The sequence below is a fragment of the Juglans microcarpa x Juglans regia genome, chromosome 5D (genome assembly GCF_004785595.1).
Source record: "Juglans microcarpa x Juglans regia isolate MS1-56 chromosome 5D, Jm3101_v1.0, whole genome shotgun sequence".
NCBI lineage: Eukaryota > Viridiplantae > Streptophyta > Magnoliopsida > Fagales > Juglandaceae > Juglans > Juglans microcarpa x Juglans regia.
This window is the reverse complement of record NC_054602.1, coordinates 29414335-29558513: the sequence shown is the minus strand read 5'-3', so window position 1 is coordinate 29558513 and position 144179 is coordinate 29414335. Positions and strand designations below refer to the sequence as shown.

At 36.3% G+C, this 144179-nt stretch overlaps 3 protein-coding genes, 1 long non-coding RNA gene, 1 other non-coding gene and 2 pseudogenes across 5 annotated transcripts; 3 read left to right on the top strand and 4 right to left on the bottom strand.

Moving 5' to 3' along the window:
* Positions 1-6849: 6849 nt before the first annotated feature.
* On the top strand, positions 6850-8598 carry LOC121264695 (thioredoxin-like protein AAED1, chloroplastic). The gene is made up of 4 exons (XM_041167984.1): positions 6850-6918; positions 7233-7269; positions 8045-8124; positions 8250-8598. The coding sequence occupies exons 1-4, from the start codon at positions 6850-6852 to the stop codon at positions 8433-8435; spliced, it is 372 nt and encodes a 123-aa protein (XP_041023918.1). The 3' UTR covers positions 8436-8598.
* Positions 8599-34410: 25812 nt separating this feature from the next.
* LOC121266109 lies at positions 34411-35234 on the top strand. Its single transcript, XR_005940739.1, has 2 exons — positions 34411-34710; positions 34989-35234. It is a non-coding gene; the product is annotated as an uncharacterized LOC121266109 (long non-coding RNA).
* Positions 35205-131295, bottom strand: LOC121266108 (MDIS1-interacting receptor like kinase 2-like). Its single transcript, XM_041169839.1, has 3 exons — positions 131002-131295; positions 36568-37399; positions 35205-35679 (listed from the first exon to the last, which is right to left on the bottom strand). Exons 2-3 carry the CDS (start codon positions 37340-37342, stop codon positions 35285-35287), a joined length of 1170 nt encoding a protein of 389 aa, XP_041025773.1. The 5' UTR covers positions 37343-37399; positions 131002-131295; the 3' UTR covers positions 35205-35284.
* LOC121265886 (MDIS1-interacting receptor like kinase 2-like) lies at positions 37695-38977 on the bottom strand. Its single transcript, XM_041169552.1, has 2 exons — positions 37830-38977; positions 37695-37728 (listed from the first exon to the last, which is right to left on the bottom strand). Exons 1-2 carry the CDS (start codon positions 38975-38977, stop codon positions 37695-37697), a joined length of 1182 nt encoding a protein of 393 aa, XP_041025486.1.
* LOC121265885 lies at positions 71378-127334 on the top strand (annotated as a pseudogene).
* Positions 103170-103276, bottom strand: LOC121266643. Its single transcript, XR_005940864.1, has one exon. It is a non-coding gene; the product is annotated as a small nucleolar RNA R71 (small nucleolar RNA).
* On the bottom strand, positions 127442-131017 carry LOC121265884 (annotated as a pseudogene).
* Positions 131296-144179: the final 12884 nt, after the last annotated feature.

Genomic DNA, 144179 nt, shown 5'->3' with positions numbered 1-144179 from the left:
AATTACCCAGCAGTTAAGCTTATCAAATCTAAAAACACCATCCAAGTGCCATAATCAAAATTTCATGCAAAAAAATAAAAAGTAAAGTAGGCATAACATACACGATTAGACAAGTAAAGAGAGGGATGAAGATGACCTAGAAATTTGGGTCAAATTCTAGGAGCGAATCATGCAGTTTTAATTGCCAAAACATAACCAGGCAAATTTCTAATATTGAAGCATTTTAACCTACCAGAGTTTTGCCACGTGTAACTCCATTTCTCATAATTACGATCAACGGTCATGAAGCTGCCCAGAAATCTCTACTCCAACCAGAGTCTTTGGGCGGAGTTTCTGCTTATCCTTGAAGCATCCATCCATGGCAACTTCTCTGTCTACCACACTTTCGACCAATAATCTCCACTCCAATAGCATCACCAACCCGACTTCAATGCATCTGCTTCCTGGCCTAGCACCCAATCGCACTCTCAGACATTCTACAATTCCCCAACACCTCAAGTATACAACCAGTTTCTCACCACGACAAACCCTCGTCATGACTTCTGCAATATCGGGTTCTTGCACTAATCATATATCTTTGGTTTCTATAAACAGAAAAAAGGAGAAAAAATAGTAAAGAATAATATGTGTCCTTTTATTAATTTCCGTCATTTTACATTGAAAATAATGAGTATCATGATGTTTACATTTCCTCATTTTCTCGGCAAACAAACGTAATTATTTTGTACGGTATCTTGGAATGGATCAATTATGACTTGTGCGGATGCCAACAGGTAACGAAACTTCAGTGGTGGGTGAAGATACCGCAAGTGTGCTGGACACGGTGAAAGTGTTCAATTTGAATGGAAATGTGATCCTCCCGATTTCTAATTTGTGGAAAGATAGGAAAGCTGTCGTGGCATTAAGTGGGAAGTACTTTTTTTTTTTTAAATTCTTTTTTCCAGTAGTCAGAGGTCACATGTCCACGAGTGACCTCCTCCCCACTTTTATTAAAAACACTCACTTACGGCGGAGGAATACCAAATAAAATGAAACCACGGACACTACACTAAAAAACCAAACCTCTAAAAAATACAAATCAGGTCCCAAGTTCATCCCAAAAATAGCCCCACATACTTTAATGGCCCCTAATATATGGGAGACTCCATTTATCAGTACGTACAAGCCCATGAAAATGCCTCTCCCTAAATTTCTCTCCCCAAAACTCAAAACTACGCCCCATCGCCCCCTCCTTAGCAAGAAAATCAGAAAGCATGTTTGCTTCACGATAAATATGCCGTAAACTGACATTCATCAAATGAAATAAATAAATTGCATCTTCCCAAAAATCCCATAAATACCAAAACTTGCATATACCCTACCGAAACCACCCCATAATCACCATCGAATCTAACTCTACCACCAAATCTCTCAACCCAAGTTGATTACACACCTTCAGACCATCAAGTAAAGCATGACATTCAGCAATATTATTAGTAGTAGCATACCAATAGCAATGAGCGAATCCAGCAATAACCTTTCGATGGTCATCTCGAATGACACCCCCCTCCAAATAAGCCCGGATTTCTACAAGACCCTCCATCGACGTTGAACTTTACTAGCCCCACCCCCGGCCTAGTCCAAGCAATCTTCTTCACCTCCTTTTTAGTTACCGACATCATTGGGCAATTCAATTCCTGCAAAATCAAAACATCCCTGCCATTAAGTTTTTTCGATTTTCTTAAAGAGGTTGAAAGCTCCACAAAAAAACTTTTAACACATCACACAATTTGTCTCCAATAAAAATCTCCCCCTCCATACCCGCTGTACACCTCACCCTCCAGATAGACCATGTAATAATCATCGGTGCAACCCCATAAAGCCATCCCACTTGAGAGCAAGTGGATGCCCATAACCACAAAACCTTAACAACTCCTTGCCACATTCTCACCTATGGCATTCTAATCCCAAACACCCCAGCAAAAAAATCCAAAACCCGCCTAGCTCCATCCCAATCACACAAGACATGATCTAATGTTCCCATTTGAGCAGCTTCACAACAATTACACTTTGATACCATTGGGATACCCAGTTGCCTAATTCTTACATCCAGTGGCAAAGCATGAAGACGAGCTTGCCACATCACAAAAGACATTTTTTTTTTAACTTCATTCTACCATAACCACTTCCTCCACAAGCAAATTGGGCCCCTTTGCCTCACTAACTCCCAGGCTAGTTTAGACGTTAGCTCCCCATCATTCGCCTGCCTCCAAACGAAGACATCACACCCCTTATGCAACCTCACCTGCATATGAACAATTTTATTAGCCATTTCCACATCAATTAACTGTACACGAGCCACATCCCAGCTATTTCCTTCCAGTAAATCCCAAATCCTCAAGCCCAGATCACCCACCACCACCTCTGAATCCGCCACTACACCATCCCCCAACCAATTATCATACCAAAAACTGGATTCCCTGCCTCAGATGAGACATTTTGAATTACTCAACACAATAGGAAAAACCTTTAAAATTCCTTTCCAAAATCTGGATCCCCTCCCAGACAATATCGTCGATACTAGATGTGAGTTGCCAACACATTTTTCCTTAAAGAAATCAGCCCACAATGAACCCCCCTTTAATAACTTCCAAGCAAACTTCATGACCAAGGAAGTTTGGACATCTGAAAGATCCCGAATTCCCAAATCCCCTTCCTACACCAGCAAACAAATCCTCTTCCATGAAACCCATTTCTCTTTTTTTCCTCCACACTCGACCCCCATAGAAAATTGGCAAAAATCCCCTTTAGCTCCTTAACTATACCTTTCAAAACATTCATCACAGAAAGCAAATGAATTGACAAGCTATTTAATACATGCTTTAAGAGAATAATCTTCACCCCAAACGATAATAACTTACCTTTCCATCTCGCAAGCTTTTTTTGCACTTTTAGCAACAACGACTCAAATAACCAAATCAACATACGACCCACATACAATGGCACTCCTAAATAAATACAGGGCCACAATCCTTCCACAAAGCCAATCAATCTCTTCAAATCTTCCTTCCTTGACAAGGAAAAAGATGAAGAAAAAACTAGAGACAATTTATTTGGACTCATCTCTTGTCCCGACATCTTCTCTCATACACCTTCAATATGCGCATTGTGTTCCGTATTGAGTCTCTTCCTCCATTCACAGATAATAACAGGTCATCGACATACAAAAGGTGTGTAATAGTTTTGCCCCCCATCGGCTGAAATGGTTTTATCCTACCCAATAAAAATTCTCGATGAAGCATCCGAGATAAAATCTCCTCTGTCAAGATAAAAAGATAAGGCAATAATGGATCGCCTTGTCGTAACCGGGAAGATCTGAAATAACCCTTGAAGCTACCATTTAGCATAACTGAAAAAACCGGGGAGGAAACACAATTATAAATAATAGCTCAACACTTCTCAGAAAAACCCAACCTCTTCAATACCTCCATAAAAAATCTCCAATTGACCCGATCATATGGTTTCGCCTTATCTATTTTAATCATTACCTTCCCACCTCTAGCTTTCCTGTTCAGACCACTCACCATTTCTTGAGCAATGGATATATTATCAAAGATGCTTCGACCTCGCACAAAAGCCGCTTGTTCCAGTGAGATAATCCCTTCTACAATTGGTGCCAATAGATTCACCAATATATTCAATAAAAGTTTATATACTACCCCACATAAATTGATTGGCTGAAACTGAGAGTAAGAAGTCGGCACTTCTACCTTTGGAATTAAAACAAGATTAGTAGCCCTAAAGAATGAAGACAAAGGGTACCTTTAAAGAAATCACGTGCCATATCCAGTAAATCCTCCTTTACAATTTCCCAAGCCAAAATAAAAAAACTTGCCAAAAATCCGTCGGGCCCAGGACTACTATCCTGCGGAATGGACCAAAGCGAGGCCTGAACCTCCTCCATAGTTGGACTGCTATCCAAAACCGCATTCTCCAACTCAAACACTACAAGTGCAAGCAAACCTAGATCACCCTCATCCCACTCCATTGCATTAGATGTAAGCAAATCAGCAAAAAACTTAACCGCCCCCTCATGCACTAATTCAACTGACTGAAGCACCTGACCACTCTCTAAATTCATCCTCTCAACATTCTGATTCTATTTTTTTTAACTCTCATAGCTGCATGAAAAAAAGTCGAGTTGGAATATCCTTCTGTAAGCCACTTAATACGCGACTTTTGACAACCCATAATTTCCTCTCGATGTAAATATTGAATGTGTCGTTGCTTACAACTAAGCAACTCCTCTTCAATCGCCTGCAAATAATTTAAGATAAAAGCATGTTCTAACTCTCCCAGCCTTGTTTCAATGGCCTTTAAATCAACCTCAACTCTTCCAAAAACCTCAACATTCCATTTTTGTAATTCTTTTTTGAGCCGTTTCAATTTTTTACTAATATGCACCATAGCACACCCCTCCACTGATCTACACCATGAAGACCAAACTACCTCCATAAAGCCCCCATGAGTTCTCCACATACGTTGGAACCTGAACAGCCTGACAATGCTCCTACTCTCATGTGCCATAGAAATCAGCATTGGTGCATGATCTGATGATGTTCTCGATAAATACTCAACCCAGGCATCAGTAAAAATGTTGATAAAATCAATATTCACCAGTACCCTATCTAATCTGGCCCAAATATGCCGACCAGCTAGCCTTCCATTACACCATGACATCCTCTGGCCCACAAACGGAATCTCTAATAAACTGCAATCCTGAATACACCCATTAAAATCTGCCTTAGTGCTAGGAGAACGGAACAATCCTCCTACCTTTTCATCATCACTTTGAATAATATTAAAATCCCCCACCACCAACCATGGCTATAACCCAGGATTAATCCCACACAAAAAATCCCATAACTCTCGCCGATGAATCTGAAAATAGCTTGTGTATACAACCGTGACCAAGGTGCGCATCTCACCCCTAACAAACCAGCCTGTCAATGCCTGATCGAAACACAAAAAAAATTTAAAATCCAACCCATCGTCCCAAAATAACCATACTTTACCACCAACTGCAGCATTATTCACAAAGTGTGGTAGTTTCATCCATTTTGCCCACCTACCACATTTATTAGACTCCAAACAAAAAAATTCAGCACCATTAATAAAGTTTATTCGAACGCATCACCCTATCAAGAGCAACTAAAGGCTGTTTTTTCTTGGCCCCTCTCGGTTTTTTCTGAGAACCATTCCACTCCATATCAGATTCATAGCATTTTTGAGACATCTCCACATCACCTTGACCCAACTCATCTTCTGAAAAGGAAATCCCCAAGGCATTTTCCCCTCCCCTACCATACTCCCCCCTTTCTGCCAAATGGAACAACTCAAACTCCATAGCTTCATCAATAATTTTAAGCGAACTTCTAGGACTCAAAATAGCATCACACAACTCCACCCGTATCTTTCCATTATTTTCCAGCTCAGTTTGTTCAAACCAATTTCCCTTGCACATATCATTATCTAAAACTGGTCCATCTTCCTCTGTCTGTAATCCATTTTTAGTCCTAACCATGCTCTCTTTTTCTGCATCAATTCTGACTGCATCGTTATTCCCAGTCATACCCTCTTCCTCTGTATTAATTCCGACTACAACAAAGCCAGTTGCATCATTAGTCCCATCCATACCCTCTTCCTCTGCACTAATTCTGTCTGCAAGACTCCTAGAAAATCCCTCCATTTGAGTCTGAACATTGTCACAAATTCGCCGACAGCCATCAACATAAAGGACCTTCAAAATTGTTGTCTCCCCCTAAAGGAACGTTGCTTAATACCTTCCAGCAGCACCTCACGTCTAAAAAGGTTTCACTTTGACCACCTCTGCTACTGGCTTCTCTGGTTCCCTCACCCCACTGATTTCCAGACTTGTGTCACTTTTTCTTTGCCTTCCTCGCTATTAGCCAATCGCATCTTACCCTTTCGTTCCCTCTCAGCCCTACCACACTTACTCTCCTAGTGCCCCTGTCGACATCACCGTATTCAGCACAGAGGAAGAGACTCATAGACAACCTTTTGAAAATGGCTGGTAAGCACCCCAGGTGGACCGATCCAGAAAGAACGCCTCATAGGTTTAGAGACATCAATCTCTACACATATTCTTGCCGCCTCCGGACGCGTAACACACACCATTGCATTATCAAGTTTTAGAAACCTTCCAAATCCACCCCCAATGCTTCTTAGGATAGAAACATGAAAAAAATTTGGAAGAAGCCCTAATAACGTCAACCACACCGGAACCAATGGAGAATCCTCTTCTTCTCGGAACTCAGGCATCCAATGAAACACCTTGTAAGAAGCACCCATCAATTCCAAATTTCCCCTTGCCATTGCCTAAATAAAATCCTCTTCATTTGCGAAATGGATCAACACATTTCTAGGATTCCTGAGTTGCCCCACCACAGGGACAGATTTTAGACCCCACCGATTGCGAATGAAACTTCGAATCTGGTCCAAAGACGATCTCCTACAGAGAAATTTCAGAGCCACCGAAAAAGGGAACGGTTTTGTCGAAAGCTTGATTTCCGCCTTAGAGAAGAGAAAAATACTTCTCTCCCTTGTTGAATCTAGGCTCCCGCACAGGTAGATCCACCTCTGGAAGAGGTTGTGGCCGAGCACCCACAATTTCCGCCAGTGAACAAGCAGACGAAGCCGCCCCTATCTCTCGTGACTTCTTGGTCGCATCCTATGTGCCCACATTCTATAAAGAAACACTCGCACCCTTTGTCCGCCCCATGGAGGCGGCGGCCGAAGCCATCCGTGATCACCCTAGACGATCCCCAAACCTAGAGAGAAATTTTCCTTATGCCACGTAATATAATGGATGCATCAGGTGTGGCTTTGGTTGTAATTGGACCTGGTAGTATTGATCAGGTAGGTACTGATGAATAATTCAACTCTCGATACTTGCTTTAGTAATACTTAAAAGATGAATTTAAGTAAACAATAATAAGCTGCTCGTGTATTTGTTTGGTGTCAATATGCCATCCTTGGAATAAGGGTAATTGTAAATATGTATGGAAGTTTCATGAGGAAACCAATGGCACTCTTCACGTGTTTTTTAAGGGTAAATATGTGACTAACAATGTTATGCTTCACTGAAATCATTTCTCACCATTTGCTCTAGTTTTTTTATCAAGGAAAAAACATAAATTTTTGAAGTAACTTGCAGCAATAATTTTATGCAGGCAAGAGCATTTACTGAGCAAACAAAATTCAAAGGAGGTATGTTTTTGAAGAATTTGTATATTACATGAATTCTATTATATCAGCGGTGGTACATCAAGTTCTAGATTGATTTTACTATCAATGGAGTAAAATGGAAATATGAAGATGAGATGGTGTCCCTGGGTCAATTACATGTGCATTTCTGGTTCCATTTTGTTTTCTATTTTAAATTTCTTGTTTATATTTAAGTTCTTACAGTATTTACATCTTGAAATTTCAATTACTCTACAATAAAGGGGTCTGTGTGGATATGGAACCATTGTTTCTGTTGCCAATTGATTATGATGATAACACAATAATGTGACAATGATAAGGATGAGATGGTGAAGGTTTGGTGATAGTAGCAATGACGTTTTCATTCTCATTGTTGCAAAGCAGCGTGTATTGTGAAAAGACCTTACTAGTCATCAAAGCAGGGGTGTAAAAGAATGAAGGAGAAATCTATTCAATTTTATATTGTAGAAATGTGTGTGGATATGGAACCATTGTTTCCGCTGCCAATGGATGATGATGATAACAACAATAATATGATAATGATGAGGATGTGATGGTGAAGGTGAAGGTTTGATGATGGCAACAATGACGGTGTCATTCATGTTGTTGCAATGCAGCCTAGATTGTGGAAAGGCCTTACTACTCATCAAAGCAAGGGTGTAAAAGAATGAAAAAGAAATCTGTTCAATTTTATGTTGTGGAGTCTATACTTCCCAACAAAAAAATTCCAATCTATCTTAATTTTGCAGCCTGCTAATAAAACTTGTTATCTTTTTAGAAGTTTATGTCGAGCCGAACCATTCGTCGTATGAGGCTTTACAATTTGCCTCAGGGGTTTCAACTACATTCACTCCTAACGTATGTGAAAATCCCTTTCCGGTAACCTTACTAGTACTTGTGGCTTACATAAGGTGCTTGTGAAAATGAGCACTTTGTGATTGCATCTAGGAATTCTTAGTTTAATTGTTTCAGTGACAGTATAGGCAGGTCTCGAGATAATACAATTATACACGGAAGGTTATCGACAAGACTTGAAGCTTTCATTTGAAAAGGACACTGTGACTGGAGGTGACTGGTATGCAAAACATCTTGTTGCAACTACTGTGTCCATTTTTTTTTTTTATGATGAGATCAAAGTATCTAGTTATGTACTTTTCTTGAACTCTTAGCAACTATCAACAAAACGTACATCCTAACTTGACTTAATAGTATTATCAACAAAACCTAGATCCATCACAACTAAATCCCCTTGGTGGCTTAAACAAGATCCCGAGGAAGCCACCAAAGAAATCTGACAACAGTTGACTCTACATTAATGCGTATATTGAAAAAGAAAATATAGAATTGTATAGATTATAAGGCCTGCCTTCAATAAGACAATTGGTTTAATGATTTTTATCTATTTTGACTAAATTTTTCAAATATGAGTTGTCTGCTGCAAGGGTAGAAAATAATTTTTTCTTAGTGATAATTTTTTTCCTGTTTTTAAAATTAACAAGTTGAAGTTTGTTGTTTCTCAGGCAGCAAGCTGGAATTATAGTTGCAGGTGCTGGCAAAACTAATATCTCATTCATTCACAAGGTAATTAAGCTCCTCATCATAGCCTGTCCCCTTTCTCTTTTGTCCTCATCCCCAAACACGATTAATCATCAACATGACCATTGTTTGTCATATATTTGTTATTGATCCATGGTTTCCTTTTTTTTTTCCCAAACACACAGAAAAATTAACTTTTATATTTTTACACTTTCTATAATGTTATCTAAATATATTTTCTTATACGATTAAGATCGGAGAGGAGCATCAAAGACTCCACTCATGGCTTGAAAGTTCTGAGCTCTTATGCTAGGTGCTACTCGAACTTGATGTAAACTTTGTTTATTTCTTTTTGAGTAGGACAAAGAAGCTGGGGATGATCCTAATATCAAAGATATTCTGAAAGCCTATTACTCATTAAGAAGAAATGATGAATCTGCTGAAATTCTCTATCAAATTAAATTCACTTCTACTTTCTATTTGCACACTTAACTCATACAAACACACCCACCCTCTTTTGTTTCAACTGCTTCCAACCTTAAACAATGAGTATTTGAGGTTTATAGGGTGATTTGGAATGCTTACAAAATAACATTTTTCTTGAAAGAAGACCAAGAAATGTAAACCACCCCTTGACAACACACAAAAGACCCTAACAATATGGAAATCCCGATCCTGCCATATATGCTGCTTGTTTCCTCAATTGCAAGAGTAAAACCGTAGTCAAGGGTATGATATTCGGCTTCCTACAAGAGAGAAATTCTTGTGACACACAGTTCATTGTAGGCCGAGACTTTGGCTGAGTGTGCAGGCATGCAAATGCTATTGTAGAGAGAAGCAAAATCTATTGTCCAATTAGACGATTTGGAGGTGGTAGGCGTTGGTCTAATATTTCATTTAGCATCATATTTTGAGATGATGATGATGATGATAATGAGGACAGGAGTTCTCCTGGATGCCTTCCCATTAATACTTCTAGTGCCACCACGCCAAAGCCATATACATCGCATTTTTCAATAACTATCATCGTGTAGGCAAACTCTATAGAGAAAGAAAAAGTGATGAGAGTGACTAAATACGGTCAATGAACAATAATACATCTAATTAATTTGATAATTATAATTTAACAGTAAAATTATTGAATAAAGAATAATATGTAATCAAGTTATCGATAATAATCTTTAGTATTCAAAATACAAGTCTTTTAAATAAAGATGTGACAACTTCATTATATAATATTTTGAAAAAGAAACAAAGTTCACAAAAATGGGTTCTAGCTTCAACTATTTATTTTTTAAGTTTTTTTAAATAGAGGATATAATTTGAATCTAAACAATTTTATAAATTTTAAAAATATTTTGAAATTTATTTGAAATATCTTGAAATAAAATATGTAGAAATTATATATGACATTCTTAATTGATATCTTAGATTATTCAGCTAGCCAGACATTATTCGATCAGATCTAGGACTAGTATTATATGATTTTTAAATCCTGAAACTTTGATTATAGGAAGGTACTATATATTATTATATTATTGCTAGCTGCAAACTATTCCTATACAGTCTCATTATCCACTCTCCAAATGTATTATTATTAAATAATATATGCGATTATGCTAAACATATAATTAAATGAAGAACGAATATATCTAATTAAACTTATAATTTATTATGATTGGGATTTTAGATTTTATTACATGTCTTTTTAGTTTTATCAACTTAATATCCTTTTAACTTAATTGGTGATAACGATTCATAAATTGTAGATGTGACAATAAAAAAATGTAAAGAAAAATAATCTTAAAAATATTTAGATACATGACTAATGGAATAATTATATTTAATATTCTTAATTAAATAATTTAAATGACATTATCGTGGTAGAAATAAAAAATTAACAATTTACCTGGGGCAATGTAACCATAAGTGCCATAAACCAATGTTTGATTGGAGGAGTCAGGATCAAAGAGTTTAGTGGTTCCAAAGTCAGATATAAAATCTTGGAATTCGGAGTTCAGCAAAATGTTGTTGGATGATCTATCTCTATGAACAATTGCTGGGATGCATTCATGCTGCATGTAAGATAAGGCGTGTGTTGTGCCTTTGATGATGTTTAACCTCTTGATCGAATCCAGTTCCATAGCTTCATCAACATTTCTTAGGACACAAAATAGGCTTCCCCTTTCCATGTACTCATAAATTAAAATATGCATCCTTTATGTACACAAAACCCATACAGCTTCACAATATTTCGATGTCGAATCTCTGTTAACACCCTCACCTCATTTATAGAAAACTGGATTCTCGGCCTCTCTCTAATGAAGTTTCTTTAAGGCAACCATATTTCCACTTGGTAATTTTGCTTTGTAAGTAACTTCCTCTAGGTTTGTCTCATGGGTCATTTTTACTTTTTCTTTTTCTTTAAATGTTCTCTCTTTTCTTTTACATATGTTTTATATGACTTTATGGCTGACAATCAATGAATCCATGATTTAACCATTTTAGCCATTATAGCACTTGTGTCATCAATGTTGGAGTCTGGGCTATCTTTTATTTTGTCAGAAAGTTAACTATGATGATGTTTAAAACATTTATGTCTTGGTCAACTTAGTATCTAAAGGCTAATTTTTTTGGCTTCACAGTTGGTGTAAAACTTGCCATATTTGGCTTGATATGGGAACAACTGGATTCTAATCTCACATTACACATACTTGGGAATACTTGTGAGATGGGGTCTTTATATCTTTCTTTGTTCATTTGCAACTTTATGTTTGTTCCTTTTTTTTTTTTTTTTTTTCCCTCTTTCGTGTTTTTTTTAAAGAGTGAAGGTCACATGTCCACCAATGACATCCTCCCGATTTTATTAAGAAAATCCTCACTTGTAGCGGAGGAATACCTTAAGAACTAATCAACGCATCGGGAAAATTACAACTCAGATGCCAAAATAAAATCCGTAACAACCAAAACCAATACATACGAGAAAAAAATTATAACCGTAAATAAGGAAGTTCCCTACGATCCATGCGCACCAATCCTCTAAGCAACCTACTTCCTATGTCTGCTCCAATAAACGACCCACAAATATTCTTGGCTCCTTTCTTGGCAAGAAAATCCGCAACTATATTAGCTTCTCTGAAATTATGACAAATACTACAATTCAAGGCATCAAACAACATTTTAACTTCTTCCCAAAATTCCCACAAATACCAAAGGTTACAACCTCCTGCCTTGATCCATCCCACGATGACTGCCGAATCCGATTCCACCATAACATACCAAAAACCCATTTGTTGAGCCATGCTAATCCATCCAAGAGAGCACGCCCCTTAGCTACAGTGTTCAAGGCCACTCCATAGTGTGCTGCAAAACCAGCCATAACTTGACCATTCCCATTATGGAAAATACCACCCCGGCCAGCCATGCCGAGATTACCAAGAGAACTACCATCAATATTAAGTTTAATTCCACCCCTACTCGGTCTCTTCCACGCAACAGCCTTAGCAAGCTTCCTCTAAACCGAAACAAGGGGGATATTTAATTCCTTTAGAATTTCCAGATCTTTATAGTCATCTGAGTGAATTTCCTATCCTTAGAGAAAACATCTAACAAAGCTGTCTTGATCCACCGAACTATTCCTCTCCAATCTGTATTACTTCCTTCCATCCGTGCAGCATACTGTGCTCCACAATGCCCAAGTACTAATAACGGGGAGAAGCCCACGGCACACACCAGCTTGTGAAGACACTGAAGCACGTAACCACCATATAATAAGAATCCCTTTCCAAGTTCAGTTATGAGGTAGCCAAACGCCCAAAATGCTTGCAAAGCAATTCCAGATTTTAGTTGCTAACTTCCCCTCACCTAAAACATGATCAATTGTTTCTTGTTTCCAGGACACACAACAATTACACATTGAGACTAATGGAATCCCAATTTTAGCAATTATATCATCCACCAGTAGAGCCTCTTTTCTTGCACGCCAACAAACAAAGGACATCTTTGTTGGGATATACTTATGCTATAGCCATTTACGCCAAGAACAAACGTCACCATGTCACCTGATAAGCTGCCAAGTGGATTTTGTTGAAAATACCCCATCCGAAGACGGTTGCCAAACGAAAATATCCTTGCCACTTCATATTTTTCTTGGCCAAGCTATAATTTTTTTCAACCATCTGCATAGGTAAAAGGGAGATTAATTTATTCATATCTCATCCAATCGGTGTTCGCAAATCAGCAATCTACAATGTAGAGTCGCCCACCACTTCCTGTGAATCAACAATGGCACCATCCCCAATCCAATTATCAAACTAGAAATTTGCCTCCCCATTCCAAATCAAGGTTCTAGCATTTTAACCACTATAGGCAAAACTGACATGATCTTTTTCCAAAAAGGGGAACCAACAACTTGAGAAATAGCTGTTGGATGCTCTCCTCTAACATATTTTGTTGAAAAAAATTTGGCCCAAAAAGAACTACCGTCCAGCAGTTTCCAAGCGAACTTCATGAACAACGATGTTTGTACTTTGGCAATATCTCTTATGCCCAACCCTCCTTCCTCTACTGGTAAACAAATGATCCTCCAAGCCACCCACTTCCTCTTCTTCCTTTCCTCCTTAGAACTCCAAAGGAAATTTGAGAAAATAGATGTTAGAGCTTTCAAGACCCCCTTGAGTAAATTCATAACTGATAAAATATGAATTGGATTGCTAGATAAAACATGTTTGATAAGAGTAATCTTACCACCAAAGGATAAAATTTTACTTTTCCGCCCCGCCAATTTTTTTGCACCTTCAAAAGCAAAGGCTCAAAAAGCCAAATGATGATTCTTCCCACATGCAGAGGCACCCCTAAATACACACACGACCATTTACCTTCCACAAAACCCGTCAATCGAAGCACCTCTAATTTCCTAGCGAGCGGAAACATAGAGGAGAAAAAAATAGAAGACTTTGCCATACTCACCAACTGACCCGACATAGCTTCGTATGCATGAATAATCTTCATTAATTGAATCAGAGATTTCTTTTCCCCATTAGCAAAGATAATAATATCATCAGCATAAAACAAATGAGAAATCAGCGAACCTCCATTTGAATTAAATGGTCTAACCTTAGCCTTTTGGAATTAATCTTTGAGCATGCGAGAAAGAAGTTCTTGAGATAAAATGAAAAGATACGGCGATAGAGGGTCAGCTTGGCGGATACCTCAAGAAGGCTTGAAGAAACCTTTCATAGAACCATTTAACATAATGTAACACATTAGAGCTGCAATACAATTAAAAATCAAACCATGCCACTGCTCCGAAAATCCCAACCTTCGCATAACTTCCAACAAAAATTTCCAGTTCACTCTATCGTATGCCTTTGCCATATCAATTTTAAGCATAATATTCTTGCCTCTTGTTTTCTTATTAATGCTATGAACAAGCTCCTGAGCAATAGAAATGTTATCAAAAATGCTGCGCCCCTTTAAAAATGCTGACTGCTCTTCATAAATCAATTTCTCCATAATCGGTGAAAGCTTATACACCAACATCTTTGAAAGAATCTTATAGACTACTGAACACAGACTTATTGGTTGGAATTGTGATAAACTACTAGGGTTTCAAATAAGACAAGGATTTGGGTATTTCAAAGGAATGGTTCAATGTGATTGTATTACCAGCTTTAGTTCCAAATTTTTGTAGGATTTCATGGTTAATAAGCTTCGATTTCACATTTCAGAGATGTAGAAGATGGACACTAAAATTCGACGTTGGGGGGGTGGGGGGAGAAAATGTAATCGGGACGGTCACCAAACCAAAGAGAAAAGTACATAATAAATTTTTTTTCTTAATATGGGTGTTGGTTAATGGTCGCAATTAATCTTCACTCCCTGAGACCGCCAACTTAAATATTTACGATGATTATGACTTGTCGAAATACATCGTAAAAATATTTATGGCCATCTACCTTGTCATGCTTAAAAAAATGTGGTCAGTATTTATATTTAAATATTGTTCATAATACGGTGGGCATCTTTGACCCACCAACTCTTGCGACAAGTTGATTTTCGTCGAAATAATATTACAGCACATCAGAATATTAGTCTCCATGATTCTCGCATCTCCATGATTCTTGCACATCCCACCAATTTTGCTATCCAATATTTGATTTATTTGTAACGGCACTATTTGATTTCTTTCCATGTAAAGCATCAACGTACATAGCTATATATATTTGTAAATCATTCTCAATGATATGAAATGAATCAATTAGCCAAACTAATGTTTAACATGGTATCAGGCCAAAACAGGTTCTGACTTACCTTTCCTTGCCGATGGTTTCCTCAACCACCGATCCTCCTCCATCTTCTTCCCCATATCTCCTCCACCCCTCTGATTCTCCTAGTCTTGTCCTGGTTTCCGGTCTCCTCACCGGTGACAATTTTCCAAAATGGCAGCGTGCTATTCGCCGTGCACTCAACGCTAAACACAAGCTTTCTTTCGTTGATGGCACTCTCAATGCCCCTGCTAAAACATCCCCTGATTATGCCCAATGGAGCCGCACCAAAGACATGGTCTTAACTTGGCTTCTCAACACCATCACCCCTTCCCTAGCCAATTCCTTGGACTATCACGATGATCCTCGAGATGTTTGGCTTGATCTCGAATCTCGTTTTAGCCATGGAAATAATGCTCGCCTCTTCCATCTTAAGAGAGAAATATCCAACCTTCATCAAAACCAACTCTCTATACCCGATTACTACAACAGTATCAAACAGCTTTGGGATGAGTTGGGAAATCTCCAACCCCTCACCGATGCCACTACGTTGGAAAAAAGGGCTGAAGATGAACGTGTCTTTCAATTTCTTCTCGGCCTCAATGATTCCTACGCTGCTCTTCGGTCCCAAATCCTTGCCACTGACCCTCTTCCATCTCTGAATAAAATTTTTTCATCCTCTTTCAAGAGGAACAACAGAGGCTTCTTCAAGTATCCCGTCTCCACCCAGAAAACATTGCTCTTGCTGCTCGGAGTTCTCCTCATCCACGGCCACCTCTCAAATGCACCGAATGCAGAAAGGATGGCCACCTACGGAATCGCTGCTGGCGTGTTATTGGCTACCCCCCGGGCCGTGAACCACGCAACCCCCAAAGGCCATCTCTGCTCGGGAAACCTCCCTCTGCCACCGCTCATCTCGCTGCTTCCAACCCGGTTCCCGTTGGTCCTTCGTCCAGCCCGATTCCAGGACTCTCCTCCGAAACCTATCAACAGCTCATGAATCTCTTACAAAACCCTCCATCCACGGCAAATTTTGTTGGTAACTCTTTCTCAAACCCTTCTTTTTTCGATCCCCATGCTGATTGGATAATCGACAGTGGCGCTAGTGATCATATGAGCCACTGCCGATCATCATTTTTGCATCTTCAACCCCTTTCTTCGAGCCGTGAGATTCGGCTACCCACGGGTGCTGTGATTCCTGTTGAAGGCGTTGGCACCATTCAGCTGTCCGAAAATATCATCCTCTCCAAAGTCCTTTATGTCCCTCTCTTTCATTATAATCTCCTTTCTATCCCTCAACTCACAAATAACTTACCGTGTGTTGCAATTTTCTCATCTTCTACAGTTTTTTTTCAGGACCTTCAATTGAAGAGGCTGATTGGAGCGGGTGAAGCTTGCAATGGACTTTATATATTTCGGCCATCAACAGTTACTGCTTTCTCTGCTCACACCCTTGACAATAAGACCCTATGGCATCAACGTCTAGGTCATCCTTCCAGTTTTATTATTCCTAATATTTTGGATAGTCCTTGTACTATTTCTTATTGTGATGTTTGTGCTCGTTCTAAACATACTCGCTTGCCTTTTCCAACTCAAGCTACTAAAAGTACGATTTCTTTTAATCGAATTTATTGTGATATTTGGGGTGGATATTCCACTGCTTCTATTTGTGGAGCACATTATTTTTTGACTATTGTTGACGATTTTTCACGCACCACTTGGATTTATTTAATGCGTTTTAAATCAGAAACCTTTAGTCATTTAATGCATTTTTTCGCCATTGTCAAAAATCAATTTAATTCCACCGTTAAACATATTCGCACCGACAATGGGCAAGAATTTCTCTCTCAAAATCTACAAACCTATTTTCATGAACATGGCATCATTCATGAGCGTACTTGTGTTGAAACTCCTCAACAAAATGGTATTGCGGAACGAAAACATCGACATCTCTTGAATGTTGCCCGCAGTCTTCGTTTTCAGGCACATTTACCCCTCAAATTTTGGGGCGAATGTGTTCTTACCGCTGCCTATCTCATCAATAGAACCCCTACTCGCTCTCTTCAAAATCAAACTCCTTTTCAAATTCTTCTAAATACTCCACCAACCTACACACATCTTCGAGTGTTTGGCTGCCTTTGCTATGCTCAAACTCTTACTGCTCATCGCGATAAATTTTCACCCCGTGCTTCTCGTTGTGTCTTCCTTGGTTATCCGAGCAACCGCAAAGCTTATAAGTTATACAATATGGACACACATGTCATTTTCTACTCCCGTGATGTTACCTTCCATGAAAATCAATTTCCCTTCCAAACTCTTGTGTCTCCACCTCAGTCTACTTCCATCATTTTCCCTTTACCTGTACCTGAAAATCCTACTTCTCCTAACATTTCTCCTCCCACCATATCTCCCGACCCTATCCCTCCCGCTTCTCGCCCACGCCGTACTATCACCCGACCTCCATATCTCCTTGATTATATTTGTCCCACCATACCCACGGAGTCCATTGCTACTTCAACCGCTGCACAGTCCTCAGGTACTTCTCATCCTTTATCTACATTTATCTCTTACTCTCGTTTTTCTCCTGCTCATTATTCATTCTTAACTGCCCTTACTGCCTCTGTTGAACCTACCTCTTATTCAGAAGCTACTCGCCACTCTCACTGGCGTGAAGCTATGTCCTCTGAACTCCGTGCTCTTGAGGAAAACTCTACTTGGACTCTTGAACCACTCCCTCCTGGTAAACAACCCATTGGTTGCAAGTGGGTCTTTAAGACCAAATTACGAGCAGATGGTACCGTTGAACGTCACAAAGCTCGCCTCGTCGCCAAAGGCTACACTCAAGTTGAAGGCATTGACTACCATGAAACCTTTGCCCCAGTCGCCAAAATGACCACAGTTCGCTGTGTTCTTGCTCTCGCTGCTGCCAAAAATTGGATTATTCACCAAATGGATGTTAACAATGCATTCTTACACGGTGACCTTGATGAGGAAGTTTACATGAAACTTCCTCCCGGTTATTGTCATAAGGGGGAGACACGGGTTTGTCGTCTACGGAAATCCCTCTACGGCCTCAAGCAGGCCTCCCGTAACTGGTTTTTTAAACTAACATCTGTTCTTCTTACTGCAGGTTTTGTTCAGTCTCAGGCAGATCATTCCCTTTTCACTTTGATCACTGCTACAAACCTCACCATTGTTCTTGTTTATGTTGATGACATCTTGGTTGTTGGCAATGATCTTTCTCAGGTTACCTACTTCAAAACCATTATTTCCACTCACTTCAAAACCAAGGATCTTGGCCCTCTCAAATATTTTCTTGGACTTGAAGTTGCTCGCTCTCCTTCTGGCATCTTTCTTAATCAACGGAAATATGCCCTGGACATTCTTACTGATAGCGGCCTTCTTGGATCTCGCCCTGCTTCCTTTCCTATGGAACAAAACTTGAAGCTCAGCGACACTGATGGCGATCTTCTTCTTGACCCCGGCTCCTATCGACGGTTAGTTGGACGACTCATTTATCTCACCATTACCCGACCCGACATTGTTTTTGCAGTGAATATTCTCAGCCAATTTATGCATGCCCCCCGGGTTCCGCACATGACTGCTGCCACACGTGTTCTTCGTTACATTAAAGGCACTCCAGGCCAAGGCATTTTTTTCCCTTCCACTAATGATCTGCATGTTCGTGCTTATACTGATTCTGATTGGGCCAGTTGCCCCACCACTCGTCGCTCCACTACCGGTTTCTTTATCACACTTGGTTCTAGTCCCATTTCTTGGCGTACGAAGAAACAAACAACTGTTGCTCGCTCCTCTACCGAAGCTGAATATCTTGCCATGGCCGTCACTACATGTGAACTCATCTGGATTCAACAGCTACTTCATGATCTTGGCATCTCTCACAAAGATCCTATGACTCTCTATTGTGACAATCAATCTGCCCTTTACATTGCTCAAAATCCAGTTTTTCACGAGCGTACCAAACATATTGAAATTGATTGCCACATTGTACGTGACAAACTTCGTTCGGGTCTTTTCACCACCGCTCATCTTCCTTCTTCCGAGCAGATTGCCGACATCTTCACCAAAGCATTGGGCTCTGATCTATTTCATCACTTATCTCACAAGTTGGGCATTACGGATCTTCATGCGCCAACTTGAGGGGGAGTATTACAGCACATCAGAATATTAGTCTCCATGATTCTCGCATCTCCATGATTCTTGCACATCCCACCAATTTTGCTATCCAATATTTGATTTATTTGTAACGGCACTATTTGATTTCTTTCCATGTAAAGCATCAACGTACATAGCTATATATATTTGTAAATCATTCTCAATGATATGAAATGAATCAATTAGCCAAACTAATGTTTAACAAATAAGGTGTTAATTGTGACTAAAATTGCTTCCCCGTAAGAGTTTGGCCGCGCAAAATAGAATTTGTTGTACCAAGGAAAATGACTATGGGAATAATAAGTTTAATTTTGCTCCCGATTGAAGAATGGCAAGGAGGGAAACCCGAGAAGTTACCACATAAATCATTGTTGCCAATCAACATGTCAAGCGAATGATATTGATCAAAATTGTCAGTCCCTTCAATGGGTTGTATGACAAGTCAACATCTTGTACAGAAATGAGAGAAAGGGGATGTTGCCTATAAGATTATTGTACCTGAGATATAAGATTATGGCGGGACTCTACCACCATCCCTGCTTACCACCATCCCTACAGTTCATTTCCACACAATGAATACTTATCACACACAAGGAATACTTATCAGAGCACTGTAGGCGGGAATCACGGGCAGGACTATGCCACCATCCCTACCGCGTGCACCGTAGGCAGGAATCACAGGCGGGACACAACCACCATCCCTGCTTACCACCATCCCTATCGCGTGCACCGTAGGCGGGAATTACAGGCGGGACTCTAACACCATCCCTGCTTACCACCATCCCTATAGTTCCTTTCCACACAATGAATACTTATCACACACAATGAATACTTATCAGAGCACTGTAGGCGGGAATCACAGGCAGGACTATACCACCATCCCTACCGCGTGCACCATAGGCGGGAATCATAGGCGGGACACAACCACCATCCCTATGGCGTGCACCGTAGGCGAGAATCACAGGCGGGACTCTACCACCGTCCCTGCTTACCACCATCCCCACAGTCTCTTTTTTTTTTCCTCAAACCAGTGAATCTACTCATTTCAAACACACTCAAATCATTTCACATGAAAATTCAATTTTCAGATAAACACATGAACATGTATGCAATCATGTGAAAACCCAGTTTTCATTTTCAAACATGAACATGCGTGCGAATATGTCATATACATGAAACAACACCACAACCAACAATTCACAATACCAACCAAGCACACAACTCCGTCCATAATCCATCCGACCCCCGAACTCCTCGGACTCAGTCCGGCATGTCCAACCAGATCACAATAATATGTGTTAGTGCAAAAATGCATTTAAATCACGAAAGTCCTTTGGAAAAATACTTACAGCGCTATATTATAATTTTTGAAGGATCACGAAGTTGCAAGAAGTGGCGGCTCAGCAACGTAACAATGTAAAATACACTGTGGCTATGGGTCTCAAAAACCCACTTTTCAACGGAGACAAACCAAGACCCAAAATTGATAGGGTAGGGCCTAGAGAGGTCGGTGAAGCCAATGGTGGTGGTGGTTTGCCGTAGGTGGCGGCGCAAAGGGTGGTTTTAGGCCAAAAATACCCAAATCAGAAATGAGGTTGGATGTGCTTCACCGCTGACGGATCGGAGCTGGGGTTGGGTCCATTGGGTTGCTAGGAGGTCAAGGATGAAGTAGTGAAGAGAAGGTGGCGCGACGGCGGCGCTGGAGCTCAAGATGCGCCGCGGCTTGGAGGGGCTCATGGGGGCAAACGGCGGCGCGATAGGAGCTGAGAATGGAGGGAGGTGGTCGCCGGCCGGAGTGGAAGCGAACGGCAGGGGCGGTGTCGCGCATGGCGGCACGACGGCGGTGGGTTGGGTGGAAAGAGAGAAGCGCACGGGAGAGGAGGGGAGAAGGTGTCGCGCGGGGGGAAAGCTGGAGGAAGGAAAAGAAAAAAAAGAAAGGAAAGAAAAGAAAAAAGGAAAAAGAAAAATGAAGGGAAAGAAATGAGGTCTAATCCTCACATCTTGGGTCACAAAAATGATCCAAAGGAAAAGATTTTAAAACTACAAGTCAATTAAAATAATTTAAAAGTAATGATACAATACAAATAAAATAATTAAATCCAACACTAAATTAATTTAAAAGAAGAACAATTTAAATGCATAACAATATTGAATATTAAGGAAACATCGCAAATTAATTTTTTCACAATTTAAAGATCATAAAATAAAACATCTAAAAATAACCGATATATTTAAAACAAGAGAATAAATTTTTGAATTAATAAAAATAATCCTTCAGTGAAAATACACTAAAATACGGGGTGTTACATTCCCCCTCTTAAAAAAAATTTCGTCCTCGAAATTTGTAAGGCCATACATTATGCTAAAACAGGATACATGATACAACCAGAACACGCTTGAGATAACATACCATCACCAACGCCCAAAAGCGTAAGTAATGCTCTCTCAAGTCTACTCCCATAGGCAAATCCATCATACTCGCATTAGTCCTCCAGTGGCACAGCATGCCTAATATTCCTTTGGTGGCTATGTTATCCAAAATCTCCTTTCCCCAAGAACCTTAATACAATATCCAATAAATTTCAATGATTAATAGCTCCATACAATAATCCATGCTAACCTCAATCAATTCCTATGCCACAACTTATAAACCTCCATTGAATTCTACCTTTGGTAACCTAATGGCCACTTCCAAAGTTAACCATCCATAATTGGCACAACCAAATGATTAATCTTCAACTACAAGTATCATCTCAAAAATTCAAATTACCACTAATTCCTCAAGATCAGCACAACATCCGAACTCCTAACTACAACAAAAATATCACGTTTCTGCTGCACACTCTGATATTTACCACAAGCATAAAATTTATGTCCTCATAAAAACTAGCACCATTGGTACAAGGTGGTTCCATACCTACTAACCAAAAACTCTTATCACAATTTAGTAGAAAAATGCTCTCTTTCCCAAAACCAAGAGTTAACTCAATTTCCTCAATAGCACATCACTATTAAACCTCAAGGCAAGCCATTTTACTCAAATCATCAATCCACCAAAAGCCAAATACAAATCACCCAAGGATCCCAATGCTTGATTAACTCACATACTTGATCATATTATTCATCGCTAATACCTAAGCTTCAACTTTCAAGATCTTATCATACACCAAACATGACAACCCATCAATCTCTCTTCAAGTTAATAGCAATATCCTTAATCTAACCAACTGGCTGCTCGATCTTCAAAGAAAGTATAACCTCGAAATTTAAATTCCTAGGTAACCTCTAGTCACAATTAATTCATGAAGATAATCACAACAATTATTGTCAACCTTCATCCCATTGAGTAATCCGCTTCGACTACACACTCCGATTGACTCACCAAAAACTCCGAACCAAAATCTCTTAAATTTAATATTATTGTATTTATTCATCTTCAACACCTACCCAAGACACTTCTTCCAAGCCAAAAAATGAGACTAGAACCCCTTTACTCTCTGAAATGCATACACACTCACCACTATTACGCATCGATCTCATGCACACTTAGCTAGAACCAATAATCCTCCAAACGTGCAAGTGACCAGACACTACCATTTCCATCATCTGAGCCTATATCCTCAAAATCAACAAGTATAATTTCCTACATCCGCACCATCTATTATCCTTAAAATTGATATGGATTAAATCCTCAACTTGTCACTAACCTCGAGTTAAAAAAAAATCATTTTATGAACTAGATCAACATCTTCAATCCTCGAAAAATACACAAACTAGATCATTACCTTCCATCTCCAAAGAAGTTCTCTCCTAAAAATTCTTATATAAGTAACTCAACTCTGATCAATCCTAATTTAATGGTTACCAACTAATCAATTGATAGAATAGACCAAGTTAGCGTACCAAGTCTACAAAACTAAGAACTCAAATCCTATTATAATTCAACTTTTCAACTTTGCAATTCTAAAACCTTAACCCATATAAGAATCATTATCTGAAATCCTCAAGATCGACGATCTTAAATCTAAAACATTCACCATATAAAGCTTGTAAATTTTAAAGTCTCAAATGTTAACAAGCTGCTTATCAAGGTCGGCAAGATCAAAAACTTCAAATCTAAGTAATCCCTTAATTGTTTGTTGAACCTACCACTTTAAATACAATAAACTTATTTTCTAAAAACTATAGAGCCACAAACTTTAGATAAACTTCTCATAAATCTAACCTTGAAGCTTGTTGAACTTACAACCTTCTATTCTAAAACCCCCTATCATAACTCCACAAAATCTAAAACCTCAATTATCTTATTCTCCAGAGATCACCCAGACCATGTCGTTCCCTTCAAGCCTCGATATAATAAAAACAACCCAAGCCGATAAAAATTCAAGCCGACTACACTAAATATTCAAGCCTAACAATAGCAATCACAGTTGTACCATCTTCCTGCCATAGCACAACTCTTAACCCGTTTTTTAACTCCGAACAAAACAAAATAAATAAAATTTCATAAATAAATAATATACGACAAAATGAATAAAACCAACAATAAAATATCATAAGACAAAATGAATAAAACAAATGAAGTAGTGCACAATAAAATAATTAATAAATAAATAAATAAAATAACTTACCATAAAATAAAACGAATAAAATAAAATAACATACAAGTAGTATACAATAAAATAAATAAAACCAACAAAATATAAAAACATAAATAAATTAAAACCATTAAAATAACATACTTCAAACCAAATAGTTTCAAGTCACAACTTTAAAACTTTCTGGTACTCCACCTATGGGACATGTGGTTTTACTCAGAGCCAAACTGCTCTGACACCACCTGTGGCGCCCACGACCCCCATATGAGGAGACACGGGAATCGAGATGCCGGGATGATGACAACAGGGTCACAAATCCCAACGATAATGCCAAGTGTGTGTACATGCAACAATGTACAAAAACAACGCAGCGGATAATTAATACAACTAAGTACCATAATTGTTAATACAATTTAAAGAATCAGTAAAATGGTTTAAAAATTATACAGTCATCCAAAAATAAATATTTTACAAGTCTCAAACCAAGACGAGTGATCCCAGATCACTCATCGGGCGGAACCAAATCCACAAGCCCACCCTCAGCCTCATCTGCATCGAAATCTGCGTTACCAAAAAAATGGTATCGCAGGTAAGTATAAAGCAAACAACTCTCGGGATAAAAACATATTAATGCAACCAACATGCATTCATATGACAAAATACACTTAGCCATAAAATTTCATTTTTTGCAGAAAAATGATTATTTCTAACACACGCTAAAATCCCATTTTGGCCCAAAAATATAGTCTATCATTTTCCCAGAAAATGATTCACACAAACAAACCATTTATCAAACACTGTAGGCGGGAATCGCAGGCGGGACTCTACCACCATCCCTGCTTACCACCATCCCTACCGCATGCACCGTAGGCGGGAATCACAGGCCGGACACAACCACCATCCCTGCTTACCACCATCCCTACAGTTCCTTTCCACACAATGAATACTTATCACACACAAGGAATACTTATCAGAGCACTGTAGGCGAGAATCACAGGCGGGACACAACCACCATCCCTGCTTACCACCATCCCTATCACGTGCACCGTAGGTGAGAATCACAGGCGGGACTCTACCATCGTCCCTGCTTACCACCATCCCCACAGTCTCTTTCTTTTTCTCAAACCAGTGAATCTATTCATTTCAAACACACTCAAATCATTTCACATGAAAATTCAATTTTCAGATAAACACATGAACATGTATGCAATCATGTGAAAACCCAGTTTTCATTTTCAAACATGAACATGCGTGCGAATATGTCATATACATGAAACAACACCACAGCCAACAATTCACAATACCAACCAAACACACAACTCCGTCCATAATCCATCCGACCCCCGAACTCCTCGGAATCAGTCCGGCATGTCCAACCAGATCACAATAATATGTGTTAGTGTAAAAATACATTTAAATCATGAAAGTCCTTTGGAAAAATACTTACAGAGCTATATTATTATTTCCGAATGATCACGAAGCTGCAAGAAGTGGCGGCTCAGCAACGTAACAGTGTAAAATACACTGTGGCCGTGGGTCTCAAAAACCCACTTTTCAACGGAGACAAACCAAGACCCAAAATTGATAGGGTAGGGCCTAGAGAGGTCGGTGAAGCCAATGGTGGTGGTGGTTTGCCGTGGGTGGCGGCGCAAAGGGTGGTTTTAGGCCAAAAATACCCAAATCAGAAATGAGGTTGGATGTGCTTCACCGCTGACGGATCGGAGCTGGGGTTGGGTCCATTGGGTTGCTAGGAGGTCAAGGATGAAGTAGTGAAGAGAAGGTGGCGCGACGGCGGCGCTGGAGCTCAAGATGCGCCGCGGCTTGGAGGGGCTCATGGGGGCAAACGGTGGCGCGATAGGAGCTGAGAATGGAGGGAGGTGGTCGCCGGCTGGAGGGGAAGCGAACGGCAGGGGCGATGTCGCGCACGGCGACGCGACGGCGGTGGGTTGGGTGGAAAGAGAGAAGCGCACGGGAGAGGAGGGGAGAAGGTGTCGCGCGGGGGGGAAAGCTGGGGGAAGGAAAAGAAAAAAAAAAGAAATGAAAGAAAAGAAAAAGGGGAAAAGAAAAATGAAGGGAAAGAAATGAGGTCTAATCCTCACATCTTGGGTCACAAAAATGATCCAACGGAAAAGATTTTAAAACCGCAAGTCAATTAAAATAATTTAAACGTAATGATACAATGCAAATAAAATAATTAAATCCAACACTAAATTAATTTAAAAGAAGAAAATTTTAAATGCATAATAATAATGAATATTAAGGAAACATCGCAAATTAATTTTTTCACAATTTAAAGATCATAAAATAAAACATCTAAAAATAACCGATATATTTAAAACAAGAGAATAAATTTTTGAATTAATAAAAATAATCCTTCAGTGAAAATACACTAAAATACGGAGTGTTACAAAAGAGCTTAATTAAAACCAAAAATTCTATATGTGCAACACACCTACGCACACTTCAATTGATCCCATAATTAATTAAAACCAAAAATTCTAAATGATAAGCAGAATTTAGAAATGTAATGGGTTAAAAATAAAACAAGGGCATATACTTTCTCTGTGAGACATTTAAATGCCATCTTTTTCTACCCTGCTTCGGATATATTGCATTGGGAATATATCTGGTATCAAAATATAGATCACAACATCTTTAATCTCCAAGACAAGGAAGCAATGGTGGATGGTCACACAGATGCATCTGTCGTCAATATGAGAAGGGTTTACCCCAATGAGCATTGTCTTGTTACCTAGAAACAGTAATATCTGTAACCTTTCACGTGATGTTTATAAGTCCATCATTGTAGTCACGGAGGCTGCAACGATCTATCCAAATATGTTTTGAATTAGGCTTTATTTGAATACAATCAGCATCAGGACCCTTACCGCCTTCATACTCCAGATTGCATATAATACATGTTCACATTCCTTCAGCCTCAAACCCTTCCCTATGAATTTAACCCTTTGGCCTCGGCCATCAATGGTCTTATATGACGACACAGCCAAGTAAGAAGAGAGATGAATGGTTCCCGAAACTTCAAAGACAATCCATAGTGGCTCTTTGCTATGACTTCTTTGGCGAAGTGATCCTAGCCCATCATCTACACAAATGGAAATATATGTTAAATTAGCAGAACACATCAAACCCATCATCTACACAAATGGAAATTTATGATAAATTAGTAGAACACATCAAACGAATATTATAGGGAAACTCTAGAAGGACCCTCATAGTGAAGACTTTCACAAGGCAATGACTAGTAAATTTTGCAAAATGTGAATAATCTGGTTAGGGAATACCAAATCGAATGTACCGTAATTTCACTTGTCGGATTCAACATTTGCTAAAAACAAAAATGTGCATACAACTAATCGCAAGCATTTTGTTATTTCCATGAGCAAGATCTCAAATCAACGCAATCAATTTGGAGACCCGCAAACTTTTGATCTTCAAGCAATTTGCATCATCAGTAATGAACTAGTTACAAATTAAACAAGCAAGAAGAAACTTAGATAAAGCACACAAGATTACTAAACCATAAAAAATATAGAATATCCTAATAATTATCCTAAGTGGTCTGACATTTACTAGATCAATGATCCGAATCCCAATATGCATTCACCTTAGACTATTAGTATTAGTTGCCAAAGGATTCATTCAATTCCCTAGTAGGGCTAGGGTCTAAGTTGTGGTTCAAACTCAACTTGAAGGAGCACTTGAGGCTTCTCTTTGTCTAGGCCCCTCCTGTTCGGTTCCCAACAGGTAGGGTGCTACTATGTTCACATCCATGTAGGAAAGCTATTTCTAGTCACCCCATGTACCTTTACATGTTGGCAGGAAAAAAAAAGGACTTCATAACTTATTGGCATCTTCCCCTTATTTTTTGTTGGTTTTAAAACGATAAGTGGGAATTGCTTATGTCAACATAGTACTGATATATGATATGTTGACAGGATATAATGGATGCATCAGGTGTGGCTTTGGTTGTAATTGGACCTAGTAGTATTGGTCAGGTTTGTACTGATGATTAATTGAACTCTTGATACTTGCTTCAATAAGACTTAATAGATGAATTAAGTATACAATAATAAGCTGCTCGTGTATTTGTTGGGTGTCAATATGCCATCCTTGGAATAAGGGTAATTGTAAATATGTATGGAAGTTTCATGAGGAAACTAATGACACTCTTCACGTGCTTTTTAAGGGTAAATATGTGATTGACAATGTTATGCTTCACTGAAATCATTTCTCACCCTTTGCCCCAGTTTTTAATCAAGGAAAAAACTTAAATTTTTGAAGTAACTTGCAACAGTAATTTTATGTAAGCAAGAGCATTTACTGAGCAAACAAAATTCAAAGGAGGTGTGTTTTTGAAGAATTTGTATACTCCATGAATTCTATTATATTAGCAGTGGTACATCAAGTTCTACTTTGCTTTTACTGCTAATGGACTAAAATGGAAACATGGAGATGAGATGGTTTCTTTGAGTCAATTACATGTGCACTTCTGATTCCATTTTGTTTTCTGTTTTAAATTTCTTCTTTAAATTTAAGTTCTTAAAATGTATACATCTTGAAATTTCAATTAATCTATAATAAAGGGGTCTGTCTGGATATGGAACCATTGTTTCTGCTGCCAATTGATTATGATGATAACGTAATAATGTGATAATGATAAGGATGAGATGGTGAAGGTTTGGTGATGACAGCAATGACGTTGTCATTCTCGTTGTTGCAAAGCAGCATGTATTGTGAAAAGACATTACTAGTCATCAAAGCAGGGGTGTAAAAGAATGAAGGAGAAATCTATTCAATTTTATATTGTAGAAATCTGTGTGGATATGGAACCATTGTTTCCATTGCCAATTAATGATGATGATAACAACAAAAATATGATAATGATGAGGATGAGATGGTGAAGGTGAAGGTTTGGTGATGGCAACAATGATAGTGTCATTCATGTTGTTGCAAAGCAGCCTGCATTGTGGAAAGACCGTACTACTCATCAAAGCAAGGGTGTAAAAGAATGTAAATGAAATCTGTTCAATTTTATGTTGTGGAGTCTATACTTCCCAATAGAAAAAATTGTAATGTGTCTTAATTTTGCAGCCTGCTAATAAAACTTCTTGTTTGTTAACTATACTAGTACTTGTGGCTTACATAAGGTGCTTGTGAAAATTAGCAATTTGTGATTGCATCTAGGAATTCTTAGTTTAGTTGTTTTTGTGACACTACAGGTAGGTCTCAAGATAATACAGTTATATTTGGAAGGTAATCGACAAGACTAGAAGCTTTCATTTGAAAAGGACACCGTGACTAGAGGTGGCTGGTATGCAAAAAACATCTTGTTGCAACTACTGTGTCCATTTTTTATTTTTTTTATGATGAGATCAAAGTATCCAGTTATGTACTTTTCTTGAACTCCTAGCAACTATCAATAAAACATGTATCTTGACTTCACTTAATGGTATTATCAACAGAATCTAGATCCATCATAACTAAATCCCCTTGGTGGCTTGTAATACCCCGTTCATTCCTTCTTACGTAAGCTTCTCTCTTTCTGACGTACGTTCCCTCTTTTTGACGTAAACAAATCCCGAGGGCAGAGATTATGTGATTTGTCTGCCCCTTCTATCTAGTGACTGCGAGACTCGTTAGGCGTGCCGAACCTCGAATGCGTGTTTCAAAAGATATCTTGTGACTTCTAGGGCACGCCCAGTGTTTTAAATGTGTTGGAAATATTTATAAGGAGTATTTCCAGTGTTATTGAATTAGGTTGATTTTTAATACGACAATTATAATATTACTGAAGAGCTCGAAAAATATTATAATTATCAGAAATCATTTTAATATCATTATTAAAATGATTTCAACTATTTAAAATATTATGAGATTTAAATTATGATGAAAGTTTTAATTAATTAAATAGTTTTATCATTTTAAATATGTTAAATAAGACTTCATCATTTTATTAATGATGATGAATATTATTTTATAAACTAAAGTTAGTTTAAATAATATTCTACCTTAATTTCTCTAAGTGCTTTTAATTAAGTTAATGTTTACGCATTTTCAAATCAGTGTTTTAATCTCTCATCATTAGATCGTTTTGAGGATCCCCAGACGAAGGGACTGGATTAAATACCCAGACCCCCTCTCTTTCTTCCTCACTTTTCCCTCCCCTCTCTCTCTCCTCCCTCTCCCCAGCGTACGTCGCATGCTGCTTCTCTAAGCCGTGTCTTCCACTGCCCAGCCCATTGCCTCCGTGCGCCGGTGAGTCTCACCTCCACCACCATTGACCTCCTCTCCCTCCGGTGAGCCTCCCCGCACCGGTCTCCCTCTCTCACGCTCTCCCTTCCTCTCCCTCGACAATGCACAGCCCGAATGGGCTTGGTGCTCACTGCACCGCCGTGCGCCTCCCATCGACGCCACCACCTCCACGGCAGCTTCCCTTCCCATCGGCCATCACCCTCCAGTGAGCTTGGCCCCCTCCATGCAACCACCTTCCTCCCATGCACATTCGTGGCACCTCCATGCACAGGTTCACTGTGCACGCTCCTAGCGCCGCCGTGCGCGGCCACCTTGGCCACCGGACACCACCACAGGCACCTCCTAGCCTCCCCTTTCCTCCTCCACTTGACCTGAGGCAGATAGCCTCCCTCCATCGCACGGGCCTCTCCCCTCTCCAATGCACGGGTTTCTCACCCTCCACCACCGTACGCCGCCACCCACGGCGTGTGACCACCATTTCCAGCCTCCTCCAGCCATCACCGACCCATCCCAACCGCCCATAGCCCTGATCTGCCACCCATTCATGCACACTCTCTCTCACTCTCTCACAGGCTTCTCCCCCCTCACACACGGCCATTCCTCCCTCCACCGTCGTGCTCCACCACCCCAGCCACCATGAGACCACCAGCAACCTCTCTTGACCTCCTTTAGCCGAACATTAGGTCCAAACCACCACTTTATGTGGTGAGTAGCCACTACACGTGATGGACAGTCACTTCGTGTGGCTGACCGCCACTGTACACGGCTATATCCATCGTGTTATGCTCCTTGCCACCATCACAAGGCCACCACGAGCCTTCCAAGACCACACCTAGTTATCCAAACGCCCAAACAGTCACTGTACATGGGTTAGCCGCCACATACGACCCTTTCGGCATCATCAACTGTGATGGTCAGTGAGCAACGCACGAGTTATCCCTTTGATGGTATAACCCTCTATCCCTCGTTAATTATGTTAGATGTTGATTAGTTGATTAGGTTGTGGACTGTGCTGTTGGTATTTGTGGAGTTCGTTGTGTTGTGATGTGCTCTGTAGTGAAGTGTTGGGCATTCTGTATAGTGAAGTGTTGGGCATATCTGTGCAGTGCGCTATGTAGTGTGGAGCGTAGTTGGGAATTGTGTTGTGCAGTGTTGTGGACTATGTTGTGTAGTATGGTTGTGGAGTATGTGTTGTATTGGTGACATGGCATGTGGAGTGTACTCTGTCTGGCGTAGTGTGTGTAAAGGGAGTACACATGGAGTGTACTTCATGTAGTGGAGTGATGCACCATACGGCGGGTATGCCATAGTGGTGATGTGACATAACGTGTGTGAAGGGAGTACAGGAGAAGTATACTCCATGTAGTGGAGCAATGCACCATGTGGCGCAGATGCCGTAATGGTGATGGGTCATAGCGTGTGAAAAGGGAGTATACATGGAGTATACTCTACAAGGCAGCGACAATCCATGTTACGCGTCATAGAGATAAGGATGGTTGTGTGATTGATGGGCATGGAACGGGATGAGTAGTGTGATTGAACTATGGAACAGTGTCCCAAAGTAGTTATGACGTAGCTTGTAGTCTGAGGTGGCAAGTGTCATCGTAATTCACTTATGGCTAGGAGTATACATGAAGTAGCAGAACAAGTATAAGAGTGCGCAGCGGAAGCATGACTGGGGAATGTCACGAAGTGACATGACCACTGGTAGTCATGCTTATGATGGGTGAGGAGTTAGTGTAGGAATGTTGTAACAGGAACGTGACGAGATGTCACGATGTGACAAGAGTACGTGAGGAACCGTATTCTTGTTAACCGGGTTAAGAGAAGGTTGGTATCGAAGTATGGCCCTTGTCCCTACGAGCAGGTGATCAACATGTTATATGTTGGTCTTAGGTGATAAAAAGGTAAGGTACATGTGTAATCTGATTAGACACATGTGCCGGACGGATTCACCATATGTAATAGGTAATCTGTCCTTAGCACAATTACACGGTACTTAAGCCTCAGAGTTGGCTTAGAGCCGTGTAGCTTGTATGGATGGAAATGAGGATTTAGTGTGGGCTAAGGTGCATATAGGTAGTGATGAGTGTAGTGTCTAGGATTGGGATGCGTGATTCCATCGGTAGGAATCATGCGTCGTATGTGGTTAGTAAAAAGAGTAAGACGAAAGTCTTAGTGTCTTAATCCTAAGGTGAATCATGGGTTCACTTTAGTGGATGAGCACTCGAGGCAAGATGTTGAGTTTGAAAGAGGTAGCGACCCTTAAGTGGTCCTTGAAGGTCTTAGCATAATAAAGTACACGTAAGAGTACGAGATAGAAGGAGAGTATTTCAAGTGAAATGTAGTTATGTTTATAGTTTAAGTTGCTAATGTATTAGATAGAGAATGACGTTTAGGTTATGTGTATGCATGTAGGTTGCCATCTAACATGCACATGAATGGACTGCATGATATGCAAGTAGCATGGAGTCCAGGTAAGTGTTACGTTCATACTCTTCTAAAGTCTTCTAGAATATAAAGAAACGAAAATGAAACACTTTTCCTCACGATACTTTACAAAAAGACACGAAAGACGTTATACGAAAGAAAATGCTAATTGTTCAAAGGTATACATATGTACTGCCTTCCTTGGCAGCCCCTTTTTACGCACCCAAAGTATTAGTTGTACGCATGTGAATGGATGACCATACGCTCCTATTGTTTGTATTTTCTAAGAAGATTCATGAACTGATGAAACTGCACGAAAGACATGAAAACAGAGGCTTTTATGGATCCTACGAACCGACGCTTTCATGTGCACCATGAGGTGATGCCTATGGATGCCATGAAAGACGACGTTAAATGTGATGCTTATGGATGCCACAAAAGCTGACGTTTAAGCTCATGTATGTTTTAAATGATGTTTTCCATGAACAAACTGTTAAAAGAAGGATAGAACTGAAATGAACTGAAAAAGGAAAGACGATTTTCGGGCTTACGCCCCAAACGATGTTTTTCTCATGAAAAGAAATATTTTCTCATGAAAGGACTGTTAAATGAAAGAAAAGAACTCAATGAAAGCTCCAGCTCTTTAGAGCTGACATGAATAAATGAATGAAAAGCAAGAAAGACATGAAAGCATGAAATGTATGAAGATACGTAATGGTCACATGAACGAACTGTTAAGCGAAGGATAGAACTGAAATGAACTGAAAAAGGAAAGACGATTTTCGGCTTATGCCCTAAACGATGTTTTTCTTATGAAAAGAAACGCTTTCTCATGAATGGACTGTTAAGTGAAAGAAAAGAATTGAATGAAAGCTCCAGCTCTTTAGAGCTGACATGAATGAATGAATGAAAAGCAAGAAAGACATGAAAGCATGAAATGTACGAAGATACGTAACGGCCACATGAATGAATGAAAAGGGTACCAATGAATGGGTAGATTGCAATGCTAGGTAAGTAGTACTGGTAGTGCACCTAGTGCTGCCCTGACTGAAAAGGGATTCCTAAACCATGGCAACGAGCAGAGTCCGGGTCAAAAGGAAGACCACTAACCCCAATACACGGGGTATAACAGTATGTACTGGCTTATGAAAGTGATAAGAAAGAATGTACGAATACATGAACGCACGCATGCACGAATGCATGAACTTTTAAGAAATGAAGGCACTGACGGGGGACACGTTTTAAGAAAAGAAAGCCCATTTTTAAAAGAAAACCCCGTCCAGTGACGTTTTCAAGTGAACACACGTATGCACGAACGCACCGCATTCTTGAAGAAATGAAGGCACTGACGAGGGAAACATTCTAAGAAAAGAAAGCCCATTTTTAAAAGAAAATCCCGTGCAATGATATTTTCAAACGAACGCACATATGCATCCACGCATGTACGTATAGGATGTATGAATGATGAATGCATGAATGAAAATCTATGTTATTATATTTTAACTGTATGACGTAATGCTTACAAGTCATCGACTCATTTTAGTTTTTATGCATTCCTTTCCCCCCAACAGGAACCGAATGACCAGGACGGACACGACCCATGAGGAAGAGCATGGAAGTCTAGGCATGAGTATTAATTGTACGAGAGACCTTTTTATTGTAAGATTAATGTTTTCCGTTGTAAATCTCTTTTATTCTAAAGCACATTTTATTTTATAAACGTAGAGTCTTGCAACCTGGGTATGCAAGTAAAAAGTTTTAAATCGAACAATAATTCCAGTCGTCCTTTCTAAAAACATTTTATAAAAAGTCTCATCACAAGGACGAGCGCTACATGGCTTAAACAAGATCTTGAGGAAGCCACTAAAGAAATCTAACAACAATTGACTCCACACTAATTCGTAAATTGAAAAACAAAAAGTATAGAAGTGTATAGATTATAAGGCTTGCCTTCAATAAGACAATTGGTCTAATGATCTTTATCTATTTTTGCTATGCTTGTCAAATATGAGTTGTCTGCTGCAAGGGTAGAAAATACTTTTTTCTTAGTGATGATTTTTTTCTTGTTTTTAAAATTAACAAGTAGAAGTTTGTTGTTTCTCAAGTAACAAGGTGGAATTATAGTTGCAGGTCATGGAAAAACTAACATCTCATTCGTTCACAACGTATTAAGTTCCTCATCATAGCGTGTCCTGTTTCTCTTTTGTCCTCTTGCCCATAACACTTTTAATCATCAATATGACCATTTTTATATATTTGTTATTGATTAATAGTTTCCTTTTTTTCCTAACAATTTTTGTAACCTTATCTAAATATATTTTCTTATACAATTAAGATCGGAGAGGTGAATCGAAAGACTCCACTCAAGGCTTTAACGCTCTGAGCACTTATGTTAGATACTGCTCTTACTAGATGTAAAACTTATTTATTTCTTTTTGAGTAGGACAAAGAAGCTGGGAATGATCCTAATATCAAAGATGTTCTGAAAGCCTGTTGTTCATGAAGAAGAAATGGCGTGCATGCTAAAATCCTCTATCAGATTTTACTTAATTTATATATACTTTCTATTTGCACACTTATCTCATACAAACACACTGGCCCCATTTTATTTCAGCAGCTTCCAACCTTGAAAAGTGAGTAGTTCAGGTTTATGAGGTGATTTAGAATGCTTACAAATAATATTTTTCTTAGAAAAAGACCGACAAATGTAAACGACACATTGACATCACACAAAACATCCTAACAATAAGCAAATCCTGATCCAGCCACATATGTTGCTTGTTTCCTCAGTTGCAGGAGTGAAACCGCAGTCAATGGTATGAGATTTGGCTTCCTGCAAGAGAGAAATTCTTGTGACACACATTTCATTGTAGGTCGAGACTTTGGTTGAGTGTGCAGGCATGCAAATGCTATTGTAGCAACAAGCAAAATCTCTTGTCCAATTAGACCATTGGGAGGTGGCAGGCGTTGGTCTAATATTTCATTTAGCATCATATTTTGAGATGATGATGATGATGATGATGATAATGAGGACAAGAGTTCTCCCGGATGCCTTCCCATTAATACTTCTAGTGCCACCACTCCAAAGCTATATACATCGCATTTTTCAGTAATTGTCATTGTGTAGGCAAACTCTATAGAGAAAAAAAAAATAATGAGAACGACTAAATACATTTAATGAACAGTAATACATCTAATTAATTTGATAATTTTAATTTAACAGTAAAATTATTGAATGGATCGAAGAATAATATTTAATCAAGTTATCGATAAAAATTTTTAGTTTTCAAAATACATGTATTTTCAAAAGAGAATAATATAAAGACGTGACAACTTCATTAGATGATATTTTGAAAAATAAACAAAGTTCATAAAAATGGGTTCAAGCTTCAACTATTTATTTTTTAATTTTTTTGTGGTAGAGGGTATAATTTGAATCTTAAAAATTTTATAAATTTTGAAAAAAAAAATTAAAACTTATTTGAAATATCTTAAAATAAAATATATAGAAATTATATATGATATTCTTAATTGATATCTTAGATTTTTCAGCCCGCACATTATTCAAATCTAGGACTAGTATTATATGAATTCTAAATCATTAAACTTTGACTATATATAGGAAGGTACTATATTATTATATTATTGCTAATTGCAACCTATTCCTATATAGTCTCATTATCGACTCTCCAAATATTTTATTATTGTCTAATATATGCAATTATGCTAAACATATAATTAAATGAAGATCAAATATATCTAATTAAATTTATAATTTTAGATTATTGAGATTTTAGATTACATTACATGTCTTTTTAGTTTTATCAACTTAATATCCTTTTAGCTTAATTGGTGATAACGATTCATAAATTGTAAATTGACCCAAAAAAAAGAAAAAACCAATAACAAAAAATCTTAAAAAATGTTTAGATATATGACTAATGGAATAATTATATTTGATATTCTTAATTAAATAATTTAAATGACATTGTTGGAGTAGAAATAACCAATTAACAATTTACCTGGAGCAATGTAACCATAAGTGCCAGCAACCAATGTTTGATTGGAGGAGTTAGGATCAAGGAGTTTAGCAGTTCCAAAGTCAGATATAAAACCTTGGAATTCGGAGTTCAGCAAAATGTTGTTGGATGATACATCTCTATGAACAATTGCTGGGATGCATTCATGATGCATGTAAGATAAGGCGTGTGCTATGCCTTTGATGATGTTTACCCTCTTGGTCCAATCCAATTCCATAGCTTCATTAACATTTCTTAGCACACAAAATAGGCTTCCCCTTTCCATGTACTCATAAATTAAAAATTTGCATCCTTTATGTACACAGAACCCATGCAGCTTCACAATATTTCGATGTCGAATCTCTGTTAATACCCTCACCTCATTTATAAAGCTCCTATAAAAAACTGGATTTTCAGCCTCACTCTGATGAAGTTTCTTTATGGCAACCACATTTCCGCTTGGTAATTCTACTTTGTAAACGCTACCATATCCACCAGTTCCAATGCAATATCTGATGTCAAAATCCTCAGTTGCTTCTATGATGTCTTCATATGCAATATGTCCGTCATAATTCCATATCGAGAATAAGTTCCCATTCTTAGATTTTCTTAACTCAAACTGATTTTTCTTGAACACACAACGAGACAAGAGAATACCCCCAATAACTAGGAATCCGAGTAAAATGGTGATGGGAGCAAAAATTTTCATTTTGGTTACAATTGGTTTTTTGCTTTTGCGACATGGAGGGAAAATCTTGAACTGACCGCATAAATCCATATTGCCAGATAATGTGTGGGATTTATGATACAGATCAAAACTGTCTGGAATTCGACCCTTTAAAGAATTGTGTGACAAGTCAATTTCTTTTATATAAATGAGAGAAGGGGGGATATGGCCCGTAAGATTATTGTAGCTAAGATCCAAACTCAAGAGACGAGCAACACTCCCAAGTGCAACGGGTATTTCACCTCTAATAAAGTTATGACTAAGGTTAACATATTTCACCCAATAAAGGTTATCCTCGTGATAGGGAATGCTTCCAGTTAAGTAGTTTACACTAAGATCTAAAACTTCCAAATTAGTTAAATGACTCAGAGTGGAAGGGATTGGACCGACGAGCATATTCGAACTAAGGAGTAAATGGGTCAGATTTTTTAGCATCCCTATTCCGGAGGGAATAGATCCATTAATTTTATTTTGACTAAGTAACAAAAATTTCAAATTAGTTAAATGAACAATTGTGGAAGGGATTGGACCAATGAACATGTTAGAATAAAGGCCTAAAAAGGTCAGACTTTTTAGCATTCCTATTTCAGAGGGAATGGATCCATTAATTTTGTTCTGACCAAGGCCTAAATATCTCAAATTAGTTAAATGACCCAGAGTGGAAGGGATTGGACCGACGAGCATATTGGAATTAAGGCTTAAGGAGGTTAGACTTTTTAGCATCCTTATTTCGGAGGGAATGGATCCATTGATTTTATTCTGATCAAGGAATAAATATCTCAAGTTAGTTAAATGACCCAGAGTGGAAGGGATTGGTCCGATGAACATGTTGGAATAAAGGCTTAAAAAGGTCAGATTTTTTAGCATCCCTATTTCAGAGGGAATGGATCCATTGATTTTATTATGACCAATGAACAAAAATTTCAAATTAGTTAAATGACCCAAAGTAGAAGGGATTGGACCAACGAGCATATTTGAATCAAGAGATAAATAGGTTAGATTTCTTAGCATCCATATTTCGGAGGGAATTGATCCATTGATTTTATTCCGAGTTATGACCAAATATTTCAAATTAGTTAAATGACCCAAAGTGGAAGGGATTGGACCGATGAGCATGTTTGAAGAAAGGTACAAAGAGGTTAAGTTTTTCAACATCCCTATTTCGGAGGGAATGGATCCATTGATTTTATTCTGACGAAGATCTAAATATCTCAAATTAATTAAATGGCTTAAACTGGAAGGGATTGGACCCACGAACATGTTCGAAGCAAGGTCTAAATAAGTTAGACTTTTTAGCATTCCTATCTCAAATGGGATGAGCCCGGTAAGGTTGTTCCCATTAAGATCAAGACTGTCTAAATTTGGAAAGAAAGAGAAGTTGAGTTTGATCAACTGACCTCCCAATCTTTGATTAGATCTAAGGATGGCTGTGACACTTCCACCAGCATTGCAAATAATACCATCCCAGAGGCAAACACTTGAATAATTACTACGGGCTTGGATAGTAGTGGACGACCACCACCCAGTCTCCTGCAAAGCCTTGGCTTGTTTAAGTTGAAGGGCAGACGATCCAGATGCAACGACAACAAGTTGATGAAGTGCATTATCCAAACACTTAGAGCATAACAAGATCCAGATAACCCATGCTACTATCAGTATGGAAATAGAAAGGGAGGTTGCTGCCATTTTTATGAGTATGTAATGACCGACTAGTACTAAGCTAGACTTTTATATATAAGAAAAGATACTGTTAAACTAGGCTTGTGAAATAATAACTGAATGAACCATCCCGAAAATTTTCATGGAAATGAATACATTTATTCCTTGAAGTCGACCCTGCAGACTTCTCTGGTTTCTAAACAGTTCAGAGAGAGAGAGAATGCTTTCGAAACTTGAGAAAACAGTTCAAAAGTTTGAAACAAATAAAAGTTACAGTAGGCAGCAGCACCCCAGGCGTAACTCTATTGTATGGCCAACTAAATATCTCCATGCTCCCCATGTTTTGACTCTCTCTGCGCGTGGAACGCGCTCGAATTTTCCCCATCCATCAGCTGTACAGGATACCAAAGCACACAGCCGAAATCTGACACTCTTAATTGATTGTGGCTTAAATGTATGAGCCCCCGCCCCGTCACCGATTGATGTGGTCCGCTATTAAAGGCACTTAAAGGGGTTCGATAAGCCTATACTGACAAAAAAATGCAGAGGACAGCCGCCTCATCAATGATCATTAACCCCCATTAATGATGCGACTCTTTCTTTTTAATTTTTCCCTTTTTCCAAACAGTAATCAATGCTCTTAGGGAAACAAAAAAATGTAAGCAACGTTGAAATGTTGCATTGGATATTTGATTTTTTTTTTTTTTTTTGGTTAAAACAATCCTTTTATGACCTCGAAAATATCTTGGCGTATAATTTTGGATTAAATAATACCTTATCTTTTGTAAAATAATAAAATTTATATTTACAAAAATTGATAGATAAAACTTTTTATTTATCAATACATTATTGATATTGAAAATTGTTATATCAATCAATAAAAAACGTAAAATATTTTGACCTTTTTTTATAATTATAACGAATCTCATAACATATATGATTATACACGTCAATTTGTACCACTTTAATAACGTTACATCCTTAGTTAGAAAAAAAAAATCAATGAAAAATATGATTCATGGAAATTTGAATATACTATTATATCAACCTATATATAAATATTTCATGATTGTCCGCTAACTCCTCATTTTTTTTCATTTTTTTTTTATACTTTCTTCTAAATAATGAAAAATATAAAATATAAATAATATCTAAAGAATTTAGAATGTCTATATATATATATGAAAACTTCTATATATACAAAAAAATTATATAAAAATAAATTTAAATTAATAAAATTTCATGAAATTTATTAAATTTATTTTTATATAAGCACGTTAATTGTATCTAAAATATTTATGGAGATTTGTTATGTTATTGGAGAATTGGTTGAGGTTACATTTGGAAAGTTAGTTGGGGGAATGGGGAGGTGATGGGAACACGTGGGAGTCTCTCGTCCAACTTCCAAAAACTGAAATTCTACGGCTGCTCACTTTATGACTGGTAGTTGCGATGCTATTGTCACGTCACACACGTGTCAATGGAATTTCTATTTTTATTTTTAATATTTTGCCGAATAAGTGCCAATGTGGAATTGCTCCGACTCCAATAGGTCCTTTTGTCATTTTTCTCCCTTCTTTCATTCACTAAATAATTAACATAGGATTAAGTTACTAAAGCCCAATCAAATAAATAACAAAAATGCTATTTGCATCCGAGAGGAGTACTCCCGCATACCTGTGATTACACGTGGGATTAGTGAAACAGTCTATTTGCACCATCATTTTGTAGAGACTAGAAGAATCTTCACTCAATATTTATTCTCTGTGTTTGTTGGATATTCGTTCTAACCAACTCCAGAGGCAACTCCTAGATCTCTCACCATTTGCTGCGTATTTAGATTTCTTAAGGAATGATTTCAGTTCTTTCATACTGGATAATATTGGTGACTTCCTTTCTTATACTTATTTCTTTTCTTTTTCAAGCAATAAATTCAAATGGAGCATACCTGCATCAATTTGCAATGCAACATACCCCCAAGTTCTAGATTTGTTTTATTTCATCCATTTTTTTTCCAACCACATGCACACGAAAACACCCCACATGAAGCCGACGAACAGAAATGCACGGTTGTATCGAATCTCATATTTGTAGGATATTCTATTGTGATTTTTTTCTTTTTTCTCGGCAACCAAACAGATTGTTATGGACTATTGCGGACTATTTTATGATTTTCTTCTATTTTCTTGGCAACCAAACACATCGTTACGGACTATTGCGTGATTTTTCTCAGTTTTCTCGGCAACCAAACACTATTGCAGGAACTTGTTCTTGTCTAGATGGAGTATCAGCGCGAGCCCGCGGGACTGTTTCTTGTCCATGGCTTTCTGTGGTTTCAAATACTAGGCCATAGAAGATAATAAAAAAAAAAAAAAAAAAGGAAAAAAACAATAAAACTTATAAACATGTAAGAGAAGTGATGGAGGTTTGCTTTCAAGACCCCATTTTGGTCATGTCTGGAATGGTAAAGTTGAAATCGTTTTTTTTTTCTAATAATATCAGCTGACGTGCTTAGTACCACATCAGCCGATTCCTCAACAGGTACCCAACGCTGAGTACCTGTAGCAGAATTGAATAAATAAATGGATAGAAATATAAAACAGATAGTAGGTATTATATAATTTATTGATAATTACACGTCTGCTTGAATAAGTTTTAAACCTTTAATAAATATTAAATGAGTTATTCTATTTTTAAGTTAGTGTGTAGAACATTTCATCCATATTACTTAAATAATAATAGTTGACTTGTAAGATTTATATTTTAAAATATATATTTCAAAACAAATTATGTAGTATAAACATTTTATTATGTGTGCTTTACACATCGGCTTGAGAATAAAATTATTTATATTAAATATGATAAGCATATAAAATTGAATGAATTTTTCAACATGTATTTTTCTTAATAGTTTATTAATTTAATTTGATACAAAAGAATTAGTATTTTTTTTTATTTTATTAAGGGAGTGGGGGTTTCGAACCTAGGTTTACCATTTGGAGAACCGTGTCCTATGCCATCAGCTCATTAGACTCTTTGTAAAGAATAAGTAATTCTACATACAACTGTGAAGTGTGTAAATGTCATGCAATCGTTTTGAAAAAGAGTAGGGTCAACTATTAAAAAATAATTTTTTCATGTGGGTCTCATAATTTATTCACTATTTTTAAAGTGATTACGCGGTAGTTGCACAATTCACAATTATAAATATCTTCTCTCATTAGCTTTTGCTTGAAAAAGAAGTTACCGAAACAATATAACTATACATTATGGCAACCGTATTTTTTTACCATCCATAAAAAAGAAATAATAAAAAAAATCAAAATAATTGAAAAGTTGTTCAGTGTTCTCGAATGCCCTTACAAAGTACTCTCGAAGTCCTTGCGAAGAAAAGGAGTTGGCATGGCCTACATATAGAGAAATTTCGAGTCTCAAACTTTGATTCAGCACGATTCTACAATTTTATGCTTTATAGCACAAAGAAGCTGTACAAATATACATTTTCCAGAATATGTCGGTGGTGAGACATGATCTTCAATAATAATGAAATAAAAAATTGATGAGAAATGTTAAGCATACAAAGAGAATTACAATAATAAAACTCGCATATAATTATGGTTAAATTCGATCTATCATATAAACTCTACGATTCAAAAACAGTATGTACGATCTAATGTATTATATTAAACCACTAAATTTATACAATAGTTATTGATAATTGAGTAATAATACACTTATAATTCTTTTACAATTATTTTACAATGAATTAACACAAATACGCTACTCTCAATTTTCTATACAATTATAAAATAATTATAAGAGAGTTGTAAGTTGATCATTTTCCGTCCTAAAATTCAAATTCATCCGACAAATATTCAAATTCAATGATAAAATTCATCCGACAAAGAAGACTACATTCTTTTCCCAAGCATAAGGATCGTCCAAATATTCAAATTCAATGATAAGTCATGAAAAAATTATCAAACTTATTGATAAGTCACATATCTCTCTAACTCATTTTTTGTCCTAGTTTTATCAGTTAGGTGCTCAAAAGAATATAGATACGGTCACACACAACATGTAGATTTTGATATATTTATCGTTGAAATTTACAACATCGATAGGTTGTATGTAATTAAAATAATATAAAATTTAAAAAAATGATAAATCTGCAATCAATTTACAACTAATTTATAGCTCTATTTAGGATGAATGGTAATCATCTAAAATTGAAATTATTTTTTTAATAAACACTACAACAAATTTGGGCTTTTGGGACGAAATGATAATCGTCCCAAAAGATGTTTTCTAGGGACGAAAATTAGATTTCGTTCGAACATATCATTTTCCGTTTGAACTGAATATGTTGTGACGAACACATTTGTCCCTATTTGAAATATCGTTTGAACGGGTACTTAACAATTCGAACCAAAATAAAGTGAACCTTCGAATGATTATTTGGAACTGTCGAACGTTAAATTGACGGGTTAAGTTAGCGGAAATTTGAGTAACCGTTCAAATAGTTAATTTGGATGTTTGAAGTTACTATTCGAACGTCATTTAATAGTTCGAACGAAAAGTTTTGTGGGTTAGATGAATAAAAGTATGGCAAGAATAGAAAACACGTTCGTAGGCTTCTATCTGTTCGTTCAAACGGTGGTTGAATTTTTTTCATTTTTAATTTCCAAAAATTTCCTTACTAATTTAGGTAAATATTTAGTTTATATAATAAATATAGCATTTAAATAATATAAATAAATGTGACAATGAAGCGACAAAATATAACATTTTGGTAGGATTGCGACAATGAACTTACAATGCCGAATGAAATATGACCAACTACTCGGTGAAGCGAAGAAGAAAGCATTGTTTTGTTTGAATATATTATACATTTTTTTAGTTAGCTTTTTTTCTTCTTTTATATATATATATATATCTAGTGATTGTTTAGTTATATATGCATTCATACTCTATTCAATATGTAGGTTGTGCAAATACATGGTAGAAATCCTAACGATGTCTCGAATGAACTGTATGCATTGGTGCATGGTCCATCAAGACGCGTAGTTTGATATTTTGCATGTATTACTCAGAGAAGTATGTATCACAAAATGGATCAAGAGTGTTATAGAAAAATTCAAAATAGTGGTGTCCTAGTAGAATGAAGTCACAAGGGAGAGAACATAGATTTTTATGAGATTATTGTGGATATAAATGGTTTGAAATATTTGGAGGAGCTTGTGGTACATTTGTTTAAATGTGATTGGTGGGATTTAAGCAATCCAAGAAGGGGAGTGCGTGATAATGAATATTTCTGGAGTATTGATACATAAAAAAAATGGTATGAAGATGATCTTTTTATTTTGGCTTCCCAAGCATCTCAAGTATTCTACTTAAATGATCATGAGTTAGAAAATCAATGGCGAGTAGTACAAAAAGTTTTTACAAGAAATATATATGATGTTATCCCTAAGGCAGAGGGACAAAACGAAGAGGAAGATGATTCCTCTACTCAATAAGTATAATAAGAGAGTCAGCCTGTTTTCAACTTGTTTGTGGATTTGAACTAGTATGAGATGATCCCTTTGCATAGGGGAGATATTGAGGCTGAAATTGTTGATGCAACAGTTGGAAAAAATGTGGATTCATCAAAAGTATCTACAGATAAGAAGGGTGAGTGGTCCACTGACACTGATATGGACGATTGATGTGTTTTGTGTTCACACGCCACTTTTGTGAAGAGTCTTTTATGTGCATGATGTATGTATCAGTATCTTGAAATCATGCCACCCAAGAGGAAGGCGGTTCCCATCCCATCCCCACCGATGCCTATCTCTCTGATTGACTCACCACTAGAGGTTAACTCTCTAGATCAAGGTAAAAAAGTTAGTATAATATTGTTATAATTAAAATAAATGACACATAAACATATTGAATTCTAACTATAATTTCTTTCATGTGTACATTGCCATGTGGTTTTTTTAGAACTAAACTTACAATCTCATCAAGGATGAGGTACTACTAGAGACATGACATTAGAAAAATATCGTAAAGTTGGTAAAATTAAAATTAATATTCCTGACAATCATATTGGAGGTGAATGAGAACCAGACGCCTGGCTTACTTCTCATGTAGGTGCTCTTACACGGATTTATGTACCTTTGGCTAAGCGTTTATGACATAAAGTTTTCCAAGATGTCAATGAGCTTATTAGGAAGCACTGTTTGATATTTATTTAATTCATTTTATATCAAATTATTTAATATTTATGCAAAATATAGAATGTGCATTTAATTTATTTGTGAGTCTTATTTTTTCAAGGATAACTTTGAACTAAATTTTTGTCGAAGGGAGGAGCGCAAAACTGTTGATGAGCTTATGTATAATATATTCCGGAAATATAAAGCCAGATGTCATGAGCATTACAATAAGTTTGAGAACAAAGACAAGGCACGTTAAAATCATTTTCAGGATGTCCGACCTTCAGATTGGGAGAAACTATGTGATATATTTGAGGATCCTACATTCAAGGTAAATAAATAACTTGTTTTACATGTCATGGTTTATAATTTCTCTTGCTAATATTTATTACTTCTATGGAGGGGAGAAGTTCTATAAACAAAATAAATAGATCGGATTTAAAGATTCATCATCATACAGGCTTAAGATCTTTCTATCGCCTCTCTAAGAAGTTGGTAAGTTTATTTTTTACTAAATTTTATTATTATTTTTTATTCTAATGACTTTATATCTATAAAATATTTATCTTGTAGCAAGACTCAGATATCAATCACGATCTGACAAAATTATATACTGTATCACATACTGATCGTGATGGAGAGTGGACTCATCCCGATGCCCGTGAAAATTATGTAAGTATTATTAACTATTTTAATTAAACTTATTTACATATTTCCGACAATATTAATTATTCTCTTATATGTAAGAAAAAATAGTTGCTCTACATGCTGAATCTGCAACTGATCAAAATTTCACAACAAGTGATGTGGAAATTTTTAAGAAGGTTCTGGGTCCACGTTTATGCTATTTGAGGAGTTTGGGTCACTGCATCAAGCCTTCTAACTCGTGCTCATCAACTAGAGATGCCAAAACTTATAGAGCATTAGAGGAAACGAGCTCAGAGATCAAGGAATTGAGAAGAAATCAGCATGAGTTAGTGGCCCAATGAGTTGACTTGGAGATGCGAATGAAACAACAAGAAGAGCAACAAGAGGAGTTCAGGATAGAAATGTAGATACTTATGCAACAACTAAGGCCTCCAAGTAACTAATTTAATTTATAGATCATATTTTGAACTATAATCTTTTGTATTATGATAATAGTTTGTGACATTTTTATTTATTTTGTTTGCATTTATGAGACTGCTAGTTATGTTTGATGAACATGTGTACTAATGTATTTCAAGCTTTTATTTGTGTGATTTATGTTTTCTATTAATGGGTTGAAAAAATATTATATTGTTCGAACGGTTATGAAACGTTTGAACACCAATTAATAGCCAACCATTTGAACGGTACAATCAATACATTCGAACGTTCCATAACTATTAAAAGATTACGCTATGCGTTCGAATGCACATTGAATATTAAACTTTTCCCACGCAAAATTGATGTTTGAAGAGTAAACTACATACATTCGAACTATAAACTATTAACGTTCGAACAATGCATGACACTCGAATTGAAATTGTGACGTTTGAGCGTACACTCGTTCAAACAAAAAATCAACCCGCCTTCATTTCGAATGGTAGAATTTTATTATTTGATCGCTAATCTGAGACGAAATAAAATCGTCCCAAAACAAAAACCATTCAAACGTTAGTTGAACGATTTCCTCCAATTCCGTGCCAAAAAATCTTTCGCGATAGTGATATTGGGACAATTTTGTGACTCTTTTTCCTTCATCCCAAAAACCGTTTTGGGACAAAATAATATCTTTTTGGGATGAAAATATTCGTTCCAAAAGACACAAACTATTGTAGTGACCTATTCAAATTCTCCAAAAACTTTCTTCTAACCCCAGCTAAAATTATTGAGGATCGTTCTTAATTTTTTTCTTAACTCAAAAGTTTTGCCTCCAAAATCTAAAAAAAATGAATATATATTTAATATTATACACACTTAAAAAGGTCAAAACACCCTTGAAATTTGAAGAATCTAAGATTTTGGTCTCTAAAATAAGAGTATCTATGTGTGCATATATAGTTTTTTCCTTGTAAACTCAAACTTGTTCCAGCTTTTTTAAGTTAAAAGATATTTCTTTTTCTAAACCATTAAAATATGTCATTCTTATATCCTCCCCTAAGCCTTTTCAAACAATTTCTCTCTCTCCTAAAAGAAAAATACATAAACAATATATATGATGCGATTTTCTCATTTTATTCAAATTGAAACTTTTAGTATGACCACTGACCATTTATCAAGTTTAATTTTAGAGAAAATATTTGTTTGGTCTCTAAAAAAAAATCAAAGGGCCCCTGTGGTGGTTGTTAGAAATAAGAAACTTTTAGGAAAATATAGTTAGTCAGGTCAACATCCAACTATTTGAGCTGAACTCACGACACGTATCATCGAGTGACCTGAACATCTACAAAAGAGTTGCAGGAAGTATACTGTTTATTTTCGTAGATAAAATGAAATAAATTAAAATTAAAATTAAAAATTAAATAAAATACATATTTTTAATATTATTTTTATTTTAAAATTTAAAAAAGTTGAATTGTTTATTTTATTTTATGTAAAAATTTAAAAAAATTATAATTATTAGATTAGATAAGATAAATTAAGAAGAATTATAAAAACAAATAAGGCCGAACAAAAGAAATAAAAATTATTATAAATATCTCTTTTTGTGACTTTTTTTTATTAGAAAAAAAAAATCCAAAAACCAATTATTTGGGATAATAAATATCTCTTTTTGTGCTTGGTTTAACGGTGATAATAATTAATGGTGAGTTAAGTGCATGCGTTCTTCAAAATTTGATTATATATGTAAAAGGGAACAAAATAAAAAGTTTTGTTGTAAAATTAAAGAAAAGTAGTAAGATAATTAGAATACCACAATATCTAGAATCTGTTCTTCAGAAACTAAATATTATTTCTTTCACCTTTCTTGTTTTGAGTCTACTACAAATGCTCCTCAAGACACTCTTTTATAGGCATGGATGATACATTATATTAAATGAGTGCATAAACTTAGAGAATGATAATACATGAATCAAAAGGATATATAAACATGAGAAATATAGATACGTGAATATGAGAGAATTTTAATGGTTATTCATCAAATACATTCCATGAATTTACAACACTTTCCCTTAGATGACCATACACAAAGAATATTATTAAATTTTAATTTTATAACTTCAATTAATCAAATTTAACTCCAATTAAATTAATTAAATTGTACTAATATTATTTTCTTAAGATTTTTGTTTCAATAATTTATTCATACAGCCAATAATAAGATTTAATTAGTTGAAAAGATTGGGCAAGACAGTTGTAAGTAGATCATTTTCCGTCCTAATTTTATAATATTATTTATATACCTAACATATCTTTTAAAGTGCAGTTTGATTAAATCATTAATCAGAAGTCCTCGTTGGGGGAAAAAAGAAAAACTGTAAGGATCATGTAGCTACACATTTGTCAAGATTTTTAATTTTCAGAAAGGAGAAAATGTTCTACACCCAAATCCTCCCTTTAACCTTGGCTAATTTTCTCATTACACATGCAAAGAATGGCATACCTTCAAAGGTACAGTAAAATAGCTTATGTTGCAGTGGTGCAGCAGACTGCTTCTCTTCATTGTCATTAAGATCTAGAGCTTCCAGCAATTTTGGCCAGGATTCTGGGAACTCTCCTGGCAGGTCAAACTCCTATAATTTTCCTTGACCACGATAAAAATCCTCCACAGCTGACTCTCACTACAACAGAATGTGTGTTTTGTGACAGAGAAAACTGTCACAAAAAAATGACAAACCGTCACTAAACATATTTGGTGACGGACCATGACCGTCACCTAAAGTGCGTCACAGAAAATATTTTGTGACGGTTTACTGTTCAACCGTCACAGAAAATATTTGGTGACGGTTTACTGTTCAACCGTCACAAAAAATATTTTTAGTGACGGTTGGAAGTGTTCCGTTCGGTACAACGTTCGAACGTTCTTTTTTTTGTGACGGTTATGAACTGTCACAGAAAATCACGTTCGGACGTAAAATCAAACGTTCGGACGTTATACCCGACCGATTGGCGTTCGAATGAGAGAAGTTGACGTTCGTTGGATATCGTGTTCGAACGTATCATATTTACGTTCGAATGTTAATGCGTCCGAACGTTAATTACAATAAACGTTCGAATATTTGTTCGAACGTAAACGTAAATGTTCAAACGTAGCACGTTTAATGTTCAGACGTTATTTCGAATGTAAACGAAGGAGCGTCCGAATGCAAGTTCTTTGTTCGAACGTTAGTCGCTTTACCGTTCGAACGGTTTGTTCGTTTTAGCGTGAGTACGTTCGAACGTATAGTTTAACGTTCAAACGATTCAATTGTATTTACGTTCGAACGTTTGTTACAGTGTGAACCAACGTTCGAACGATTTTTATTTACATTCAAACGTACAGATCATAAATACTAATTTCATAAAATTTAAAGACATAATACCAATTGTATCATATTACATACCCAATTAACAAGTAACAATGTCTTATAAAAGTACAAAATTAGATATTAAAACTAGTCAGAAATATTGATAAAATTTATTTCTTCTTTTTCCCTCGCCCATGGGGATTCTGTTGCAACGACATAACACGCTCCATTTGCACCATCATCTCCCGTTGCACTTACTCTTGCACTTCACTGCGTATTCTTTCCTCCTGGTCTCTCTGTTGGTCCTGCAAACGCGTCTCTAAATGAGACTATCGTTCTAAGAGAGACTCTAACTCTTATTGTCTCGACCTCATATACTCATTCTCACGCCATGCAGCTTCTAAATCTGCCGTAAGATTATTAATTTGTGAAGCTGATGAGGTTGAGGAGGATGAACATTTATGCTTGATAGATCGTCCCAAACCTCTTGCCATACTAGACTGCGGCCCGAGCACTTGTGTGAATATGTCTATGTCACTAGGAGAGGATTCCTCAGAAGCCGACTGCATCTTCAACATTTTGCTCTGCAATTTAAAAGGTAATGATCGTAAATAATTAGTAACGTATTAAAAGAAATAGAAATAAGAAATAAACTATTAAAATATTATATAAATAATTTATTTAACAAAATTAACACTGCTTACATAATTATTTGCAGCGACAAGATCCATCCACTCACTATGCTCATTAGTGTGAGAAGCAGCATAGACATGAATGAGGGAAAAGTTTTCAGGATCATCACGTTTCTAACAAAGCGACAATATTAGCAATTTTAAAAAGATAATATTAGTACTTATCAGAAATAATATCAGGAAAATAAATGAATTCTATAATTTTTTAATTACCATTTTTTCAGCAAGACGGTGGAATGACCTTGAACCGGCACGATGGTGGACAGTCAGAACGGATCTATTTTGTGCATTTGTAGAACTCAAGTGCTACAAAATATATTAAAAATGTTAATTGTAATATGTATACATATAATATATAAAACGAATATGAATGTAAATAATTAAAAGATATAAATGTAAAATACCTGATAATCTGGAGATGCGAAAAGATCACAACACTTTCTCCAATCATCTAACTTCATCTGCTGAAAAGGAGACTGCGCAGCCTCTTCCAACGTCTCAAACTTCTTGAAGTGGTCATGACATCGTCCTTTGTGACGTCGGAATAGTGTAGCCATCAACTCATTCACGGTTCTCAAATTCTCGCTACGGCCAAAGTCGAGATCGAATTCATCCTAATAAGGGAATCAGGAAAAAAATATAATATATTAATCTAGGTGAAAAAAATGTACTGAAAAGTAAACTCACCAGCACACGACTTCGAATGTGCTCCTTAATCTCATTCGGAACATCTCGCCATGAGCGCACATAAAATGGAGCATAAGCTCCAACTACTGTGCCAATATAGGAGGAAAGCGCTGCTGCACTATCATCCACTCCTCCAGTGGAATTATCAGGAATTGTGATCTTCAGTTTACCATGCCTTCTATTTTTTTCAAGAGAGATTCCACGTGTATAGCCACGACCGCGACGTGCAGATTCATCAACTACATGATAATAGATATACTATAATTATAATTATATAGTTATTGAGAAAAAAGTATTAACTATATATATAATTATCAACGACAATATTTCCTTACTGGTAGCTGTCGACTGGCTGTTGTTCTCTTCTGTGTTAGCTTGATCTTTAGGAACGGACTCCTCGAGTGGGAAGTCCTCAATGGGTTCAGGACTTGGACTTGGCGGAGGCACATTTCTTCGTTGTCGTTTTGGCGGCATTCTTGAAAATAATTAATTATATCAAAGAAAATTAATTAGAAGAAATTATGAAAATTCAAGATATTTTATAGTCACCTACATGAATAAAATATTTAGTACTTTTATTCTTCAGATGAATTTTCCATGCTTGTTTCAGAATCTCCATCAATAACATCTTCATCATCATCATGCACCTCTTCTTCATCATCTTTATCCACCTCCTGCCCGGATAGAAATACGTCTTCATCTTCTGACTCGTCTTCTTCTTCTTCCTCCTCACTGACTTGAATTGAATGATCATTTAATACAGACGGGTCGAGATGTACGGGTGGGACATCATCTCTACACAAGGGGAGTAACTCGAGTGCACCGAGGTCAACAAACAAGTTAATACCCTCTTCATCTTCCTGGTATGCCTCAACAATCGGAGTGTCATCTTCATCTCCACTATTCTCGTAATCTGCACTCGTTCCTGCTTCATATATATTTCGAGGAACAAATTTTTGTACGACTCGCCAAGTTATCTCCCCACTATCTTCATCAGCACTTTTCATTGGATCAATCAAGTAATAGACTTGGGTAGCTTGACAAGCCAATACGAATAGATCATCTTCGTACCATTTAGATGCAGTATTGACATTCGTAAAGTGATTATCCCTATGTATCGAAACCCGACCACCGCCTAGATCCCACCAATCACATTTAAAGACATATGTTACAGACCCACCCAGATATTTCAATCCGATAATATCACGAATGACACCATAATAGTCAATATCATCTGTTCCATGACTCCCCTCGACCAACACACCACAATTTTGAGTCTTTCTATTACGTTCACGGTCCAAAGTATGGAATCTATAACCTCGAACCGTGCATGCAGTATATCGAAGTGCTCTATTTGAGGGACCACGGGCCAATGCATACAATTTAGAAGAAATTGATCCGGGATCACGAGCACGTTGTTCCAAAATCTATAAATTGAAATAGTATATATTTATTATTTCATTATCCAGAGTTAAAAATTTCACAATATAACATATATATAATTTTAGTTCATACACGTTCTTCAAACCATCCGGGAAATTCTTCCTCGTGTCTTGCCTCTATATTTTCTACGCCTTCCGTCTTAAGTTTGTCCATGTGGTCACTGTTATAACATGTTGCAAAAGAAGTATATTTTGAGCACAACAATTCTGATTAATTTAGAGAAAACTATAATTATTCAAAGAAATGAAATGACATACCTAAGATAATCATCAATCTCTCGGCAGTTATTTAGCACATACCACCGAACTTTACCCAACTCTCCATCAATTAAATCGTAACCTGTTTGTGCACCCAAGGGTCGTACATTCTGAGAAAACCCTGATAGCTCACGAGGAGGCGGAGTAGCAAGATCAGCATTTCGCTCTTGACGATTAAATCGTGTCTCAACACCACGAAGATATAGAGAGCAAAATGTTAACCATTCATCGTGTATATAGGCCTCTGCTATTGAACCCTCAGCTTTGGCTTTATTCCCAACAGTGCGCTTCAATCGACCCAAATATCTTTCAACTGGATACATCCAACGGAACTGGACCGGTCCACCCAGAAGTACCTCTCGCGGTAAATGTATTGCTAAATGGACCATGACATCAAAAAATGATGGTGGAAAGATCTGCTCGAATTTACATAGTATAGTAGCAATGTCTTCTTCCAATTTCGACAACACATCTCGATTTACTACCCGAGCGCACAAATCCTTGAAAAACGTACATAGTTCAGATATGGCCACACGTACATTAGATGTAAGCTTCCCACGAATTCCCACAGGTAATAACTTCTGCAAAAATACGTGACAATCATGACTTTTCAATCCATTGATTTTCCAATCATCAGGACTCACGCATCTACCAATATTTGAAGCATAACCATCTGGCAACTTCACACCTTGCAACCATTTGCAGAAATCCATCCTCTCCTCCCTCGTCATCGTAAAACATGCATGCGGCATGACCACCCTGTTGCCTTCCACCCGCAAATGCAGATTATGTTTAATTCTCATTCTCTCAAGTTCTTTCCTCGTCTTGATCGTGTCTTTCGTCTTTTTGTTAATACTCATCAATGTACCCAGTATATTATCACAAATATTCTTCTCTATGTGCATTACATCCAAACTATGTCGCAACTTGCATGACGACCAATACGGCAAGTCAAAAAAAATACTACGCTTTGTCCAATTCAATTCTGGTACGGCTCGTTTTCTCTTGTTCTTTCCCCGACCTTTGCCAAAATTGTTCGCTCTAACATGTTGCAGTTGTTCCACTATCTCTTCTCCAGACAACTCTTTTGGTGCAATCCTATCCTCTACTCTCCCATCAAACTTGGCACATTCTCTTCTCTATGCATGATTTGCTGGTAAATAAAGTCGATGACCCATGAAACACAACTTCTGAGAAAATTTTAGCCACTCACTAGCAGTTTCTTTATTACACGTCGGACACGCTAACTTCCCTTTCGTACTCCAGCTGGAAAGATTCCCATACGCCGGAAAATCATTTATGGTCCACATTACCGCAGCATGCATCTGAAAAGATGTCGACTTAGATGCATCATAAGTTCTAACCCCTGTTTCCCATAACTCTTTCAGCTCTTCAATCAACGGCTGCATGAATACGTCAATATCATTCCCAGGTGATCTAGGGCCAGGGATGAGTGAAGTTAACAAAAAGTTTGGTGCCTTCATGCACCTCCATGGTGGAAGATTGTACGGAATCAATACCACGGGCCAAGTGCTATAACTTGTACTCATATTCCCAAAAGGGTTGAATCCATCGGTTGTGAGTCCCAGGCGCATGTTCCGAGCTTCTAACCTGAACTCTGGATACTGATTATCGAAAGACTGCCACGCAAGTGAATCAGCTGGATGCCTCATATACCCGTCATTCTTAACTCTTTTCTCCTCGTGCCACCTCATATCATGAGCTGTTTTCTTACACATATATAGTCTTTGCAACCTAGGTTTCAAGGGAAAATACCGCAACACCTTAACCGGGACGTTTTTCTTACCTTTCCACCTCGACTCTCCACATACGGGACATGCTTGTTTCTCCTCGTTCTCCTTCCAGAACAATACACAATCATTCTTGCATGCATGTATGGACTTGTACTCAAATCCTAATCCATTTCTCAACTGCTTCGCTTCATAAAAGTTCTTAGGCAATGTAGACCCTTCGGGAAGCACCTTGTTAAATAAGTCCAATACCATGTTTATTGCTTTCGTCGACATCCCACACAATGATTTAATGTGAAGCAACCGCACAATAAACGACATTTTGGAATGTTTTGTACAACCTGGGTAAAGCTCGCGCTTTGCATCTTCCCACAGTGAAGGGAAATTTTCACAATCAGTCCCTGATCCACCAGTTGAGGCATTGTCGTTAACCTCATCCATAAACATCCCAGCTCCAATGTCACCCAACATCTCCTCCATCTCATCATGCTCATAATCATCATCCATGTGCCGCAAATAATTGTGATGATCGACCAATACATCTGCTGACCCTTCATACGGCTCACCATGCAGTACCCATCGCGTATACCCCAGATCCATACCGTTCACAAATATATGACGCTCTACTTCATCCAATCCTATCGCACACAAATTTTTACACCCTCGACATGGACACTTAATGTAACCACGACTATCAGCAGAAGCCCGTGCAAAATCAATGAAAGTTCTTACTCCACATGCATAGGGTACGTAATCCTTTCCAAGTCTATCGTCCAAACGCATCCAATTTTTGTCCATTTCTAAAAACATCTATATATTAATAACACGTACATTGAAAATTCACATGCATGTCATGCTCCAATTCTCATTACTTTTTTGATAAGGTAGTTGGTCCTATCCCATTCGAGATTATATTCTCCATATTGCACAAATCTCGTCACTCTACTAATTTCTACGTTAGTAGAAATTTCGGCAGCACCTCCCCATAATTCTCCAAGTATACATGTTCAAATATCGGGATTGTGACCCTACGAACAATATACCCGAAGAACAGTAGAAGAAGACACCGAAACTTCATATTAAACGTGGAAAGTAGCGAGTAACAAAAATGTGCAATACAGATAATATAATCTCAAACTGTCCATACTGGACAATTCAGGAATCAGTAGACACATAAATATACACTGATTCCCAAACGGATCTAAGGGTATTTATGCAATGTCACACGCATCTAGCAAAAAATCATACAACAATATCTCCATATTGTTAAACTAAAGAGGGATGGAAGATTATGTGACCCTACGTTTCGTGTCTTGTACACAACGAGGGAGAATGATCTTGAAAAAATGTTTAAATTTTAGTCTAATTACTTAACCGTCACAAACTGTCTGACCTTGACAACTCTCAAGGCCGAAGAGACTATGACAGTCAAGCAATTAGACCAAAATTTAGAGATTATAATTGTTATATATAATTTTAAAGGTTATTATATAATTTTAATTATTATCATTCCACAATTATAATCTTAATTGTTATACTTAATTGAGTGAGTTATTTACTTATATAGACAATAAGTATATAATTTTTATATAAGAATCTATTTGATCCTTATTTCCTTTCTCTTTAGTTTATAATAAATAAGTATATTTACATATTCAAACTCTACTTATTTAGTAGTTTCAAGACTTTTTTATTGAAGAGTATTTTAAAGGTTATATTATAATTTTAATTATTATCATTCTTAAAATATAATTTTAATTGTTATACTTAAATTGTAAAAGAAGTATAATATAATTTTAAATATTATAATTCTTAAAGAGTTAGTTTTATTTGTTATTACTTAATTTCAAATATTATTATAAATACTTAATTATCATTCTTAAATTTCAATGGTTATACAATAATTTTAATTATTATAATTCTTAAAGAGTTACTTTTATTTGTTATTACTTAATTTGAAATATTATTATCACAATTTTTGAAATCCATATCACAAAAACACATTGTATAAATATCATAAAATTCAAATAAAGACAAGAAATAAAAATTTTTTCTTACCAAAACTCAACTCTCTCTAACTCAACTCTCTCTCACTCTAACACCCTCTCTCTCTCTCTCTCTGTTGCGCGCACGGGAGAAGAAGAAATGATCCGCTTCCTCCCGTGCGCGTACTGATTAAGTTCTAAAATTATTAGTTTAAACGTTCGAATGTTTAAGTTGTACGCCCGAACGTTATATTCTAAAATTATTCCCGCTCATAACGTTCGGACGTTTACGGTACACGTTCGAACGTACCCTTCTTATTTATAACATAAAATCTAGCGGGAAAGTTCCCGCACTTTCCTCATATATGTTCGAATGTATCACAATTTTTCGTTCGAACGTTCGTAAATTTACAGATAAACGTTCGAACATTTAACTTAAACGCCCGAACGTACATTTCATCAAAGTCTTACCATATTTGGGTGGGAAATTTCCCGCACTAATTTAACTAATGTTCGAACGTTAACATATTTGGTGTCCGGATGTACATAATTTTCTGGTGATTTTCATCAAATAACGTTCGAACGTATAGTATAAACGTCCGAACGTCTGAATAATCACACAGATACCTTAATCAAGCGGGAAATTTCCCGCTCTTAGTTTAACGTTCGAACGTACGATTCCTACTATACTAACTTATAATATATTTGTAACAATGTAAACATATTCAAACGTCATTCACAAATAATAATTTAAATATTTCAAGTCCATATCACAACATATTCATAATAACTCACAATATATTCATAAAATAACATGCCACATGTATTAACATATTTCTAAAGTTGAGTAAGCAATAAACATGTATTAACAAAGCCTAATGAAAATATATTTCTAATAATAAACACAATATTTCAAATTCATATCACAACATATTTACAATAACTCACAAACTATTTACAAACTATACAAACAATAATCACAATATTTCAAGAGTAAGCATAAAATCACAACAACATATTGATAATGTTTAGAAATATACCTAGCACTCACAATATCCTCTTACAAATCAAAATCTTCCAACTTCCCAAAACAAGCAATCCTTCAAAAAAATACAACACTAACTTATTAGAAATATTCTATAACAAAAACACATTGTATAAATATCATAAAATTCAAATAAAGACAAGAAATAAAAATTTTTTCTTACCAAAACTCAACTTTCTCTAACTCTCTAACTCTCTAACTCAACTCTCTCTCACTCTAACACCCTCTCTCTCTCTCTCTCTCTCTCTGTTGCGCGCACGGGAGAAGAAGAAATGATCCGCTTCCTCCCGTGCGCGTACTGATTAATACCACAAATTATTAGTTTAAACGTTCGAACGTTTAAGTTGTACGTCCGAACGTTATATTCTAAAATTATTCCCGCCCATAACGTTCGGACGTTTACAGTACACGTTCGAACGTACCCTTCTTATTTATAACATAAAATCTAGCGGGAAAGTTCCCGCACTTTCCTCATATATGTTCGAATGTATTACAATTTTTCGTTCGAACGTTCATAAATTTACAGATAAAGGTTCGAACATTTAACTTAAACGTCCGAACGTACATTTCATCAAAGTGTTACCATATTTGAGTGGGAAATTTCCCGCACTAATTTAACTAACGTTCGAACGTTAACATATTTGGTGTTCGGATGTACATAATTTTCTGGTGATTTTCATCAAATAATGTTCGAACGTATAGTATAAACGTCTGAACGTCTTAATAATCACACAGATACCTTAATCGAGCGGGAAATTTCCCGCTCTTAGTTTAACGTTCGAACGTTAACTTGAAACGTTCGAACGTACGATTCCTACTATACTAACTTATAATATAATATATATACTACATTTTATATATATATTTATAACTATATACTACATTGTATAGTATGATAGCATAATACTTTAAATGAGATCATAAATGTATATAATATAAAATTATACCATATATATAAATCAATAATATATATTAAATTGTTACTTATTAAATTCTTTATTATATACTAACTTATACTATAATATGTATACTATATTTTATATATCTATAACTATATACTACATTGTATAGTATGATAGCATAATACTTTAAATGAGAACATAAATGTATATAATATATAAATTATACCATATATATAAATCAATAATATATATTAAATTGTTACTTATTAAATTCTTTATTATATACTAACTTATAATATAATATATATACTACATTTTATATATATATTTATAACTATATACTACATTGTATAGTATGATAGCATAATACTTTAAATGAGAACATAAATGTATATAATATATAAATTATACCATATATATAAATCAATAATATATATTAAATTGTTACTTATTAAATTCTTTATTATATACTAACTTATAGTATAATATGTATACTATATTTTATATATCTATAACTATATACTACATTACATTGTATAGTATGATAGCATAATACTTTAAATGAGAACATAAATGTATATAATATATAAATTATACCATATATATAAATCAATAATATATATTAAATTGTTACTTATTAAATTCTTTATTATATACTAACTTATAGTATAATATATATACTACATTTTATATATCTATAACTATATACTACATTTTATATATCTATAACTATATACTACATTGTATAGTATGATAGCATAATATTTTAAATGAGAACATAAATGTATATAATATATAAATTATACCATATATATAAATCAATAATATATATTAAATTGTTACTTATTAAATTCTTTATTATATACTAACTTATAATATAATATATATACTACATTTTATATATATATTTATAACTATATACTACATTGTATAGTATGATAGCATAATACTTTAAATGAGAACATAAATGTATATAATATATAAATTATACCATATATATAAATCAATAATATATATTAAATTGTTACTTATTAAATTCTTTATTATATACTAACTTATACTATAATATATATACTACATTATATATATCTATAACTATATACTACTTATTAAATCATCAATAAACACCATAAGCTTATAAAGTATTCACAAAATTCACAAACAATAATCACAATTATTTCAAGAGTAAGCATAAAATCACAGCAACATGTATAAACATATTGCTAAACTTTAGAAATATAACAAGCACTCACAAAAAAACCAATAATCTAATTGTCAATAATATTATATAACATCCTAATATATAACATAAACATTTATAATATAATATTAAATTGAAAAACGTTCGAACGTAATAATAAGTACGTTCGAACGTTCTGTGTATATAAGGCCAAAACCGAACGTCCAAACGACATTTCCAATACGTATCATCGTCTACTCCGTTGCACGCCGCCACGCCTTCTTCACCGCCGCCGTCAACTCCGCTACAACCATCACTAAAGGTAGGCATTCATCTTTTATTTAAGTAATATGTATTTTATTGAGATTTGGATTGAGTTTTGTTTAAAACCGGATAAGTGGTTGCCGGATATTCGTTGTCATTTTTTGGCCACCACGGCTAGTCATTGGCCGAATAGTCACCGTAGAAATGTTTCTTGAAGTGTATACTTCATTTCCACGGTGACATTTCGGTATTTAGAACCGTGTAGAGAAATTTTTGAGATTTCAATAATGGCTGAGTCGACTCAGCCATTCTGCGTCGAAACGTTCGAACGTTTCACCAAGACGTTCGAAAGTACGACGTTTAAATTACAGAGCCGTTACGGCTTCCACGTTCGAACGTTTAATTATAACATTCGAACGTAATGATTTTCTACATTATTCATGCTTCGACGTTCGGACGTTCATATTTATGTTCACACGTAAAACAAATACGTTCGAACGTATTTGTTTTAACGTCCGAACGTACGTCAACCAATATTTATTTACTGCTTATGTTCGAACGTACATTGTTACATTCGAACGTATTTGTTTTACGTTCGAATGTAAATATATTGACATTATTTTACGTCCGAACGTATAAATAAACGTTCGAACGTTTTATCTTTAACGTTCAAACGTTAAAGATAAAACGTTCGAACGTTACGGCAGAGCATCTTAAAATTAATACAAAAAAATGCATTATTGTAAATAATTTTTTTTTTCCTTTTCTATTTTCAGGATATGGCTCTTCCACTGCATACTAGGAAACGAGGGAGGGAAGGAGCCACGTCGGACACTGCCCGTATCGGAGCTCGTACTGTTATGGTAGAGCGAGAGGTCTTAATTAATGAGTTCGACGAACTCTGTTGGCAGCAGATGAACCTGAGAGATGTTTTCCTCAGTAGAGGCTGAGGAAATATTTGCACATTGAGGGGGAAGGTATACCCCTCAATGGTTCAAGAATTCTATATGGGGATGTGTGACATGCTTCAGGATGCATCCTCTCACACCGTGACTGTACGCGGTGTTTCCATTGAGGTATCAGCAGATGTCGTCGGCGAGCACCTTGGGATTTGTCGAGGAGTGGAGACATTTGCACACTCGACACCCCGTGAGGATGTAGGCACTTCTACATCATCTACTGGTCGGGGATGTGAGCCAGCATCAGCCAGAGATGCAGGCCAGTCAGAGGCTGAGGATACTGGCGTCGAGGCTCGGGATGATGACCGAGACGAGGATTCTACATCCTCACCGGGAGGGATCGCATGCAGATCGAGCGGAAGAACGCCTTCAACCAGAACCATCTGCTGCATTTCTTCCGCATGTTGCACCTTATTGTTGTAACAAATGTCGATCCCGTGGCTCATAAAACCACATTTAGTCGGCTTCGGGCACAATTTTTGATACGAGTGGCACGTGGAGATCCTATAGATTTGCCATTGCACATCTTTCAGAGGATCCGTTACGAGGCGAGCATCGTCTCCACGGATAATCTCCCATATGGTGTCCTCATCAGCCGACTATTACTTGCACGGGGAGTGCCGACCCAGCCAGAGGAGCGGGTCAAAGATCAGATGAGCCCCCTCGACATGACCACGCATCGACGTAGCATTGGACAGGCGAGGGGACGTCAGCCACCCCCTGTAGAGTATCTAGTTCCTCCGACGCAGCCTGAGCCAGGTCATGTCGGGAGTAGTAGTCAGCATACGCCGAGTACATCTGCAGGAGATGTGCGGCCTGCTTGGGTTGATGCGGTCATCTCACAGCTGACTGCGCATATCGATCAAAAGATCGATCGATCGCTCGAGGCTATATCGGCGTCTGTTGCCGAACTCACACATCGTGTAACTATCCTCAACGACAAGGTTGATACCTTGACTGAGGAGGTACGGAGTTCGACTTTTGCGGATAACGTTATCATCTGACTGTTGTTTACTACATTCTATCAAATTTTGTATTTTATTTTTAATATTTGTAACGAAAAATATTATTGAATATTTCTATCGTTTTTTAATTTCAATTTTTAATCTTCTTTGATGTTATATTTTTCAACTTTAATACTAAATCACTGCATTTCAAATATATATAAATCAATAATATATATTTATATATTACAAAGTGTGTATATATAAATATATACAATTCAATTTTTTAGACTTGTTCACAAATTATGCACAATAAAAACCACATAATTTTTAAATTAAAATCATTTAATTTAAATTTACAATGAACGTTCGAATGTTATTACTTAACGTTCGAACATTGGTGCAAACATTTTACATTCGAACGTAAAATTAATAACATTCGAACGGTTGCGCCAAAATATTTTACGTTCAAACGTAAACAGACATAAAGTTCGAACGTATATGTAACGTTCGAACGCATATTTCCCATACGTTGGAACGTAAAAAAATCTCATTCTATCTTTAGTGACGGTTTCCAGAAACTGTCACAGAAAATGTCTTTTAGTGACGGTCTAGGAACTGTCACAATTTCCTAACCGTCACTAAAAAGCAATTGTGTTGTTGTGTCTGCTAGAATAATAGGATTGTCAAGGCACCATATAATTAGTTTAAAACGATATGTACCAAATTCAAAAGGCGACATTGAAAACATTATAGAGATGCAATTTACTTTCAACAAAACCATTTGAACGACACAGACATCAACCTCATGAAAGGGACAAGATTAGACAGAACTCTTTGCATTGACACATGTCTTGCAAATGCCGCCTCAATATAGAACAAATAAAAAGAATCAAACAATATCTACCTGTTCTTTTACTACGGCATCAGTATCATCCGACCAGGAATGAGATTCAACATACAATGTGGCTGGGGAATAAGTGGAGAGAATGCCAATAGCCTGTTCCAATATTTCCCGAGAACACAAACAATCAAGCCAAATCTGAGCACATATCATAAAGGGCATGAGTACTAGAGAGAATATGATATTTTCTTACTACTAGACAGATAGAGAAAGTGACATTAATGTAATACTGGTTGGTCACCTAATTTGGGTTGGAGAAAAACATTGGAGAAAGATATTATTTGCCCAAAAGAGAACAAAAGGAGTACTTCGTGACTGGTGTATTTAACCACTCGAAAATTAGATTAAGAGTACTATTATCTAGACAAATTGGGAAATAAACATTGTTAGAAGGAAAAAAAACAAGAAAATAGAGAACATTGTTAGAAGGCCAACTAACCCTTGGGTTTTGGAAGGGTATCTCTGACACCTTGATTAGTATTAGATGAGTTGCAGCAAAAATAGAGAACATCTAGGCTTCGTAGTAGCAAGCAAACTTCTATTGTCCCATACTACCACAACACATTTTTCTTCTCTTTCGATTGAAATACAAGAAGATATGAGGGTCATCATCTTCCCAGTTTTAAAAATCCATTCCTTTTTACTTCATTGAATAAAACTTAATATTTAATAGATTGTAAGGCATAACAATCTCTCTTTGGTGTAGCGGAAGACGTTCAAGACTAACAAACAGAGGAAATAGAGTTTATGGATAAAACAAAGGAGCAACGGAAGAACTGTGTCTTCTGAAAGTTGACGCCAAATTGCAGAAAAATTAAGTAACACTGCTTTCTTATTCCAAACTTTTCATAATAATCCTCCATTGCAACAATAGCCAAATATATATGGAAATCACAAAAGGAAAGTAGATAATTGATAAAGGAAATACTTAGCAAAGGAAACAATAAACCAAAGTAAATCATCGTGAAAACGGAAACAATTCCAAAGGCTAGTTGACGCTGTATCCCACAATTGTCGTGGTGCATGGCTGGAATTCTTTCTTCATGCCAATCACGTAAATGTTTCAAAATCATAGGAAGCAGCTACCACGTTGGTTGTATCCACGTCCTGCATCAATTCCCCGCCACTTAGAATGAAACTCGTCTTAGAGTTTATGTCTGCATTAAGTTACTCATCAGGAGGGTGATACTCAAACAAGTCAGCTACATTAAAAGTGGGGGAGATGGACATGTCTTCTAGAAGTTCCACCATGTAGGCATTATCACTAATTTTTTTTAAGATGCGACAAGGGCCATAATTTCTGTTTTGTAATTTGCCGTAGGTGCCTTGCGGGAAAAAGATTCTTCCATAAATGAACCATCACTAGGTCCCTTTCTTTGAATATCTTGGCTCACCTATGCTTATCTGCAGCATGCTTGTATTTCATGTTGGCCTTCTCCAGGTTGTCACGCACCTCGACTTGCACCCCTCGAATTGTTTCTGCCAAATTTTCAGCTACGGTGCTCATCCCAGGGGTCTTTGGAAGAATGACCAAGTCAAGGGCAAGTCTTGGAGGTCTAGTGTAGACTATTTCGAAAGGGCTCTTCCCAGTTGATCGATTGTTCATGCTATTGAAGGCAAACTCAACTTGCGGGAGACTCACATCCCATTGCTTTGGCTTGTCATCAAAGATACAACACAACATGTTGCCTAGTGTCCGGTTAGTTACCTCAGTCTGGTCATCGCTTTGTGGGTGACAGGTATTGCTATACTTGAGGGAGGTCCCAAACTTTCTCCACAATGTGATCCATAAATGGCTAAGGAATTTGGTGTTCCGGTCAGAGGTAATTATCTTTGGGTCATCGTGTAAGCGGACGACTTCTTTGAAGAACAAATGAGCGACACTTGATGCATCCGACGTCTTTCGGCAAAGAATAAAGTGTGCCATTTTTGAAAATCTATCAACGACTACAAAAATAGAATCAACACAGCGTTGAGTCCGCGGCAACCCGAGCACGAAGTCCATACTCAAATCCTTCCAAATGTTATGAGGAATAGGCAATGATGTGTATAGTCCCGTGTTTTGCACTTGACCTTTCTTCACTTGACAAACAGGACACCTTTGCACAAACCTTCCGACATCTCTTCTCAATTGAGGCCAGAAATACAGCTCGTTCACTAGAGAAATCTTCTTATCACGACCCACATGGCCTCCCAATCCTCCCCCATACAATTCACGTAGAACATATTCGCGCAACACTGTCTGAGGAAGGCAAAGTTGATTCCCACGAAAGAGGTATCCCTCTTGTATATGAAAGTCTGCTTGTGGGTGCCCTGACGCACTTTGCTTCCAAATTTCAGCAAAGTCTTCATCTTCAGGATACATTTCTTTGAGTTGCTCAAAACCAGTGATCTAGGTCTTCATGGTTATGAGCGCGGATGCACGTTGACTGAGAGCGTCAGCTACTTTGTTTTGCTGTCCAGATTCATGTTTGAGCACCATGGTGAAAACCACCTAGCGTGCATATGGTTCAAGCTGTTCTAGGAATTGATGAACTTCAGTGCGTGGTGATTGCTATAGAAAACGAATTCACGCTGAATCAGGTAGTGCTCCCAGTGCTTCAAAGACCTTATAATTGCGTAGAATTCTAGCTTATAGGTGGTCCACTTGCGCCTGGCCTCATTTAATTTTTCACTAATGAACTCCACAAGATGCCCCTCTTGGAACAAGACAGCGCCTATGCTGACTATGGAGGTGTCACACTCAACTTCAAAATTTTTTGTCAAAATTGGGGAGGGTGAGACTGGTGCAGTTGACAGCTTTTCCTTGATAATGCTGAAGCTATCATCTTGCTTTTCCCCACAAGAAACGCCCTTTCTTCATACATTCAGTAATGGGGGCATGAAGTAATGGGGGCTACCAAGGAACTGAAATTTCGTATAAGCCTGCAATAGAAGGTTGCTAAGCCATGGAAGCTGCGAACCTGGGTGACAGTGGTGGGGGTCGGCCAGTCATGTTTCACACGCACCTTCTCTTCATCGATGTGTATTCCTTCGGCACTCACCACAAACCCCAGAAACAACAACCTGCTACTAAAAAAGGTACATTTTTTCAAGTTAATAAACAACTTGTGATGGAAAAGTACCGATAAAACTTCTCTGAGATGACTCAAATGATCACTCTCATTACGGCTGTAAATGAGATGTCATCAAAATAGATCACCACAAATTTTCCAATGAAGGGCATTAGGACTTGGTGCATGACTCGCATGAAAGTGCTTGGCACGTTAGAGAGGCCAAACGACATTACTAGCCACTCATACAAACCTTCTTTGGTTTTGAAAGCCGTTTTCCACTCATCGCCCTGCCGAATGCGTATTTGATTATACCAGCTTCGTAAATCAATTTTTGAGAAAATATTGGACCCTGTAAGCATGTCCAACAAATTAGTTAATTGTGGAATGAGGAACTAGCATTTTACCATTATTTTGTTGATGGCGCGGCTATCCACACACATTTACCAACTCCCATCTTTCTTTGGCGCGATCAATGAGGGCACCGCACACGGGCTCATGCTCTCTCGTATCAGTCTCTTGCGAAGGGGGTCTTCCATTTGTCCTTGTAAGATATTGTGTTCATTGGGGCTCATCCTATAGTGTGGTATATTCGGCATACTTGCCCCAGAAACCAAGTCAACATGATGTTGGACATCCCGCATTGGTGTCAATCCCTCGGGTAATTCAGGTGGTGTGAGGCCTTCGAATTCAATCAATAGATACTGTATCTGTGGGGTATGTTTCAACAACCTCTTCTCCTTTTACTACCAATGTCCATATTTCTCCCAACTCTTTGGCCTTTTCAAGGAAGTGGTTCTCGCTTACGGTAAATAGAGTAGTTTTTTCCTCAACCTGCAAGGAGTTGGGACCTTTGTACCCCATAGGTATCAACACTATCTTCCGATCACGCCACCAAAAGGAGTAAATATTGTCGCATCCCTTGTAGATGGCATCCACGTTGAACTGCCTAGGCCTCTCGAGTAGAATATGATAGGCATCCATGTCAACCACATCGCACATGGCCTCATCTTGGTAGTATTTCCCGATGGAGAAAGGCACACGGCAAATATTGCTAATCCTAGTTTCTACTCCTTTGCGGACTAGCTAATAAGGACACGGATGTTTGTCCATCTTTAATTCCAGTGCATTAACAAGGCCTCTTGATACTATATTTTCGCAACTTCCGCTGTCAATAATTACGTTGCATACCTTGTTTCTAACAGTGCAATGTGTCTTAAAAATAGAATGTCGCTGATTTTTTTTCTTATATTTTCGGGGCTAGTAGGACTCACTGGATGACACAACTGACTGGTTCTCCTTCATCTCCTTCAACAAATTCCTCTACTTCGTCTTCTTCACTACTTTCCCCCTCTTTCGTGTCCTCTTCACCCTCTTCTATTACATGGACTGAATGACATGTGGGGTACTAATTGGATTGATGCCCCGGTTGGTTGCATCGAAAGCATTTCCCCTTCGTCTTCTTCACTGCTCTCTCCTCTTTGCAACCTGCTGTATGGTGGTGGCCATGAGTCACTAGATTGTTGTTGGATGGTAGGCTTTACTTGTGGTACTTAGTTCGGTATCCTCGGTGGTGGTCTGGCCAGTTGCATTTCAATCTTCATAGCTAAGTTGACTGCTTCCGAAAGAGACCACATAGTGTGCAAAGAAACCTTATAGCCACACGTAAACCCCCCATATATCTTGCAATTTGTTGTCCCTCCGACTTTGAAAGATTATTACGAGCATTTAGCCGATAAAACTCTACCGTGTAGTCATTTACAGTCCTCGCCCCTTGCTTGTAGTTTTGGTATTGTTGGTAGAGAATTTGCTCATAGTCCGGAGGAAGAAATCTAGCCCTCATCAGGCGTTTCATCTTAGGCCATATGCGCGCTGGCTGTTTGCCTTGTCTCCTCCTGTTGGTCTGCATTTGTTCCCACCAAGCCAAGGCACCACCACACAATTTATAAGCAACTAGTTTCACTTGTTGTGCTTCAGGAATTTGCATATAGTCAAAGAAGTTCTCCACCTCAAGCATCTAGTCGAGAAAGCTCTGAACATGAAGATGACCATTGACACAAGGTAAGTCAATTTTAATTCTAAAATTGTGGTTGTTGTCTGAAGCTCTCCTGCCATCTTGGTTCCCACTGATGAAGCCTTCCAATTCTTCATCACTTGAAGAATCGTCATGTGCTTGGTCCCGCTGCCGATGCATAATACCACGACCACCCCATGTACGGTTTGCACCCTCATTATCTTAGTTCCTATACCCACCAACATGAATGCTTGTGATGGTTGTTTGAATCTCCTGTAACATGTGTTCGATCCCTTCAAAGCGCTGTTGGTTCCTTTGATCTTGAGAATTAACGGTGCATGCCACGATCTTCATCTTCGAAATTATCTCTCGCCATCAAGCCAGGTAAAGCCTTGCTCTGATGCCAAATTGGCATAGCGGAAGACGTTCAAGACTAACAACAGAGCAAATAGAGTTTATGGATAAAACAAGGGAGCACGAAAGAATTGTGTCTTCCGATAGTTGATGCCGAATTGCAAAAAAATTAAGTAACACTGCTTTCTTATTCCAAACTTTTCATAATAATCCTCCATTACAACGATTGCAAAATATATATGGAAATCACAAAAGGAAAGTAGATAATTGATAAGGGAAATACTTAGCAAAGGAAACAATAAACCAAAGTAAATCATCATGAAAGCAGAAACAATTCCAAAGGCAATTTGACGCTGTATCCCTCAATTGTCATGGTGCATGGTTGGAATTCCTTCTTCACACCAATCACGTAAATGTTCCAAAATCATAGGAAGCAGCTGCCACGTTGGTTGTTTCCACGTCCTGCATCACTCTTGACCACAAGGAAATTGCTCACAGCTTGATTTATTGTTAGAGGAAAACCATCAAGAGTAGATCATGATTCAGCTTTAGCTTCCCTAGCCAGCTAGTAGTCCCCTTGACAATAAGCTCACGATAAGTATTTTTATTTTTATTTTTTATTATTTTCTTTTAAGTATTTTTTTAACATCCTTATTCATTAAAAAATATTAAAAAAAATACAACTTCACTAGTAGTCACTTCTTTAATCATTATGTAAAAATAAAAATAAAAAAAAATAAAAAGAGTACTAAATAGGCAATAGGAGGGTAGTAAATCTATCATTACCCCTAAATAATAACCTTTTTCAAACCCTGAGGGGTAGCTTAGCTGGTCCGGCCTTGGGTTTGCTCCCCAATGGTCACCAGTTCGAGTTACCTCAGGACCACTGGAGGTTTACCTGGTCATTAAATTTAGGGCCCCATGGGATTAGTCGAGGTGCACGCAAGTTGGCTCGGACACCCACGGTTATAAAAAAAAAAAAAAAAAGAGTACTAAATAGGCAATAAGAGGGTAGTAAGTCTATCATTACCCCTAAATAATAACCTTTTTCAAACCCTGAGGGGTAGCTTAGCTGGTCCGGCCTTGGGTTTGCTCCCTAATGGTCACCAGTTCAAGTTACCTCAGGACCACTGGAGGTTTACCTGGTCATTAAATTTAGGGCCCCAAGGGATTAGTCGAGGTGCACGCAAGTTGGCTTGGACACCCACGGTTATAAAAAAAAAAAAAAAAGTAATAACCTTTCTGTTTTCCAGAAAAATTCGAAGAAATAATTGATTTTTTATACTATATAAAAATAAAACAGTTCAAAGTCACTATAAAAGAGAAAGGAAGAAATACAAAACCCCTACTTCATATACCAGTGAAAGGTTTCATCTATCTGCAATGGGGAGGACAAAGAAAACTTCTCTCTTTATAGAAAATTTAGGTAGCTAATTTTGGTCAAATTTTTCATATGGACCTTTTTTTTTTTGGGTAATTTACAGCTCATTAATCTTTTTTATTTTTTCTTTATGGTCAAAGTTACACATTGTGGTAAAGACATAAAAAAGGGGGCGTTGGGACATTAGGGGTATAGTGTGTATATCTGTATATGTTCCAACATCGGTGCCTTCGTCCCCAATTCTATGGCTAATATTGGGAGATTTTGGCTGTGGATAGACGGCGTGCAAGGGCATAAGTTGGTTTTTAAAATTTTTGAGTTGGTTTTCAAAATTTTTTGAGTTTGAAACCAATCTTTAAAACAAAGCTTGAAGTTTTTGCTCACCATATCAATTTCAATTGACTAGCCCTATCAAAACCCAATCAAACACTAGAAAACGAGGAAAACAGTTTTATAAAAATAACTTTAGAACCAAACAAACAGAGTCTAATTAACACAAAAACAGTAAAACATAAACAACACTAATAATTCATGGCAAGCCCGACAGCCCATAGTTCAAACAAAGTCTAATTTCACGTTTCTTTTTTCTTGATCAAGGATTACTCGAGGAACACCCTGCATAAAGTGTAGTCAAAGACGGCCTCTACTAATTTTCGCAACCTCTTCAGCATTTATATCCAAAAGCTCTTGTTCGTGTCCGTCTCTTAGTCTCTGATTGGCATTGTCGTCTTGGGCTCGCCTTTTACAGAACTGTTAATTATCTTGTCCACAAAAATAATCTTCCCTTCAATTCCAATAGAGGCACTGAATTTGTCCTGGATGTGAGATGGCGAAAAGTCATAAGTTACCATTTTCTTCTTCTATACCTCATGTTATGAAGCCCTCGGAACTCCTTTATTCCGATGTATGGGGGCCTAATTCCGTGTTTCAAGCTATGGCTCTTGGTATTATGTTTGTTTCTTGGATGCTTTTACAAAATTTATTTGGTTCTTTCCTCTTAAGCAAGAATCTGATGTCGAACGTATTTTCATACAATTCCAGACGTATGTTGAATGCCACTTTAACACCAAAATTAAAGCTATTCAAACTTATTGTGGAGGTAAATATTGTAGACTAAATACATATTTTTCAAACTTTGGCATTCAACATCTCCTTGCTTGTCCATACACACATGAGCAAATGGGGCCCTGTTGAAAGACGACATCGCCAAATTGTTGAAATGGGTTTAGCTTTACTGGCCTATGCTAATCTTCCAAAACCATATTGGGAGGATGCATTTTTAACAGCTGTATATGTAATTAATCGTCTTCCCAGTAAAATTTTGAATAATTGCTCTCCCTTTGAAAAAGCTTATAACCAAAAACCAAATTATAATTTTATGCGAGTTTTCGACTATGCTTGCTGGCCAAACTTACATCCTTATAACGAACATAAATTTGATTATAAATAAAAAAAAGTGTATTTTTATCAGCTACAGTCTCTCACATCATGGCTATAAGGGTCTAGATTTGTCTACTGGCAAGATTTTCGTCTCTCGACACGTTATTTTTGATGAATAATTTTTTCCATATAAATCTCAACCCTTTACGCCTTTAATCACCGAGCTCCCCACTATCACCTTACCATCCACTTTAGGACCAAGTGTCCCGAATCATCTAACTTTCCATGCAGGTGATGTTACTTGTGCCAATCCAATCTCTCCACTTGCGTTTGATCTTTTGCCAACTGCTATTACTACAACTGTTGGTCAAAATGAGGTGCCATCTCCAACAATGTATGTTGTTCCTCCCTCTGTTATCGATGCATCCGCTTCATCCACCATTCCACGAAAAATGACTACCAGATCTCAGACGCACTCCCTCAAACCGAAGCACCCCTATGTTGGGTTTATCAAATACCCACTCCCTCATGCGCTTCTTGTGCAATCCAGCCAAGCTTTGGTTGAACCAACTTGTTTCAGTGAAGCTTCGAAGGACTAGAAGTGGAGCGAAGTAATGAACATGGAGTTCAATGCCCTCTTACAAAATAGTACCTGGGATCTTGTCCCAGCTACATCCAATGTCAACCTCGTTGGAAATAAGTGGGTTTACCGAATTAAGAAACATGCTGATGGCACTATTGAGAGGTACAAGGCGCGCCTGGTTGCTAAAGGATATCATCAACAACATGGTGTTGATTTTCTAGAAACTTTTAGTCTAGTCATCAAACAAGGTACAATTCGGCTGATATTGTCTATTACTATCTCGAAGGGTTGGTGTATTAGGCAACTTTATATTCAGAATGCCTTCCTTCATGGGTTGTTAAATGAAGAGGTGTATATGTGTCAACCTCAAGGGTTCATTCATCCAGATTTTCCCACGCATATATGCCGTTTGAAGAAAAGCCTATATGGTTTGCGTCAGGCTCCCCGATCTTGGTTCTCTTGGTTGACAGAACAATTGAATCAATATGGCTTTGTTGGTTCCAAATTAGATACCTTTCTTTACATCACTCGAACTACAAATTCTAGCTGCTCAACTTATCTATGTTGACGATATAATTGTCACAGGTTCTCACTTTGAAGAAGTCACAAAACTAATTGCTTATCTTGGTCGTGCCTTCCCTGTCAAAGATTTAGGACCATTATCATATTTTCTAGGAGTAGAAACTCTGCATGATGGTGGCAATCTAATTTTCACCCAACGGAAATATGTTATTGATTTGTTACGAAAAGTCAATTTAGATAAGGTGAAACCTTGCAGCACCCCAATGTCCACAAGTTGCAAACTCTCAAAATTTGAGGGTGTTGATTTTGATGATCCACATTTATATCGAAGTATAGTTAGTGCCTTACACTATCTCAGCTTTACACGACCTGATATTGCGTTTGCAGGTCATAAGGTGAGCAAGTTCATGCATCAGCCCAAAGATGTTCACTGGCAAGCCATGAATTGAATCATTTGCTATCTCAAACACATTGTAAGCTACGGTTTACATATTACTAGTCGATCCACTCATGCTTTACAAACTTTTAGTGATGCGGATTGGGCTGGTGACAATGATGATAGACGAAGTGTGGGGGCATACTGTATTTTTCATGGTGACAATTTAATTAGCTGGAGTTGCAAACAACAGCAAACCGTGGCACGCAACAGCACTGAATCAGAATATAAGTCCCTGGCCAATACTGCAATAAAATTACAGTGGCTCCAATCGGTATTGAAAGAACTCAAGATGCACTCCAACGCTGTCCAACCCTTTGGTGTGATAATATTGGAGCCACTTATCACTCCTCAAATCCAATGTTCCATGCTTGTACAAAACACATTGAAGTTGACTTTATTTTGTATGAGATCAAGTTCTATAGCAGAACCATCAAGTTTCTTTTTTGTCTACCAGTGATAAACTCGCAGACTTATTAACTAAAGCTCTGGCTACAACATGGTTTAATCTTCTAAGAGCCAATCTTCATGTGCAAGAGCTGCCCATTCGATTGAGGGGCATATTAAATCATGTTCCGATGATCACGTAACAGATCAAGCAGAATATTCTGCAGCAACTAAAAATCAAGCCAAGTCTCAAATTGCAAAGAAGACATAGCAAAAATCCTGGACCTTTATTTTCGTTTCTGTTACACACCCTTATAGCGTCATTTTGAATTTTGATGTAACTTCAAGTAGAGCCTGTTACTCACAATTGTACTATATATTCATACACTCTGCACACAATTTTTAATCAATTGAAATACTGAGTTTTTTTCAGCCTATCTGTTAGTTATCTTCTATAAAATCATATAATTTTGAGTCAAAACTCAATCTACTTCAAGGAATATTCTAGCAGAGTCCTGGATATTAATTGGCAAGAACTCCTAAATATATCAACAAATGATACGAGCATGACATACGTAACTTAATTATGAACTAATAATATTGAGACATTAGCGGATATGGATTTTTTTTAGCGTCCAACCAGCTAAAAGCCATTTTGCTAAATAGTAAGCAAGAATGAGAGATTTTAGAATAGAAAAAAACAGATAAGAAAGATAAAATTATCTCACTTCTAAAGCTAGCCTGTGTGAAAGATAATAATAATCCAAAGTAATATGAGCTCTAACGAATAGATTAGGGACTAGACAGAAAAACTAGTTGAGAGAGGGGGCCAGAGGAGATGAGATCCTCGTTAGCGACGCTGGGTATGCCGAGAATGTTAGATAGGCGGCTGGTGAAGTTCCCATTCCCAAGCCGAGGAGTCCAGTAATACCCACTGGAAATTTCCATCCTTCAGGCGATTGCATCGGATTAGATAATGGTTAGGCTTCTAGAGGGACAAGAGTGGCAAAAGGAGGATTGGCATAAGATACAATGGCCGGTGATTAAAGCATCTCCTCAAAGAGGGTAATGGCCGCCGTTAGAGGAGGAGGGGAGAAAGAAGAAATCGAATTTGGGTCAAAAGGAGCGACATGCAGTTTACTAGAACGCAATGAAACATCATGCAGTTTTAACCAGCATATTGACCAACTAGCATGTTGCCACGTGTAACTCCATTTCCCAAAATTACGACCAACGGTCACGAAGCTGCCTAGTAATCTCTACTCCAACTAGGGTCCTTGGGCGGAGTTTCTACTTATCCTTCTAGCATCCATCCATGGTGACTTCTCTGTCTACCACACTTTCGATCAATAATCTCTGCTCTAAATATTTTATTATTATTTTACTTCAAATTTGCATAAGCCAATGTAAGAGTTTTACTTGAATGGCAAAGTGGATCTCTAAAAGAGGTGATTTTGCATATGGATATGCATAAACCAATGTGAATGCTCTTAACAACAAATCTAGCTACCAGCTACTCAGATAGGATTGTTAAGGAGCTTAAAATAGATGAAAACGTAGATACTAATTAAAAATTCTTGGATCTGTGAAGATGAAAAACTCCTATTTTACATCATTGCTAGCTTCAAGTCAATTAAATGGATGTTTCCAAGGGAGGGCAATACATAGTTAGCTTTAGGATGAGTTCTTGTAGCCTATAGAAGACTTAATTACCTACCACCAAGGGTGGTGGCTCAATAGTTCTTGGGTTACGCTTAAGTGGTTTGACATGTACTAGATCCTGAGCTCAAATCTGAATATGGATTAACCTTAGACTATTAGTATTTGCTATCTAAGAATTCATTGGATTCCTTAGGAGGGCTAGGGTCCAAGTTGTGGTTCAAACTCAACTTGAAGGAGTGTCTAAGGCTTCTCTTCGTCTAGGCCACTCTTGTTCGGTTCCAAGCTGGTAGCGTGCTACTATGTTCACATCTAGGTAGGGAAGCCACCTCTGGTCACCCCTCGTACCCTTACAGGTAGTAAAAAGAAAAGACTTAATAACTTATTGACATCTTCCCCCTTAATTTTAGTTGGATTAAAACAATAAGTGGGAAGTGTTTATGTCAATGCAGTACTGATATATATGATATGTTGACAAGATATAATGGATGTATAAGATGTGGCTTTGGTTGTAATTGGACCTGGTAGTATTGATCAGGTATGTACTGATGATTAATTGAACTGGTGATACTTGCTTCAGTAAGACTTAATAGATGAATTAAGTATACAGTAATTAGGTGCTCGTGTATTTGTTGGGTGTCAATATGTCATCCTTGGAATAAGGGTGATTGTAAATATGTATGGAAGTTTCATGAGAAAACCAATGGCACTTTTCATATGTTTTTTAAGGGTAAATATGTGACTAACAATGCTATGCTTCACTAAAATCATTTCTCACCCTTTGTCCTAATTCTTTTATCAAGGAAATAATATAAATTTTTGAAGTAACTGTTAGCAGTAATTTTATGCAATCAAGAGCACTTACTGTTGAGGAAGATAATCTCCTCATTTCAGCTTAGCTTAACGTTAGTATAGATTCTATGCGGGGCACTGACCAAACCTCCACACAATTGTGGAGTAGAATTTATGATTACTACTCTGCCTATAAAAAACCTAACGGTCAAGAACGATCTATAACTTCTTTGACCAATAAGTGGTCAACCATTCAATAATGTGTCAATAAATTTTGTGGTTTCATGACCCAAGTTGAAGGAATGCTTCCAAGCTAGGGAAAGAGAAGATAATGAATTTAGTGACGCCTTAAAGGAAATGACAAATGATAGTAAGATTCATATGTTGGAGAGAAAAGAATCAATAATGAGGTTAGACAATCACAATTATGAGTTACTGGCTGTTAAGAAGAGAAATGTTGAAATTGAAATTAAGGCTCAAGAAGAAAGATCTATAATATTAGCTCAAAAGAAGAGGAAAACTGATATGAAAATTATGAAATTGGATATTGGTTCCATGAATTATGTGCAACAAGAGTATTTCCATAATCTTTAAATGGAAATAATTGAGGAACAAAGGAATAAGGCCATATCTTGTACATCTTTGTATGCTTTGTTTTGTGTAGTTTTTTATAATTTTTTTTTTTACACTAGTGACATGTTTTGAGTATTGTTGTACAACTGGTTGCTATGAAATGGAAATCATTTTTTGTACCTCTCTATGAAACTGTATTTTGTTGGTGGTGGGTGGGTACCAATTGATTGGGTGAATTTTGTTGTTGGTGGGGTTTGGGTTTTCTTGCTGTTTTTTGGTGGTGGACCTGCTGGAGGACCCAATGCCAATGTTAGTTTTTGTTGCTGCTTGCTGGTGGTGGAGTCGTTGGAGGACTTGTTGGTGGTTGCTGGATATTATTGTTGCTTTACTCCTTGGTGGCCTCATCTTTAAGCCAAAGGTCCTTGGTTGTTGCTTTAGTGTATTCTAGACTATTTTCATTCTATACTGTTTCTGGAAATTTGACTCTACACTAATGGGTAAATTGAAAAAAAAAAAGTATGAAAGTGTATAGATTATAAGGCTTGCCTTCAATAAGACAATTGGTTTAATGATCTTTATCTATTTTTGCTAAGCTTGTCAAATTTGAGTTGTCTGCTGCAAGGGTAGAAAATACTTTTTTCTTAATCATGATTCTTTTTCCTTTTTTAAATTTAACAAGTGGTAGTTTGTTGTTTCTTAGGCAACAAGGTGGAATTATAGTTGTAGGTCCTGGCAAAACTAATATCTCATGAGTTCATAAGGTAATTAAGTTCCTCATCATAGCCTGTCACCTTTCTCTTTAGTCTGCATGCCAAGAACATGGTTAATCATCAAATGACCATTGTCATATATTTGTTATTGATCAACGATTTCCTTTTTTTCCTAAACCACAGATAAATTAACTTGTATATTTTTACACTTCCAATAAACTTATCTAAATATAATTTTTTGTAAAATGAAGATCAGAGAGGAGTATCGAAAGACTCCACTCAAGACTTTAAAGTTCTGAGCTCTTATGCTAGGTACTACTCTAACTAGATGTAAAATTTGTTCATTTCTTTTTTAGTAGGACAAAGAAGCTGGGGATGATCCCGATATCAAAGATATTTTGAAAGCCTGTTGTTCATCATGAAGAAGAAATGACGAAACTGTTGAAATTCTCTATCAGATTTTACTGAATTCATTTCTACTTTCTATTTGCACTTTTACCTCATACAAACACACCAATACTATTTTGTTCTAGTTGCTTCCTACCTTGAACAGTGGGTACTTCATGTTTATGGGGTGATTTAGAATGCTTACAAGTAATATTTTTCTTGAAAAAGGATCAAGAAATGTAAACAACACCTTGACAGCACACAAAACACCCTAACAAAAAGCAAATCCTGATCTTGCCATATATGCTGCTGGTTGTCTCAATTATGGGAGTGAAACTGTAGTCAAGGGTATGACATTCAATTTCCTATGAGGGAGAAATTCTTGTGACACACATTTCATTGTAGGCTGAGACTTTGGCTGAGTGTGCAGGCATGTAAATGTTATTGTAGTGATAAGCAAAATCTCATCCAATTAGACTATTTGGAGGTGGTAGGCGTTGGTCTAATATTTCATTTAGTATCATACTTTGAAATAATGATGATGATGATAATGAGGATATGAGTTCTCCCGGATGCCTTCCCATTAATACTTCTAATGCCACCACTCTAAAGGTATATACATCGTATTTTTCAATAACTATTATCGTGTAGGTAAACTCTATAGAAAAAGAAAAAAAGTTGAGAATGACTAAATACGGTCAATGAAAAATAAGGTTGAGAATGACTCCAAAGTTATTACATGTCTTTTTAGTTTTATCAACTTAATATCCTTTTAGTTTAATTGGTGATAACAATTCGTAAATTGTAAATTTGACAAAAAAATAGTAATTAAAAATAACTTAAAAAATATTTAGATAAATGATTAAAAAAATAATTGTATTTAATATTCTTAATTAAATAATTTAAATAACATTAACGTGGTAGAAATAATCAATTAAAAATTTATGTGAAGCAATATAACTATAAGTACAGCAACCAATTCAAAAGGTGAAACTCATCCATCACGTGGACAGGATGACAACGCACACAGCCGAAATCTGACACTCTTAATTGATCGTGGCTTAAATGTACGAGCCCCCTTCTCCTATTGATGTGTTCCTCTATTAAAGGCATTTAAAAGGGCTTCGGTACGCCTATCACTGGCAAAAAAGGGCAGATAATAGCCGCCTCATTAATGATCATTAACTCCCATTAATGATGTCTCTTCTTTTTTTATTTTTCCCTTCTACCCAACAGTAATCAATGCTCTTAGAAAAAAGAAAAAAAAAAATCTAAGCAACGATTGAAATGTTGCATTGGATATTTGTTTTTTTGTTTTGTTTTTTGTTAAAACAATCCTTTTATGATTTCGAAAATATTTGGTGTATAATTTTGGATTAAATAATATCTCATCTTTTGTAAAATAATAAAATTTATATTTACAAAAATTGATAGACAAAACTTTTTATTTATCAATACATTATTGATATTAAAATTTGTCATATCAATCAATTTAAAAAAAAACGTAATATGTTTTGATGTTTTTTATAATTATAACGAATCTCAAAACAAATATGATTATACAGTCAATTTGTACCACTTTAATAACGCTACATCCTTAGTTAGAAAAAAAAATCAATGAAAAATATCATTCATGGAAATATGAATATACTATTATATCAACCTACATATAAATATTTCATGATTGTCAGCTAACTCCTTATTTTTTTTTCTATTTTTTTTTTTTTTTGGGTACTTTCTTCTAAGAAACCTGATCTCGGATATACAAAAATATTAAAAGAAAGTATAAAAAATAAATAATATCTAAAGAATTTAGAGTGTCTATGTATACTAATGAGAATTGGTACATATAAAAAAAATTATATAAAAATAAATTTATAAATTGATATAATTTTATAAGACGATTAAATTTATTTTTTAATAAAAATAATTTTATAATTAATATATCACATCAAATTATATTAATTTATAAATTTATTTTTATATAATTCTAAAATATTTATAAAGGTTTGTCATGTAGCCTGGTTTGAGAGATTAGTTGAGGTTTGGGACATTTGGAAAGTTACTCGGGGAATGGGGAGGTGATGGGAACACGTGGGTGGGAGTCTCTCACTTCCAAAAATCAAGCTGAAATTCTACGGCCCCTCAATCAATGACCGATAGTTGCGGCTCTTGCCACGTCACACACACGTGTCAATATTGGAATTTGTTGTTTTTAATATTTTGCTGAATACGTGCCAATGGAATTGCTCCGACTCCTATAGGTTCTTCGTCATTTTTCTCCCTTCTTTCATTCCTAGGATTAAGTTACTAAAGTTCAATCAAATAAATAAATAGATAGAAATATAAAATAGGTGGTAGGTATTATATAATTTATTGATAATTACGCGACTGTTTGAATAAGTTTTAAACCTTTAATAAATATTAAATGAGTTATTTTATTTTTAAATCAGTATCTAGAATATATCATCCATATTATTTAAATAATAATATTTAATTTGTAAGATTCACATTTTAAAATATATATTTCAAATCAAATTATATCATATAAATATTTTATTACGTGTGTTCTACACGCTGACTTAAGAATAAAATTATTCATATTAAATATGATAAGCATATAAAATTAAATGAATTTTTCAACATTTATTTTTCTTAGCAGTTTGCTAATTTAATTTGATACAAAAGCATGAGTAATTCTTTTTTTGATAAAGGGAGTGGGGGTTTCGAGCTCAGGTTTACCATTTAGAGAACCGGGTCATATATTTATCAGGCCATCAGGCTTTTGGTAAATAATGAGTAATTATACATACAACTGTGAAGTGCGTAAATAATGCGTAATCGTTTTAAAAAAGAGTATGATATATTATTTAAAAAGTAATTTTTTTCATGTGAATCTCATATTTTATTCTTTTTTTTCAAAACGATTAAGTCGCGGTTGCACAATTTATAGTTACAAATATCTCATCTCAATAGTTTTTGCTTGAAAAAGGAGTTACCGAAACAATATAACTATGGTAACAATATTTTTTTTACCATCTATAAAAAATAAAGAAAAAATCAAAGTAATTGAAAAGCTGTTCTTAAATGCCCTCACAAAGTACTCTCGAAGTCCTTGCGAAGAAAAGGAGTTGGCATGGCCTACATAGAGAGAAATTTCGAGTCTCAAACTTTGATTCAACACGATTCTATAATTTAATTTATACTTTATAGCACAAAGAAGTTGTACAAACATACATTTTCCAGAATATGTCGGTGGTGAGATATCTTCAGTAATAATGGAATAAAAAATATATGAGAAAAGTTAAGCATACAAAGAGAATTACAATAATAAAACTCACATATAAACTTTACGATTCAAAAACAGTATGTACGATCAAATTAATGTATTATATTAAACTATTAAATTTATATAGTTAGTTATTGATAATTGATTAATAATATATTTACCATTCTTTTACAATTATTTTACAATGAATTAATACAAATACGCTACTTTGTTAAAAATAGATTTCGGTTTTACAAAACTACCCTCGATTTTCTATAAAATTATAAAATAATTATAAGACAGTTGTAAGTAGATATTTTCCGTCCTAATTTTATAATATTCTTTATATACCTAACATCTCTTTTAAAGGTACTACACAATGAGAAACTTAAGGTACTCTAGCTGGTTTGATAAAATTCATGCAACAAGAAGACTAGATTATTTTTCCAAGCATAAGGATCGTCCAAATATTCAAATTCAATGGTAAGTCGTGGAAAAATTATCTAACTTATTGTTAAGTCACATACCTCTCCAACTCATTTTTTGTCCTAGTTTTGTCAGTTAGGTGCTCAAAAAAATATAGATACGGTCACACACAACATGTAGATTTTGATATATTTATCTTTGAGATTTACAACACCGATAGGCTGTATGTAATTAAAATAATATAAAACTTTAAAAAAATGATAAATCTATAATTAGTCTACAACTAATTTATAACTCGATTTAAAATGAATGGTAATCATGTAAAATTGAAATTATTTTTTTAATAAACACTACAACAAATTTTGGCTTTTGGGACTAAATTTTGTTGAGACGAAATGAAAATCGTCCCAAAAGATATTTTTTAGGGCTGAGAATCAGATTTTATCCCGAAAAGTTGATGGATGTCGTTATCCGTTCGAACATATCATTTTCCATTCGAATTGAATATATTGGGATGAACACATTTGTCCCTGTTTGAATATCATTCGAACGGGTACTTAACAGTTCGAATCAAAATAAAGTGAACCTTTGAACGGTTATTTCGAACCATCCAACGTTAAATTGGCGGGTTAAGTTACAAAATTATAGTGAGAATTTGAGTAACCGTTTAGACAGTTAATTTGGATGTTTGAAGTTATCATTCGAACGTCATTTAATTGTTTGAACGGAAATTTTGCTAGGTTAGATGAATAAAAGTATGGGGGAATAGAAAACACGTTCGAAGGCTTCTATATGTCCGTTCAAATGGTGGTTGAATTTTTTCCATTTTTAATTTCCAAAAATTTCCTTATTAATTTAGTTAAATATTTAGTTTATATAAATATAGCATTTAAATAATATAAATAAAAAAAGGAACTCAATAAGTAACTTAGAAAGGAACTCAGTATCATAACTAATTTAGAAAATGAAAAGACGATGAATATTTAAATTAATTGTACAAAATACAAATAGTCATGATTGTCCATACAAAAAACTAAAAAAATGCAAATAAACTATATACACTACAGGCCCAGCTCTTGTAGCACCGCCTCGACTCCAGCAAGGCATGTCTCAATATTTGTCACTTGAGACATGAGTTTCGACTCAGTCTCTGCGAGGGCGACTTGGATGGCATCAATGATCTCTGATTTCTGTGTGTGCATACCTGTACGCACGATATTTACAATCTCCTCACGAGTAGCAGTGCGTGATGTACCCTGTGTAGATGCCTCACCCGATACGCCCTGTGCATCTCCCTGAGTGTCAACCGCCTCTGTAGTGGCTGCACGAATACGAAATCTGGAGTGTCCTATGCTACGAGACAAGGTCGTGGAGTTTATCAGTCCAATCGGCTCCCGTACATGCTCAAACACATCTGGCTTGACTCCCTTCGCTAAAAGAAATTGTGTGAGTAGGACTCTAAACGGCAATATATCTGTCGTAATATAGGTGGCCTTTGATCGAATCCTAGCGAAGATATATCTTGCTAGGTCGATAGACACCCCACGAGCAACCCTTAACATAAATCGTGTCAGGTCCATGCTAACCTCAGTCTTGTGCAATCGCTAATCGATGTTGTTGACTATTATAATGTTTATAATCTTGAAAAAATTGGATAAGTTCGTCTGTTTGATGTTCTTACTCCTATCATAGGAAAGAGCATCTGGACCCACAACCAACTGACGAACCTCATGATCAGCGAGGCCATCAATCTAGACCCGATGCCTAGTATTTTTTTTTTTACTGTTCGAACGGGTAGTTATTACATTTGAATGTTTTTCATAAATATTTTATCCGTTCGAATGTCCCATGAGTACCTTTCCAACGGTAAAAAATATTGCGTTAGTTATTATTATATTAGTTATATAATATAATATTTATACTATATATATACTTATACTACTTATATAATATATAGTATTTATACAATATATACTTATACTACTTATATAATACTTATAATTAATTATATACTTATATTTATACTAATACTTATACACTACTTATATATACTTATATACTATAATAGAGATATTCAATAATAGTATAATACATTTTCATTGACTTTCCGTTTCTACCCTTTTTCTCTCTACGGAATAGGGTTTTCTCTGCCGCAAGGTTCTTGGCCTTCACGTGAGGCTGCTTGGAAGCCGTAGTGGCACTGGTCAGCCTTCCTTTGCCAACTTGGTGGCTGCCATCCCTCAACTCATACCTAAGATGATGCTTGTGCCTAGACCTCTAAAGATGGTGGAAGGAGAGGTTTATTTTCAGTTTACCAAAGAGGAGATCGCACGTTTAGCAGAGCCGTTCCGTTATTCCGTCTTGCTCAAGTTTCTGAAACAATGCCCTTCGTTGGACACCATGCATGCGTTCATTCACAGTCGATGGGGGCTTACGGCCATTCCAGCAGTATCTTCAATGAGGAGACCTCATAACGTCTTTGTTCGTATGACTAATGAAGCTGACTTTACCAAGGCATTGTCACGGGAGGTCTGTGAGATTAATGGGATCTTTTATTGTGCATTCAGATGGTCACTAGATTTTAATGAGGATGAAGAGCCTTCAAGGGTTCCGATATGGGTTTCTTTGTCGGGTCACCCTCCAAATTTTTATCAAGAAGCTTTCTTGAATATCCTTATGGCACCTATTGGGATGTTTATTCATTGTGATAATTTGAATCGTTGCGCTACGAGAACGGATGGAGCAAGATTATGTGTGGAAGTTGATGCTGCAAAACCTTCCCTGACTCATTTTTGGATGGGGGCGTCGGGGTTGCCCTTGAGTCGAAAGCAAGAGATCGTCTATGAAACGCTCCCTGCATATTGTTCTTCTTGTAACATGCATGGTCATAACTCGTGGACGTGTAAACCTAGACAAGCTGGAAAGAATGGGAAAAATCGAGTTGGTAGGAAAGGCCATTCGGGGACAAAGAAACTGGTCGAAGATCAGGGGATAGCGCCGAGTGCTTCTGATAATGTTGAAATTCCCCCTACTGTTGCTGTGGAAAATACTGATGTTGTGGAAAATATTATGAGGATAGGAATGGAAACAGAGGATGCAGGGGAGAAGGTGATGACTAAATTAATTCCTCCATCGACAGATCATGTGGTGCAGTTGGTATTTGAGAAAGAAAATCATTCGGTGCAGTTGGTAGCTGAGAAGGAAGATCATTCGGTGAAATTGATGATTGAATTAATTCCTCCAGCGATAGATCATGTGGTGCAATTGGTGCCACCTATTGAAATAGAGGCTGAAAAGGAAATGGTGTTAAACGTTGATGACCCAGATTTTGCTGGGAATGTTACAGGTTTGTGTCGAGTGGAGCATTCTATTGATAATCATCAGAATATGCTTGAGGTCCTAATTGCAGACATGAATGATCCGATAGTCGTGCAGAATCAGCCATTGGTGGAAGAGGAATCTGATAAGGAAGTTGATGAAGAGATCCTTATGGAGGAAAATATTTCTTTGGAACCAGAACCAGAACACCATCCAGAGGTTTTTTCACAGGATAAAGAATATCTTACAGAGTCTGAGGTGAAGGAAGGTAAAAAGAGGTATAAGAAAAAGATGTTTATTAAAATGCGAAGTTCTTTTTGAGTTCTTGCCCGAAACTCTAATCTTGCTCAATGATTGATTCCATCTTGGTATGGAATATTAGAGGGGTTGGGACCTTTAGAAGTAGATTAAAGACGTTGGTTAGAAGAATGAAACCGAAAGTTGTTGCTTTATTAGAACCATTTCAAAATTTAGAGGGTGCTCGTAAATTGGCAAGATGTCTAAATTTTGATAATTTTATTTCAAATGAGGTGGAAGGGGGAAAAATCTGGATTTTCTGGAGTAGTAATTATAAGGTGCAAGTTGCCAGGATGGGTATGCAATTTATTTCAGTTATTGTAGGTGATGGTGCAGAGAAGTTTTTGCTGCCTGTGATTTATGCCAAATGTTCCTGGGCGGAAAGGCGATACCTGTGGAAAGATCTCAACATTAATAATTTGGATTCAGAACCTTGTGTCTTTGTGGGGGATTTTAATATTATCTGGAATGATTCAGAAAGGAGAAGAGGTAGACCTCGGCCGAATGTCGCTATGGATGATTTTAATGATTGGATTCATCAAGGGGGTCTTATGGAAGTGGCTATGAAAGGGAGTGTGTTCACTTGGTGTAATGGCTAGTCGAGTTTGGCCCGCTCATGGGCATGGCTTGATCGCGCTCTAATGGATAGTTCTTTCATTAATTTGTTTCCTAATGCTATTTGTTCTTATTTGTCGTGTTCCACTTCGGATCATGCCCCCGTGTTCAAAAAGATCATTTCTCTTATGGACCGGCTCCATTTCGTTTCCAACAAATGTGGGTGGATCATCTTGGTTTCCTGGATTGTGTTCGGTCTACTTGGAATTTATGGGTGGAAGCCTCTCCGTTACAGATTTTAAGTTGGAAATTAAAACAAACAAATGTGATACTTCGGGAATGGAACAAAAGGGTATTTGGCTGCACTTTGGGTTGTATTGATGCCCTTGAAAAACAGGATGAGGTGATTGAACAACAACTTCAAACGAATTGGGAGGTTAATTTGGTGAGAGAGCTACATGAGGCAGTTTGGGCTATGGCTTGTTGGAGGTGTCAGGAAAGCATACACCAAGGGGCGGTGGAGTTTTTTCAAACCTCACTTCAAGGAGATCCACCTGTAGAGCAACCTAGACTGGAAGGGATCATTGATCCAGTCATACTAGAGGAGGAAAATGTCACCCTACTTCACCCGCCTACGCTAGAGGAAGTTTTTTAGGCTTTGTCATCCATTCCAAATGACAGTACTCTGGGTTCCGATGGGTTTGGATCGGGTTTTTATAAAAGTAGTTGGGAGGTGGTTAAAGTTGATGTGTGGAAGGCAGTATTGGAATTCTTTACGGCTAAGCACCTTCCTAAATTTTTTACTGCCTCATATTTGGTTCTTATACCAAAGATGGAGTCACCAAGTTCCGTCCTATCAGTCTTTGTTTTGTCTTTTATAAAATTTGCTCCAAGATTATTGTCTCTCGATTAACAAGTTTATTGCCTCGCCTGATTTCTTCGGAGCAAGGAGCCTTTATTTCTGGAAGGAGTATTTTTGAGAACATTAGTCTCACCCAGGAATTGGTGCATTCTATTAATAAAAGGATCTACAAGGGTAATATTATGCTAAAAGTGGATATGGCGAAAGCTTATGATCGGGTGGACTGAGGTTTTTTTATAGCAGTCTTACGAAGGTTTGGTTTTTCCTCTCAATTTTGTGATTTGATTTATTCATGTATTTCTAGCCCTTGGTATTCTATCATGATGAATGGTACCGCTAAGGGTTTCTTTCCGGGCGGTCGAGGTCTTCGTCAAGGTGATCCTCTGTCTCCTTATTTGTTTATCATTCAACAAGAGGTCCTATCCCAATTGATCCATAGGAGCGTGTGAGAGAGTCAGTTTGGCCTTTTCTTTCAGGCCCGAGGTACGCCTATTGTCTCTCATTTGATGTATGCTGATGATGTTATGATTAAATTAAAACTTGGAAATTATCTATATATTGAAGATATTCTAAAGTAACTAATAATATAATAATAAACGAATTAATAACTTTGAATGAATTTAAAACTAATTAATAAAACAAGATTTTAATTAATAAATTTACAATAAATAAATTAAAACTTGAAATTAACATCTGTTGTTTGATATATTCTTGTGTCTTGTATTGTTGTGTATGATATCTTATCTTGTATGTTGCATGTAAATTAACCTTAGACCCATTTAAGAGTTTTCAATCCACATTCATGAGTTGATAACTCTTGTATTGTCCAAAGTGGATAATTTGGAATTGGAAGATCATTGTCACAAGCTTACCTAATGTATGTGTTCTCGTCTGACATTGTGATTTTGGTAGACTCTTATCGAATTGTTCTCTAGATATGCAATTGAGGTTATGGTTGTTAGACGTGTTACTTGTCGATGCACCCTACCAGACGAGCATACTTGGAGAACTATGGGGAGATGTTGCCGAAATTTCGTTGGATGTGACATATAATATTTGGTAGGATTGCGACAATGAGTTTACCATCCCGAATGGGATAGGACCAACTACCCGGTGAAGCGAAGAAGAACACATTGTTTTGTTTGAATATATTATACATTTAGTTAGTTATTATTATTATTTTTTTATCTAGTGATTGTTTAGTTATATATACGTTCATACTCTATTCAATATGTAGGTTGTGCAAATGCATGGTAGAAATCCTAACGATATCTCGAACGAACTGTATGGGGGCATGGTCCATCAAGACTATGCCCCCATGATCGTTAATAAGTAACGTATTAAAAGAAATAGAAATAAAAAATAAATTATTCACATGTTACATAATTTATTTAAGAAAATTAACACTGTTTACATAATTATCTGCAATGACAGGATCCATCCACTCACTATGCTTATTAGTGTGAGAAGCAGCATAGACATGAGTGAGGGAAAAGTTTTCAGGATCATCACGTTTCTAGCAAAGCGACATTAGCAATTTTAAAAAGATAATGTTAGTACTTAAATAAAAGAATATCAGAAAAATAAATGAATTCTATAATCTTTTAATAACCATTTTTTCAGCAAGACGGTGGAATGACCTCGAACCGGCACGATGGTGGACAGTCAGAGTGGATCTATTCTGTGCATTTGTATAACTCAAGTGCTACAAAATATATTAAGAATGTTAATTATAATATATATACAAATAATATATAAAACGAATATGAATGTAAATAATTAAAAGATATAAATGTAAAATAGCTGATAATCTGGAGATGCGAAAAGATCACAACACTTTCTCCAATCATCTAACTTCATCTGCTGGAAAGGAGACTGCACAGCCTTTTCCAACGTCTCAAACTTCTTGAAGTGGTCATGATATCGTCCCTTGTGACGTCGGAATAGTGTAGCCATCAACTCATTCACGGTTCTCAAATCCTCACTACGACCAAAGTCGAAGTCAAATTCATCCTAACAAGTGAATTAGGTCAAAAATATGATATACTAATCTAGGTGAAAAAAGTGTACTCTCAAAGTAAACTCACCAGCACACGACTTCGAATGTGCTCTTTAATCTCATTCGGAACATCTCGCCATAAGCACACATAAAATGGAGTATAAGCTCGAACTATTGTGCCAATATAGGAGGAAAGCGCAGCTGCACTATCATCCACTCCTCCAGTGGAATTATCAGGAATGGTGATCTTGAGTTTTCCGTGCCTTCTACTTTTCTCAAGAGAGATACCACGTGTATAGCCACGACCGCAACGTGCAGATGCATTAACTACATGATAATAGATAGTATAATTATAGTTATATAGTTATTGAGACAAAAGTATTAATTATATAATTAATTATCAACGACAATATTTCCTTACTGGTAGGTGTCGACTGACTGTTGTTCTCTTGCGTGTTAACTTGATCTTAAGAAGCGGATTCCTTGAGTGGAGAGTCCTCAATGGGTTCGGGACTTGGACTTGGCGGAGTCACATTTCTTCGTTGTCGTTTTGGTGGCATTCTTGAAAATAATTAATTATATCAAAGAAAATTAATTAGAATAAATTATGAAAATTCAAAATATTTTATAGTCACCTATATGAATAAAATATTTAGTACTTTTATTCTTCATCTTTGGATGTATTTTCCATGCTTGTTTCAGAATTTCCCTCAATAACATATTCATCATCATCATGCACCTCTTCTTCATCCTCTTTATCCACCTCCTGGCCGGATTCTGATTCGTCTTCATCTTCTGACACTTCTTCTTCTTCCTCCTCAAGGGTATACAATGCGAAACTTAAAGTACTCTAGCTGGTTTGATAAATTCATCCGACAAGAAGATCATTAGATTCTTTTCCCAAGCATAAGGATCGTCCAAATATTCAAATTCAATGATAATTAAGTCATGGAAAAATTATCTATCTAACTTATTGATAAGTCACATATCTCTCTAACTTATTTTTTGTCCTAGTTTTGTCAGTTAGGTGCCCGAAAATATAGATACCACTACAACAGAAAGGGTCTTTTGGGACGAAAATTTTCGTCCCAAAAGACTCCAATTTCGTCCCAAAAAAATTTTTGGGACGAAAAAAATTCGTCCCAAAGTCGTTCCAATATCACTGTGCCAAAAGGTATTTTGGGACGAAAATCACCATTTCATCCCAAAAAATTTCTTTTGGGACGAAATTGAAGGAAACCGTTCGAACAAGTTCGAACGAAAATATTTTTTGTCACGGTTTAAATTCGTCCTAGAAAATGGTTCGAACGGAAAAAATTTTAAGTTCGAACAGTAGTGACGTGTTTGAACGATTTCGAAATATGTTCGAACACACATGAATTCGTTCGAACGTTATGAATTGTCTTTGTGTTTGAACGTTAAATGGTCAGGTCGAACGGTATATGGGTTCGAACGGAATAGGCTATGTTCGAACACGACTGAAATTATTTACGTTAGAACGTTGTGTGATCGTTCGAACTCTACGAACATAAATTTCGTTCGAACATTACGTTTACGTTCGAACGCTATTGTCGTTACATAGAGTTCGAACGTTTTACGTTCGTTCGAATGATATCTCTTTAATTTAAATCAATAATAAAAAACCAAATAGACATTCATACTATTTGAAAAAATACATTAGAAACTGTTTAACACTCACAAAAGTGTTAAAATAAGCGCAAACTAAATAAATAACAGTCGAGACGGGCATTGTTCGTACATAAATAGATAATCCCAAAATCCATCAGTTGCTTGGAGGCCTGTACTGTTGCATAAGCTGCTGCATTTGGAGTTGCATCTGTCTTCTGAACTCTTCTTGTTGTTCTTCATGTTGTTTGAGGCGCATCTCCATATCTGCTTGTTTTGCCAATTGAGCCTCTAACTCATGTTGTCTTGCAGTCAATTCTTCGATTCTGGAATTCGCATTCTATAGCGCTATAGAAGTCATAGATGCATTCCCAGAAGAAGAGGAAGAGGGACCAGGCTTTACACAACGACCCAAACCCCTCAAATATCCTGAACGTTGACCCAGGACTTGTGTAAAAATCTCAATATCACTTGTTGAGGAATTTTGATCTGACACAGATTCAGCACGTAGGGCAATCATTTTATCCTAGCCATATATAAGATAAATAATTAATATCGTCATAAATATTCTAATATATTTAATTAAAACAGGTTATAAAACTTACATAATTTTCATGGGCATCAGGATGAGTCCACTCTCCATTACGATCAGTGTGCGATGCAGCATATAATTTTGTCAGATCATAATTAGTATCTGAATCTTGCTACAATAAATGTGTTAAGATATAAAGTCATTATGATTCATCCAAATAATTAACTATATCCAATAAAAAAAATAGCAATACCAATTTCTTAGAAAGGCGATGGAAAGATCTTGAGCCTGCATGATGATTAATCTTCAATTTTGATCTATTTGTTTTGTTTATAGAACTTCGCTCCTGCAAAGAAATTGAAAATATGATGAAGCGAAATGACAGATAGGACAAGTAAAATAATTAAATTTCATTATACCTGATATGATGGATCCTCAAACATGTCACAAAGTTTTTCCCACTCAGAAGGTCGGACATCCTGGAAAGGATGTTGGCGTGCATCTTCCTTCTTCTCAAACTTATTATAATACTCATGACATCTCGCCTTATATTTACAGAATGCATTACCCATAAGCTCTTCCACAGTCTTACGCTCCTCTCTCCGACCAAAATTTAATTCGAAATCATCCTTAAAAAAATAGTCACAAACACATTATCATTTATAATATTCTAAATTTAAGTAAAATATAGAAATTTATTCTACTAAATCAATGTTTTAAACATTACCAAACAACGCTTCTTGATAAGCTCTTTAACATCTTGGGGGACTTTCTTCCATGAAGTCGTTGCCAAAGGTGCGTAAGTTCGTGTAAGAGCACCCACATGTGATGCAAGCCAAGCTGCTGGTTGTCCTTCGCCCCCAGTATGTTCGTCAGGAATGTTAACCTTGATCTTACCCACCTTCCGATATTTTTCCAACATCACCCCTCTAGTGGTGCCTCGACCTTGACGAGATTGTACTGTAGATTCTATAAAATATAACATTGTAATCAATTTCATTTATATCTCTATTATAGGACCTTAATTAATAACTTTTATGAGTATTAGATTTTTACCTTGTTCTGTAAAATCAATCTCTAATGGTGACAATGAAGGAGAGCTAGGAACAGGTGGAGATGGGTTGCGAACTTCCTTCCTCTTTGGCGGCATAATTTCAAACTACTGATACATTCAATAAGTAAAATATTTCTCATCAAGTGTAATGTTAACACATAATTGGTCAATCAGAATTTGTATCAGTTTCATTTGACAATTCGCTCTCATCATCTGTAGATACTTCAGATGATTCAACATTTTCCTCAACTGTCGCATCAACAATTTCAGCCTCAATATCTTCTCTATTTAATGGGCCACGCGCCAATGCATACAGTTCATCAGATATATCATTTGGATTATTCGCATGCAATTGTACAACCTACATATTGAGTAAAGCGTATACTATATCAAAGTTGAAATTAATAATTTTTCATTTGTTATTGAGTAACGCATATGTAATTTCATTACCCGTTCTTCAAACCATCTCGGGAACTCCTCTTCATGTTTTTGGTTTATATCATTTACTCCTAGTTCCTTGAGCACGTTAATATGATCACTGAAATTGATGATTACCACAAATATTTTATATTTTGTATTTTTTTAAAATTAATGAGGCAATTTAAATTAAGAAAAAGTTATAACTTACTTCAAGTAGTTCTCTATCTCAGGGCAATTGTTCAGCACGTACCACTGAGCTTTCTCGAACTCTCTTCCACACAAGTCATAACCACGCACTGCACCAATTGGACGAACTTGTTGGGAAAACACAGAAAATATATTCCGTTGTCTTGCTCGGTCAACGTCAAAGTTTCTTTCTGGCCGATCAAACCGAGTGTCAACTCCATGGAAATATTTGGAACAGAAGGTATGCCACTCATCGTCAATATATGCTTCTGCAATTGATCCTTCTGGACGGGCCTTGTTACCCACTGTACGTTTCAACTTTCCAAGAAATCGTTCAATGGGATACATCCATCTATATTGAACTGGTCCTGCAAGTCGAGCCTCACGTGGCAAATAAACGGCTAGGTGAACCATGACATCGAAGAATGACGGTGGATAAATATTTTCTAGCTTACACAATATTATGACAATTTCTCGTTCCATTCGATCCAAAGCTTCTACATTTAACGTCCTAGCACATAAGTCTTTAAAAAATGCACCCAACTCAGTCAAAGCCACACGCACATATCTGGTCAAGTACCCACGGATACCAATAGGCAAGATATGCTGTAAGAAAACATAACAATCATGACTTTTTAATCCAGTTATTTTCCAATCATTTGTTCTCACACACCTTGTTAGATTCGAGGCATAACCGTCCGGTAATTTGATCTTCATTAGCCACTCACAAAATGTAACCCTTTCATTCCTTGACAATGTATACCACCCAATCGGCATGTAGACAGACGAACCATTTTCTTGCAACTGCATTTCCCGTCTTATTCCCAACCGCTTCAAATCCTTCCTTGAGTTTATTGTATCCTTTGTTTGTCCTTCAATTGACATCAATGTTCCCAATACGGATTCGCAAATATTTTTTTCAATATGCATAACATCAAGGCTATGTCACAATTTTAACTTCGACCAGTACGGGAGTTCGAAAAATATACTCTTCTTTGTCCAATTCAACTCATTCGTAGCTCGTTTTCTCTTTCGTTGTTTTTTACCAAATTCATTACAACCAATATTTATAAAGTGTGCAAGTACATCTTCGCCAGACAAATATGGTGGAGGTTGGCCCCATTCAACAGTTCCATCAAACATTCTAGAATTTCCACGCTATCTATGGTCACCAGGTAAAAATCGACGATGACCTATGAAACATAATTTCCTCCCGTACGTAAGCCATTCAGATTTGGTATATTTGTTACAAGTTGGACATGCCATTTTCCCCTTAGTACTCCAACCTGACAAATTCCCATAAGCTGGAAAATCATTTATTGTCCACAACACCGCAGCATGCATCTTGAACGACTTGCCTGTTGACGAATCAAATGTGACAACCCCATTCTCCCACAAATCTTTCAATTCTACAATCAATGGCTGTAAGTGTATGTCTATATCATTTCTCGGTGACCTCGGACCTGGGATGAGCAAACTCATCATGAAATATGGATCTTTCATACACTTCCACGGTGGTAGATTATACGGCATAAGTACAATTGGCCAAATACTATGACTAGTACTCATGTTCCCAAAAGGATTAAATCCATCTGTTGCCAACCCAAGTCTTACGTTACGTGGTTCTTCAGCAAACCATGGGTGTTCCTGATCAAATTCCTTCCACACCTGGGAGTCAGCAGGATGTGACAAAATATTATCGTTCCTTACTCTGTCTGATGAGTGCCATGTCATATCTACAGCCGTTGCGCGTGATATAAATAATCGTTGTAATCTAGGTATCAATGGAAAGTGGCGTATGACCTTTTGCGGAACATTTGCCTTGTCCGATGTCCATCTTGACTCGTGGCATATAGGACACTCGTTCAACTGCTCATTCTCTCGCCAAAATAATATGCAGTCATTCTTACATGCATGTATTACGTTGTAATCAAATCCGAGTCCTCGTTTCAACTTTTTTGCTTCATAGAAGTTACGAGGTAAAGTATTGTCTGTCGGCAGTGCCTCTTTAAACAGCTCAAGTAACATATTGACTGCCTTAATAGATAATCGACACATTGATTTTATGTGAAGCAATCTTACGGTAAACGACAACTTACTATGTCTTCTGCATCCTGGATATAGCTCACGCTGTGAATCATTCCACAAGCGTGCAAAAGTGTTATGGCCCCCATCATTTGAGCTTGATGTGTCTGTGTCACCTTCATTCATAAACATTCCCGCACCGATGTCACCTAACATTTCCTCCATATCCTCATCGTAATCATCTCCAACAATCTCTGGTTGTACATCTTCATCGATCTCTTCTTCTTCATGTGGAGCTTCAAATGAAGTTGGATATGGTTCACCGTGTAAGACCCAATCAGTATAACCCTTATCAATACCTTTGACAAACAGATGCTCTCTCACCAAGTCTATCTTATGGTCCTATCCCGTTCGGTATTGTAAGATCATAGTCGCCAACCTATGATCTATTATCTGTCACGTCCAACAAAATTTCGGCAGCATCTCTCCATAGTTCTCCAAATATGCTCGTTTGGTTGTGTGCACTGACGATTAACACGTCGTTGCACCATCATCGAAACTGCATATCCAGAGAACAATGGATGAATCTACCAAAATCATAATGTTGGACGACAACAGATATAGTTCTATAGTTTGCGAGAATGATCTTACAATCCCAAACTGTCTACTCTGGACAATTCAAGAGTTATCAATCAAGCATTCATCCGGATTGATAATTCTCGAACGGGTCTAAGGTTTATTTTGATGAACAAACAATGCAAAATATGCTAATATATGTCAAACAATAACAACATATTATTTATACAACAATACAACAAAAACTTAATTAGTAGGTATTATTAAATCTTAACTATTTATATTTTAATTTAAAGATTTAGTAGTATTTTAATTTGAATATTAATTTTATTAATTTATATTTAAGTATTTAAGTATTATTAAATCTTAACTATTTATATTTTAATTTAAAGATTTAGTAGTATTTTAATTTGAATATTAATTTTATTAATTTATATTTAAGTATTTAAGTATTATTAAATCTTAACTATTTATATTTTAATTTAAAGATTTAGTAGTATTTTAATTTGAATATTAATTTTATTAATTTATCTTTAAGTATTTAAGTATTATTAAATCTTAACTATTTCTATTTTAATTTAAAGATTTAGTAGTATTTTAATTTGAATATTAATTTTATTAATTTATCTTTAAGTATTTAAGTATTATTAAATCTTAACTATTTCTATTTTAATTTAAAGATTTAGTAGTATTTTAATTTGAATATTAAACTTATTAATTTATCTTTAAGTATTTAAGTATTATTAAATCTTAACTATTTCTATTTTAATTTAAAGATTTAGTAGTATTTTAATTTGAATATTAAACTTATTAATTTATCTTTAAGTATTTAAGTATTATTAAATCTTAACTATTTCTATTTTAATTTAAAGATTTAGTAGTATTTTAATTTGAATATTAATTTTATTTATTTAGAATTAACAATATTAAATGGTAGTTGGTCCTAATTATTTGTGATTTAGTAGTACATATAATTTATAACCATACCAAACCTAACGTATTCTGTATACGTTATTGATGTAATGTCATTATCCGTTCGAACTATGAGAACCTATGTTCGAACAAAATGAATACGTTCGAACGGTAATCCGAACCAGTTCGAACGTATTCATTCCAGATTCCAGTCGCCTTCAACAACGCCGAAAACTCCATTAATCCAAACACTAACAAACACAAACAACAATCTTAAAGCATACAACTTTCTAACATTGCAAAATATAAAGTTCAAACCATACATTTCTATTTTAAAAGAAATACCTGAATTTTTGAAGATGAAAAGGAAATAATCCGAGAATAATCCGAGAATAATCACAAACTATCCTACAAGTAATAATCCGAGAATAATGGAGTGAGATGAACAATTTTTTTGAGCTTAAGGGCTAGTTTGAGAAAGAATACCTCTGATATGAGAAGGGGTAATCTTCGGGCGACCACATGGAGCGACAGCAGGAGGAGAGAAACAGAATTGTGAGGTTCGGTCGTGTTTTTGAAGAACATTTCATGTTCGAACGGTTATTTACTAACCGTTCGAACGTGAAAATATTAAGCGGGAGAAAATTCCCTCCTAATTTTCACTTTCGAACGTTAACATATGTGTTTGAACGTTATTGATTTATTACCGCTCGAAAATTAACAGTTTGAACTTTAATTTCTAACTGTTCAAACGGTATTGTAAATGTTTATTTATATTTTTTTTTCATTACACCTTTTGAATAAAAGAACAACATTAATATATATAGACATATTAGATGATACTATAGTTTAATTGGCGGGATATTTTCCCACCACTGCAATAATCCGTTCGAACTATAACAAATTACGTTCGAACGGTAATCCAGCTGTCTTGTTTTTGGCGGGATGTTTTCCCGCCATTTGCCTTGTCCGTTCGAATGTTTTTTTACGTTCAAACGTTAACATATGTGTTCGAACGGTTTACAAGTACCGTTCGAACACATATCCTTTATGTTTAAATATAACTTTTTTCATCATTAAATGAAAAGTACTATAACATCATATGTATTAGTTATATATACTATCATATATAATGTAATATATACTATCATATATATAGTAATCTATACTAAATATATAGCATATATATATAGTAATATATATTATCATATATGTAGTGACCTATACTATCATATATATTATTAAGATCATATGTATTAGTAATATATACTCACATATATATAGCCTCAAATATACTAAGGTCACATAATAAAGTGTAAAGAAATTTATAAGATGATAGTATATTAGTAAGCTATACTCTATATATATATATGTTGTATAATGTCATATATAACTTTAGTAGGTAAAGTATAATGGAATATATAATATGACATATATTAGTTAAGTATAAACTCATACCATATAGCACTACATGCTATTATGTGGTACTATATACATATTAATATCTCATATATAACACTTTGATAGTAAAGTATTATGATATATTACTATTATACTATAAAAAAATATTTTATAAGTTATTATGCTTTCATTTAAAGTATTCTACTATCATAATATATATTATAATATTACATATATATTACAGTATATATAATCTACTATAATAGTATATATATTATAACAATTTATAGGAATATAAATATAGTATACATTTAATATATTTTTTAATAAACTTACAAAACTTCTGTTCGAACGTGAAATAGTAACGGTCGAACGGTTTTATATTAACGTTCGAACTTTAACTATTAACGTTCGAACGGTTATGCACGTATAAGTTATCGCAGGCAGCTCCTTCTCTCACGCCGCCGTCCCCACCGTTTGAAAAAGCGAGAAAACGTTTGAACGCACTACATTCACCGCCGTCTGTCGTCGTGATCAGCACATACGTCAATCACTTTTCCTCCCAAGTAAAGGTATGTATTTTCAAACTCATTTTACCGTTTATTTTATAATTTTATGGTTTTATTTGTTTTTTTTTTAAATTGCATTTTTTCATCAATAATTACAGTAGAACATCATAAATCTATCGTAGGATGTTTAGAAATGAAGAGTACTTTGTTTTTAGTCGAAGAAACCACGGAATCAATTAATTTTTGAGTATTTTCATGGCCACTGAGTTGACTCAGCCATGGCCGAGTTAGATCTGTTTTACGTTCGAACGGTATTAACCAGTCCGTTCGAACGGTAAACCTGTACGTTCGAACTTGATCGACACGTTCGAACGTTATTAATTGTCCGTTCGACCATATATTTAGACGTTCGAACGCTAATTATTAAATTCATTCCATTAACATTTTATTAGCTTATTAAATTGTTTTCATCGTTTAATTGATTATATGTTCTATCAATTAATTTATTAAATTGCTATTAGTATATAATTTTGTAAATCTTTTAGTCGTAATTAGATTTTATCACTAATCTTGAATGTATATTTTATTTTTAAAATTTCAGGATCATAATAATGTCTTATCGGGGCCGTAAACGTGGTAGATCAGGAGAACCTTCCATCCAAACAGTTCGAGAGCGGACCGTTTTACTTGAGCGACAGGTAAAACTGTCTGATTTTGTCGCTCTTATATGGGAGGGTCATTCCCTCCCATCAGTATTCAATGATCGTGGTTGGGCACCAATCTTAGATCAGCGAGAAGAAGGAATGGAGCTCGTTTCCTTCATTGAGATCGTTACTAAGTTCTATAAAGAGCTTGGTGCTGCTAGCCCAGACGATGGAGGGGCATATAGGATCTGTGTCCGAGGAGCTCCTGTTATATTTTCAGTAGACGGACTCGCTGTATATCTGGGTATTCCTAGGCTTCTTGATGCCTATCCAAACCTGCTGCCTAGAGAGTCTGGTCCTTCAGGTGATGCAGCTATGTCTCAGGACGAGAGACTAGATTACACAGATGAGATCGATACACTTGCTGATCACGAGATCAGAGACTTGATTGTTGGTCCAGATGCTCCAGTGTACGATGGCTCCAAGAGTATTAGGCAGGCAGATTTATCTTCTTTCTTCAAGATTATGAATTTGATCATTGCCAATAATATTGACCCACGGCAGCACAAGACGGAGGTCGGCATGGATCGAGCGAGATTTATGATACGGGTCGCTCGTGGCATCTCGATCGACCTCGTTGGTTATATATTTGAGAGAATCCGATCAGAGGCACGGTTCATTATGACAGATATACTTCCGTTTGGGATCCTCATCACTCGATTTTTGCTACATGCCGGGGTTGTGTCCGAACCTGCCGAGCGTTCCCGATTTCCGATGGCACCGATCAACAGCACCACCCTATCACGGAGCACGGGACACTCTAGATTTCGTTTTCGTGGGGCTGTTCCTGACAGGGCTGAGATTCAGAGAGATGCGCAGCCGGGAGATACTGGAGTATCGGCTGGTGAGACATCTACACAGGCTGAGACATCACGCACATATATTCGCGAGGACATGGCTGACATATTGCGTGCTGAGATCAGCGTACACACATCAGCAGTGATTGATGCAGTGCATACTGCCATGTCTGAGTTGCGTACAGAGATTATGGCTACTGTCTCTGGGTTACGTACAGAGGTTAATGAGTTACGTACAGTGATTAATGCCAATAATGCAACTCAGGTCACAGTTAGTACTCGACTGACACAGGTAGAGACACAATTAGCTGCAGTCGAGGATGTGTGTAGAGACCTCGCATCACAATAGTTTTTATCTTTTATTTATATTTTCTTTTGTTGTAATTATGAACAATATATATGGCATTTTGATAATTTGCTTTATTTGGTTGATTAATATATATGTGGTTGATAATATTTATTTAACTAAAAATCTTATTTAACGTAAAAGAAATTATTAAAATATTTTAAAATTAATTACATAAAATTAATTAATGAATTTGTATATATGATATATATTTTTTATATTTTGAGTTTCATACCAAGATTAATATTATACTTTCGAATGTATAAATGTGGTGCTTGAATATGTTCTAACTAAATATTTTCCGTTCGAACGGTTTAGAAACCTTCCCGCCAGGATTTACCACCAAATATTTTCCGTTCGAACACAACAAATTCTCGTTCGAACGTTTTCGAACTTTCCCCGCCATAATAAAGTAATTATCCGCCAAATTTTACTGTTCGAACGTATTTTTTCACTTTCGAACGGAAAAATTTTTTTGAGACGATTTAATTCGTCACAGAAAATACTGTTCGAACGGTTATTTTGACGTTCGAACGATTTTCTAAATTCATCGATTTTTTTGGACGAAATTTAAATTTCGTCTCAAAAAATGACTTTTAGGGATGAAAAAAATTTCGTCCCTAAATAATTTCGTCCCAAAATCTCAAATTTGTTGTAGTGTACGGTCACACACATCAAGTAGATTTTGATATATTTCTCGTTGAAATTTACAGCACCGACAGACTATATGTAATTAAAATAATATACAATTTAAAAAAAATGATAAACCTACCATTAGTCTACAACTAATTTATAACTCTGTTTAGTATGAATGGTAATGATCATGTAAAATTGAAATTATTTTTTTAATAAAATGACATAATTATATTGGTTATTTAAAATAAATTGTAAAATAAATATAAAAAAAAAAGTTATAAGAGTATCATCGTACTAAAATTTATATATTATGTGTATCTCTTTTCAAAGCTAAAATATATTCGAAGGAAGAAAGCGTAGATTGTGACAAGTCACGAGTACATAGAAGTATAATAGTAGAACTAGTTTAGCATTCCCAAGTACTGGTATATCGACATGCACGAGGCTTGTGGTGGGTACCTAATCGGATGCATGCGGCTTTTGCAGTTGGCGTGCGGCTTTCCAGTCCTACTAGTACTCTTCATAAAAAATTTATAAATTAATATAACTTTAAATGTATTTTATAAAAAAATTAATTTTACAATATAACATATGATATCATATTAAATCATATTAATTTATAAATTTATTTTTATCGAATCTGTTTTTGACTTGAAACATTTTCTTTATAACTGAAAATATAAAACACACTTTCACCGACGTGGCCAGACTGCACATGCACATGCACATGCACGTGGAACCATCATCTAACTACACCCAGTAGTTGAGGCATGTCATGGGTATGGAAGTACGGTACTTCGCATCTTCTGCTACTTTAATGATTCAAATGCATAGATGATGTTATGGACAGCAAAGAGTGGCTACCAATACCATCAATAAATCCGGAATTACCCGAAATCTTACCAAGCTTGAATAGAATTAATATTCACTTGTAAGGGGACTTCAGCCCCGGCACATCACTTGACTTATGTGGCCTTTGAATCCACAGCCCACCCATGCCCGAGACCAAAACAAATCGCCGGCCTGTTAGCGGTGAACCAACTCAACAACCCTCTTGTCACCCATGGATAACCCTCAGACAAAGCCAAGAGTTTTCATTCAACCCATTACGAGCAGACTAGGACAAGGAGACCCATGGCTCGAAGACTCCATTTCTTCATACCTAACCTCCGCTTGGATGGCTAGACCATTAGACACTATCGAGTTAGCAAACTATAACGAACATTAAGTAAAGTTATTCTTCGTATTATTCTTAGCCTCATCGTTAGATATAACACATTTCAAATGATTCTATAGATCAATCACTTAAATAAAAAATCTTTTTAAAATATGTCGCGTCAACTGGCGTATCAATAGGATAAAATTTAAGATAAAGAACAACATTTATATTCTCATGTGAGCTTCAGAAGAACATTATCAAAGATATTTGCTCAACATGGACTAATAATCGCCAACTAGATCATGAAGAACTACTAGACTAGGAATACCGCCTCAAAACAAGTGAAAACTTGTGAAGGTGACAAATCCAGTTGCCTTGCACAATGGGCTTGTTTTTAATGTTTTCCATTTGTAGGCCATTTGATAGGTGTTATTTTTATGTGATTTTTATCACTCTTTTATTTATGAAAAATATCATTTTCCCTTTAATACTATTTATTTTAGTTTATTTCTACATATTTTTATTTATTTTTTTGGATTTGAAGCAATGAGAAGATTTAGTGCAAAATGAGAGCATTTTGGTATAAAAGAAGAGACTATAGATCCAGACCGATGAGAGGCAGTGATATCTAAAAAGAGCCGATGAGATTTGGGTGAGAAGCCTTGTCCCGGGGGCAGCAAAAAGATTTCTCTCGCCCAAAGGCGAGAACACTTACCTCTTGGTAGGTGAGGAGACTCGCAAACAGAAGACGCGAAGATTTGGCGATAAGGCTCTAGGCGGTTAGATTGGGCGACTAGTCTAAACTACCAACTTAAATGACCAACCTAAACGACATCGTGGGCAACAACTATAAAAGGCGAGAGGGCCGTGTGATTTTTGTGACCTCCACGCCTGTTCATTTTTTACCTCTACGCCAGTTATATTCAGAACACACGGCGTCTACTCGGTGGGATCATTCCTCCCGACCGGAATCAATTTGCTGCTGACCACCAAATTCGAGTTTCGCAATCAATCTATTGGCAACCGAATCCTCCCGAACCCAGCAATTCAAGCCGCATATCACTGAATCTTCCATTTTAGATAATCCCGTTATTCTTGGGATAATTCCTTTTATATTAACACTTATCTTTAGAAACTATTTTCCATATCTTTAGACTAGATTGTAGCCGTAGTTATCTTGTTTCTAGATTTAAATTTCGACATCTATGTAATCTCGACTTGTGTGATGAATAGAAGAGAGTTCTGAACCAATGTCGAGAGTTTTTATGTTTTAGAGTCTGAGTCTGAGTTTAGAGTTCCAGAATTTATTCTTTAAGTATTCTTTTGAGAAGGCAGAACTGGAGGGCAGAGGTGAGAGCCGCATGCTTCATCAACCGATTTCAACGAAGAACACCAATTTTAGTCTTTTTCTTTTCAATTCCATTATGAACTAATTCTATTTTCTTGAGCTTTGATGTAGCCTAGCATTGAACACACAGTTTATATTCCAAGTTATTTTATCTTCAATATTTCCATGATTGAGTGTTTATTCCTTATTCTTAATACTTACAATTTTATAGCTAACTATTGTTCAATCTTTTGGATTGCAATGAGACCAAGAGGTGATTTGTGATTAAAACTCTATGATTAAACACCATTAATTGAGCGAAAGCAGAGATGCTTTACCACGACTAGTGTGATTTCAAGAAAAATCCAAAAAACTTAATGAGTCTCCAATTAGTTAAATTCACATAGAGATATGGAGTTATTAGTTGGAGATTTTTTTGTATTGTTCGAGAGAAAATATTGAATAGTTAAGAGATTTTTATCATCAATTTGGGATAATTGAGATTCTATAACAAGAAAGAATAAATTGTGTGGGATTTGCTAGGTGAAGTCAAATGCTCTAGATCTATTATTATTTTTAAATTCTAAATTTTAATGTTCTTTTCTTCAGTTTAATTTAGATAAACCATTCTTCAAATTTTGGTCTTCCAAATAGTAATTAACTTAGTCAATTTCAATACTAAATAGCATAATTATTTCCTGTGGGTTCGATATCGTTTTCTTTAAAACACTTTACTACTTGTTACGATTCTGTGCACTTGCAGATATATTTTTATGGGAACAAGTTTTTGGCTCCGTTGCCTTGGAATAGTTATTTGTTATTGATATTGATACAAAATAGATTTTTACTACTTTGGATTGCATTTTATTTTTATTAAAAAAATGATTTAAATTAGATCTCAGTTTGGTTTTTTCTTTTCAGGAATCATAAGTGCATGCCCTGATCTAAATCATTAGAGCATACACCTTTCGATCCCGAAATTGAAAGAACCTTACATCGATTAATAAAGAGAAAAATAAAGAGGTCGTCGCATCCAAAGTTAATATGACTGACAAGGAGCACAAGGCATTAAGAGACTATGCGATGCCATCGGTCAATGGGGTAATGTCTAGTATATGGCGGCCAACTATACAAGGCAATAACTTCGAGATCAAGCCGGCCATCATTCAAATGATTCAACAAACCGTTTAGTTTAGGGGGCTGTCACAAGAGGATCCTAATGTCCATATTGCAAATTTCCTATAAATTTGTGATATTTTTAAATACAACAGAGTGACAAATGATGCAATTAGATTGAGACTTTTTCCTTTTTCACTTAGGGAAAAAGCCAAAGCTTGGCTGAATTCTTTGTCGCCTGGCATCATCACCACCTGGGACCAATTGGCACAAAAATTTTTAGTGAAATATTTCCTTCCGGCCAAGACAGCGAAGTTAATGAATGATATCACTACCTTCACCGAATTTGAGGGTGAATCATTATATGAGGCATGGGAGAGATACAAGGATGTATTGCTCAAGTGTCCACATCATGACCTCCCAGCCTGGCTTAAAGTACAGACATTTTACAATGGTTTGGGATCCACAAATCGATCTATGGTTGATGCAGCCACAGGAGGAGCATTAATGAGTAAGACCTCAGAAGCCATATATGAACTTTTGGAAGAGTTGGCATCTAACAACTATCAGTGGGCCACAGAGAGAGCAATGCCAAAGAAGGCGGCCAGCGTTGTTGAGCACGACTCTATATCCGCAATTTCGGCTTAGTTGCCAAATCTATCCAAACAAATAGGTAAAATGAACGTTAATGCTATTCAAACTAATGTTGTTTGTGATCAGTGCGCAGGACATCATTCAAGTGTAGATTGCTAAGTGGGGAATCCTTTTGTCCAACCGAGTCATAAACAAGCCCATTACGTGTCCAATTTCCAATGTCAAAATAATTCTTATTCAAACATGTTCAATCCCAGATGGAGAAATCACCCTAATTTTTCATGGAGCAATAACCAAGTGCTGGCTAGACCACCTCAACAGTTTCCATAGCAACATAAGAAGCTGACACTTGAGGATATGTTTATGTAGTACATGCAAAATACTGATATGACAATGCAAAAGGCTAATATGGTGATCCAAAACAACTCGACTTCAATCCGCAATTTTGAGGCACAAATCGGTCAGCTCTCAAACATGCTTACCGAGAGGACAATAGGGACTTTACCAAGCAACAATGTGACCAATCCTAAGGAACATGTCAAAGTCATAACATTGAGAAGTGGGCGGACATATGACCAGTCGGTAAATACCGAGCGAGACGCAGAAGCTGCTGAAAATGTGAAGTTCGAGAAGAAGGAAACTGAGTACGAGGTGAAAGAAACCGATCGGGAGGTGACCAACCAGCAAGCTGAGAAGGCTGCACAATCCAATAAATCCAGGGAGTTTATTTCAGAAACTTATTCTCATTCAATTTATGATCCACCAATTCTATTTTCGCAAATATTAAAGAAAAATAAGATTGATAATCAATTCTCTAAATTTCTGAGTATATTTAATATTCCTCTCATTAAAGCTTTAGAGAAAATGCCTAAATATGCAAAATTTTTTAAGAATGTATTATCAACCAAGTGGAAGTTGGAGGGGCATGAGACTGTGATGCTGACCGAGGAGAGCAATGCAATTTTACAAAAGAAGCTGCCGCCTAAGTTGAAAGATCCAGGGAGTTTCACGATCTCTTATACTATAGGAAATTCTTATTTTGATAAAACTTTATGTGACTTAGGGGCAAATATTAATCTAATACCTCTCTCTGTTTTCAGGAAATTAGGCTTTGGTGAAGCAAAGCCGACTACCATCTCTCTACAGTTGACAAACAGATCTATTAAATACTCGAGATGACTAATTGAGGATGTACTAGTGAAAGTTGATAAGTTCATCTTCTCGGCTGACTTCATTCTGCTTGTTATGGAGGAGGACGAGGAGATTCTTTTGATACTGGGCCGACCTTTCCTGGCGACGGGGAGAACTTTATTTGATGTCCAGAAAGGGAAACTCGTTTTGAGGGTTAGTGAGGAGCAGGTCACGTTTGACGTGTTTAAACCTATGGAATTCCAATCTAAGGTGTATTCTTGTTTTCAAATAAGCGATCGAGACATGGTCAAGGTCGATGAGACTTATGAGGCTTAATTTCCAAAGCTATCACTTGAGGTATTTCTTACTCACATTAAGTCTATTAAATCTGAAGATGAAAATGTTAGGGAGTGTGAGAGGTATTTGGAAGCTACACCTTCCCTTTCTCCTCCAATAAAACCGAAAGTGGAAGAACTAAACTCATCTCAGTCGACGACGCCCAAGCTTGAACTCAAACCGCTTCCATCAAATTTAAGGTACACTTTCTTAGGACAAGACTCTACTTTTCCAGTCATTATTAACAGTTCCTTGAGTGATGTAGAGGAAGAGAAGTTGCTGAGAGTTTTGTAGGAACACAAGATGGCCTTGGGTTGGACCATCTTGGATATCCAAGGAATTAGTCCTTCAATTTGCATGCACAAGATTTTAATGGAGGACAATCTTAAACCAATCGTCCAACCCCAGAGGAGATTGAACCCATCAATGCTAGAAGTAGTGCATAAAGAAGTATTGGAACTTTTAGATGCAGGGATTATTTATGCAATCTTAGATAGTGCATGGGTAAGTCCAATGCAAATCATCCCAAAGAAAGGAGGAATAATCGTGATTAAGAATGACAACAATGAGCTCATATCGATGAGGACGGTCACGGGATGACTAGTATGCATAGACTATTGAAGACTGAATGATGCAACTCGGAAAGACCATTTTCCCTTACCCTTTATTGATCAAATACTATAAAGACTTTCCGACCACGCCTACTACTGTTTTTTAAATGGATATTTCAATTACAATCAAATAGCCATTGCACCGAGGATCAAGAGAATACCATTTTCACCTAGAAGGGTGTGAGGAGCTTCTTGGCTCATGCAGGGTTCTATCATCGGTTTATCAAGGATATTTTCTAAATTATTAAACCTCTCTACACTCTATTGATTAAAAACACTCTGTTTGAATTTTCTGATGAATGCTTGCAAGCTTTTGAAACATTGAAAAGGAAATTAATTTCAGCACCTATCATTGTATCACCATATTGGAATTTACCTTTTGAATTAATGTGTGATGCTAGCGATTATGCTATAGGGGCTGTTTTGGGGCAGAGAAAAGATAAAAATTTTCACGTTATTTATCATGCAAGTCGGACATTAACAGGAGCTCAACTTAATTTTGTTACTACTGAAAAAGAATTGTTAGTAGTTGTGTTTGCCTTTGACAAATTTCGTTCTTATTTGATAGGTTTGAAGGTGGTCGTCTACATCGATCACTCAGCTCTTAAATACTTGCTGTTGAAGAGGGATGCCAAACCAAGACAGTTAAGATGGATTTTGCTACTACAAGAATTCAATTTGGAAATAAGAGATAAGAAAGGTACCGAGAATGTAGTGGTGGACCACTTATGTTGCCTTGAGCTTAAAGAGGTGGCTGGCGAGGAGAATTTTTCGATTAATGAGACCTTTCCGGATGAGCAATTAATGGCTATACAAGTTGTTCCATGGTATGCTGACATGGTAAATTATTTGGTATTCAGAATTCTATTGACCGAGATGACATATCAACAAAAGAAGAAATTCTTCTCCGACATGAAATATTATTTTTGGGAGGAACTTTTTCTATATCGGCATTGCACAGACCAAATAATCAAGAGATGTATGCCCGAGGAGGAGATGATGAGTATACTCAGACATTGCCACTCATTGGAAGCGCGCGGCCACTTTGGTGTAGCAAAAACAGCAGCGAAAGTTTTACAATGCGGCTTTTATTGGCCGACTATTTTTAAAGACTCTTTTAATTTTGTTAATTTATGTGATCATTGTCAAAGGGTTGGCAACATTTTTAGGAAACATGAGATGCCTTTAAACAATATGTTAGTGATTGAATTATTTGATGTTTGGGGTATAGATTTCATAAGTCCTTTTCCATCCTCATATTCTAACAAATTTATTTTGGTTGCTGTAGATTATATCTCCAAATGGGTGGAAACGGTCACCTTGCCAACCAATGATGCGAGGGTCATAGTGAATTTCCTGCGGAAGAAAATTTTTTCCCGATTTGGCATGTTGAGGGCCATAATCAATGATGGCGGTAAGCATTTTTGCAATTGTCAATTTGAAGCTCTATTGACTAAATATGGCGTTACCCATCACGTGGTGACACCACACCATCCTCAAATGAGCGGCCAGGTCGGGGTGTCTAATTGGGAGTTGAAGCGCATACTGGAGAAGACCACGAGTGTCTCTCGAATAGACTGAGCGAGAAGGTTAGATGATGCGCTATGAGCCTATTGGACAACATTCAAAACACCGATTGGGATATCACCTTATCGGCTCGTTTATGGAAAAGCCTGCCATCTACCCGTGGAGCTAGAACACAGAGCCTATTGTGTGACAAGAACACTGAACTTCGATTTACAAGCGGCTGGCGAAAAGAGAATACTGCAGATCAACGAGATGAATGAGTTCCACAATGATGCTTATGAGAATGCTCGGATTTACAAAGATAAAACGAAAAGATGGCACGATAAGAATATTCTAAGAAGGGAATTCGAAGTTGGGTAGAAGGTTCTATTATTTAACTCAAGACTTCGACTCTTCCTGGGAAAGTCACGCTCTTGGTGGTCGGGACCGTTTGTGGTGACCTGTGTCTTTCCTTATGGGACGGTTGAAGTCCATCACGAAACAAAAGACACATTTAAAGTAAATGGACAGAGATTAAAACCCTATATGGATGGAGCCTTTAACTCTGAAAAGTGTTCCATCGATCTCGCCAGTAATAAATGATGAGATGATAATGTCTAGCTATAGACTTTAAATAAAGCGCTTTTGGGAGGCAACCCAAGTTTATTTTATTAAGTTTTATTTTTCCTTAATATTATTATTTTTATTTCATCTTGCAGGTATGAAGAGGCGATGAGATCTCCAAGGAGTACACGGCTACACCTTTAAGGAAAATATTCAATTGGAAGACAAAAAAAAAATAATAATAATAAAAATCAGGAGAGCATCTCTTACCTTCTCTCATTCTTTGCTTTCATTTTTCTTCATTTTTTCCATTGGGGACAATGTGATATTTAAGTTTGGGGGGAAATAATATTATTTTATTTATTTATAAAAAATAATAAAAATAAAAATAAAAATAAAAATAATGATGATAAAAACAGTATGATTTGATGAATAAAAAAGCCTATGATAAGAATCTGATTGAAATTGATTATAATTTTTACAAAAAAATCTTATTGCTTAAGTCTAGTTGTTAATTCTTTACTTGATCTTACTTAATTTGATATTTCCTATATTCAATAAATGACTCTTATGATCATTAATTGTTTTGAGTACCTAGGAAAATTTATGTAAATTTTGTTAATTTATATAGTCTCAACTTACACTAGTGCTTTTGTGCCTGGTCATTTAATTACAGATAATGTGCTAGTGGCTTATGAGTTGGTTCTCTTTTTAGAAAGGAAGAGGAAGGGTAAGAAAGGCTATATGTCCCTCAAACTTGATATGAGTAAAGCCTACGACCGAGTTGAATGTGATTTCTTAAAGGAGGTGATGGGTACCATGGGTTTTGACAGCAAATTGGTTAACATGATTATGTGTTGTGTTAAAACTACTACTTTTTGAGTGTTGGTGAATGGGGAACTAAAGGGCAATATAGTTCCAAGTAGAGGCTTAAGACAAGGGGACCCATTGTCCCTTTATCTGTTCTTATTGTGTACTGAATGGCTCATTTCATTACTAAAAGCTACTGCTATAAGCCATGATATCTCTGAGATCAAAATATGTAGAGGTGCTCCATTCATAAATCACTTACTATTCACAGATGATTCAATGATTTTCTGTAAAGCTGATGTGGGAGAAAATAGGAAGATTCAAGCATTATCGGAGATATATGAGCATGCCTCGGGACAAAAATGAATAAGGAAAAAACAACCATGGTTCTTTCAGGAAATGTCTCTAGTTAAAGAAAGAATGAGCTAATGCAGTTATGGGGAGTTCATGGGGCTCAATAATATGAAAAGTATTTAGGTTTACGTCCTTCTGTTGGAAGATCAAAATCTAAGGCTTTTTCTGATATCAAGCAAAGAGTATGGAGAAAATTGCAGTGCTGCAAGGAAAAGTTGCTATCCCAAGGTGGGAGAGAAATCCTTATTAAAGTAATTGCCATGTCCATTCCAACTTACTTGATGAGTTGCTTTTTGTTACCTGCAGGATTATGTTCTAAATTGGAAGCAATGATGACTAAATTTTGGTGGGGTCAGAGGAAAGAAGAAAGGAAGATACATTGGCTAAGTTGGCATAATATGTGTTACTCGAAGGGGAAGGGTGGCTTGGGTTTTAAGTCTTTACATGTATTTAATTTGGCTTTGTTAGCCAAACAAGGCTGGCGCATCTTGCAAGAAACGGACTCCTTGTTGCATAAAGTTTTCAAGGCCAGATATTTCCCCAATGGTTCTTTTTTAGAAGTTGGACTAGGAACAAACCCATCCTTTGCTTGGTGAGGCATTTGGGAAGCTAAGAAATTATTGAGGCAAGACTGTGTATGGAAGATTGGTGATGGGAAGACTGCAAAGTTGTGGAAAGATCTTTGGATACCTAGACACCAAGCTTTGATGTAGGGACACATTGATATCGGAGATGACCTTAGAGAAGCTTCAGTGGATAGTTTGATAGATACTTAGACCAGCGGTTGGAATGTGGCACAAATTCGGGCTCTCTTCAATCCAAACCTAGTTGCAGACATCTTGAAAGTGTTTATCCACCCCAATGAACAACCAGATAAGTGGATTTGGTCTCAGGAGAGGAGTGGCAAGTTTAGTGTAAGAAGCTGTTATAGGCTGTTTATGGAGGAGAGACATGGCACTACAGGGGAAAGTTCAAACTCTAACCAGCAGAAGAAACTTTGGAAAGCCTTGTGGAAAATGAAAGTCCCAAACAAAATTAAAATCTTTGCTTGGAGGGCATGCAAAGAGGGATTACCTTCAAAACAAAATTTTTATAAGAGACATGTATTAACAGAAGCTTCCTGCTGTTTCTGTAAGGAAGGAGTGGAAAATCTTGCACATGCTCTCTTCTACTGTCAGTCTATTTTCCCTACATGGAACTCTTATGTGCCTGTAATGCAATCTTTGGAAAGAAATATGTCTGTTATGTAGGTTGCTATGAAGGTGGTTGAGCAGGGTAAGGAAGGGGAGTTAGCTTTATTATTTTGTCTTGCTTGGGGTTTTTGGTAGAGAAGGAATCAGATGGTGCATGAGCAGAAGGAACTTGAGGTGAAGCAGGTCATTGACTATGCCTTATCTGTGCACAATTCTTTTAAAGAAATCCGTCTGCTACCAAGGCCTATGATTCGAGGTTATTATGATTGGAAGCCTCCTCCTACAGATTGGTTAAAAGTCAATGTTCATGGAGGTATTTTTGGGGACATTCATAAAGCAGGAGTGGGATAGGTGCTTTGAAATGACAAAGGTGAAGTTCTTTGGGTAGCTTCCAAGGTTGAATGAAGGGATTAATGTTGAAGCTATTGAACTACTAGCTATACTTCGAGCATTACAACTGTGTGCGAGTATGGGAATTCACAAGTTAGTGGTGGAGTCAGATTGTTTGATGGCAGTGCAAGTGTTGAATGCAGAACTTGAAGATGCAGCTATGTTGGAGGCCTTGGTATTTGAAATAAGGAAGCTACAGTCTTTATATGCAGAGTTCAAATACATCATGTTTATAGAGAAGGAAATGGGGTAGCTCACAAGCTTGCCCGTTATGCATGGAATGTTGAGAATATCTCAATGTGGTTTGATTGTTTTCCAGACTTTCTTTCTCAATCTATTTGTTTTGATAAATGTCTGTAAACTTTATTCTATTAATGAAATGTCTGTTTCCTATAAATAAAAAAAAAAAAAAAAAAACCCTACTCTAGAACTTGTTTGATTACACTCAAGGTGAAATCCTAGACAAAATATTACTGGAGAAATGATTAAGGCATTATTTGCACCGATTGAGCCTTCAAGCTTACCTGTTTATTATCTTTATCTCTAGTCGCCCCTTTAAGCTTTATTGAAATATATTTTGGCCTTATATTTTGCTTTCTTGTAAACCTCATATTCCCTACCCTATTTGAGCTTAAATACTGATTTCCTTACTTTTCAAGAGAATTAAGTTTACATAAAATCACATACTCACAAGAGTATGAAAGACAAGAGAGGTAGAATGCTTACAAGTAAAGTTAAGTATAGCAATATTATCAAAATCATAAGTTTGGGGGTGTGAAAAGTCAACTTGTCTACTGAGTGGCCAATAAGAAAAGGCCGACGAGAGTCATCCACTAAGACAGTAAAAAAAGTATGGAATATTTCCACACACACACACACACACACAAAGAAGAAGGGAAAAAAAGAAAAGAAAAGAAAATGTCTAACCTACCGAATAGAGGGGTAAAGAGAGAGATACTTGAAAATGCAATAAAGAGAGGTATGTTGAGAGATTTACAAAGATTGAGAAGAGATGTTTGTGTTAGAAGTGAGAATGTTCTATTTATTCTGTTAGTGTTCAAATTTAAGTTCTCGTGTTTTGTTTGAATCCTACATTTTCTTTGTAGCCCTCACCTTAACCTTACATTACAAGCTTAATAAAGACCTATTGATCCCTGATGATAGTTTTGTTCTACATTAGTGGAGAGTGATTTGAAAAGCAAGCTTATGGAGTTTTTAGAGATCCATTATTTATTTACTTGTTTGCATAAAACTATCTAGAGAGCTAATGATGAAGTGAGAAAGATGGGTATGCATGAATGTGGGGATGGATAATGTGGTGGAATTAAGTTTTGAATTAAGTTTTGAATGAACTTTTGGACTTGATTGGTAAATGCTATAACATATTTAAGAAAGGTTTATGACTTTAAGTGCATTTGGTTGGAATGATTCTATAAGTATGTTGCATGCTGATCCTGAAGTTTGAAAGCCTCTCATAGCTATATTTCGTGAATTTAGTATTACAAGAATTTTATTTTTTGAGTAATACCAATCATGTTTTGTTTTGTCCTAGTTTAAACCTGCAGCCAAGAAATGTGACATAACGTTGGGCCAAAGAAAGGCCGCAAAGGAGAAATATGTAAGGTATATAATATCGAACACTATTGATGACATCAATATGTTGGTCTTCCAGATTAAAATTTGTTTTGACAACTTGAAGTTGATGAAAGCAAACAAATTATGCTATTTGAGATTGATGCTTATCCTTTCCAAGAACCTCCACAGAAGCAGTCTTCTAAAAGCGACAAAAATACCAGAATACGATGAAAAATATAATACAATTAACCATTCATTTATGATATGGTCATGAAAACTAAGGGTGTTTAACCGGGTTCCAGACTGGGTACCTGGGTATACCCGGCTTGGAACCTGGGTTTCACATCCGGGCCAAGTTTCGGGTTGGGTATACTCGGGTTATGACCCGGGCTGGAACCTAGATGAATCCGGATTTTTACAACCCGGATGAATCCGGGTTTTGTCTTCAATTGCAATTGTGTATACATTAGCCGCCACATACAAAGAACCAGAAATGTTCAGTGTAACATCATAAAATATTTTCAGCAACTCTGTAAAAATGTGTTTTTTTCTAATCATTAATAGTGGGGTTCACGAATTCACTATTTACATACATTAAATAGTTTTGAAAGGCTTGTTTGTGTTTTTCAGTGGTACTCAACATCAAATATGTGGAGTTTCATCTAGTAGGAACATCCAAGCAAATCATCATTCCACTAATATTTTCCTTTGCCACACAAGCCTTGAACTTGGCAAACCTTAATGGTGAAAACTTCACATATTTAACGGCATCTCTAATCCTTATTACAAATTCATAAACATCTCTCAAACCGTCCATAACAATCAAATTCAATATATGGGCAACACACCGCATGTGAAGAAACTCATCTCCCAATATCGTACAATCACTATCCTTTATTCTCCTCCTGATGTAATCAACAACAATATCATTAGAGGAGGCGTTATCAATTGTAATTGTCAAAATCTTATTAATCTCCAAATCATGCAACCCCAAGTCTAACACCCTCTCAATAGTTTCGCCCCTATGGTTGGGAATTTGATAGAACTTTATTATTTTTTTTGTGCAATTTCCACTTGCAATCAATAAAATGTGCAAGAATGCACATGTAGTTCATATTTTGCACCGATGTCCAGGTATCGGTGGTTAGACAGATTCTTTGACCATCAAACAATTTCTTTACTTGTATCTTCTGTTCGTTATACAACTTAATACAATTCCTATTTAAAGTGATTCGGGATGAAAAATTAAATCGAGACACTAAACCAGCCACAAACTCAACAAACCCTTCATTCTCCATTAGCCTAGAAGGCAATTCACACTTAATAAAAAACTTAGCGGTTGACACCCTTTTTTCTGCATCATACTTCACTAGACCTTGTGGGCTACACACTCTTTCCTCTACATCCCTCTTAACACTAGATGATTGACTTTTTCCAACTCCTTTAAATCTAAGAGGAGAAGTTTCACATGCATTCTAGAGGTGATGTATTATAGATGAAGTGCCATTCTTGCGTTGAGGTTTTGGGTTATCGTGGTCAATAGGTTGCACTTTAGTAAAGTGTTCCCAAACCAACGATTGGTTACTAGGTGTTTTTTTTTTTAATTTTTTTTTTATTTCTTGGGCAAAGGTGGGATGGAACGGGTAGTATGTTGTGTATAAATAGATGAAGGGGTTGGAAGACTCCCATGCTCCTCCACATCTACTGGAATAGACAAGGAGTCACCACCAACCCCTTGGGTTGTACTGATATTACAACTCACAGAATCTTCTTCCATCTGTTATTGAGTAATAAAAACCATCAAACACAATATAATAAATAATCAAACATTAATAATCAAAGAGTATGAAAAAAAGAAAAGCAGACATAATGGATATTTAATTTATAATAGGATTGTTTTAATAATTAACAAAAAAAAGCAGACATTGTTCCCTGAAATATTGTTCCTTGGCATGAATGTACAACATCAATATTCACACAATGGGTCTGACTTTCATATTTACTGAAAATTTAAATTCATTTTTTCACTTCAACGCTTTGGGAAACAAATATCCAAATTCTGTCACAACTTTTTTGTAAACTAAACCAGTTGATCAAGGTGGTTCACAGTTATAAGAAACCTTTAAAAGAATGTAGCATAAATGTAATTGATCCTAAACAAAGTACATCAAACTACATTCTACATTTTGTTTTTCAAAGAGACGAAGGCCACTTGTCCATGAGTGCCCCCTCCCATGTTTATTAAAAAACCCTTACTTATGAAGAATGAATACCGTGGAACCAAACAAAAACATCAAAACCCTCCCAAAATACCCACTAGCCCAAGTTTAATTTGAAAACAACAAAACAAATACCAACCAAAACCTAAGCTAAACACATCCTCAAGCTCTAATATGTGGCAAGCCCAATTCATTCAGCCTAAGCATACCCCTTTAAATCATATTTCAAAAATCAGTGAATGTGAATATATAATCCCAAATCCCAAATATATATACACATATATATAAATCCCAAACCAACATCGTTGATTATTCCTCTTTTATTGCACAACCAAAACACGAGATTACATGAGATGCATCGGTATATGACCAAAACTAACCATTCCTCTTTTATCACGAATATTCCACAGTCATGGTTTCCACGTACCTCACACAAAACTAACCTCACACAAAACTAACCCAACACAGACCCAAATTGGAACGAGAGAGATGATGGCATCACGAGAAAATGCCTCAAGCATTTGCAAACTCAGTCATGAAATTTGAGCATAAAAAGTTAAAAACAGACCCAAATCGGAATAAAAAAAGGAGAAGAAACCTTGAAGTTACGAAGATGACGGCAACTTGGCAATGATGATGGTGGGGTCACGAGAATGACGGCGTATCTTCAATTGGCACGGCATTGAGGAGGCTAGGGTTCCTTCGGCAGAATCGGAATGAGAGAGAGAGAGAGAGAGAGGCGAATGATACGAGTATGCAGGGTTTTAACCCTTGCGTCAAAACGACGCCAAAACAGCTTCGTTTTGAAACCGGGTTTGATTTAAAAAAAAAACCCGGGTACTGGGTTTAAAACTCGAAACCTGGAACCGAAATATGGTTTCCCATGTTCCTGACCGGGCCGTGTTTTTGAACAGTTCTAATGAAAATATGTATTGTCAACCATTTATTGACTACAAATTTAGACACTAAAAAAACATTATTAGTACTATGTAAACAAATATAAATCTTTGTAATAAAAATAGACTCACGAAAATATAGCAATTTATCATGGCTCTAAAACTCCAGTTTCAACTTGTCACATGTTAAAGAATCCTTCCAACCAAATCCACTAAAAGCTTCCTAAACCATGTCATGGTATTCACCAATTCTTTTCGATGTCTTCTATTTATTTTTCATCTTATTCTTTTTAATGTCCTTGGGGATTTTAGCAATTAACTTCTACACTACATTATCATAATATATATATATATATATATTTATATATATATATAAACACACACACATAGTAGTGAAAAAGGACACGCAATAATATAGCAAATGTTCCATGAAATGAAATTTAACAATTTCTCATTTGATAACATAAGTTACAATGTTTATAACATAGAGCTAAATAGCAATAAGGTGAAGAGGTGTCTAGATGTGTATTTCATGGCATGAAGAGGGGTGGTAATACGGCCTTCTAACAAAATAAAAGGGGTATCATAATAATCTTGGTCAAGATTTTATGACTTCTATTCCTTAGATTCCTTCCAATTTTGTGCGAATGAACAATCGAGTCTTTGAGGGGAAAACAAAAGGAATGTATATTGTAACAGCCCGCTAAAAATTCAAAAGTGGAATTTCTATTGGCTTTAGGAATCTCGTGAAAACTTCGTAAGTTTTTACGAATCGACCAATCGCATAGGTTTTAGTCTGTCAACATAGTCAGTGTTATCACTCACAATTGTGATAGAAGTGCGATTCTATTTATTTGAGATAGTTATAAGTATCAGAATGTGTTTTGGTCTGCATCATTAGACTCATTTGATTATTTAGAATTTTATGGCGCAATAAGTCTATTTTCATATTTTCGGACGAAACGCCTGTTAGAAACTATGAAACTTTTTTTAGGAGCACTTCGGGGTTGAATTTTGGTAAACGATTTTCACCGTAGGTTAATATGAATATTTTGGAATTTTCAGTGCTAAGTTTATGATTCTTTTTTTGGGAGTGAATAGTAACCTTGGTAAGCGCACCTAATGCAGTGTTTTCAGAATCACAGTGTAGAATGTCCAAATTAGATTAGAGAAGTTTTATTTGGACACTTTGCAAGATCATAGCCACACTTAGTTAATAGTATTAGACAGTTGGCATAAAGAGGAACCATTAGATAGATTTGTGAAGGAACTTAAGGTGTGAGATCATGCCACCTAAGCAAAACTTTGTTTCATCTGATCAACCAACTTGTACCAGACCAAAAAGTGTTTCAATCCTAGCGAAACTCTAAATGGTTGGAATCCAATTGAAACCCCAAAAGCTTGATTGAAACTGAAACCCTAAAGGGTTTCTCCAAACCCTAAAGTTGGCCTTCAAACCCTTTCTAATCCGATTTATAGCATTGTGTTTAATCACTTCCACATGCTATTTATCCTTCAAACTTGTGTTAGAACATCATTATCCAACCTTGTTAACCTTGAAAAATTGATTAGGCCAAGTGATATTGGATCTGGGCTTGATAGCAACCCAAACCCTCTTTAAACCCCAAAATTTAGGCCCATTCGGTTTAGGCCCATTAAGACCCACGAATTTGACCACATTACACTTTTACACTTCACCTTGAGAAAAGATCTTGGGTTGATTTTTGTTTATTGTAATGAGAAGAAAAGGCCAACACTCAAGCTTCCATTCAGTCCTATCACTTTTCATAACCTGTGTAAGAGGATCTCCAGTCCACTTCCCACGAAAAGCAACCCTCCTTTACACTCTTCCTTATAGAACACAAAAGACACTCTCGGACAGTTTTTCTTATCTCTTTTGTACACCTGTTTCGAAGCTTTTTTAAGTGTTTTCTAGAAACTTTTCCTTCATGAAAGTTTTTCCTTTCTGAGTCTAGTTTACGTGGATACCTTATTTGTTCCATTTAGAGATCATTTGATTGGTAAAAAGTTGTTTAAACCCTAGAAAGGTCATTCTGGGCGGTAAACTAGAGAGTGTGTTATATTTTGGAGTTTTGACCAAGCTAATGAATAGATATTCGTCCGAAATTTTTATGGAGTACTGTTAGCATGTGTATATGCCTATTGGTTGAGTATTTGATGCATGATTAAAAGTTTTGGTGAAAACTTTTCTTAGATCTAGAAACTTAGAAACTGGAAGAGGAAAAACAGTTTCTGTTTTGAGAAAGTTTAAGTCTTTTATGGTTTAATCTTATTCCTATGGCTTTGATATTTTTATTGGAGAATCCTAAGCCTCTTATATACATGTTAGAATGTTATCTTGAAGATATTTGAAGTTAGTTTCGAAGATATGGAATTTTATGCAAGGAGATTTTCGGTTAGGCCAAAGTGATTATGTTCTTGGCTAAAAATTATGTTTTGGTTGATGTTTAACCATGTGATCTTGAGTTTGAAGCTTGGACCTGTTTTAGGACACCTTTTTAAATCATGTGATGTTTTGGTTTGATGATTACATCTTTATAAGTCATGGATCAAGAGGTTGATCAAAACAAGTTAGAAACAAAAATATGTTTTGAACTTAGAAGAAAAGCCAAAAAGTTCAAGTATGGTTTTTAGTGATTTTGATGACTTTTGTCCATGATTCAAAACATGATTATTCTTAGGAATATGTTATGAGTATATTAGAAGAAAATTTTTTGGTTTAATCATGAGTCTTGATTTGAAAGAATTACAACAAAAATCAAAGGAAATAGCCTTTGTAAGTTTCGGGTCTATAGTGTTGTAATGGTTGTGCTTAGTTTTAAATTTTTCTGAATTGATATTTGAGCTTAGGTCAAAATTTATATAATGTATGTAAATTTTGGTGATTTTTGGAGTTAGGATGCAAAATCCTTAAGTTAGGGGCAAAATGGTCATTTTCTCACATGTAGAGGGTAAAATGGTAATTTTACTCTAAGTCGATATTTTTCCATATTCCTAACTGTTAGTGATTAATTCTAATTTTTTTAGAAATCACTACTTTCAGTTTCTCGTGATCGCACTTGAGTTTTGTCTAGAAGCGCGAAGATCGAGGTAAGTTAGCTTTTAACTTACTATCAGTTTAATGTGTATGAGTGATAAGTAAGGGAACTAAAGTGTATGTATGCATGTTATCATATGTTCCATGCCAAGTCATTACATATTTATCTGTTACATAGAATTTATTCTGTCATGAATTATTCATCTGTTACACAAGATATTCTATCACGTATTTCTATACATTGCTATGGATTGCAAGTATGTCATGTTAAGTTAAGTATGACATCTGTTACATGTATTTCATGTCACGTAATTTTTACTGTCACATGTTATGCCATGTCACGGAATATTGTCAGTTATATGTTATGCCATGTTACGAAATAATGTCTGTTACATGTATGCCATGTTATAAAATATTTTTTGTTACAAGTATGTCTCTAAGTATGTCATGCCTATCATCTTACGTTCACGTTATGTTACGCTACGTCGGGACTTTTGTCATTTCGTATTCATGTCATTCCGTCTCGAATATAGTTTGTATATCTCGAGAACAGTCTTATTAAGTTATTCATGTTAATCACAATCCTAAGCGCTAGGATGGGGTAATATCCTAGTGAAACTCCTTTGTTCACGCTGGAGTGTCTAAATAGGTGTGAAATTCCCTAGGTTGACGAAGTACAGTCAACAGGTTGCGAATTGGGCCTAACTAGCTGGTCACCGGAGCACGCCAGACACTAACGCCGATGGAGCCAAGCTTTATTTTATGTGTGTCCACAGCAAGTGTGGCACAAACAATTCATGGGGCCACAACAACTGTGGAGCATACACTACGTGAGACACAGCAATTGTGACACGTAGGATACGTGGGGCCACAACAACTGTGGAGTACGTATTAACGCACTCACAGCTGGTATAGACACCTGTGTTGTGATTCAGTAATCGGCAGGGACACACGGCTCAAGGGGACCTGTGTAGCACCCGTATGGTCACTTTAATGATTAAGTCTACTGAATAAGATTCCAAGTTCATGTATTTCATGTTCAAGTCATGTTTCACGTTATGTTATGTTCAAGTTTATGTTCATGTCAAGTTTCAAGTTTATGTCATGTCAAGCTAAGTTTCAGTTTCAGTTCAAGTTATGTCAGCTCATGCCATGTTATGTCAAGTCACGTTATGCTTATTATTTCATGCCATGTTATGTCAAGTTATGTTTTGTTTACTATTGACTTGAGTTGTGCATTCATACCTTTATTGTCATGCATGCATCATTAACCTGTGTGGGAGTTTTTTGTTAACTTACTGAGATTTGTAATCAAATCTCACTGTGGTAGTCTCAACTACCATTCCCCCGAATGGTAGATCTTGTTGCAGGATCAGAAGGAGAACCAGAAATCGACCCACTGGAAACGGTTGACTAAGCGACGGTGTGACGTAGATGTAGTTACCTTAGATTACTACTTGTATTTTGTGGAGTTCAATCTCCAGTACTGTTTTGTTCACAGCCCTTTTGGACTAGTGTTGTGATCTCAGTTGTTTAGTATGTCTTTATGTATGAAGTATGTTTTAAGTATTTGGGACATTATAAGTTTGGTGCATAGTATTGCTAAAGAAAAAAAAAATTATCCGCTGCGAATATTGCATAATGCTAGATGCATGTTAGGAACATTGCATCTTATATGTCATGAATGGGGGTAGGTAACCTTGTGTTGCATGTCTCGACGCTTCAAATGTCCGTCCGATCCGAAACGGAATTTGGGGGCGTCACATATATTCTCACCTACCCATTCCGTTTACAAACTAATTTCAAATGAGGGAATGATCCCTCCTAGCTAGTTAAACTCCCAAACAAGGGGATGAATTATTACATATTTTAATTTTTTTTTTAAATCTCATTCCCCCTCCCAAACAAGGGGATGTAAGGCATAAAAACAGCCAGGCTCTATTTGTTTTGAAGTATAACTATTATGTTATGGATCCTGTATGTAATTTACAGCTTATTATTCTTTTTTATTTTTTCTTTATGGTCAAAGTTACACATTGTATATATGTATATGTTCCCCTTCGTCCCTCATTCTATGGCTAATATTGGGAGATTTTGGTTGTGGATAGACGGCATGCAATGGCATAAGTTGGTTTTTAAAATTTTTGAGTTGGTTTTCAAAATATTTTGAGTTTGAAACCAATCTTTAAAACAAAGCTGGAATTTTTGCTCACCGTATCAATTTCAGTTGACCAGCCCTCTCAAAACCCAATCAAATACCAGAAAACGAGAAAAACAGTTTTACAAAAATAACTTTAGAACCAAACAAACAGAGTCTAATTAACACAAAACATTAAAACATAAACAACACTAATAATTCATGGCAATCCCGACAGCTCATAGTTCAAATAAAGTGATTCTTAGCTACTTGTCACAAATCAAACAATTAAATCATCACAAATATCGAATAGAAACATATATGATGAGAAGCTCTATAATTTTGAGTTAAAACTTGATCTACTTCAAGGAATATTCTAGCAGAGTCATGGATATTAATTGCAAGAACTCCCAAATATATCAACAAATGATACGAGCATGACAGATGTAACGTAATTAAGAACTAATAATATTGAAACATTAGCGGATATAGTTTCTTTTAGCGTCAAACTAGCTAAAAACCATTTTGCTAAATAGTAAGCAAGAATCAGAGATTTCAGAATAGAAAAAAAAAATTGAAAAAATGGATAAAATTAACTCACTTCTATAGCTAGCCTGCATGAAAAATAATAAGAATCCAAAGTAATATGAGCTCCAACGAACATATCAGGGACTTGACAAAAAAACCAATTGAGAGAGGGGGCTGGAGGAGATGAGATTGTCATTAGCGATGCGGGGTATATCGAGAATGTTAGATAGGCGGCTGGTGAAGGTTCCCATTCCCAAGCTGAGGAGCCCAGTAATACCCACTGGAAATTTCTATCCTTGAGACCATTGCAGCGGATTAGATTATGGTCAAGCTTCTGGAGGGACAAGAGTGGCGAAAGGAGGATTGGCATCGGATACAATGGCTGAAGATTAAAGCATCTCTTCAAAGAGGGTAAGGGCCCCCACTAGAGGGGGAGGGGAGAAAGAAGAAACCGAATTTGGATCAAATTCTAGGAGCGACAAGTAGTTTACTAGAACGCAACGAAACATCATGCAGTTTAATTGCCAAAGCATAACCACGCGATTTCTAATATTGAAGCATTTTGACCAACCAGAGTGTTGCCACGTGTAAATCCATTTCCCACAATTACGACCAACAGTCACGAAGCCACCCAATAATCTCTACTCCAACCAGAGTCCTTGGGCGGAGTTTCTACTTGTCCTTCGAGCATCCATCCATGGTGACTTCTCTGTCTACCACACTTTCGACCAATAATCTCTACTCTAAATATTTTATTATTATTTTACTTCAAATATGCATAAGCCAATATGAGAGTTTTGCTTGAATGGCAAAGTGGATCTCTAAAAGAGGTGATTTTGCATATGCATATGCATAAATCAATGTGAATGCTCTTAACAACAAAACTAGCTACTAGCTACTCGGATAGGATTGTTGAGGAGCATAAAATAGATGAAAACGTCGATACTAATTAAAAATTTCTGGATCTGTGAAGATGAAAAACTTTTATTTTACATCACTACCAGCTTCAAGTCAATTGAATGGATGTCTCCAGGAGAGGGCAATACATAATTAGCTTTAGGATAAGTTCCTGTAGCCTATAGAAGACTTAATTACCTACCACCAAGGGTGGTGGCTCAATAGTTCTTGGGTTACGCTTAAGTGTTTGACATGTGCTAGATCCTGAGCTTGAATCCAAATATGGATTAACCTTAGACTATTAGTATTTGCTATCTATGGTTTCATTGAATTCCCTAGGAAGGCTAGGGTCCAAGTTGTGGTTCAAACTCGACTTGAAGGAGCGTCTGAGGCTTCTCTCCATCTAGGCCACTCTTGTTCGGTTCCCAGCTGGTAGGGTGCTACTATGTTCACATCTAGGTAGGGAAGCCACTTCTGGTCACTCCCTCATACCCTTACAGGTAGTAAAAAGGAAAGACTTAATAACTTATTGGCATCTTCCCCTTGAATTTCTGTTGGTTTAAAATGACAAGTGGGAAGTGCTTATGTTAATGTATACTGATTTATATGATATGTTGAGAAGATATAATGGATGCATCAGATGTGGCTTTGGTTTTCATTGAACTAGTAGTATTGATCATGTATGTACTGATGATTAATTGAACTGTTGATACTTGCTTCAGTAAGACTTAATAGATGAATTAAGAATACAATAATTAGGTGCTCGTGTATTTGTTGGGTGTCAATATGCCACCTTGGAATAAAGGTGATTGTAACTATGTATGGAAGTTTCATGAGGAAACCAATGGCAATTTTCATATGTTTTTCAAGGGTAAATATGTGACTAACAATGTTATGCTTCACTAAAATCATTTCTCACCCTTTGTCCCAATTTTTTATCAAGGAAATAACATAAATCTTTGAAGTAATTGGTTGTAGTAATTTTATGCAGTCAAGAGCACTTGCTGTTGAGGAGATACTCTCCTCATTTCAGCTTGACTTAACGTTAGTATAGATTCTATATGGGGGACTGACCAAACCTCCACAGAATTGTGGAGTAGAATTTATGATTACTACTCCGCCTATAGAAAACCTAACGGTCAAGAACGATTTCTACCCTCTTTGACCAATCGGTGGTCAACCATTCAAAAATGTGTCAATAAATTTTGTGGTTCCATGGCCCAAGTTGAAGGAATGCTTCCAAGCTAGGGAAATAGAACATAATGAATTTGGTGATGCCTTAAGGGAAATGACACATGATAGGAAGATTCATATGTTGGAGAGAAAAGAATCAATAATGTGGTTAGACAATCACAATTATGAGTTACTGGCTATTAAGAAGAGAAAGGTTGAAATCGAAATTAAGGCTCAATAAGAAAGATCTATAATATTAGCTTAAAAGAAGAGGAGAACTGATATGAAAATTATGAAATTGGATATTGGTTCCATGAATTTTGTGTAGCAAGAGTATTTCCATAATCTTCAAATGGAAATAATTGAGGAACAAAGGCATAAGGCCATATCTCGTACATAGTTTTATGCTTTGTTTTGTGCATTTTTTCATATTTGTTTTTTGACTGTAGTGCTACATGTTTTGGGTATTGTTGTACTGCTGGTTGCTATGAAATGGAAATCATTTTTTGTACCTCTATATGGAATTGTAGCTTGTTGGTGGTTTGTGGTGGGTGGGTACTAATCGATTGAGTGTATTTTGTTGTTGGTGGGGTTTGGTTTTTGATGCTGCTTGCTGGTGGTGGAGCCGCTGGAGGAGTTGTTGGTGATTGCTGGTGGTGGAGCTGCTGGAGGACTTGCTGGTGGTTGCTGGATATTGCTGCTGCTTTACACCTTGGTGGCCTCATCTTTAAGCCAAAGGTCCTTGGTTGCTGCTTTGGTGTATTCTAGACTATTTTTGTTCTATACTGTTGTTGGAAATTTGTATTGTAATGATCTTGGAGAAATTTGTATTGTAATGAATTTTTATCACAGTCAACTTTTTGGAACTTGTATCAAGTGGATTTTGATACATGGAATTTGTATTAAGTTCACATTACAAACTTCTTTTGAGCACAAAATTATGAAGTTGATATTAGTCACATGTAAGTTCTGAGTACATGTTAATATGTGCTGTTTATGAGCACATGAGATTCATTTTTGGTGTATATAAATTTGATGTATTTCATTATATATGAAATTGCTAAATTTGGATGCATGAAATTGTATTAATACATGTACTAGATGCTAATACATGACACATGTACAGGTTCTGAGTACAGGTTAATACATGTACTGGGTGCTAATGGAATTTTTTTGGGTGCTAATTGCATGTATTAAAGTAGTACATGTATTAACCCAATACGTGCTAATTACAAAGTCTATACAAAAAAGAATTAGGCAAAAAATTATTAGTAATAAAATAATAATATTTTATTTTACTTCCAATATGCATAAGCCAATGTGAGAGTTTTGCTTTAATGGCAAAGTGAATCTCTAAAAGATGTGATTTTGCATATGCATATGCATAAACCAATGTGAATTCTCTTAACAACAAAACTAGCTACTAGCTACTCAGATAGGATTGTTGAGGAGCATAAAATAGATGAAAACGTCGATACTATTTAAAAATTGCTGGATTTGTGAAGATGAAAATCTTTTATTTTACATCACTACTAGCTTCAAGTCAATTGAATGGATGTCTCCAAGGGAGGGCAATACATAGTTAGCTTTAGGATGAGTTCCTGTAGCTTATAGAAGACTTAATTACCTACCACCAAGGGTGGTGGCTCAATAGTTCTTGGTTTATGCTTAAGTGGTTTCACATGTACTAGATCCTGAGCTTGAATCCGAATATGGATTAATCTTAGACTATTAGTATTAGCTATATAAGGTTTCATTGAATTCCCTAGGAGGGCTAGGGTCCAAGTTGTGGTTCAAACTCGACTTGAAGGAGTGTCTGAGGCTTCTCTCTGTCTAGGCCACTCCTGTCCAGTTCCCAGCTGGTAGGGTGCTACTATATTCACATCTAGGTAGGGAAGACACTTCTGGTTACCCCCTCTTACCCTTACAGGTAGTAAAAAAAAAAAAAAACAAAACGACTTAATAACTTATTGGCATCTTCCCCCTAAATTTTTGTTGGTTCAAAACGATAAGTGGGAAGTGCTTATGTCAATGTAGTACTGATATATATGTTATGTTGACAAGATATAATGGATGCATCAATTGTGACTTCAGTTGTAATAGAACCTGATAGTATTGATCATGTATGTACTGATGATTAATTGAACTGCTAATACTTGCTTTAGTAAGACTTAATTGATGAATTAAGTATACAATAATTTGGTGCTCGTGTATTTGTTGGGTGTCAATATGCCATCCTTAGAATAAGGGTGATTGTAAATATGTATGGAAGTTTCATGAGGAAACCAATGGCACTTTTCATATGCTTTTTAAGGGTAAATATGTGAGAAACAATGTTATGCTTCACTGAAATCATTTCTCACCCTTTGTCCCAATATTTTATCAAGGAAATAACATAAATTTTTGAAGTAACTGGTAGCAGTAATTTTATGCTGGCAAGAGCATTTACTGAGCAAACAAAATTCAAAGGAAATATGTTTTTGAAGAATTTGTATTCTACATCAATTCTATCATATCAACATGGTACATCAAGTTTTACTTTGGTTTTACTGTCAGTGGAGTAAAATGGAAACATGGAGATTAGATGGTGTCCATGGGTCAATTACATGTGCACTTTTGGTTCTAGTTTGTTTTCTTTTTAAATTTCTTGTCTAAATTTAAGTTCTTATAGTGTTTATATCTTGTTATTTCAACTCTATAATAAAGGGGTCTGTGTGAATATGGAACCATTGTTTATGTTGCCAATTAATGATGATGATAACGCAATAATGTGATAATGATGAGGATGAGATGGTGAAGGTTTGGTGATGGCAGCAATGACAGTGTCATTCTTGTTGTTGCAAAGCAGCCTATATTGTGAAAATGCCTTATTACTCATCAAAGCAAGGGTGTAAAAGAATGAAAGAGAAATCTATTCAATTTTATGCTATAGAAATAAGTGTGGATATGGAACCATTGTTTCCATTGCGAATTGATGATGATGATAACAACAATAATGTGATAATGATGAGGATGAGATGGTGAAGGTTCTGTGATGGTAGCAATGACGGTGTCATTTATGTTGTTAAGTAGCAGCCTACATTGTGGAAAGACCTTACTACTCATCAAAGCGGGGTGTAAAAGAATGAAAGAGAAATCTGTTCAATTTTATATTGTGAAGTCTATACCTTCCAACATCAAATATTGTAATGTGTCTTAAATTTGCAGCATGCTAATAAAACTTGTTGTTTATTTCAGAAGTTTATGCCGACCTGACCCACTCATCGTATCAGTCTTTACACTTTGTCTCAGGGGTTTCAACTACATTTACTCCTAAAGTATGTGAAAATCCCTTTTTGGTAACTCTACTAGTACTTGTGGCTTACATAAGTTGTTTGTGAATATTAGCACTTTGTGAGTGCATCTAAGAATTCTTAGTTTAGATGTTTCTGTGACACTGCAGGCAAGTCTTAAGATAATGCAGTTATACATGGAAGGTTATTGACAAGACTGGAAGCTTTTATTTGAAAAGGACACCATGACTAGAGGTGTATGGTATGCAATAACATCTTGTTGCAACTACCGTGTCCATTTTTTTTTATTTTTTATGATGATATCAAAAAACCAGCTTATGTGCTTTTGTTGAACTCCTAGCAACTATCAACAAAACCTGCATCCTGACTTGACTTAATGGTATTATTAACAGAACCTAGATCCATCACAACTAAATCCCCTTGGTGGCTTAAACAAGATCCCAAGTAAACCACCAAAAAAATCTGGCAACAGTTGACTCTACACTAATGGGTAAATTGAAAAAGAAGTATAAAAGTGTATAGATTATAGTGCTTGCCTTCAATAAGACAGTTGGTTTAATGATTTTTATCTATTTTTGCTAAGCTTGTCAAATATGAGTTGTCTGCTGCAAGGGTAGAAAATACTTTTTTCTTACTCATGATTTTTTTTCCTTTTTTTAAAATTAACAAGTGGTAGTTTGTTGTTTCTTAGGCAGCAAGGTGGAATTATAGTTGCTGGTCCTGGCAAAACTAACATCTCATACGTTCATAAGGTAATTAAGTTCCTCATCATAGCCTGCCACCTTTCTCTTTTGTCCTCATGCCTAGAACATGGTTAATCATCAATATGACCATTGTCATATATTTGGTATTTATCAGAGATTTCCTTTTTTTCCTAAACCACAGACAAATTTATTTGTATGTTTTTACACTTCCTATAACCTTATCTAAACATAATTTCTTGTAAAATGAAGATCAGAGAGGAGTATTAAAAGACTCCACTCAAGACTTTAAAGTTTTGAGCTCTTATGCTAGGTATTACTCTAACTAGATGTAAAATTTGTTTATTTATTTTTGAGTAGGACAAAGAAGCTGGGGATGACCTTGATATCAAAGATATTTTGAAAGCTTGTTGTTCATCATGAAGAAGAAATGACGAATCTACTGAAATTCTCTATTAGATTTTACTTAATTCACTTCTACTTTCTATTTGCACACTTAACTCATACAAACACACCAGCACTGTTTTGTTCCAGCTGCTTCGTACCTTCAACAGTGAGTACTTCAGGTTTATGGGGTGATTTAGAATGCTTACAAATAATATTTTTCTTGAAAAAAGATCAAGAAATGTAAACAACACCTTGAAAGCACACAAAACACCCTAACAATAAGAAAATCTTGATCCTGCCATATATGCCGCTTGTTTCTTCAGTTGCGGGAGTGAAACTGTAGTCAAGGGTATGGCATTCAACTTCTTGCAAGAGAAATTCTTGTGACACACATTTCATTTCAGGTCGAGACTTTGGCTGAGTGTGCAAGCATGCAAATGCTATTGTAGCGATAAGCAAAATCTCTTGTCCAATTAGATGATTTGGAGGTTGTAGGCATTGGTCTAATATTTCATTTAGCATCATATTTTGAGATGATGACGATGATGATGATAATGAGGATAGGAGTTCTCCTGAATACCTTCCCATTAATACTTCTAATACCACCACTCCAAAGCTATATATATCGCATTTTTCTGTAACTGTTATCGTGTAGGCAAACTCTATAGAAAAAGAAAAAAAAAACATTGAGAATGACTAAATACAGTCAATGAATAGTAATACATCTAATTAATTTGATACTTTTATTCTAACAGTAAAATTATTGAATGAAGAATAAAATTTAATCAAGTTATTGATAATAATCTTTAGTTTTCACAATATAAGTCTTTTAAAGAGAGAATATAAAGACGTGACAACTTCATTATATAATATTCTGAAAAATAAACAAAGTTCACAAAAAAGAGTTCTAGCTTCAACTACTTATTTTTTAATTTTTTTTGCGATAGAGGATATAATTTGATTATAGGAAGCTATTGTATTATTATATTATTGCTAATTGCAAACTATTCCTATATAGTTTCATTACCCACTCTCCAAATGTATTATTATTAAATAATATATGCGATTTTGCTAAACATATAATTAAATGAAGAACAAATATATATAATTAAATTTAAAATTTAAGATTATTGGGATATTAGATTTTATTACATGTCTTTTTAGTTTTATCAACTTAATATCTTTTAGCTTAATTGCTGATAACGATTCATAAATTGTAAATTTGACAAAAAAAAAAAAAAAAGTAATGAAAAAAATCTTAAAAAATATTTAGATACATGACTAATGGTGCAATTAATGAGAATAGTAATTCACTATTCTTAACAATAGGGCCTGGAGACTTCTTGGTTCATCATGCTATTGCTCTAGGTTTACATACAACTACATTGATCTTAGTAAAAGGTGCTTTAGATGCACGTGGCTCCAAGTTAATGCCAGATAAAAAGGATTTTGGTTATAGTTTTCCTTGCGATGGTCCGGGACGAGGCGGTACTTGTGATATTTCGGCTTGGGACGCATTTTATTTGGCAGTTTTCTGGATGTTAAATACCATTGGATGGGTTACTTTTTATTGGCATTGGAAGCACATCACATTATGGCAGGGTAACGTTTCACAGTTTAATGAATCTTCCACTTATTTGATGGGATGGTTAAGAGATTATCTATGGTTAAACTCTTCACAACTTATCAATGGATATAACCCTTTTGGTATGAATAGTTTATCAGTCTGGGCGTGGATGTTCTTATTTGGACATCTTGTTTGGGCTACTGGATTTATGTTCTTAATTTCTTGGCGTGGATATTGGCAAGAATTGATTGAAGCTTTAGCGTGGGCTCATGAACGCACACCTTTGGCTAATTTAATTCGATGGAGAGATAAGCCACTACTTGTATTCAATATTTTTAATTAAATAATTTAAATGACATTGTTGTGGTAGAAATAACCAATTAACAATCTACCTGGGGCAATGTAACCATATGTACCAGCAACCAATGTTTGATTGGAGGAGTCAGGATCAAGGAGTTTAGCATTTCCAAAGTCAGAGATTAAAGCTTGGAATTTGGAGTTCAACAAAATGTTGTTGAATGATATGTCTCTATAAACAATTGCTGGGATGCATTCATGATGCATGTAAGATAAGGCGTGTGCTCTGCATTTGATGATGTTTACCCTCTTGCTCCAATCTAGTTCCATAGCTTCATCAACATTTCTTATGACACAAAATAGGCTTCCCCTTTCCATGTACTCATAAATTAAAAATCTGCATCCTTTATGTACACAGAACCCATGCAGCTTCACAATATTCTGATGTCGAATCTCTATTAATACCCTCACCTAATTTATAAAGCTTCTATAGAAAACTTGATTTTCAGCCTCTCTTTGATGAAGTTTCTTTATGGCAACCACATTTCCGCTTGGTAATTCTGCTTTGTAAACGCTACCATAACCACTAGTTCCAATGCAGTATCTGATGTCAAAATACTCAGTTGCTTCTATGATGTCTTCATATGCAATATGTCCGCCATAATTCCATATCGAGAATAAGTTCCCATTCTTAGATTTTCTTAACTCAAACTGATTTTCCTTAAACACACAACGAGACAAGAGAATACCCCCAATAACTAGGAATTCGAGGAAAGTGGTGATGGGAGCAAACATTTATATTTTGGTTATGATTGACTTTTTGCTTTTGGGACATGGAGGGAAAATCTTGAACTGACCGTATAAATCCCTATTGCCAGTTAATGTGTGGGATTTATGATACCGATCAAAACCGTCTGGAATTCGACCCTTCAAAGAATTGTGTGACAAGTCAATTTCTTCTATATAAATGAGACAAGGGGGGATATGGCCCGTAAGATTATTGTAGCTAAGATCCAAACTCGAGAGACGAGCAACACTCCCAAGTGCAACGGGTATTTCTCCTCTAATAAAGTTATGACTAAGGTTAACATATCTCACCCAATAAAGGTTATGCTCGTGATGGGGAATGCTTCCAGTTAAGTAGTTTGCTCTAAGGTCTAAATATTCTAAATAAGTTAAATTATCCCAGATGAAAGGAATTGGACCAACGAGCATATTCAAACTAAGGACTAAATAGGTCAAATTTTTTAGCATCCCTATTTTGGAGGGAATGGATCCATTGATTTTATTTTGACGAAGGAACAAAGATCTCAAATTAGTTAAATGAACAATTGTGGAAGGGATTGGACCGACGAACATTTTGGAATAAAGGCTTAAAAAGGTCAAATCTTTTAGCATCCCTATTTCGGTGGGAATGGATCATTTATTTTATCTTGACCAAGGAACAAATGTTTCAAATTAGTTAAATGAACAATTGTGGAAGGGATTGGACCAACGAGCTTGTTGGAATAAAGGCTTAAGGAGGTTAGACCTTTTAGCATTCCTATTTCGAAGGGAATGGATCCATTGATTTTGTTCTTACCAAGGTCTAAATATCTCAAATTAGTTAAATGACCCAGAGTGGAAAGGATTGGACCGATGAGCATGTTTGAAGAAAGGTGTAAAGAGGTTAGGTTTTTCAGCATTCCTATTTCGGAGGGAATGGATCCATTGATTTTATTCTGACGAAGGTCTAAATATCTCAAATTAGTTAAATGGCTCATAATGGAAGGGATTGGACCGACGAGCAGGTTTGAAGTAAGGTTTAAATAAGTTAGACTTTCTAGCATCCCTATCTCAAATGGGATGAGCCCCGTAAGGTTGTTCCCATTAAGATCAAGACTGTCTAAATTTGGAAAGAAAGAGAAGTTGAGTTTGATCAACTGACCTCGCAAACTTTGAAAAGATCACGCTTCCACCAGCATTGCAAGTAATACCATCCCAGTGGCAAGCACTTGAATAATTACTACTGGCTTGGGCAATAGTGGATGGCCACCACCCAGTCTCTTGCAAAGCCTTGGCTTGTTTAAGTTGAAGGGCAGATGATCCAGATGCAGCAGCAACAAGTTGATGAAGTGCATTATCCAAGCACTATCGACATAACAAGATCCAGATAGCCACTGCCACTATCGATATGGAAATGGAAAGGGAGGTTGCTGCCATTTTTATGAATAAGTAATAACCAATTAGTATTAGGCTAGACTTTTGTATATAAGAAAAGATACTCTCAAGCTAAGCCTATGAAATAATTGAATGAATCGTCCCAAAAATTTTCATGGAATGAACACGTTTATTGCTTACAATCGACCCTTAAGACTTCTCCTTCAGCTCCTGTGGTTTCAAAACAGTTCAGAGATGGAGAGATTTTTCGAAACTGGACAGGATACCAAAGCACAGCCGAAATCTGACACTAAAGGCACTTAAAAGGGATTCGGTACGCCAATCACTGACGAAGAAAGGAAGATAATAGCCGTCTCATCAATGATCACTAACTCCCGTTGATATGTCTCTTTCTTTTTTATTTTTTCCTTTTTCCTTTTTCCAAACAGTAATCAATGCTCTTAGAAAAAATAATGTAAGAGTACAAGTATTTAGCTTTAAAATCTTGATATTGGATTCACCATATGCTCAAATGTCAAACTTTTAGTTACAATACATTTCACTTTATCTTCAAATTTAAACACTCGCTATTCATACCCTATAACCATTATTTTATTTACTTAAATTATTATTTTCCAATTTTGAGCCACAATATATTTAAGTTGGAAAATAATAATTTAAGTATCAAATTAAATTATTAATTATCATATAGTTAGTGTAATTGTAAAATATGAAAAAAATAAATTAAAAATATTATTATTAACAAAATAATATTATATTATTATTTTGATGAAACTAGTAACTAATCCAACGTGGGGTTATAGATAAAGAGGTTTTGGATTTATGAAAAATATGTACTTTTCATCAAATTTTGAAGATGAAAATTATAAATCCAATGCTAATGCTCTGCAATGTTGAAATGTTGCATTGGATATTTGATTTTTTTTTTTTAAAAAAAAACAATCCTTTTATGACCTCGAAAATATCTTGGTGTATAATTTTGGATTAAATAATATCTCATCTTTTGTAAAATAATAAAATTTATATTTACAAAAATTGATAAATAAAACTTTTTATATATCAATACATTATTAATATTAAAATTTGTCTTATGAATCAATTTAAAAAAACGTAATATATTTTGACGTTTTTTATAATTATAACGAATCTCATAACAAGTATGATTATACAGTGAATTTGTACCACTTTAATAACGCTACATCGAAAAAAAAAAATCAATGAAAAATATCATTCATGGAAATATGAATATACTATTATATCAACCTACATATAAATATTTCATGATTGTCCGCTAACTCCTCATTTTTTTCCCTTTTTTTTTTTGTACTTTCTTCTAAGAAACCTGACCTCAGATAAACAAAAATATTAAAACAAATTATAAAAAATAAATAATATCTAAAGAATTTAGATTGTCTATATATACGTATAAGAACTATTACATATATAAACAGATTACACAAAAATAATCATATAAATTGATATAGTTTCGTGAGATTCGTTAGATCTATTTTTCAATAAGAATAATTTTATAATTGTTAGATGGAGGGGCACCCACGTGGGGCTAACCCCCTCCTTAAATCACAGTGTAACACATGGCTTTAAGCCATGCGTTATTTGCTTGTAACACATGGCTTAAAGCCATGCGTTATTGCCATTCAAAATGGCAATTGAAGGCTGGCAATTGATGGCTGGCCTTTAAGGCCAGCCATGTGTAGGAGGACTATATATAGTCCCCCTCAATTGGTTTTTGTGATGATCTGAAATATATAAAAGTTTTCTCTCTTTTTGTTCTCTCTTGATAAGATATTTAGGTTGCGGATTTGTTAAGTATTACTCTAGTTTTATACTATGTAGTACACTTCGCCACTAAGAGGAAAAGTTTGAGATTTGTCAATCTGGAAAAACTTGTAGAGCAATTTTATAAGCTGAGCTTAAGGTATTTTTCCGTTGTACATTCTTACATTGGTATCACCGTATCAGAGCTTTTTAAATTGCTTCCAGTTTATAACTTTTTCTCGCATATGCTTGAGATTTGTCTGATGTTTTCTTTTATCTTTTTTTTTTTTTATTTTATAATCTCGATTAAAAAAAAAAACCCATGGTAGCGTTGAAAGGTGCTGCGAGCACCAACGCAAGGGTGTTGTGCGCACCACCGCAAGGTGCTGCACGCACCTAGTGTTGCGCACACCAACGCAGTGGTGCTGCGCGTACCTGGTGCAGCACGCACCAGGAGGTGCAGCGCGCACCACGAAGGTGCAACGCTCACCACGGAGGTGCAACGTGCGCCACGGAGGTGCTACACGCACCTGCGAGGTGCTGCGGCACCACCCTGCCGCTTGGAGGAGTTTCTCCGGCGGATAAAGCAGCTGAAGCTGCTTGTGGCAGACCCTAGCGGCGGCTGAGGGCTGCTGTGTAACGGCTACTATTTTTTTTTTCTTCTTATAAAACTGGGCTGGGGTAATTCGGCCCATTTTTATAATAATAATAAAAAAAAAGGAGGATGAAATTGGCATCCCTGGGACTCAAACCCAGGACCACCGATCAAAGACAGCGCGCACCATTGGGTTGCGACTTACCTTTGGTTTAGGTCCGGCCCATGTTTTTTTTTGTTTTAGCAAAACCCATCTGTTTTAATTTAAGGAAAACAGTTTTGGTTTAAATTATTTATGGGCTGTGGGCTGCAAAACTATTTGTTTTATTTCGGTTGAAAAAGAAAAGCCGAACTATATATATATATATTTAAAAATGCAGTCTAGCTCATTTAAAAAAAGGAAAAAAAAAGGTCATTGGGTGATTTGGGCCGCAAGCCCAGCTGGCTCAGGCTTGCACAATAGCTGGGCGCCCATGAGGGTGCGGCCCATTTGCTGTCCAAAATTCAGTGCACAAATTTTTTTTTTTTTTTTTTGACAAAATGCTTAGTGGTGTTTTGAACCCAAGTCTTCATTGATACACAAAGGCAATGGGCTTAACCATTGGGCTACAGGTTAGTGCTAATATGTTTGTGATTTTATTTAGTAATTCAGCATGTGATTGTGGCATAAAATATTTATTTTTTCTGAAATATTTTTTTTGCATGTGCTTATTGAATACATGCATTCCATGATATTATGATGCCATGTTTTATCGCATTGATTGGCATTTTATTTTATGTTATAAATTGCCTAGATTATTATTTTTGTGAATAATAATTTTTTGGATGAAATGTGATGTGATTATTTTTAATACATGTATTGTGATTGCATGTGATTGTGAGCTTAATTTATCACTTATATTGTTAGACTATTTTTTAGAATTGTCTTTAGTTTTTAAGAATGTGATAAATTAGAGGATTAAGTAGCCCGAGTTTGATTAGTCCATGCTTCTGATTAGCTCAAATGAATTTCTTCGATCAGAGAAGAAATTTTTTTTATGTGACTAACTCGGTAGATTGCTTATCCTAATAGGAGTATGGTTGAGATTGATTTGGAATTAATCTCCTATGTGATATAAATTTGCACGAAAATTAAATTAGAAATTAATAATTAGACATTGAGGCACAATAGATGATTAGGAAGCTTAGCAAATTTTCGATCTTGAGATGTGTATTAATTATTTTTGTTCTAACTTAGATTAACACGGCAAATTTTATAGATCTGTGTGCAATTAGATGCGCATAGTTTAGTAACTTTGAGATAACCATGAAGAAAGCCTAGAGATTATTTATACGATTTTATCGTCCCATTAATCTCCTCCATGAGCAGTAGTTGGAAACAAATAAAGATTGTTATGAGTGTCATCCTCTAAAAAGTCTAGAATAAAATTGGAAGTGCGCGTGGGACGCATGCACTACAATTTTTATAGAAGTTGATAGGATCAACTGTCAAATAGAGCTAAACCACTATTTTGCCTTTGAATCTTGTGGGTGATAACAAAAGTTGCGCGTTGTTTTTGTAACGCAAAGATTAAATTGCTCCCATATTTAAAGTTGAGTATTATAATCTTGAAGCAACTTAGATTAACTCACAGATAAGCACATACACTATCTACTTGCTAGTATGTCTAGCAAGTAAGAATATTAAAATTTGAGTGTGCAATATTGTTAAGGACATTATTGATTGACACATTCATTTTTTAAAGGTTTTATCAGTGCACCTTTCTGTGGTATTAATACTGAATATCTTGCTCAAGTTTATTTCTCTCTAACGAGAACAAATAGGTTCTTGTAGAAATATGAACTTAGGAGCACCCTTTGAGAGTAATACCAAGCACCTTGGAGGTTTTCTTGGTAACTGTGGCAAAAGTTTGAATGATTAGGTATGACTTAAATTAAGCCAAAAAATCTTGCTCGTGGTTGCATGATGCAAGATAGGTTTTAGGTTAAAATAATTTCTCGTAAATTTTTTCTTTTCTCTCCTATAGTGGATTGAAGAATATGAAAATATTGAGTAAGCGAGAAATGAAGATATATTGCTAGTTAGCGACGAAAACAACACACATTGCATTTTTTGCACAAAGTGATATTTTTAGTGCTTTTAATGTGATAATAAAGAAGTCTATACCTAATTTGATTTAAGACTCATTAAGTGGTGTTAGTGAAAATTTCTAGAGGTTTAGAAGTTGGATGGTCACTCATTGACTCAGTGATATTATTTCTCGGGTGGGGAAATGATATATTAAAATATGCCATGGAGGCATAGGATGATGGGTGTGAAGCTTGAGAAATTGAAGATTTTCTCACTAATGAGATCCCTCTCCTTAGTTTAGAAGAGTCAAAGAGAAAATGCAATATGAGTATTTTCTATGTGAAAGTTCCTATACATGCACACTAAGGACTTAGATAATAAAAATATTGTTTCATCATATAAATGCGATCCAAAAACGTTTTTAGGAAAATATATTTTTCAATTAAAATATTTTCAAAATCGCAATCGTATGAGTTATATGATGAGAACAATTATCTCGCAGTTTATTGACTTGCTGAGAATGTTGTTATGGCGCAAAGCAGTTGTTACATTACACTTGGGTTGATGTAATATGGGGTTGCGGCCGTAATTCTTATTTGTCGTCCTTAAATCGAGTTCATTCGCTTTTGAGAAAGGCTGAGTGATTATTTTGTACAAACGTGAATTCTATTAAAAATCGAGAGGATCTAAGCTTGATCATTTTTTGGTTGAGTCAAGAAAATTACTCGTATTTTCGGCGAGGGAGGGGAATTCTGGATTTTTTGTAACACTTATTTTTAGAAAGAACGTTTTCATCACGTTTCATTCCACATTACCTTAACCTGAATATTTTCAAAATTATTTTTATATAAGATCGCCGAAAATAGTGGGAGTAATTCAATAGCTAGTGGGAGTATACCTTTGAGTTAAGGTGTACCATTAGTGATAGTTACTCCCAAAAGTTATAGAATATAAGGATCCTCTTAAATAGCGTGGTAGCTTTATATCAATATTCTCTCGTTGTTTAGAGACTAGAAGAGAATATTTGTAATATCGCTCCGCTAAAGGTATTGAGTTCACATAGTAGGAATCCCAACATAGAATCTTAGATTTGCTTCATTTATATGATCCATGAAGGTGTTAAATAGCTGATTCTCATAGGAAAATTAGATGGTTAGCTTTTGTGATGTTTAGGCATGAAGTACTTTGAGCACATGATTATTGCTAGTACTATTTTGGTACTAAAAGCGAATGAATGCTGCTGGTGCTGTTTATATGCGGTCTAAACAAACCATCTATTCAAAGATACCCAATGTACCTAGTCCTTTTTTTTTTATTAAACGACATATTGAATAAAATGTGGTTCTTTGAACGCTGTTGACAATATTAGAAAAGTGTCATCATAAGAGATATTGTGAACTGGTTATCTTAGATAATTAATTGTTGCCTAATAAAAGGTTTTCCATACTACGAGGTGATGGATATGGGTTTGTGAAAAGTAGCTCAGGCTTCATGTCTTGTGTGACTGTTTATAAGAAAAACAGTTTCTAGGAGCTCTTGTTCAAAATCCATAGACAATTAATGAGATGGAAAATACTAAAGAATCTAGTTTTGCCTATACTGTTTGGTGTTTCCATTATAGTTTGCTCATGGGAGTTAGAAGTTAAGATTTTGTTAGAGGGTAAATATGGCTTACTTTGTTAAGTGAGTTTGTGCTGCGATTGTCGTTAAAAGTAATGACTAGACTATTATGATTGTCTTTGGGGGCAAAGGCCCTAATCGCTTTACCCTTAATGAAAAATAAATTATGGTTATCTCACATGCTTTTGTTGAGTGCAAGAGATTTATATGAAACCTTGAAGTCGCAAATTAAGTTTGCTGAATAACATTTGTGGTCACCTTGTAGATTCTTAAAAATCGCAGTTAGACTTGCTGACTAGAATATACGGCTTATATTGTGAGTCTGACCTAAACGAGATTCGCGATGAGTCATCCCTGACTTCATGGTTGTACAAAGAACTTTTACATGTAAAAGCTGAGTCTCTGGGTAGGAGCATGTTTTAGAAAGTTACTACACATTAGAATGCGCATGGAGAGAAATGGTCATTAATCACCACTTGAGAGTTGTGGTTTAATAATTTGTTGTTGACCATGTGATTTCTCTGTACCTCACAGTATTGCTCGTCATGCACATGATACTGATGTGTTCTATGATCATGTGGTGTGATTAGAAGCATTCCTTGGTAAGCACACACATTCACCATAAATTTAGGAGTTATGGTGAAAAATGTATATTGACAGGCTTAGATCGGCTCACTCACACGAGCGATCGCCTTTGGCTCTATAAAGAGGTAGCGAGCAAAAATGAGACAATGTGTAACTCGGTACTTGTCCAGAGAGGGATAAGTTGTAAGACACAAAAGATATGTTGCTTTAGTGGGAGCTAAGATGAGGTCTAAGGACCGTGCATGGTTACCCACAATCCATGTAGCCTGTGGTTTAGCCAGATGCGAGATCCTCTTTGGCGCTTTGGATAGCGAGCAAATGGAGGGACTCGGGTTAGGCATTGAGATAGCGACTAGACTAAGATCTGTACGGTGCATTGAGATTAGATATACGCTCTTTCTTCGGAAAGAGAAATCCACCGTAACATGTATTTTATACTACATGTGCTTTTGTGACCAACAGTAGAAGTGAGTGAATGGTTCCCTGCTTCCTCACCGTGTGAGTCCTGTAGATCATAATTGATGACCTTAATTTATTTATGCCCTTAGGAGACCTTTGACTATGTCACGAGATTGATGTTTTAGTGTCTGCTACTTTGGCATGTCATCTATGGCTATGTATGATGCGGTCTAAAGAGGCATTGCTGGGAAAGCGACTAGACTGAAACTAAATGACATGAGCGCGAAGGGAAGACTATTTGGTAACACATCGATAATGGTCTGTACTCATTGCCGGCAAGTTATGTTGCTTCTTGGGAGTTGCAATATAACTATGAGTACATCATGTTTTATGGAGATTGAGAATTGCTCTGAGTCATTTGGACCCGAGAGGGATTAGAGATGCTTAGTCTGATATGACCAAATGAGTCAGGGCATAACGAGACACTTTTAGGGATGTTGCTATGCTGGTCTTCTCTCAGAGAGATTTGGTATAGTGCTCCCATTTTTCTTTTACAGCTGTGCTCGATGGTCGCACGGCCTATTTGCCAGTATGAACAAGATTGAGAACATCTTGAGGGAGGCAGACTTGGGGTCTTGCCCACTATGTGTGAGTGAGAGATGTAAGAAAGAGGCACCCATAGTGGGCACCCCTTCACCTCCTCTTGGGGGTTATGACGTGGCTCTTAAGCCATTTCATGAGGCTTGATGGCTGGCCCTTAATGGCTAGCCAGGGGGTTACACTAGAGAGGCTATTTACATAGTTTCTCCCCCTATTTGGAAGAGACACTTGCATCAAGAGTGATCTCTCTCTCAAATGGTTCTCTCTAATCACGGCATCTAGGCTGTGGAACGTGTGAGTATTGTTCTGGTATTGTCACGTAGCACACTCCACCATCGATGCAAAGATCGTGGACAAATAACGACACTGGAGAATCTGTGGAACAACCGCACTAGATCTGAGATATTTCCTGTGAGGTAATATCGCTTCCGCTGAGCATTCTGATCTAGTATTTCTAACATGTCGTTTTGGATTCATATAGACGGTTTTATTGCTTTTCTTTTGGATTCATATTTCCTGTGAGGTAATCTTCTAGGTTTATTGCTTTTCTTTCTACATCTGATAATTTGGATTCATATAAATGGCATGCTAGGCTTGGCCATATAGGGCAAGATAGAATGACTAGGTTAGCTAGAGAAGGCCTTATAGGCAATCTCGCTAAGGTCATCTTGCCCACTTGTGAACATTGTCTAATGGGAAAACCTAAGAGAAAACCGTTCGGAAAAGTCACCAGGGAGGATGAAATTGGCATCCCTGGGACTCGAACCCAGGACCATCGATCAAAGGCAGCGCGCACCACTGGGTTACGACTTACCTTTGGTTTAGGTGGGGTTTTTTTTTTTAAATGTATTTCTTATACATTTATTTCGTTTCTATTAAAAAAATTTTTTTTTTTTGCATGATTTAATATATGCTTAGATATATTGTTATATTACATGTGATCTTTTATTTAATGTTTTAGATTAAATGTGATTACATGTGAATATATGGTTATATTCATGCTATTTTTTTTTATTCCATTATGTTATATTACATGTGATCTTTTATTTAATTGTTTAGATTAAATGTGATTACATGTATATGTGAATTCAACATGTGGATATGTGATTATTTTATCATCTATGAATGTGAGGCCTGAATGTTGCTACATTAGTCTTTAATGATAAAATAGAAAAGTTCCCACTAAGTAGTCTTAGTTAGAATTGTCAGTGTAAATGATAGGCTGAAAGAATTGCAGTGACCCCAGTAAGAACTATAAATGTATTGATGGAACAAGAAAAATGGACTGTAATGGTCTTATATGAACCATCTTTGTAGACTGGCCCAAAAGGTTGCTGTGGTTGGAGTAGCTGTCCTTGTAGACTGGCCCAAAAGGTTACTGCGATTTTAGTAGGTTATGTCTTTACATGTGACTGGACTAGATGACTACTTAAGATAGTGGGAGTATGGTTGAGATTTATGATGATTAATTCTCCCATATTTTTTTTAAATTTGCGCAGGAATTAGGTTAGAAATTTAATAATTGGATATTGTGGCGCAAGAGATGATTCTGAAGCCTAGCGATTTTTCGATCTTGCGACATGTCTAAATTATTATTTTTCTAGCTTGGATGGACGTGGCAGATTTCTTAGGTGTGTGTGTGTGTAATATCCATTCTTTGCGTATTGTGGTAAAATGGCATCTAAGAGTATAGTTGCCGATTTAAACAAAGGGGAGAAATTGGATGGGGAGAACTATGACATTTAGTATTGCAAGATCCAATATGTCTTAGATGAGCAAAAGCTCTTGGAGGCCTTATCTCACTCCCTTACTACGCCTGGGGAAGGGGGACCTCGGAACAACACAAGATAGATCAACTAGCCTATACTCAATGGGCTAAGAAAAGTCGGTGCGCGCGCATAATAATGTTAAGCAGCATGCACAATGATCTAATGTGTGAGTTCGAGATCTATGACACTGCCCAAAGCATGTGGGAGGCTTTAAAGTTGAAGTTTGGTGGAACTTCAGCCACTAGGTTGCGTGGGTTAACCACGAGGTTTGACTCCTAAAAGATGCGCTCTGACCACACGATGATGCAGCATCTTAGGGCTATGTCGACCATGATCTGCGAACTTATGTCGCTAGGAAACAATCTGACTGATGAACAACAAGTCCAGGCAGTGATACTGTCGAATTCTTGGGAGAATATGAGCCAGAACCTGACGCATAACGAGAATATCAAAGACTTTGATGATGTCTCGCGTCACTTGGAATTGGAGGCTGAGCGCCTAGAGACTGCTAAACCCAATCATACGGCCTATGTGGCTGATTCTGGTTCTTGTAAGGCATCAAGGCCTAAGTGCAAGAAGTCCAAGAATGGGGTAGCTGCTGGACAAATTAAGAAGGTGTCAGGAACTTCTCAGCGCAGCAAGAGGGGCAAGCACGGGAAGAACAAGTCAAAATTAGAGTGCTTCAATTGTGGAAAGAATGTCCACTTCGCTCGTGACTACACTGAGCTGAAGAAGGTACAATCTGACTTTTCTCGTATTGTTTTTGTAACTAGCCATGTCATAGTTGCTCACTCCTATCTTGTGTGGACCGTTGATTCAAGAGCGACCGAACACATAGCGCAAGACAGAGTCGGATTTGTGGAGTATCGCTGGATTCCAACTGGGAGCCGTGATATCAAGGTGGGGAATGGAGCTAGCGTGGAGATACTGGGTCTTGGTACCTACAAGCTGGACTTGCGGGGTGGCGGCAATCTTTTCCTCCACAATGTGCTATACGCTCCCGTGATCCGACGAAACTTACTTTTTGTAGTCACTCTATTAAGACTTGGTTTTCGAATTGTATTTGAAAACAATAATGTTTCCTTTTATTTGGGTCATGTGTTTTATGGCAATGCTTTTCTTCAAGACGGTTTTACGATATTGAATTTGGACTATTCAAATATAAATGAGTCTATTGCTTTTCTTTCTACATCTGATAATTTGGATTCATATAAATGGCATGCTAGGCTTGGCCATATAGGGCAAGATAGAATGGCTAGGTTAGCTAGAGAAGGCCTTATAAGCAATCTCGCTAAGGTCATCTTGCCTACATGTGAACATTGTCTAATGGGAAAAGTTAAGAGAAAACCATTTGGAAAAGCCACTAGGGCATCTTTTCCACTGCAATTAGTTCACTCAGACATCTGTGGTCCAATGAGTGTGAGGGCAAGACACGGAAGTGTCTATTTCATCACATTTATAGATGATTTTTTATGTTACGGTTATGTCTACTTAATCTCCCACAAGTCTGAAGCATTGGAATATTTTAGGCGATATCTAAGAATGGTTGAGAATCAGTTAGACAAGAGTTTAAAAACTCTAAGAACTGACCGAGGACAAAAATATCTCTCTGAGCAATTTAAAAGGCTCTGTGATGAAAAAGGAATCAAAAGACAGTTGACGATGCCGAGTATGCCACAGCAAAATGGTGTGGCGGAAAGGAGAAATCGAACACTGCTTGAGATGGTTAGGTCAATGATGGCTCAAGCAAACCTACCAATTTATTTTTTGAGGGGATGCACTTTTGACTGCTGCCTACATTCTTGACCGAGTGCCCTCCAAATCAGTAACTTCCACCCCATATGAACTTTGGATCGGCGAGAAACCCAATTTGAGTAACTTGCGGCCATGGGGTTCAACGGGTTTTGTTCACGATCTTTCTCATAAGTATGAGAAGTTAGGCCCTAGAGGGAAGAAGTGTATCTTTATAAGGTACTCAGAACACTCTAAAGGGTATGTGTTAATAGGTGAACAATCTGATGGAAGTGTGACTGAGATTGAGTCACGAGATGTGGATTTCATTGAAAATGAGTTTCAAAGTAGAGGTGAGGTTGATAGGAGTTTAGAACTTCATGAGATTGCGGAACAAGAGGAAAGTGCTCCAAGGAATTTAGTTGAGAATGAGGAAGAAATTCTTCAAGCTCCTACAAATTATAAAAAGGATTTGAATCCGAGTGGGAGCACACCACTTGTCAATCAATCACAACAACCTCAGCCGTGTAGAAGCACACGTGAAAGTATTCCCCGTCGTCGTTTTGAGATTGAAGGGGAAGCTTTTATGGTAGCTCCGCATGATGATGATGAGCCTAGGACAATTCATGGGGCTCTCTCATCTTCTACTAAAGATGAGTGGATGAAAACTCTTAATGATGAGATTTAGTCTATGAAGACTAACCACATCTGGGATCTGGTTGATCTACCGACAAGGTGTAAGACTATTGGGAACAAATGGGTTCTTAAGGTCAAACGCAAGTTGGATGGATCAATAGATAAGTACAAAGCTCACTTAGTGGCGAAAGGATATATCCAATAAGAGGGTATAGATTATGAGGAAACTTTTTCACCAGTGGTGAGGTTTGCCTCAATTCGCCTGATTCTAGCTATAGTAGCAAACATGAATTTGGAACTCTACCAAACGGACGTTAAGACAGCATTTCTCAATGGAAAACTAGATGAGGAGATCTATATGGATCAACCAACGGGTTTTGTCGTCAAAGGTCAAGAGCGCAAAGTGTGCAAGCTCAAACGATCTATATATGGCCTAAAGCAATCATCTAGAGAATGGTACCTCAGATTCTATCGAGCCATTCTCTCAAATAGGTTTACGATGATCACAGAGGACCATTGTGTCTATGTCAAAAGGTCCAAGAAGAGTTTCATTATATTGTCATTGTATGTTGACGACATACTATTAGCTAGAAATGATAAATGGATGATAGTCGCCACAAAAGAGTGGTTATCCTTCAATTTTGAGATGAAGGATATGGGTGAGACCAAATACATTCTGGGAGTTAAAATCTACAGAGATCGCTCAAAGAGACTTTTGTGTTTGTCCCAACAGACTTACATAAAGAAAGTCCTCGATCGCTTCCTAATGAATGAATGTAAACCCATTGACACCCCTGTTGCAAGAAGCGAGAACTTGTCTAAAGTGTTGTGTCCTAAGACTCAAAAAGAAAAGGAAAAGATGGCCCGTGTCCCTTATGCTAATGTTGTGGGTAGTCTAATGTACGCAATGATGTGTACTCGGCCTGACATATGCTAGTAGTTGGCTTAGTGAGTAGATTCCAATCTAACCCCGGACTGGCTCACTGGAAAGAGGTCAAAAGGATTATGCGATATCTCGAGAGAACTGCAGACTATGTGTTGTGCAATCAGGGTTCAGATTTGCAGCTAAGAGGTTACAGTGATGCCGATTGGGGCAGTGACCTAGATGAACGCAAATCAACCACTGGGTATGTCTTTCTGCTCAATAAAGGCGCCATTACATG

Coding starts and splice junctions, on each gene's coding strand:
- LOC121264695 (XM_041167984.1), top strand. CDS start 6,850: ATGCCACGTAATATAATGGATGCATCAGGTGTGGCTTTGGTTGTAATT. Junction 6,919..7,232: donor GACCTGGTAGTATTGATCAG/GTAGGTACTGAT, acceptor AATTTTATGCAG/GCAAGAGCATTTACTGAGCA. Junction 8,125..8,249: donor CAACTACATTCACTCCTAAC/GTATGTGAAAAT, acceptor GTGACAGTATAG/GCAGGTCTCGAGATAATACA.
- LOC121266108 (XM_041169839.1), bottom strand. CDS start 37,342: ATGGATTTATGCGGTCAGTTCAAGATTTTCCCTCCATGTCGCAAAAGC. Junction 35,680..36,567: donor TTATGGTTACATTGCTCCAG/GTAAATTGTTAA, acceptor TTTTCTCTATAG/AGTTTGCCTACACAATGACA.
- LOC121265886 (XM_041169552.1), bottom strand. CDS start 38,977: ATGGCAGCAACCTCCCTTTCTATTTCCATACTGATAGTAGCATGGGTT. Junction 37,729..37,829: donor TTAGGCCTTTATTCTAACAT/GTTCATTGGTCC, acceptor CCTCCGGAATAG/GGATGCTAAAAAATCTGACC.